General features: G+C 45.8%; 1 protein-coding gene across 1 annotated transcript; it reads left to right on the forward strand.

Moving 5' to 3' along the window:
• The first annotated feature begins 25,238 nt into the window (after positions 1–25,238).
• Positions 25,239–79,948, forward strand: CBX6 (chromobox 6). Its single transcript, XM_073549443.1, has 5 exons — positions 25,239–25,394; positions 55,422–55,465; positions 65,842–65,907; positions 66,232–66,298; positions 67,770–79,948. Exons 1-5 carry the CDS (start codon positions 25,326–25,328, stop codon positions 68,610–68,612), a joined length of 1,089 nt encoding a protein of 362 aa, XP_073405544.1. The 5' UTR covers positions 25,239–25,325; the 3' UTR covers positions 68,613–79,948.
• The last annotated feature ends 64,231 nt before the right edge of the window (positions 79,949–144,179 follow it).

Here is a 144,179-nt window from a genome sequence, read left to right on the forward strand (position 1 = left end):
TCATTGTAACATAAGGGAACCATCCCCAGACGATCAGCTACCTCAGGAAGAAAGCTCTTTTGCTTCCGAAACGTACGTTGAGATTTTACAGCATTTGGTGTCCAGTGTCCTCCTTTTTGGTATGTGCATTATACTTGAATTTTGACTATTTAACCCCTCACTGGATAGCTGATCATCTGGGGATGGTTCCCCTTATGTTACAATGACTGGCCGGCACCCTGTTCCATTTTGTACAATTTGCACATATTTAGGGATACTGTTCACCTTGGTGCTCTTTTTGTGTCACTCTTGTTATGCCATTATGCAATTTTTTACCTGTGTTTCTAATAAAGACCTGTGATGTTTCTATCTATTTGGGATTCATGCACTGGTTTCTCTTTTGCTTTTTTTGTATACATATTCAGTGTGTCCTATACTGATGAGCGTTTGGGCTTATGATTCTAAATAATTTAAAAAAAAATCTTTTTGGTTTAAATTTTTAAACCTATTATAGAAATTTACTATAGCCCTATGCACTGTCATTTTTGCTGTTTACCTATAGGATGTATAAGGTCTGTGTGCATTATTTTCAGTGAGGAGTAGGTTGCTCTATGCATCAATTTTATGAGCACTAACCATGATATCAAATATGTCTGATTGAATACCCATTTTTTTTTCCGGTGTCGAATTTCACACTACTGTCCTCTCTAAATTAGACCTCCGCATTATTGCACTCAATTTGTGTCCATTTGGATATATACGAACTGCTGTTCAACATATAGCAATCTTTGGACTTCCAATGACTGCTATTAGGCCTTAAAAATTTAATCTAACCATATCAGAAAATCTCTTTTTTTCTAGTACTTGGTTTTTGTACGTTGACTCTTACAAGCACTAACCATGCAAATATATTTTCTGAGAGAGTCTAACCCCTTTTTTTGATGTAATGAATATGGGTTAAAGTCAAATAAGGAAAGTACTTTTTTGTTCATTTTTACCACCTTTTCATCCTTTATATAAAAAGGATTTTAATTACTTCTAAAAAGTGATGTCTGGCATACCATATACTTTAGGTATAGCTACCCCTGTGATTGCAGATCTGTTTTGTAACTTGTTTTTCCCATTGAAATTTAACATTTTATGTAATTTTTTGTTAAATAAAGATTTATCTATTTTTTTAAAAAAAATTTGGCATGTGCTTCCGTATGTTTGTAGGTATATATACCGTATATATATATATTTGTTATGTAGGTGACACTGCAATTATACACAGCAGTCCATCTATATTACAGCAACTGCTGTGTATTATTGCAGTATTGCCTATATAATGTACACAGAATGCTGTATATACAATGTATAGGAAATACTGTGCAGTATCACCTATATAATGTATATAGAGCAGTATCACCTACTGTCATGGTCCTGTCAGCACCGGCGTGCAGCCACCGCTGAGCAGGGACTCACCCACACTGCAGGGGGGCCCGGTGTAAGATACGGCCGGGAAGCTCAGGCAAACAGGCCCTAGAGACGCTGAAGTTAGCAAGTAGTGAAGGACCTATGGTCATATGACTGCAAGGGGCAGGGCTTAGCGTCCTGCTGCCAGACATCGGCAGGACACAACTACAGGAATGCTCAGGTCAGACAAACGGGGGTCATACACAGAGATAGCAGTACAGTACCAGGGATGAGACAGAACGGATAGTCAGGGCCAGGCAGCGGTCAAAGCCAAACAGACATATAAGGTACCAAGCAGAATCCAACAAGCAGTATCCAGAGAACAGACCAAGTCAAATCCAAAGTATCAGGCAAACAAGAACACAGCACAAACACACTCAGGGGTCAACACTCTCTGTCAAGGGCGAAAGTATAACTGACGGGGATTGGAGCTTCCTGAGGCTATAAAAAGCTTTCCCAGAACCAAGGAGAGGCCACAATAATAAGCCCCAGGTGTGCAGGTAAGAGCCTGCACTGAGATCATAACATTTAACCCCAGAAGTGCAGGTCCACCAGCACTGGTTCCAGACATTAACCCCAAGCGTGCAGGTCCAACCTGCACTGGGATCATGACAGTACCCCCCTCTCAACGGGGGGCCTCTGGACCCCCAGGCTTGCCCGGGTACCTAGCATGGAAAGCCCGAACCAAGCGATCCGCATGCATCAACCGGGCCGGCACCCAGAACCTGTCCTCCGGCCCATACCCCTTCCAATGAACCAGGTACTGTACTGACCACCGTACCAACCTGGAATCTACGGTATGATCAATCTCATATTCCACATGTCCCTCAACCAAAACTGGAGGAGCAGTGGACTCGGACTCTCCCCGGACTGCTTCAAAAGGTTTCAGTAGAGATCTATGGAAGACGTTAGGGATCTTGAAAGAGGGTGGAAGGCACAGCCTGTACGCCACTGGATTGATTTTTTCCACAATCTTGTACGGGCCAATGAATTTGGGGCCCAACTTGGCTGAAGGAATCTTCAACTTAATGTTTCGCGTGGAGAGCCAAACTTTCTCTCCAACCTGAAACGTGGGACCAGGTGTTCGTTTCCTGTCCGCGAAAAACTTATACCTGCCTTGAGACCTAGATATATTCCACTGGACTTCCGCCCACGTATTTTTTAATCGCTGAACAGAGCCCTCAGCCCCGGGACACTCCGAATCCGGACGAGAAAACTCACCAAAATGAGGACTGAACCCATAGTTGATCAAGAAAGGAGACATACCCGTGGATTGACTCACCTGACTTTTGAAGGCAAATTCAGCCAATGGCAGGACATCACACCAGTCATTCTGTCTAGCAGAAGTCAGGCATCTGAGGATCTGTTCCAGAGACTGATTAGTGCGTTCCGTCTGACCATTGCTCTCAGGATGGTATGCAGACGAAAAGGACAGAGACATCCCTAATTTTTTGCAGAAAGCACACCAAAACTTAGCCACAAACTGCACACAATGATCAGACACCACATTCAGGGGTACCCCATGCAACCGGACCACATGCTGCACAAACAATCAGGATAAAGTCTCATCTGAAGGTAGTGTGGACAGGGATACAAAATGAGCCTGCTTTGAAAATCTGTCCACCACTACCCATATCACCGTATTACCCCTGGATGAAGGAAGATTGGTAACAAAATCCATGGACAGGTGGGTCCATGGTCTTTCGGGAACTGCCAAGGGCATCAGCTCCCCGTCGGCCGGCTATGAGAGCTTTTAGAACGAGCGCAGACCCCACAACCAGAAATGAATTTTTTTATGTCAGAACCAAGGGTAGGCCACCAAAAGATCCTAGCCACCGCCAGACGCGTGGCTGATATATCAGGGTGAGCACTCAGCTTGGATTCATGGAACTCCTGCAAGAGTTTAAGGCGAAGTTGCTCTGGGACAAACAACTTGCCCCCGGCTTGGCCGCAGGAACCAGCGACTGGGCCCCCTCAATCTCCCGTTCCAATTCAGACAAGATCCCTGCTAACACAACCCCAGGGTGAAGAATGGAGGACGGTGGCTCAGGGGAAGACACAGCATGAAAACTGCGAGAAAAGGCGTCAGCCTTGACATTCTTTGACCCTGGACGAAATGTAATAGTAAGCGGAAAACGGGAAAAAAAAGCGACCAACGGGCCTGTCTGGGCATTAATCTTTTAGCAGACTCAATGCATGACAAATTTTTGTGATCAGTGATCACAGTAACCGGGTGACTGGCCCCCTCCAAAAAGTGCCTCCATTCTTCAAACGCCAATTTGACCACAAGAAGCTCTCTATTGCCTACGTCGTAATTTCTTTCAGGAGCAGAGAACTTCCTGGAAAAGAAAGCACATGGCCTGAGATTGGTTAGAGTGGCAGGCCCTTGGGACAAGACTGCCCCCACCCCCACCTCGGAGGCGTCCACTTCCACAACAAATGGTTTGGACGGATCTGGCTGTACTAACACAGGAGCAGACATAAAGCATTTTTTCAGAGTCGCAAGGCCTCTTTTGCGAGCGAGGACCAATTTCACACATCTGCACCTTTGCATGTTAGATCTGTGAGTGGTTTGACCACCTGCGAAAACCCCCGAATAAATTTGCGGTAATAATTGGCGAACCCCAAGAAGCGCTGAAGACCCTTAAGATCTCGGGGTTGCACCCAATCCGCAATGACCTGCACCTCCTTGGGGTCCATGCGAAAACCCTCATAGGACACAATTAATCCCAATAAAGATAATTCCTGAACAAAAAACACACATTTCTCCAATTTGGCAAACAGATGATTTTCCCTCAGTCTTTGGAGAACAGTTCGTACATGTTTCAGATGAGAATGACTGTCGGAGGAGTATATCAAAATATCATCTAAGTAGATAACAACAAAACGACCAATGAGATCCGAGAATACTATGTTGATGAAATTCTGAAATATGGCGGGGGCATTGGTAAGACTGTTATGAGTTCATTTTCTCCTTCACCTCTGATGTCTGATGAACTCCCTCTGCTGGTGAAAGGAGGTAGTGAAATTGATCTGGATGGGAAGAACCTGTCATCTGAACAGGTGGAGTGTGATTGGACATCCGAAATTTCTGAGTGGATATAAGGCAGCCGACGCCCTCCTGGGTTGCTGGTGATCCTTTCTGTTCTAAGCTCTGGCATCCAGTTTAGTTCCTGTCTACTAAAAGCTAAGTTTTTGCTCTGCTATTTTTCCATGAGATTTTGTCTGTTTACTTAGTGTTTGTGTTCAGCCTGCCCTGGTTGGGACGGGCTGAAATCCATTTTTGTCTCTGATCAGTTGATCTCTTTGCTCTGTCTTCAGAATATACCAGAGTGCTGATATAGTGATTTTGAAGTCTAGTGACTTCAGGGCCTTTTCTATCAGTCGTGTTGGACATTATTTTTGGCAGGGTTTTTTGCGTGATTGCAGCCAGCATCTTTTCTGTCCTTTCCTATCTAGTTAGTTGGGCCCCATCATTTGCTCAGCCTGTCTTTCTGTCTGTGTTTGTGTTTTCATCTGTTTTTCACCAACAATACATGTTGGGGGCTGTCTATTGCTTTGGGGTCTGCTCTGGGGCAGTTTAGATTTCCCCTTTCTTTCTTTAAGCTTATTTAGCTCTCTGGCTGTGACGAGGGGTCTAGGGCAGTGGTCCCCAACCTTTTTTGCACCAGGGACCGGTTTCAAGCAAGACCATTCTTCCATGGCCCGGCAGGGCGGGGATGGAGGTGTGGCAGGGGCGGGGCTTTGGTCATAAGGGGGTGGGGCTATGGACATGGTTGTAGTGTAGCAGTGCATACTTATAATTAAATAACATTTATAATGTGACTCAACTCACCATAGGTTTTGAATGAGTGCTCCATCACCCCCTTCTCCCCATCATTGCCTTCACCCCATCACTCCCCTTCTCCCCATCATTGCCTTCACCCCATCACTGCCGTCTCTCCATCATTGCCTTCACCCCATCACTGATGTCTCTCCATCATTGCCTTCACCCCATCACTGATGTCTCTCCATCATTGCCTTCACCCCATCACTGATGTCTCCCCATCATTGCCTTCACCCCATCACTGCTGTCTCCCCATCATTGCCTTCACCCCATCACTCCCTTCTCCCCATCATTGCCTTCACACCATCACTGCTGTCTCCCCATCATTGCCTTCACCCCATCACTGCTGTCTCCCCATCATTGCCTTCACCCCATCACTGATGTCTCCCCATCATTGCCTTCACCCCATCACTGATGTCTCTCCATCATTGCCTTCACCCCATCACTCCCTTCTCCCCATCATTGCCTTCACCCCATCACTGCCGTCTCTCCATCATTGCCTTCACCCCATCACTGATGTCTCCCCATCATTGCCTTCACCCCATCACTCCCTTCTCCCCATCATTGCCTTCACACCATCACTGCTGTCTCCCCATCATTGCCTTCACCCCATCACTGCTGTCTCCCCATCATTGCCTTCACCCCATCACTGATGTCTCTCCATCATTGCCTTCACCCCATCACTCCCTTCTCCCCATCATTGCCTTCACCCCATCACTGATGTCTCCCCATCATTGCCTTCACCCCATCACTGATGTCTCTCCATCATTGCCTTCACCCCATCACTCCCCTTCTCCCCATCATTGCCTTCACCCCATCACTGCCGTCTCTCCATCATTGCCTTCACCCCATCACTGATGTCTCTCCATCATTGCCTTCACCCCATCACTGATGTCTCTCCATCATTGCCTTCACCCCATCACTGATGTCTCCCCATCATTGCCTTCACCCCATCACTGCTGTCTCCCCATCATTGCCTTCACCCCATCACTCCCTTCTCCCCATCATTGCCTTCACACCATCACTGCTGTCTCCCCATCATTGCCTTCACCCCATCACTGCTGTCTCCCCATCATTGCCTTCACCCCATCACTGATGTCTCCCCATCATTCCCTTCACCCCATCACTGATGTCTCTCCATCATTGCCTTCACCCCATCACTCCCTTCTCCCCATCATTGCCTTCACCCCATCACTGCCGTCTCTCCATCATTGCCTTCACCCCATCACTGATGTCTCCCCATCATTGCCTTCACCCCATCACTCCCTTCTCCCCATCATTGCCTTCACACCATCACTGCTGTCTCCCCATCATTGCCTTCACCCCATCACTGCTGTCTCCCCATCATTGCCTTCACCCCATCACTGCTGTCTCTCCATCATTGCCTTCACCCCATCACTCCCTTCTCCCCATCATTGCCTTCACCCCATCACTGATGTCTCCCCATCATTGCCTTCACCCCTTCACCCCATCACTGATGTATCCCCATCATTGCCTTCACCCCATCACTCCCTTCTCCCCATCATTGCCTTCACCCCATCACTGATGTCTCCCCATCATTGCCTTCACCCCATCACTGATGTCTCCCCATCATTGCCTTCACCCCATCACTGATGTCTCCCCATCATTGCCTTCACCCCATCACTGATGTCTCCCCATCACTGCCTTCACCCCATCACTGCCGTCTCTCCATCACTCCCCTCATGGCCTTCTCCTCATGTCCCCATCTCCTCCAGGGCCAGGCTACACAAACACAGACCAACACACATACATACACACACACACATACACATACACCACCTCTCTCCTCTCACCTGCCCGCCGCCCGCGCTTCCTCGCTCTGACACAGCTGCGGATCGCTCCTCTCTGTGTCAGTCAGAGACAGGAAGCGCGGGCGGCGGGCAGGAAGCTGGACGCAGTGGACGGGTCCTTGCAGCTCCGCTCCTGCTATTCCCTCTTGCAGGCAGCGGAGCTGCTTGGATCGCTCCCTGCCGCCGCTACACACGCCGCTAAGAACTGCTGCGCGCCGCCCCTGCCCCCGCTACGCAACTGACCGCCCCTGGCTCCCCTTGTGTCCGCGGACCGGCAAGGGCACTGCAGCGGCCCGGTGCTGGGCCGCGGACCGGCGGTTGGGGACCCCTGGTCTAGGGCACCGTAGGAACCCCCCACGGCTACTGTTAGTTGTGGTGAATAGGATCAGGGGTCTGCAATCTGCTAGCTACCAACCTCTCTGGTTTTCTGGACTTAGCTTGTGTTTTTGTTTTTTCCTCCTCCGGTGACAAATTCATAACAGAATCACCAGCCATACCGCAGATTCTAGAGTACTCAATAGCAGGAAAGAATTGTAAAAAAAAAAAAAAAAAGTGTCAGAATTTTTTTTTGTGTATATTTTTTCCTCTTTCTCTGAGGCCGTAGGGGGAATTTTTTCTCAATGGAGATTAAGCAATTGTCTGATCATGTGGAGCAGCTCACTGCTGAAGTGCGGGCAATTTCCGGCTATCTTGCTCATTCACATGCTGCTGAACCAAAGATCCCTACTCCTGATGTGTTTTTTGGGGATCGGTCTAAATTTTTGAATTTTAAGAATAATTGTAAATTATTTTTTTGCCTTGAAGCCTAACTCATCGGGGAGCTCCGCGCAGCAGCTTAAAATTGTCATCTCTTTGCTGCGCAGCGATCCCCAGGATTGGGCGTTTTCGTTAAAACCTGATGATCCTATTCTAACTAATGTGAACGCATTATTTCAAGCTTTGGGGTAGAGAGGATTTCATTTTTGGGATTTATTTTGTCTCCGTCAACTATTGAAATGGACCCGGCCAAGGTACAGGCCATTTATGATTGGGTCCAGCCCACTTCTTTGAAGGCCCTCCAGAAGTTTTTGGGTTTTGCTAATTTTTATCGTAAATTTATAGCTAATTTTTCTGGTATTGCCAAATCATTGACTGACTTGACTAAGAAGGGTGCTGATGTGCTGAATTGGTCTCCGGAGGCTGTTTCTTCCTTTCAGGAGCTGAAGCGAAGGTTCACTTCTGCTCCGGTCTTGCGGCAACCTGATGTCTCACTCCCGTTTCAGGTAGAGGTGGACACTTCTGAGATTGGTGCAGGAGCTGTTTTGTCCCAAAAGGATCCTGTACCATCTAAAATGAATCCCTGTGCTTTCTTTTCCCGAAAGTTCTCCCCATCCGAACGTAACTATGATGTGGGGAATCGGGAACTGTTAGCCATGAAATGGGCATTTGAGGAGTGGAGACATTGGTTCGAGGGAGCTAAACATCAAGTCGTGGTCCTTACTGACCACAAGAATTTGATTTACCTGGAGTCGGCCAAATGCTTGAATCCTAGACAGGCTAGGTGGGCCTTGTTTTTCACACGTTTTGATTTTGTGGTCTCTTTTCTTCCGGGCACTAAGAATGTCAAGGCAGATGCCCTCTCTAGGAGTTTCTTTGCTGATTCTCCTATTGTGACCAAGCCTGCTACCATCTCAGGTGAGGGGGTAGTTCTTTCTGCCATCTCGTCCGATTTGAGACGTGCTCTGGAAGAGTTTCAGGAGGACAAACCTGAGTGTTGTCCCATTGGAAAATTGTATGTTCCTGACCAGTGGAGGAAGAGAGTAATGTCTGAAGTTCATTGCTCCGCATTGGCTGGTCATCCAGGTATTTTTGGTACTAGAGATTTGGTGAGTCGGTCTTTTTGGTGGCCCGCCTTGTCTCGTGATGTCAGGAATTTTGTGCAGTCCTGTGGGACTTGCTCCCGGTCTAAACCTTTTTCTTGCTCTAGTGGGTTGTTGATGCCTTTGCCGGTGCCCAGGAGGCCATGGACCCATATTTCAATGGATTTTATCTCTGATATGCCTGTCTCTCAGAGAATGACTGTTATCTGGGTGATTTGTGATAGATTCTCTAAGATGGTCCATCTTGTACCACTCCCTAAGTTGCCATCTTCCTCAGAGTTGGTGCCCTTGTTTTTGCAACAGGTGGTTCGCTTGCACGGGATTCCTGAGAACATTGTATCTGACAGAGGAGTTCAGTTTGTTTCTAGATTTTGGAGGACTTTCTGTTCCAAGCTGGGAATTCAGTTGTCCTTCTCCTCTGCATTTCACCCTCAGACCAATGGGCAGACGGAGAGAACAAACCAGACTTTGGAGTCGTATTTGAGATGTTTTATTTCTGCTGATCAGGATGATTGGGTTTCATTTTTGCCCTTTGCCGAATTTGCTTTAAATAATAGAGCTAGTTCTCCCACTTTGATGTCACCTTTTTTTTGTAACTTTGGGTTTCATCCTCGATTCTCTTCAGGGCAGGTGGAGTCTTCTGCCTGCCCAGGTGTTGACACTGTGGTGGAGAGAATGCACCAGATCTGGGACCAAGTGGTGGATAAGTTATCTCTCTCCCAGGAAAAGGCCCAGCGGTTTTCCAACCGGCATAGGACCATTGGTCCCCGGTTTAAGGTGGGTGATATGGTTTGGTTGTCATCAAAGAATATCTCTATGAAGGTGGCTTCTCCAAAGTTTAAACCTAGATTTATTGGACCTTACAAGATTTTGGAGATTCTTATCCAGTCTCATTTCGATTGGCTCTTCCTGTTACATTCAAGATCCATAACGTGTTTCATAAGTCTCTGTTAAAGAGGTTTGTTGAGCCAGTAGTTCCTGTGGTGGCACCTCCTGACCCTGTATTGGTTGAAGGTAATGTGGAATATGAGGTTGAAAAGATACTGGACTCTTGTCTGGCTAGACGGAGACTCCAGTATTTGGTTAAATGGAAGGGTTATGGCCAGGAGGATAATTCTTGGGTCTCTGCATCCGATATTCATGCCGAAAGATTGGTTCGTGCTTTTCATCGGGCCCATCCTGATCGCCCTGGTGGTGTGGATGAGGGTTCGGTGACCCCTCCTCAAGGGGGAGGTACTGTTATGAGTTCATTTTCTCCTTCACCTCTGATGTCTGATGAACTCCCTCTGCTGGTGAAAGGAGGTAGTGAAATTGATCTGGATGGGAAGAACCTGTCATCGGAACAGGTGGAGTGTGATTGGACATCCGGAATTTCTGAGTGGATATAAGGCAGCCGACGCCCTCCTGGGTTGCTGGTGATCCTTTCTGCTCTGAGCTCTGGCATCCAGTTTAGTTCCTGTCTACTAAAAGCTAAGTTTTTGCTCTGCTATTTTTCCATGAGATTTTGACTGTTTACTTAGTGTTTGTGTTCAGCCTGCCCTGGTTGGGACGAGCTGAACTCCATTTTTGTCTCTGATCAGTTGATCTCTTTGCTCTTTCTTCAGAATATACCAGAGTGTTGATATAGTGATTTTGAAGTCTAGTGACTTCAGGGCCTTTTCTATCAGACGTGTTGGACATTATTTTTGGCAGGGTTTTTTGTGTGATTGCAGCCAGCATCTTTTTTGTCCTTTCCTATCTAGTTAGTTGGGCCCCATCATTTTCTCAGCCTGTCTTTCTGTCTGTGTTTGTGTTTTCATCTGTTTTTCACCGACAATACATGTTGGGGGCTGTCTATTGCTTTGGGGTCTGCTCTGGGGCAGTTTAGATTTCCCCTTTCTTTCTTTAGGCTTATTTAGCTCTCTGGCTGTGACGAGGGGTCTAGGGCACCGTAGGAACCCCCCACAGCTACTGTTAGTTGTGGTGAATAGGATCAGGGGTCTGCAATCCGCTAGCTACCAACCTCTCCGGTTTTCTGGACTTAGTTTGTGTTTTTGTTTTTTCCTCCTCCGGTGACTCATTCATAACATAAGACCAAACGGTGTGACTACATTTTCAAACAGTCCCTCGGACGTGAGGAACGCCGTTTTCCATTCATCCCCCTCCCAGACCCTTATCAAATTATATGCCCCCCGAAGATCCAGTTTAGAGAGCCATTTTGCCTCAATAGTTGGTTACACAAATCGGGAATCAATGGAAGGGGGTACGTATTCCGTACAGTAATCATATTAAGCTCACGAAAATCGAGACAGGGACGTAAACCGCCATCTTTTTTCTTTACAAAAAAAGACCTGCTGCCACAGGTGAGACTGAGGGACGTAAGTGTCCTTGCGAAGACTCTCAGCAATGTAATCCTTCATAGCTAAGCACTCGGTGCCAGATAAATTAAACAGATGGGCTTTAGGCAATTTAGCCCCCGGGACTAGCTCGGTAGCGCAGTCAAAGGGTCTATGTGGCGGCAACGTCTCGGCCTCGCTTTCAGAGAATACATCTTCGAAGTCTTTCAGGTATGTATGTAGTATATATGTAGTATGTATGTTTTTTTTTTTTTTTTTACATTCAACACATTAGCCGGATGATGGGACTACTACTGTCCCATCATTGGCTAATGTGTCAATCACTGTCATTGTAGCAGGCATAGCCCGATGGGACTTGTAATCCCATCGGACGATGCCTGCACACACACACAACCCCTGGCAGGCCCGCACAGACCCCTGGCAGACCCGTAGAGACCCCCGGCAGGCCCGTACAGACCACCGGCAGGCCCGCATAGACCCCCAGCAGCCTGCACAGACCGCGCATCATGATGCGCACAGACCGCGCATCATGATGACATCATTTCAGCAGCCAATCACAGCCACAACACTGGCTCATTGCATTATGGGAACTTCCGATTCTCTTATCCGATATTGTAAAAATATCGGTACTCGGTATCGGAATTCCGATACAGCGAATATCGGCCGATACCCAATATTTGCAGTATCGGAATGCTCAACACTAGTCATGACATTCTTGGGGAGCCAAACTTGGGGGTTCAGTGGCCACATACTGAGACACTAGCCGCCCCAAATCGGTCCCAAGCAACACATTGGCAGGAATATTTGGTGTTACTCCCATCTCCCGCATTCCCCTCCCGGCGCCCCAGTCCAAAAACACCTTGGCGACGGGCAGCGCTGGTTCAACATCTCCAATTCCGCAGATGGAAAGGGTTTTCCCAGGCACCAAGTCTTGAGGGGACACCACCTCAGGACGTACCAGGGTTCGTTCAGCGCCTGTGTCCCGCAGTCCCATGACCGCTGAGCGGCCGATGGTGACGGGTTGGTAATTGTTCAGGGACCTCCCACCACCCCCTCCCACACACAAAACAGTGGACGGTTTCTGGGACAGGGATGGGGCCTTCTGGCGTTGGGGACACGCAGCCTTAAAGTGTCCCGGCTGGTTGCAATGATGACAACGTCTGGGTTCTGCTCCTGGCCTGGAGAGGGCAGCAGGGGGGTACACCCCTTGCACTCTGGGAGCTGGGGACAGGGGCAGGATTGGGCTTACCCCCTCTCCAGGTGCTGCTGGCAGGCTTCTTTGGCTCGGACGCCCTGTTGTTGGTATACTCATCTGCCAGGGCAGCTGTAGTAGAAGCCCCCTTTGGTTTCCGGTCACAGAGGAACTGCTGGAGGTCCTCTGGGCAGTTCCACAAGAACTGCTCCGTGATGAACAGTTCCTGAACCTCCTGGCGGGTGGTGAGCTCTAGACCCGAGGTCCAGTGCTCCGCAGCTCTCAGCAGTGCCCGCATGTGGTCGGTCCAGGTGTCCTTTGAGCCCCGCTGCAGGCTCCGGAACTTCCTGCGGTACGACTCCGGGGTGAGGTTGTAGTGCTGGATCAGGGCCCGCTTGATGCTGTTGTAGTCCTGCTCCTCCCCGACAGGTAAGTCCCCCAAAACTTCCAGGGACTTACCCCTCAAATGGGGGGTCAGGTACCTTGCCCACTGATCCATGGCCAGATGGTGTTGGAGGCAGGTTCTCTCAAAGGCCAGCAGAAAGGAATCCAGGTCTCCATCCTTTTCAAGCAGGGGGCAGTCCTCCGCCCGGTCCTTAGAAGCTTTGGTCCCCAGTGGGGCTGGAGCATCCAGCGGGAGCCCGTGCTGAGCCATCTCCAGTCGGTTCCGGCGCTCCGCAGCTTCACGGCGTTCTGCCGCCTGCAGCACACGTTCGGCATGCTCATGCTCCGCTGCTTTCTCTGCCGCCGCTTGCTCATGCTCCGCTGCTTTCTCTGCCGCCACCAGGAGTCTGTCATGGGCGGGGTCGTTACCAGCCTGGAGCTGTGCCATAGCTGCTTGGAAAAGGGTCTCCAATCTGGACAGGCTGGGGCGGGCAGGTGGTGGACAGTCCACTGCGGGACTGAGCACGGGGGTCTGGCTCCTTGGGGAGCCCTGGCTGAGCTCCCCCTCGCCTTCAATGGTATTGTCCTCCACCACCTCCTCATAGAACATAGCATTGGCCTCCCCCTTTGCCTTACTCCTGGTGCCTTCCGCCATCTTGGGAACCTCTGGTTACTGACACAGCTGCAACCCTGACCTCGCACTCAACTTATTATATTTGCACTCTGACGGTCTAGTGCTGGGCTGACCTTAAGACCCCAGCAGTGAAAGTTACCGCTGGTAGTCTCTAGAGTCTGGGAGTAGGGGTCCCACGCACACTATTACTCTGATTCCATCGCTGCCATCAATGTGAAGGAAACAGGACCCGTTCCTCCCACATCACCAATGTGACATAGCTACACAGGCACAGCTCTCCGGTGCCCCCTTTGTCTCTCAGGTCAGTAAGGGAACCACCTAGAGCAAATGGCCGTCGGGGAGGATGTCCTGTTACCCGCTGGGTATTCTAAGATTCGTAATCAGAGTAAAAGCATCAGCCCAAGATTAATTTTATGGTTTAATTGCCTTAAGGGCGCACTAGATAATTACAGAAATATACCGTAAGCTATACAATGGCATTACAGTGGATTTGCAGTCAGAGTAAAATATAACAATAAGAGTACAAGAATTAGAGATATTAAGCTGGAGGTCAATTTACCAAATTGTAGGTTGCATGTGGGTGCCGGGAGCTCTGCAGGCCACAGGTACAAGAATCTTAGTTGCCGGACAGACCCCAAAGCATGGGCCGCTGCTCACCTTGGCAGATCTGTCCCCAGTTCCTTCTTAGATTATCATCGTCTGTTTTTTTCTGTGAGAGAGACCCTATGCCATGGGCTGCTAGTTCCTAAGCATGCTAGGTCCCTCCCCCTGTGTCAGAGGGTGGACTAATATTCTCCACCCTGTAGCTCCCTGCAGAACTTATTCCCAATATCTAAGAAAGGGGGTAACTTTCAACAGCATGATCGGATCAGGACATGAGAGGTACCAGTGAATGTGGTTGTCACGCTCGCGCCTTGGCTGAGTGGCGCGAGCCAGGGGGTTGTGGCCCCACTGTGCCACAAACCAGACTACCCTGGAAGGGGCGTAACTATGGCAGCTACCTCTGTCTTCACTGGAGCCTCTGATGGTGAGGTCAGGCTTGTGTGGCAAGTAGCTGCCGGGTGCCACTCCAGGGTGGCGTCTGTCTGTGGCTGCTGATCCCACTCGGGAACAGGACACTTGGACAGGTGCGAGTGACAAGCAGGCTGAGACACAGGGCAAGCCGGCACGGCTTGGAGACACAGGACAGGCGGGCATGGCTTGGAGACACAGGATAGGCGGGCACGGCTTGGAGACACAGGATAGGCGGGCATGGCTTGGAGACACAGGACAGGCGGGCACGGCTTGGAGACACAGGACAGGCGGGCACGGCTTGGAGACACAGGACAGGCGGGCACGGCTTGGAGACACAGGACAGGCGGGCACGGCTTGGAGACACAGGACAGGCGGGCATGGCTTGGAGACACAGGACAGGCGGGCACGGCTTGGAGACACAGGACAGACTGGCGTGGTATGAGAAGAGACAGGTAGGGACCTGTTCACACAGGAGGTGCAGGTATGGATATAGGCAGGAGTGTGGAGTAGGCAGAGCCGCAGGAGTGCGGAGTAGGCTGGGCGACAAGGGAGCCATGCAGGGAGAGCGGCTAGAGAGCCGTGCAGGCAGAGCGGCTAGAGAGCCGTGCAGGCAGAGCGGCTAGGGGAGCCGTGCAGGCAGAGCGGCTAGGGGAGCCGTGCAGGCAGAGCGGCTAGGGGAGCCGTTCAGGCAGAGCGGCTAGGGGAGCCGTGCAGGCAGAGCGGCTAGGGGAGCCGTGCAGGCAGGCGGCTAGGGGAGCCGTGCAGGCAGAGCGGCTAGGGGAGCCGTGCAGGCAGAGCGGCTAGGGGAGCTGTGCAGGCAGAGCGGCTAGAGAGCCGCGCAGGCTGAGCGGCTAGGGGAGCCGTTCAGGCAGAGCGGCTGGGGAGCCGTGCAGGCAGAGCGGCTAGGGGAGCCGTGCAGGCAGAGCGGCTAGAGAGCCGTGCAGGCAGAGCGGCTAGAGAGCCGTGCAGGCAGAGCGGCTATGGAGCCATGCAGGCAGAGCGGCTATGGAGCCGTGCACAGATAGAGCTGCAAGGGTGCAGATTCACAGACAGAGCTGCAAGGGTGCAGAAGAACAGACAGCTGCAAGGCTGCAGATGAACAGACAGAGCTGCAAGGGTGCAGATTCACAGACAGAGCTGCAAGGGTGCAGATTCACAGACAGAGCTGCAAGGGTGCAGATGAACAGATAGAGCTGCAAGGGTGCAGATTCACAGACGGAGCTGCAAGGGTGCAGATGCACAGACAGGGAGGACACAAGGGAAGACACAGCAGGGAAGGAAGCCACAGACAAGGCGAAAGGAAGACTAAGGTAGGACAGAGTACAGACAAGGTACTGGGACCAAGACTCAAGGGCCAGGATATTCAGCCTCCTGGCAGGCAGACAGAGAAGTACTAGGCAAGGTACCAAGACACAGAAATATGCAATAAGAGCCTTCAGAGAAGGCAAGACATAGGGCAATAGGGCAGGGCCTGGCAAACTCAGCAGCAAGATACTAACTGAGATTAGACATTGCTCAGGCCATGTTCCAGTGGGTGTGGCAGGGTTAAAGAGTCCAGGGCTCTAGGTGATTGGTCAGGGACCCATTCGCCAGGTGCACCATGACTGCATAAGAACCAGAGAGTTCGGACGCCGCCCCCTATACACACAGTCAGGAAACATGGAGAGCAGAGGCACAGAGCTGGCAACAGACAGAATTCACAGCATGGCTTGAAGCAGAAAGTAAGTTGGTGTGCGGGGGATGGGAGGCCATGCAGTGATGCCAGCAGGGTTGTTACAGTACCCCCCCTTTACGGCCCCTCTTCCTCAAGCCTGCCAGAATGACCAGAAGAAGAAGTACGGGACCACACACAGTCCAGGTTGACACGACATCCTTCAGGTAGGGTGGAATATGTGTGCCATCAGGAATCCCAGAGTGCCAAGCTTCTTGGTGCCTGATGGAGTCATCTTCCAACACAGAGGGTATAAGGACTTGGATTTCTTCCTCCTGGGTAGCAGAAAGCAGGGACCTGGAAGCCTCAGACTTGACCCCTACATCAGCCGGCCAGCTGGAAACAGAAGAGACCTTCACTGAGTCCAACTTCAGCCTGATATCCCAAGTAAATTGGACCTCCTCCTTAGTATCTTCATTAGCCGGCCAACTAGAAGTTGAGGGCACCCACACTGGATCCATCCTTCGCCCGTTATCAGAAGAGAACTGGACCTGTTCCTCTGGGTTGGTAAAAAGCAGACGTACAAGAGCTTCTGCTCCAACTTCTTCATCCACCTGCCACATGGAATCTGAAGGCATCCGTACAGGATCCATCTTCTGCCCATGGCCTAAAGAAAAATTTTCAAGCGACAGGGATGCTTCTGGGAACAGGTCACAGGAGGTGTGTGGAGAGGGCGCCACTGCTTCCTTTTCTTCAGTGACATCAGCACACCATGACCCAATAGCCAGCAGAACAGATGGGGAAGGTAACACTGTAGCCTGACCTTGTAACATTGGAACTAGATACCTTTGGTGACTAGGTAGCTCCAAGTGCGGCACCACGCTGGGTCTTCGGACTGGAACGGGCAGTAGAGTATCCGGCTCAGAAAGACCGATGGGCAAACTGGTCAGCAAGTGTAAAATAAACTTCCCCAAATATAATGCTCCGATTTGGAGCTGTAGTTGTCCCTTCGACACTCGACTGTTCATAAGTAGGGCACGACCATCACCAAACACCGTCACCGGATTCTGGAGCTGTGGAACAGGAACCCTACACAGACTCCGTCTGGCTTGCAGCTTTAACACATCTGCAGGGCCAAAGCTCCCACAAGGCACACGAACAGTCACCGATCTTAGTGAGGAGGAGGGACTCTTACCAAGGGCAGCCTCTCCCACTGACCCAAGGTTTTGGAGCTTGCGCTCCTTCGGACAGAAGCCGTCCGGGTGTTCCACACAACCGCAGCAATACTGTATGCCCATCTTACGACTGGTTTCAGGCTGCTGCTTTGCCAGCCCACTCTTAACAGTCTTCTTGGGTTTAACTCGAGTAGCTGCTTTAACAGGTGGAGGAACTGGAGGGTTTCGGACGGTCGCGGTCTGACGAGGTGGTTTCCTCACTGGTTTCGCCCGTCTGGCGCGCCTCTCGGATCTGGAAAGGGAAGACTTGGCAGACGTAGCTGGACTACGGAAGGCCACCAGGAAGGCCTCGAAGTCCGAGATGATAGGATCCCCTGCTTCCCAGAGGGGAGTGATCCAAATCAGAGCATCTTCAGCCAGGTAGGACATGATGTATCCCACCTTGAGCCAGTCAGATGGGAAACAGGCTGCATTCCCTTGGATGTAGAGCACGCACTGTTCCAGGAACCCTTGGCACTCTTTAGGGTTTCCATAAAATGTAGGCGGGTCTGCAGGGTTGAGCTTCTCATAAGCCAGGAGCTGGTTATAGATGGCATTGGAGACAATGATGGGTTCAGAAGTCTCAACAAACGGAACCATGCAGGGCGGAATAAATTCTTCCAGATGCTCATACTGGCAGAGAGAAAGTTCATCAAGCTCCGCAAGCGGAAGGACATGGGACTCAGCGGGGACCATGGCCTGAGCAAACTGTCACGCTTGCGCCTTGGCTGAGTGGCGCGAGCCAGGGGGTTGTGGCCCCACTGTGCCACAAACCAGACTACCCTGGAAGGGGCGTAACTATGGCAGCTACCTCGGTCTTCACTGGAGCCTCTGATGGTGAGGTCAGGCTTGTGCGGCAGGTAGCTGCCGGGTGTCACTCCAGGGTGGCGTCTGGCTGTGGCTGCTGATCCCACTCGGGAACAGGACACTTGGACAGGTGCGAGTGACAAGCAGGCTGAGACACAGGGCAAGCCGGCACGGCTTGGAGACACAGGACAGGCGGGTACAGCTTGGAGACACAGAACAGGCGGGCACGGTTTGGAGACACATGACAGGCGGGCACGGCTTGGAGACACAGGACAGGCGGGCACGGCTTGGAGACACAGGACAGGCGGGCACGGCTTGGAGACACAGGACAGGCGGACACAGTTTGGAGACACAGGACAGACTGGCATGGTATGAGAAGGGACAGGTAGGGACCTGTTCACACAGGAGGTGCAGGTATGGATATAGGCAGAAGTATGGAGTAGGCAGAGCCGCAGGAGTGCGGAGTAGGTTGGGCAGCAAGGGAGCCGTACAGGCAGAGCGGCTAGAGAGCCGTGCAGGCAGAGCGGCTAGAGAGCCGTGCAGGCAGAGCGGCTAGGGGAGCCGTGCAGGCAGAGCGGCTAGGGGAGCCGTGCAGGCAGAGCGGCTAGGGGAGCCGTGCAGGCAGAGCGGCTAGGGGAGCCGTGCAGGCAGAGCGGCTAGGGGAGCCGTGCAGGCAGAGCGGCTAGAGAGCCGTGCAGGCAGAGCGGCTAGAGAGCCGTGCAGGCAGAGCAGCTAGAGAACAGATAGAGCTGCAAGGGTGCAGATTCACAGACAGAGCTGCAAGGGTGCAGATGAACAGATAGAGCTGCAAGGGTGCAGATTCACAGACAGAGCTGCAAGGGTGCAGATTCACAGACAGAGCTGCAAGGGTACAGATGCACAGACAGGGAGGACACAAGGGAAGACACAGCAGGGAAGGAAGACACAGACAAGGAGAAAGGGAGACTAAGGTAGGACAGAGTACAGACAAGGTACTGGGACCAAGACTCAAGGGCCAGGATATTCAGCCTCCTGGCAGGCAGACAGAGAAGTACTAGGCAAGGTACCAAGACACAGAAATATGCAATAAGAGCCTTCAGAGAAGGCAAGACATAGGACAGGGCCTGGCTAACTCAGCAGCAAGATACTAACTGAGATTAGACATTGCTCAGGCCATGTTCCAGTGGGTGTGGCAGGGTTAAATAGTCCAGGGCTCTAGGTGATTGGTCAGGGACCCATTAGCCAGGTGCACCCTGACTGCATAAGAACCAGAGAGTTCAGGCGCCGCCCCCCTATACATACAGTCAGGAAACATGGAGAGCAGAGGCACAGAGCTGGCAACAGACAGAATTCACAGCATGGCTTGAAGCAGAAAGTAAGTTGGTGTGCGGGGGATGGGAGGCCATGCAGTGACGCCAGCAGGGTTGTTACAGTGGTTTGTTTTGCCTGTCGTGTGGAGAGCAAACATGGCCCCATTGGGTCACTGTGGAGGGCCAATCTCTGTATCTCAGGCCCCAGAACCCTCACCGCCTCAGTGTCACGTCGCCGTCAGACTCCGGGCCTGCTGTTCCGCCCTCAGCCACTAGGAGGCGACGGACTGTCACGCCGCCCTCGGGCTCAGGGCCTGCTGTCCAGGCCTCGGCCACCAGGAGGCGCCGGACTGACATGTCGTCGTCGAACTCGGGGCCTGCTGTTCCGCCCTCAGCCACTAGGAGGCGCCGTGGCTCGCGCCCGAGTGATGGCGGCAACAGTGAAAGGGCTTCTGCGCAGGCGTCTAGTGGACGCAGACTCCGCTCCTCTGTCAGTCGTGAAGGGGTTGGTGCATCGTCATCAGGTCTGGTCCTGGGGGCGGTCCTGATGACATCATCAGCCCGGGAGCCTGTGAGGGATGACCTGATCCCTCAAATACCTTGGGACTGGGCTTGCAAGCCGCCGGATATATTCTTGGTTCCCCTGCGTGTTACTGTGTGAATTGCTATAGTTGACTGACTCTGACCTTGGCCTGGACTTCTGACTCTGCTTCTGCCTAACGATTCTGTACCTCTGCTGCCCTCCTGGTTTATGACTCTGACCTTGGCCTGGACTTCTGACTCTGCTTCTGCCTAACGATTCTGTACCTCAGCTGCCCTCCTGGTTTATGACTCTGACCTTGGCCTGAATCTGACTCTGCTACTGTCTACTGTTTTTGTACCTTGCTGCCCGACTGGTTTAGACCCGGATACCACTACGTTTTTGTCCTGTTTTGGAACACCTTTCTGGCGACCGTCCTGCTCTGGCCACTGCTCCTATTCAGACAGCAGCGCCTCCTGGGCTCTGCTATAAATCCAGATCCCTGTATAGAAGTAAAGGGTATCAGTATTTCTCGGGGTGTTGGCTGGCTGCAGCCCAGACCGCAGACGGACGTCACACTCAGGAGTCACACTGCCAGATGCGCGATTTCCTCAGGGTCACTCGGATATTTTTCATAAGTCCATAACTCGAAAGATGTTCTCCTAATCCATGATCCTAGGATGGAGTCGGGGCGGCTGGGAGAGAAAATGGATGTGTATTTCTGTGTCTAGCTGACAGGTATATTCTAATTGAAGCCCCCAGGTGCCTACCTGCCCCATGCTGACGTGGCTCCTACTTGGCTTTGAAGTTCTGTTTTGGGCCTTATCTCATTATCATACTAAAAGGCCTTGCTATTCAACATTGGAGCCCTAAATCCTGCTTTGTTCAATATGCTTACAGGCCCTGGGGGGGGGGTAGGAGCAATGAACTCCTTCATCACACACCCTCAAACCATTCCAGCAAAATCTGAACTCCAATATGGCACCTCTTATCTTCTGAGCTTTGCACTGTGCTTCAACGTTATAAACTTCTGTGAAGCACCTGAGAGTTCAAGGTGCTCACCACACATCTAAATACATTCCTTGAGCAGTCTAATTTCCAAAATTGGGTCACTTGTGGGGGGGTTCCACTGTTTAGGCACATCAGGGGCTATCCAAATGAGACATGACATCCACTGATTTCAGGAAATGTTATATTCAAAAAGTAAAATGATGCACCTTCCCTTCCAAGCCCTGCAGTGCACCCAAACAGTAGTTTTCTCCCTCATATGGAGAAACTGCACGACAAATTGTATGATGCAATTTCTCCTGTTACCTTTATGAAAATGAAAAATTTGGGGCTAAAATAACATTTCTGTGGGGAAAATGTAATGTAATGTAATGTAATGTAATGTAATGGGGCTCAACGTTATAAACTTCTGTGAAGTATCTGGGGGTTCAAGGTGCTCACCACACATCTAAATACATTTCTTGAGGGGTCTAGTTTCCAAAATAGGGTCACTTGTGGGGGGGTTTCCACAGTTTAAGCACATCAGGGGCTCTCCAAACAGGACATGATGTCCACTAATAATTCCAGAGAAATTTTACATTAAAAAAAAGTCAAATGATGCTCCTTCCCTTCTAAGCTCTGCCATGCGCCAAAACGGTAGTTTTCTACCATATATGGGGTATCGGCGTACTCAGGAGAAATTGCACTGCAAAATGTATGGTGCAATTTCTCCTGTTACCCTAATGAAAATGCTAAATTTGGGGCTAAAATAACATTTTTGTGGGGGAAATGATTTTTTTTTATTTTCAAATCTCAACTTTATTAGCTTCTGTGAAGCACCTGAGGATTCAATGTGCTCACTACACATCTAGATCAGTCCCCTGAGTGGTGTAGTTTCCAAAATGATGTCACTTGTGGGGGATTTTCACTGTTTAGGCACATCAGGGGCTCTCCAAACGCGACATGGCGTCCGCCAATTGTTCCAGCAAATTTTGCATACAAAAAGTCATAGCTCCTTCCCTTCCGAGCCCTGCCATGCACCCAAACAGTGGTTTTCCCCCTCATATGGAGTATCGGCATGCTCAGGAGAAATTGCACAACAAATATTGGGATCCATTTTTTCCTGTTACCCTTGTCAAAATAAAAAAAATTGGATCTGAAGTAAATGTTTATAAAAAAAAAGTTATACTGTCAGCTGATTCTCACAGCTGACACCCGGCATTAAGTGCCAAGAGTGGTCACAGACTGCTCCTGCCACTTTAACCCCCGAAATGCTGCAATCGAACATGATTGCAGCATTCTGGGAGCAGGCAGAGGGCTGACAGCCCCTCTGCCTTTGGATCGGAGACCCCGCAGTGTGACACGGATCCCGATCGCTGCCATGGTAGCCTGATGTCGTCATGACAACATCCGGATTACCAGAGCTAAGAAACTTCCTGTCATGCGCAGTGTATGATCAGGAAGTCTCTCAGGTCAGTGTGCACTAAGTGCTGCGCTGACAGCTTCTATAGCATGCAGATATAGAAGCGATCAGCCTGCAAAAAATGATTGTCCCATAGTGGGACAAAGCGTAAAAGTTAAAGTAAATTTTTTTTTAAATAATTGTAAAAGTATTAATAATAATAATAATTATTATTATTATAATAAATCAATATTTATTATATCACTAAATAAATATTTGAATTAAAAAAATCTAAACAATAAAAGTACACATATTTGGTATCGCCACGTCTGTAATGACCCAACCTATAAAACTGTCCACTAGTTAACCCCTTTAGTGAACACCATTAAAAGAAAAAAGGCAAAAAACAATGCTTTATCATCATACTGCCGAACAAGAAGTGGAATAACACGCGATCAAAAAGACGGATATAAATAATCATGGTACCGCTGAAAACGTCATCTTGTCCCACAAAAAACGAGCTGCCATACAGCATCATCAGCGAAAAAATAAAAAAGTTATAGCTCTCAGAATAAAGCGATTTTTTTTATATAAAATAGTTTTTATTGTATAAGAGCGCCAAAACATAAAAAAATGATATAAATGAGGTATCGCTGTCATAGTAAGGACCTGAAGAATAAAACCGCTTTATCAATTTTACCACACACAGAACGGTATAAACGCCCCCCCCAAAAAAAAAAGAAATTCATGAATTGCTGGGTTTTATTCATTCTGTCTCCCAAAAATCGTAATAAAAAACGATCAAAAAATGTTATGTGCCTGAAAATGGTACCAATAAAAACATCAACTCGTCCTGCAGAAAACAAGCCCTCACATGACTCTGTGGGTCAAAATATGGAAAAATTATAGCTCTCAAAATGTGGTGATGCAAAAACTATTTTTTGCAATAAAAAGCGTCTTTTAGTGTGTGACAGCTGGCAAACATAAACCCACTATAACACCTCTTTCACACGTCCTGATATTTCTGGTACTGGAGATGTCAGTGTCCGTGTGTGTAATACTTGCGGCACACGTGTGGCATGCGTGTGCCGCATTAGTACCACAAGGACGGGCGCCAGGGAAGAAGTGGTACAATAAGCGCTGTTCCCCGGCGCCGGGTGCTGAACACTGCTCTCATCATTCTCCCCTGCTCTGCTGGTGATCGGCACAAGCAGGGGAGAATGATGAGAGCTGTGTTCAGCACCTGGCGCCGGGGAACAGCGCTTACTATAACGCTTCTTCCCCGATGCATGTCACATGGATGACATCCATGTGTGTTATGCGTATGCACATGTACTGGATGTTTTGTGGCCCGTGCTAATATTAAAAAAAACGGACATGTCAGCGTGTTGTGTCCAGGGACACACGGTTCTTGGAAACACACTGACATGTGCACAGACCCATTCACTTGAACAGGCAAATAGTGCTCCCTTCCTCCCAAGTCTCTCTGCATGGCTGCCCAATGTTATAAAATTCTGTGACACACCCATGGTGTCAATATGATCACTGCACCCCTAGATGAACTCATTGAGAGGTGTAGTTCCTAAAATGGGGTCACTTATGGGGGGTTCTGCTGTTTTGGCACCTCATGGGCTCTCCCAGTGAGTCATGGCACCTGCAAACCATAACAGTAAAATCTGCACTATAATATGGTGCTCCTTCCCTTCCGAGCTCTGCCATGCGCCCAAACAGTGTTTTACCCCCACATATGGGGTATCAGCATATCAGGACAAATTACACAATAACTCTTGGGGTCCAATTTATTCTGTTACCCTTGGGAAAATAAAAAATTGGGGAGCGAAAAGATCATTTTTGTGGAAAAAATGATTTTTTTAATATTACAGCTCTACGTTATAATCTTCTGTGAAGCACTTGGGGGTTCAAAGTGCCCACCACACATCTAGATAAGTTCCTTAGGGGGTCTAGTGTCCAAAATGGGGTCACTTGGGGATTTCCATTGTTTAGGCACATCAGGTGCTCTCCAAATGTGACATGGCATCTGATCTCAATTCCAGCCAATTTTGCACTGAAAAGTCAAATGGCGCTCCTTCCCTTCCGAGCTCTGCCATGCGCCCATAGAGTGGTTCCCCCCACATGTAGGGTATCGGCCTACTCAGGACAAATTGCACAACTGCTGGGGTCCAATTTCTTCTGTTACCCTTGAGAAAATAAAAAAAAAAATTGGATCTGAAGTAAATTTTTTGTGAAAAAAAGTTAGAGGTTCTTTTTTTTTTTTTAAATGTTCCAAAAATTCCTGTGAAGCTCCTAAAGGGTTAATAAACTTCTTGAATGTGGTTTTGCGCACCATGAGGGGTGCAGTTTTTAGAGTAGAGTCACTTTTGGGTATTTTCTATCACATAGACCCCGTAAAGTCACTCCAAATATGATGTGGTCATTAAAACAAATTATGGTGGAAAAATGAGAAATCGCTGCTCAACCACCTTGTGAATGAAGGATGAGCCACAGTGACTAAATCTCTACATCTGCGCATCGCTGAGGGCGGACACGTCACACCTGCAGCAGAGTGACGCCAGGTGGCGCAATGCCCGCCGCTCAGGCTGCGCTCGGTGCCGCTCAGTCAGTCACTGTCCGCGGAGGCGCGTCCCCGCACTTCCCGCCAACAAGAAAGCGAGACGCTTCTGTCCCTGCCGTTTTCACAAGAACGCGCAAGGGGCGGCGCCTCATTGTGAAGCTAGAAAAAGGGGAGGAGCGAATGGTCTAGAGGAGAAAGAGAAGGAGGGCGTGGATAGATGTGGGAGCTTTAAAGTGGGCGTGTCCCGGCGCGGTCCCCGGCTCAGTGACAGCAGAGGGGGCGGGAATAACACGTTGACAGCGGGAAGGGGCGCGGTCACGGCCGAGGTGACAGCGGCGCTGTGGGAGGAGGAGCTGTTCGCCTGCTGCTAGTCTTGCCGGGGTCGCGCTGAACATGGAGCTGTCTGCAGTCGGGGAGCGGGTGTTTGCTGCTGAGTCCATTATTAAGCGGCGTATAAGGAAGGTGAGCGGCAGGGGAGAGCCGGGGCGGGCGTGCAGTGACGGGCTCGGCACTGGCTGCTCTCCGCTCGTCCTGTCCGTGCCGGAGCTCAGGCCTGTGATGCTCTCCTGCGGGGGGAGGACGCCATGCCCGGTGCCGGTGTCTGGCATCCGAGGGCTTATTATTATGGTATTGGCCCGGTGCCAGAGAGCCGTCCTTCATAGTGGTTATCGCCCCCTGCCGGCCGTGGTGCGCCTAGCAGGCTGCAGTGTGAGCAGCTGATCACTTGCAGTACATCTGTGGCTGCAGGGTCCTCACCAGTCATATTACCTATGTATTATTCAGTGCATTATGAATATACATCTGGATCCAGATCTCATGAGGCCTCCATGCACCGCTCTGGTGGCCGGCTAGTTCCCTGTGACCTCTGCTGGAATCTTCTGCAGCTCTTGGATTGTTGCTTGCTATTCTTTAGGGAACAATTGAAGTCAGCGACCTAAATTTACAGCCCTCTCCGTGTGACTCTGTGCTCCGTGGAGCCCCCTGTGTCTGCAGGCCGCCCCTGTGATGGATGTGGGGTCTGACGTACCCGCCTTCTGTTGGGGCCAGAAGTTTTGTCCCAGCAGTCAGTGATAATGTATACACACATCTGTTTGCAGCTTGAGCTGAGCAGAATCCCCCTTTGTGCCCTCCGCTGGCTGCGCGGCCTCGTATGCCCCCGTCCCATGTATCCTGAGCTGGGTGAGGCTGGAGATCAGGATCAGCGATTGTGTATGGAGCTGATCGCTTCTGCCATCACAGCGGCGCGCTGGAGTCATACATTGTCTGTACCTGTATGGGCTCCGAATTTGTAGAGTTAAACAGGGACACGCTGCGTCACTTCTTGGCAGCGGCTCAACACAAAGTGCTCTGTGCTGTCAGGTTTTTTTTTTCAATCCACTTCTCCTAGTAAAATTGTATAATTTATACGTGTAAATCTTACCCCGTAATGGTAAATGAGGGGCAAATAGGCCAATTTTTAAGTTAGAAAAAGGTCATAATCTCACATGTGTAAAGTGTCACTACTTGTAGAGGGACTGTAAGGGCCTGTGCACATGCTGCTTATTCTGCTGCGGATCCGCAGCAGTTCCGCAGACATTGTACAGTACAATGTTAGTCAATTGGGATTTAAAATCCGCACTGCACATCCTGCAGATTTTTCCCTGCGGATTTGCTGTCAATTCTTTTTGCGGATTCCGCAGCGGTTTGCCACCTGTCCCATTGTCCAGGTGTCAAACCGTAGGTCACTTTACCTGCAGATCCGCAATGAAAAATCCGCGGGTGAAACCGCAGTGTGTGCACATACCCTAAAGGGGATTCGCCCTCCAGACGCTACTTACCTGACTCCATTCACCTTGCGGGCACCATATTCCCAGCAGCTACAGTATAACCCTTGTTGAGGTACATGCACATTTTTCTACTGTAAAAAACAGTAGTGTCAGGAAAAATGCTGTGTAAAATCCATGTAAGGCCATGTTCACACATCAGTGTTTTACCTCAGTATTTGTAAGCCACAACCAGGAGTGGGTGATAAATACAGAAGTGGTGACAGGTTTCTATTATAGTTTTCCTCTGATTGTTCCTCTCCTGGTTTTTACTTGCACGTACTGATGTAAAATACTGATAGTGTGCTTGTGGCCTTAAAGGGAACCTGTCAGCAGGTTTGGCCGATATAAGATACGGCCACTGCCTTTCAGGGCTTATCTTACAGTATTCTATAATGTTCTAGATAAGCCCCCGATCTGACCTGGAAGATAAGAAAAATAACTTTTACTATACTGACCTGCAGGGCAGTCTGGTCCGATGGGTGTCGCAGGTCCGGCGCCTCCCATCTTGTGATGCCGCCCTCCTGCTTGCTTCATGGACTCCGGCATCGGGCTCCTGCACAGGTGTACTTATCTGTCCTGTTGAGGGCAGAGCAAAGAACTGCAGTGCGCGGGCGCCGGACCTCTCTGGCCTTTCCCAGCACCTGCGCACTGCAGTACGTTATTCTGCCCTCAACAAGACAGATAAGTACACCTGTGCAGGAGCCCGATGCTGTGAACCAAGCAGGAGGGTGGCATCACAAGAAGATGGGATGCGCCGGACCCGTGACCCCCCCTCCCCTTGTGAGTATAATAAGTTATTTTCTTTTCAGGTCAGGTTGGGGGCTTATATACAGCATATGGGCAGCATACATTGCCTATCAGGGTATGGGCACACGGTGCGGATTTGGCCCTGCGGATTCGCAGCAGAACTGCAAGTGATGTATAGTACCATTAAAGGCAATATAAATCAAAATCCACAGTGCACATGCTGCGGATTTTTCTGCGCAGATTTGCTGACGAATGAAAGCTGCAGCATGTCACTTCTTTTGTGCGGAACTGCTGCAGTTTTACACCTGCTCCATTCTAGAAATCCGCAGGTGTAAAACTGCAGGGGAAACAGCACAAAAACTGCAGTAAATCCGCACTAAATCTGCAGGTCAAACGCAGGTCATTTTACCTGTGGATTTAGCAAAATCTGAGCGGAAAATTCCACAGCAGAATCCGCAACGTGTGCACATACCCTCACTCTGCATCCCTAATGACACCAGACTGTGATAATACCAGTCCTATTAAAGGGAATCTGTCACCTCATTTTTGCCCAATGAGATGCGGCCACCACCATCGGGATTATCTACAACATTCTGTAGATAAGCCCCCGATGTAACCTGAAGGATGAGAAAACAGTTAGATTATACTCACCCGGGGGTCCGGTCCTGTCCGATGGGTGTTGCGGTCCGGCGCCTCCCATCTTCTAGCGATGACGTCCTCTTCCTTACTTCTGCTGCGGCTCCTGTGCAGGCGTACTTTATCTGCCCTGTTGAAGGCAGAGCAGAGTACTGCAGTTCTCAGGCGCTGGGACAGGTCAGAGAGGTCTGGCGCCTGCGCACTGCAGTACTTTACTCTGCCCTCAACAGGGCAGATATAGTACGCCTGCGCAGAAGTAAGGAGGAGGTCATCACTAGAAGATGGGAGACGCCGGACAGCGTCACCCATCGGACCGGATCCCCCCGGGTGAGTACAGTCTAACTCGTTTTTCTTTCAGGTTACATCGGGGGCATATCTACAGCATTACAGAATGCTGTAGATAAGCCCCTGATGGCGGTGGCCACATCTCATTGGGCAAAAATGAGGTGACTGATTCCCTTTAAGATATAAAACTTGTGGGAGCTGCCACAATGCTTCTGAAAAATACAGTTGTGCTCAGTAGTTTACATACTCCGGCAGAATTTCTGCTTTCTTGTCCTTTTTTCAGAGAATGAGTGATAACCAAAACTTTTTCCCCACTCATGGTTAGTGGTTGGGTGAAGCCATTTATTGCCAAACTACTGTGTTCTCTTTTGAAATCATAATGACAACCCAAAACATCCAAATGACCCTGATCAAAAGTTCACATACATACCCCATTTCTTAATACCGTGTATTGCCCCCTCTAACATCAATAACAGCTTGAAGTCTTTTGTGGTAGTTGTGGATGAGGTTCTTTATTTTCTCAGATGGTAAAGCTGCCCACTCTTCTTGGCAAAAATCCTCAAGTTCCTGTAAATTCCTGGGCTGTCTAGCATGAACTGCGTGCTTGAGATCTCCCCAGAGTGGCTCAATGATATTGAGGTCAGGAGTCTGAGATGGCCACTCAAGAACCTTCACTTTGTTCTGCTGTAGCCAATGACAGGTCGACATGGCCTTGTGTTTTGATTTGTTGTCATGTTGGAACGTCCAAGTACGTCCCATGCGCAGTTTCCAGGCTGACTATTGCAAATTTGCCTCCAGTATTGGCTGGTAATGTGCTGCATTCATCTTTTACTCAACTTCCTTCAAGTTTCCTGTGCATTTGTAGCTCACACATCCCCAAAACATCAGCAATAGGGTTGATCGAATTACTTTGGATAAGTGCTTATCTGAATAGCTATAGCGCTACCCGAATAGCTGCATCGGGAACCGGGATACCTGCAGTTCTCCCGATAAACAGCTGTTCGACACCGCAACTGCATGTGTCGTGGCTGTGTGGCAGTCCCAACACATGCATGGAGAGCCTGTTTGTTGGACCGTGACACGTGCATCTGCGACGCCGAAGAGCTGATTATCGGGAGCACTCCAGGATACAGAGGCAGCTATTCAGATAAGGACTTATCCGAAGCTATTCGATCAAACCTAATCAGCAATCCACCTCTGTGCATTACAGTAGAAATGGTGTTCCTTTCATCATAAGCCTTGTTGATCTCTCTCCAAATGTAACATTTAGGGTTGTGGCCAAAAAGTTAAATTTTGGTCTCATCACTCCAAATGACCTTGTTCCAGAAATTTTGAGGCTTGTCTCTGTGTTTTGCGTATTGTAGGCGAGATACTTTGTGGCATTTGCGCAGTAATGGCTTTCTTCTGGCGACTCGACCATGCAGCCCAAATGCCTCCCTATTGTGCATCTTGAATCAGCCACACCGCCAGGTTTCAGAGAGACCAGTATTTCAGCTGATGTTGTTTTTGGGTTTTTCTTTGCATCCCGAACAATTTTCCTAGCAGTTGTGGGCAAAATTTTCCATTTGTTAATCACAGTTATCAATCGCTTGGATACCTTTTGTATCCCTTTTGTGTTTTATACAGTTCAACTACCTTTTCCTGTAGATCCGATGAAAATTCTTTTGCTTTTCTCATGACTCACAATCCAGAAATGTGAGTGCCTGGATGAAAGATGCAAGAGTCTGTCTGGATCCCAGAAACTCACTCAGCTTTTATGCACACACTGATTAAAAGCAAACAGGTCACAGGTGAGGATGTTACCTTTAGTAGCCATTCAAACCCATTTGTGTCATCTTCTTTGCATGTTATCAGGCCATAATCACCAAGGTATGTAAACTTTGGATCAGGGTCATTTAGATGTTTTGGGTTGTCTTTATGATCAGAGTTGAGTTGAGTGAATATCTTCGGTTCCCTGCTTATTCGGCAAGCTATGGCGCCTTTTGAATAAGCTACAGCGGGAACCCAGCATCCTTGGGTATACTAATAGATCACAGACTGAATATGAGTCAACAGAGTGATGCAGCAGCAAAAAAGGCAAATGCAATTCTAGGATGTATTAACAGAAGCATGCAGTCTAGATCACGTGAAGTCATTATTTCCCTCTACTCCTCTTTGGTCAGACCTCATCTGGAATATTGTGTCCAGTTTTGGGCAGCACATTTTAAAAAAGACATCCACAAACTGGAGCAAGTTCAGAAAAGAGTGACCAGAATGGTGACCGGTCTGCAAACCCTGTCTTATGAGGAAAGGTTGCAGGATTTGGGAAAGTTTAGTTTGCAAAAGAGAAGACTGAGAGGAGACTTAATAGCTGTCAACAAATATCTAAAGGGCTGTCTGTTGTGAGTTCATTTTCCCCTTCGTCACTGGGGTCTGGTGAACTCCCTATTCTGGTAAAGGAAGGTAATGAGCCTGGTTATCAGGCACCTGAGTCTAATGAGGATGACTGGCTGAGTGGAGTCACGGACTGGATATAAGGCTGCCGACGCCCTTCTGCCCTGCGGGTGATTTCTCTGTGGACTTCTAGGACACCAGTCTGATTCCTGCTCCTCTAAAGCTAAGTTTCTGTTTTTCCTGTTAGCTTTTTGTTTTGTTTTTTGTTTTCCTTGCTTTTCTGGATTCTGCCATTCCCTGCTGGGGTGAGCTGAATCTCCTTTTGCCTGTAGCTCTGTCTTCAGTATATTCCTGAGTACTGACATAGCTTTTTTTTTTTTGAAGCCTAGCGTCTTCAGGGCCTTTTTCTCTGTCAGTCTGTTGGCTCTTATTTTCATAGGGTTTTTCACGGATTGCAGACAGCAGCCTTCCTGTCCTTTTCTATTTAGTTAGCTTGGGCCCCTCTTTGCTCAGTCTATCTTTCTGTCTGTGTTAGTATTTTCATCTTGCTTCACCGTCATTATATGTTGGGGGCTGCCTATTGCTTTGGGGTCTGCTCTGGGGTAGTTTAGATTTCCCCTTTCTTTCTGTAGGCCTATTTAATTCTCCGGCTGTGATCGAGGGGTCTAGGGCATCGTAGGAACCCCCCACGGCTACTGCTAGTTGTGTTGTTAGGTTCAGGGGTCTGCAATCCGCTAGCTGCCAACTTCTCTGGTTTTCTGGACTTAGCTAGCATTTCTGTTTTTGCCTCCTACGGTGACTCAATCATAACAGCTGTCACATTGTAGAAGGATCAACTTTATTCATATTTGCACAAGGAAAGACTAGAAGCAATGGGATGAAACTGAATGGGAGGAGACACATTAGATATTAGAAAAAACTTTTTGACAGAGTGATCAATGAGTGGAACAAGCTGCCATGAGAAGTGGTGAGTTCTCCTTCAATGGAAGTCTTCAAACAGAGGCTGGACAGACATCTGACCGGGATGATTTAGCGAATCCTGCTTTGAGCAGGGGGTTGGACCAGATGGCCCAAGAGGTCCCTTCCAACTCTACGATTCTGATTCCTGGATCCTGCTGGCAGCCTGTGTGTTCTGCGTTTTGGGCTCTCCATGCATGTGCTTTGACAGTGACACAGCCGCGACACATGCAGCTGCGGCGGCGTTCAACCTGCAGGATCCAGGAAGCCGGGTTCCCGCTGTAGCTTTTTCGCCAAGCACTATAGCTTGCCGATTAAGCAGGGAACCGAACATATTCATTCAACTCTAATTATGATTTAAAAATGGAAAACACAATAGTTTGACAATAAATGGCTTCACCAAACCTCTAACCAAGAGTGGAGAAAAAGGATTTGTGTTATCATTCATATTTTCTGAAAAAAGGCCAAGAAAGCAAACATTTTGCCGGGGTATGAAAACTTTTGAGCACAACTGTATATAGGCATTGGCTCCCTTTTGTCTTTCTAGATTTAGCAGTTTTTGCAGCTCTTGATGTCATTTATTTTTTCTGAAACTGTAGCATGCCTATCTGTTACAGATTTGTGCCTTGTAATCTACCTATTATGAAAAATACGACCAGGTTGCATGTACATATATCGGTAGTCTGCCTGCAGCAGAATTCTCCTTGTATTGTGTATGCAGTGCATTAATGATGAATTTCTGATTCAATATGCTCTGCGTCGGTCCAGTTCTAGCTGTGTGCATAAAGCCCTATTTATATAAAGCAGGTTTTTGGTGTAAAAAAAAAATTTGTGCTGTAGTCTAAACTTGTAGCGTGAGTAGATTTGGGTTTGAGCCAAAAAAGAGGCATGTGTTTTCTAATAAAGGCCCTTTTACATTTAGCGATGCACCAGCGATCCAATCAGCGATCCGACCCGGTCAGGATCGCTGGTGCATCGCTAAATGATCGCTAGTGAGCTTTCATACAGAAAGATCTCACAGCGATGCAGCAGCGACGCAGCGCACGATACTTACCATTCACACACAGCGATCCTGACGTCCTCCCGCCCGCCTCCACGCGTCGCTCGTCGTCACAGCAGGAAGCCCAGCAGGAAGCGCCCGACGAGAAATGGAGCCGGACATTCTCGCGCGATCAGCGATGAGCAGCGGGGGAGCCGGTCACTGGTAAGTATCACACATAGCGATATCGCTAGCAATATCGCTATAACGTCACAAAACCAGTGACGTTTTAGCGATATTGCTAGCGATATTGCTTAGTGTAAAACCCCTTTAAGTGTTGGGCTCCTTTACTTAGGTTTGGTGTTAGATATGCCTGTCTCGCTGAGGCCAAGTTCACACGACAGTATTTTCGGGTCAAGTGCTGTCCGTGAAAAAACTGACCTGCAGACGGGTTGTTCAGATGTTCATTTTTCATTCCCAGGCTGAATCTGCAATCTCTCATACAATAATAGAAAGGGTCAAATGTAATCTCATGTATATATATCCCCTAAAAATGATACTTTATTAGTTAAAAACCACAAGTGTGGTAAACACACCAACGAAAAAAGTGACAAGAAATAAACAAAAATAGAAAAGTGTTCAAGCAGAGACCACTCTAAGGTGACACCTAGGAATCCCTGATGTGATCCTGAGCTTGAGTCTACCTGTCTGCGGAGGTTGGCACCCTAGGGGGGGAACGTTGTGGCGCCCCTGCTCAACGATGACTATCCCTAGGGGCCCTAGTATACCCTACAGCCACTAGTGGTCACCTCTACCCGATAATAAAGGGAACCTCTATTGCTAGACATAGACCAATCTGCTCTAAAGAGGGCCTTGTGTCCCAAAGAAAGAGGTTAAAAATAGAGAACACTCATGGCATCAGGTGGTATAATTAGATACTCATTTGCATAATGATGCCCCACATCCAATATCAACAGTGAGGTATCATATACACATTAATGGGAGTCATAAACCGGACACTTAAGATACATTCCATGTTGCCACGATCTCACAGCTATACGATCTCTTTATATAGAGAGAAAAAGTATATACAAAGCTGGCAATTCAACCAGTGTAGCACAGGATAGAGGATAGTGTCCCATTATTAAATCCATTAACATCCCAATAACAAAATAAACACAGAGCTGCCACAGCGATACTCATCTGTGTTTATCGCCACCAGCCATCAAATGGTTAACGCCTCAGACTGAATCTGCACACAAAAAAAATCGCAGCATTCACTAGTTTCTTTTGTGTGTCGATTGTGAGTCTACTATTCAAGTCTATGGGTGTGCAAAAAAATTGGCTCGCATACAGATCACCTGTATTGTATGTAATTTTTAGATATATTGCAATTGCCATATGGATAACAATCAAGATGAAAAGTGCCAGTTTTGTTTTCTGGATGAAACTCTGAAATTATATACAAACTGTATATTTGTGGGAACTGTAAGTGTGAGTGATTACCTTTCATTTCTTTTTCTTCCTATACTAAACATGTATAGTCCCTTTTCAGTGACAGTCACCCTACCTGTTCCCCTTCCCCCTCCACTCAGATCAGTGTTCTGTTCATCCTGTTTCGAAAATGTTCAAAGCAGTGACATTTGAAACATTGTGTTAAATAGTAGCCGTCATTTGTTTATTTTTTTTCTTGAAGCAGTATACGTGATAAATTACAAAGTTGCTCATCATCTTCTCAGAGCAATCTACTTCTTTCTTCTCCTGGACTGATCATTCGCTATACTCTCCGTTCACAGTAAAATGTGTATTCAGTGAATGCAGAGTTTCACATTACTGAAATAGATGACAGTGCTGCTGATATTCAGGGGCTTCTCACTAAATTAGAATATCATGAAAAACCTTACCGTATATACTTGTGTATAAGCCGTGTGTATGAGCGGTACCACGTGACCGCTGAATGCAGGAAGCAGAGGGAGACGCAGGGGCTGCAAAGTGAGCCAGGAGAGGCGAGTATGATCTCTGACACCCCCGCTCCCCCTGAGGAAGGCTACGCGAAACGCATGTTGGGGTTGCTGTACACGTGGTACATTAAGACCTATTTGGGTAAGGCCGCTTTCACACTTCAGGCTTTCGGTACCCGGCATGGTGCGGCGAAAAACCGGACTGCCGGATCCGGTGCCTGTTACGACCGGATCCGACTTTTTCCCCGTGCTGTTTCATTGCTGCCGCATTGCGCCGGATGGCAATGCGGCGCGTCCGTTTTTTGCTGGATCCGGAGAAAATAGCCGGTCCGGCGTCTGGGAAAAAACGTTGCATGCAATGTTTTTTCCCAACTCCGGACCGGTTTTTCGCACTGCGCATGCTCGGAAACCTTCTCTGCCAGGAATATATCTGGCAGAAAGAAGGATCCGGTGTCTGCGTTTGCGGCCGGATCCGGCAGTCTGTTTTTTCGCCGCATCATGCCGGATACCGAAAGCCTGAAGTGTGATAGCGGCCTAAGAGTTTCCCCTTTTTTGTTTGTGCGCGTTCATCAATTTTTGGTATGTTACCTGGGGTTTTTGCATTGGACTTTTTTATTGACCAATGGTACTTGTGCACATGTTTCACTGAATTTGCACTTATTTTTAACACAAAAAAATTTTTGGGTGGTTATTGTATTTTTGTGCACATTTTATATTTTATTTGCACTTATTTACACACACAGGATTTTTTGGTGTTCACTTATTGTATATATTGGGGTTATGATGGACCCGGTCTTCTAATTGATATTGTGTACCACTTTATGTATCACTGTTTATTTCCTTTGCAACAGTGTCCATTAAATAGTTTTAATGTGCATTTTATATATAATAATTTTCATTGAATAAAATATTATTTTTCGGATACTTTGTAAACAGCTTTGTGTACTCTTTACTTTTTTTTTTTTTTATGGTTGCTACATTTTCTATCTGTGAAATACTGAGATCTGAATAAGCCCTTAGTCTAAACCACACCATCCATGGCTTTCCTGTGCTGTAGGCTAGATCAGCTGGGGAAGTTTTGGCTTAGACTTGGCACTGTGCTCTGTGGCGGCCATCTCTGACGCAGAAGGAACAGAACATTGATCTGAAGCGGGAAGGCAAAAGTAGGTCACCAGGTATTGTAACTACACACGAGGAATGAATAGTTCTTTTTCAGTCCCAGGGTGAGACGTTGCTTTAATTTGCCATGTTCTGATAATTTTTTTGAATTTCCATTCTTTGGTCAATACTTTTTAATTGTTCCACAAGAATATCGTATATGTATAGATCTTTAACAATTCAGTTCTTAAATTAATTTCACCAAAGTCACAGTTGTGACATCTATAGCCTAAATAGGGGACAGTACATTTGGGCCTGTTAAAGAAAACATTAAACTGACGATCCCAAGACAAAAGCTGACCGAGCGCAGACAGCATGTTCTCTCTCTCTCTCTCCAGGCTACATTTGGTAACTTTCTGCATTGAGCATCAGAGGTTAGTAGTGACTGCTGTTGTGCAGGAAGTGGGTAAAGAAGCCGAGCTCTGGTATAGACCAGCCTTCCTGCACATTGCTTTGTATTTCATCTGTATCGACTAGTCTGAAAAAGTTGTGTTTGTAGCTGTATGGCAGATTTAGTCCTCTTTGTAGGTGCATACTTGTTAAGAAAAAAAATCCACAGCTGGATTTTGTTGCAGAATGCCGTTTTAGTCATTAAAAAAATTCTCTAACTTAAAAGGTCATGCAGCAATTTAGAGTGTTCACACTGAGGGTTTTTTTTTCTTTTTTTTTTTTTTTTTTAGCATTACTTTTGGAACAAATCTGCTTCAAAATCCACATAAAAATCAGTGTGAATTTATGCCAAAATCCATCACGACCCTACGTTCAGTGAGTTATTTTTATGTGCATTTTGAACTGGATCTACTTTAAAATCACGTCAGAGCATTTATAATGGATTTTGAAGCAGTTTAATATCGATGTAAAACACTCCATGTGAACAAGCCCTTTAAGATCCACATTGCAGGCCATTTCTGTGCAGGAAACCTTTCAGAATGTGGATAAACGGTGTTCATATGTCCACATGATGCTGTAATTTGCTGATGATTTTCTCTCTAAAATACACAGCATTACATGTGAAATAGATTATAATGAATTGGTAGAACAATTCAAATAAAATGCAGCAAACTGATTTTTCTAATGGTTCAATCAGAAATGTTGTAAATTGACGTCATTTAATAGGTTTGGAATTCTGCAGCTCGTGACATGTTTCATGTGGCGTATCGGCAGGAATTTTTGCCAATGAAGTAAATGCAGCAGAGCGGTGCTATTACAATGTCTGTCAGGATTTATAAAATCTCTTTTCTTCCCTTGGTTCTCCGTGCCATTGAAACTTTGTTTTCATTTTAATTTGGAGGTATTAGTTCAAAAACTTTTGTGGCCTCAGGGGTGAGATAAATTGCTTTCCTGTTACTGAGTTTTTTTTGTGTTCTGTACGTAGCTATGTATACACTTGTCCCTCAGAAAATCAATCGGGTTAAATGGGGAAAAAAATCTCCATTAAACATAAGTCTTGATTTGCCTTCTTCTGTTGAGCCATCAGATAAGTTTCCATTATACTCTGCTCAAAATTATAAAGGGAACACTTAAACAGAAAATAATCATACTTCTGTGAAATCAAACTGTCCACTTAGGAAGCAACAATGATTGACAATCGATTTCACATGCTGTTGTGCAAATGGAATAGACAACAGTTGGAAATTATCTGCAATTATCAAGACACCCTCAATAAAGGAGTGGTTCTGCAGGTGGGAACCACAGACCACACCTCGGTACCAATGCTTTCTGGCTGATGTTTTGGTCACTTTTGAATGTTGGTTGTGCTTTCACACTCGCGGTAGCATGAGACAGACTCTACAACCCACACAAGTGACTCGGGTAGTGCAGCTCATCCAGGATGGCACATCAATGCGAGCTGTGGCAAGAAGGTTTGCTGTGTCTGTCAGCGTAGTGTCCAGAGGCTGGAGGCGCTACCAGGAGACATGGCTGTACACCAGGAGATGTGAAGGGGGCCATAGGAGGGCAACAACCCAGCAGCAGGACCGCTACCTCAGCCTTTGTGCAAGGAGGAACAAGAGGAGCACTGCCATAGCCCTGCAAAATGACCTCCAGCAGGCCACAAATGTGCATGTGTCTGCACAAACGGTTAGAAACTGACTCAATGAGGATGGTCTGAGTGCCCGACGTCCACAGTTGGGAGTTGTGCTCACAGCCCAACACCGTGCAGGAGACTTGGTATTTGCCTCAGAACACAAGGATTGGCAAACTTGCCACTGGTGCCCTGTGCTCGTCACAGATAAAAGCAGGTTCACACTGAGTACGTGTGACAGACGAGATAGTCTGGAGACGCCTTGGAAAGTGATCTGCTGCTTGCAACATCCTTCAGCATGACCGGTTTGGCAGTGGGTCAGTTATGGTGTGGGGTGGCATTTTTTTGGAGTGCCGCACAGCACTCCATATGCTTGCCAGAGGTAGCCTGACTGCCATTAGGTACCGAGATGAGATCCTCAGACCCCTTGTGAAACCATATATCGGTGCGGTTGGCCCTGGGTTCTTCCTAATGCAGGACAATGCCAGACCTCATGTGGCTGGAGTGTGTCAGCAGTTCCTGCAAGATGAGGGCATTGAAGCTATGGACTTCGCCCCACCCCCGACCTGAATCCGATTGAACACATCTGGAACATCATGTCTCGCTCAATCCACCAATGTCACGTTACACCACAGACTGTCCAGGAGTTGGCGGACGCTTTAGTCCCAGTCTGGGAGGAGATCCCTCATGACAACATCCGCCAACTCATCAGGAGCATGCCCAGGTGTCATAGGGAGGTCAAACAGGCACGTGGAGGCCACACATGCTACTGAGCATCGTTTCCTTGTCTCGAGGCATTTCCACTGAAGTTGGATCAGCCTGTAATTTGATTTTCCACTTTGATTTTGAGTATCCTTCCAAATCCATACCTCCATGGGATATTAATTTTGATTTACATTGATCATTTTTATGCTTTCTTGTTCTCAATGCATGCCACTATGTAATGAATAAAGATTTGCAGCTTCAATATTTCATTCAGTAATATCTACGATGTGGTATCTTATTGTTCCCTTTATTTTTTTGAGCAGCGTACTTCCAATAGTTTTTCTGTGGTACTATATCAGCCGCAATAAGTATTCATGCAATTTTGACTTGAAAGAATGAGAAAAATTTTGCAGGAAAACTTCTTCTCTCTAGTTTTTTTTTTTTTTTTTTTTTTTTTTTTTATTGCGCTCTCACTCTACAAATCTACTGCATGCTGTTAAATTGAGTTGGATTTTAAACCACTTCCTCATTAGGATATGTATTAACTTTCTGGGTGTGAGTTTGCAAGTGTGAAGACAGCTTAGAAGCTGTTACATAGCCTGCACTTATGTCTTGCTAAGCTCCAGAGTTAACCATTTAGGTGCTGCTGTCAATCTTTGACAGTACTTGATGTAAAAATGGAACAGACGCCAGTACATGTGCCCATCGGCGCCCCATGACTCAATTGCGTTGGGGTAACATGGGAGAAGCTAAGCCACAGGTGAGCATGCTTTTTTCCTATAGGCTGGGATCACACTACTGTGTGTGATTCGAGAAACTCGCACGAGTCTCTCGCATCAACACCCAGCGCTGCCGCCAGCACTCAGGACCGGAGCTGCGGCTGCATGTATTTCTATGCAGCCGCAGTTCCAGTCCTGAGTTCCGTTGCCAGCATCAGGTGTTGATGTGAGAAACTCGTGCGATTTTTCTCGCATCACACACTGTAGTGTGATCCCGGCCTTAGGGTGAGTGCACACGCTGTGGATTCTGCTGTAAAGTGACCTGCGGTTTTGCCCTGCTGTTTCGCCCTGCTGTTTCACACCTCTGCTATGTTAAAGGTGTGACACTGCAGCAGAAACAATTGACATGCTGCGGAAAAAAAAACGCAGCTTTTCCGCAGGTAAAAAACCGCAGCGTGAGCACTGCGGTTTTGAAAACCCATAAGCTAACATGGTGAAGTACCATGTCTGCGGAACTGCTGCAGTTCTGCAGGGCCAAAACCGCAGCGTGTGCACATACCCTTAGGGTATGTGCACACGCTGCGGATTCTGCTGCGTTTCCGCAGCGTTTTTGGCTCTGCAGAAACGCTGCAGATTCTGCTGCGTTGTACAGTACCTTTATTTCCTATGGAAATAAAAAAAAGCTGTGCACATGCTGCGGATTTTTCCGCGCGGTTTTGCTGCGGTTTACAATCCGCAGCATGTCAATTGTTTGGTGCAGAAACGCTGCGGTTTTACACCTCATCCATTATGAGGTGTAAAAGCGCAGGGCAAAACCGCGGAAAAAACGCAGATAATCCGCAGATAAACCGCAGAAAAACCGCAGCACTTTGTCCTGCGGATTTCCTGCGGTTTTCTCTACAAAATCCGCAGAGACTAAAAACTACGTGTGCACATAGCCTTATACTGAAATACTGGGGTATTGAAGTGTATATAGTATAAACAATAACTTGATCGCAGTGTCAAGTCTTGTAAGAGGACTAATGTAAACAATTTTATTTTTAAATCTAAAAATTGAAATGACTTATTTTATGCTGTTAAAAATGAAGAAAAAAAATCAAGCATAAATCGTACGTTCACGGATTCTAAATATCAAAATATAAAATTCATTAAACAATATGGCAAACACTGTAAAGAAGAAAAAAATCTGAAATGCCAGAGTATGCATTTTATTTAACTTTTTTTACTCATCTTTTTATAGCTATAAAAAATTGTAATAAGTGATCAAAGCATCATATTTACCCCAAATTGGTATCTATAAAAACATTGTCTCATCATGCCAAAATAAACACGCCCTCACCCAGGTTCCTCAATAGAAAAATAAAATGGTTGCAGGTCTCAGAAATTTCAGTCGGGTGCATGCGTTAATTGCAGCATTGATATATGCAAAACTTTGAAGATCGTGTGATGCATGCGCTACTTTTCTGTGATGCTTTGTTGTGATGGGCGCATGCACTGTACACCTAGCGCCATTTTATTGTATTCCTGCAATATACACATTTCTATCTGTCTGCACTTGTTCATCAGTGCAGGCATCCGGGTGTAAGATACTTCATGGTTTTTGGAAATGTGCACCATACAGCGATGGACACCATTCTGTGATTGAGCCACCACAGCTGTTGGGTAACCTAAATGATTGTTGCTAACCTTTAAACAGGACGAACTGCATGCACACCTTGCAGCTTTATCAGGGGCAAATGCAGCATTTGTAGTGACGATACATGTTGGGGAGCATGTGGAGGGCCCAACAGGGCCTTGGGTTACTCGGTTACGGGCCGGTCAGGTTCTTTAAAGGGGATTCCACGGTGGCAGTGACCCAGTCCGTGACCCTGGGTGTCCAGTAAAGATGGTTGTTAAATGAAGGATGATACCATTATCATCCTTCATTTAACAACCATCTTTAAATGGATTTAGTCATGACTGAGTCTTTCCCTTTTGTAAGATCCGTCAGGGGGGTAGCGATGGCTGCAAAATTGGGTATGAACCGGCGATAATAGCCGGCGATCCCCAGGAAGGCTTGCACCTGCTTCTTGTTGACAGGTTGTGGCCAGTCCTGAACCGCCTGAATCTTATCAACCTGGGGTTTAACAACACCCCTCCCAATTACATACCCCAAATACCGGGCTTCTAGCCCAATGTGACATTTCTTGGGGTTCGCGGTTAGACCTGCCTCCCACAGGTGGTCAATCACAGCTTGTACTTTCTGGAGATGAGTCTCCCAGTCCAAGCTGTAAATGACAATGTCGTCCAAATAGGCCGAAGCGTACTGCCTATGTGGCCTCAGGACTCGATCCATCAGTCTCTGGAAGGTCGCCGGTGCTCTGTGCAGTCCAAACTGCATATACACATACTGAAATAGACCTTCCAGCGTAGCAAATGCCGTCTTTTCTCTGGCAGCCTCCACCAGAGGGATCTGCCAATACCCCTTTGTTAGGTCTAGGGTCGTAATATACCGGGCTTTTCCTAACCGATCTATTAACTCGTCGACCCGGGGCATAGGGTAGGCATCAAATTTTGAGACCGCATTCAGTTTCCTGAAGTCATTGCAGAACCGGATGGTGCCGTCCGGTTTAGCAATTAGCACAATCGGGCTGGACCAAGCACTGTGCGATTCCTCATTGACACCTAACTCTAACATTGCCTTCACTTCTCGGGACACGGCTTCACGGCGCGCTTCCGGGATTCGGTAGGGCTTTACGTGAACTGTGACACCAGGTTCCGTTACGATGTCATGTTTCATTAGCGTAGTCTGCCCGGGTTTTTCTGAGAAAAACTTTTGGTTGTGAAGTAGAAACTGCCTGACCTCAGTCTTTTGCCGCTCCGAGAGAGTCTCTGCAGCCCGTACCTCCGGTACGGTATGCGAGCAGATGGGACGGGCCAGCTCCGCTGACAAGGCAGACCGATCTTTCCAGGGTTTTATCAGATTTACATGATAAATCTGTTCAGGTTTCCGTTTACCTGCCTGGTATACTTTGTAGTTTACTTCACCAACTCTTTCCTTTAATCTCAAAGGGGCCCTGCCACTTTGCCAGGAACTTACTGTCCACCGTGGGGACCAGGATCAACACCCTATCTCCGGGTGCAAACGTACGGATCTTGGCGCCCCTATCATAGATTCTTTTTTGGGCTCCTTGAGCCTGTATCATGTGTTCTTTGACGATAGGCATAGCAGCCACAATACGGTCATGCATTTGTGTGACGTGATCTATCACTGTTTTAAGCGGAGTGACCTGACCCAGGTTTCTTTTGCAACGTCTAACAGTCCGCGAGGACGTCGGGCGTACAATAACTCGAAAGGCGAGAATCCCGTGGAAGACTGGGGTACTTCCCTGATGGCAAAAAGCAAATACGGAAGTAAATAGTCCCAGTTCTTACCATCCTTGTCTATCACCTTTCTCAGCATCTGCTTCAGAGTTTTATTGAACCGTTCGACCAACCCGTCTGTTTGAGGATGATACACGGATGTGCGTAATGGTTCGATTTGTAACAATCGGCAGAGCTCCTTCATTACCCTGGACATAAAGGGGGTCCCCTGGTCGGTGAGTATCTGTTTTGGTATACCGACCCGACTAAACACATGCACCAGTTCCTTGGCAATCGTCTTGGTGGCCGTGTTACGCAAAGAGATGGCCTCCGGGTAACGAGTGGCATAATCCAAGATGACCAGGATATGTTGGTGTCCACGTGCAGACCGTGGAAGGGGTCCAACTAAATCCATCCCAATCCTCTCAAACGGGACTTCAATAATAGGTAGGGGTACCAAAGGGCTACAGAACCGGGGCTTAGGTGCAGAGGCTTGGCAGTCAGGACAAGACTTACAATATTCACGAATATCGTGATGCATGCCTGGCCAAACAAAACAGTGTAATATCCTTTTGGTGGTTTTCTGGACTCCCAGGTGACCTCCCATCACATATCTGTGGGCCAGGTCCAACACCTGCCGCCAGTAGGGTTTTGGCACGACTAATAGTTGCACCGTATCTTCCCCCTTTTTCTCTATCTGATAGAGTAAATCATTCTCCAGAACCATGTAAGGATATGCCAGCCTAGAGCCAGGTTCTACGGGTACCCCATTTATCACTTTTACATTTGTCCTAGCCTGAGAAAGGGTAGGATCCTTTATTTGCTCGCTTTGGAAGTCATCTTTCTGAACTTCCAAATCTGGCAAACGGGGAGGTGGACGGCTGTCGGCCTCCTCCGCTTCCCCGGTCTCCTCCGTATCACCCGCCATGACTGAAAACGGGAACTGCAGGTCATTTCCCGCAGACTCTTCCCCCGAATATTCCGGGGAGACCTCTTCCAGGGGTTCGGGACCCACACGCGCCCTGGGAGAAGAATCATGTACACGATTACCCGAGGGCATCAACTGATTCTCCCACAATTGCCAGAAGTGGGGAAAATCCCGGCCCAGGATAACATCATGCAATAACGCCGGGACGAGTCCCACTTTATGTTGCACAGACCCATAGTAGTAATGCATATGACCGTGGTGAGGTACGAACAGGTGTCTCCATGCACACACGTTACAGAAAATTTGTCTGATGGTCCAGTCGGGGCTGACACCAGACTCTCCTTCACCAGAGTCACCACACTTCCCGAGTCTAACAATGCCACCACATTTTTGCCATCAACAGTTAAATCACACAAGTGTTTTTCCACATCCTTTTGACCGGCATTCACACTCACTACCCGTGCAACCATAGACATGCGGTTTTTAGAGTCTGTGACGTCGCACTGCATGGGTTCCGTAGTGACCGGACAGTTCGCAGCAATATGTCCCATCTCTTGGCAGCGGAAACACCTAACGGGCCCCTTGCTTAGACCATAGTTCGTTACTCTCGGCCTCGCAGTGCGGGCAGTCCCGTTTTCCTCCCCCACTGTCTTAGGGATTTTTCTATCTCCCCTACTCCCTGGAACAGTCTTACCGGTTCCACGTGGAGATGATGAAGAACGAGGTGGGGTAGCGTCGTCTCGGAGTCCTTCCGCCACCGAGTAACGTTCAACCAGATCCACCAGTTGATCTGCCGTCGTAGGATTTCCATGGCTTACCCACTTCCTCAGGGCTGGCGGTAGAGCTCTCAGGTACTTGTCCATGATGACTTTCTGGATTATCTCTGGCGCTGTCAACACCTCGGGTTGTAGCCACTTCGTCACGTGGATCAGGTCGAACATCTGTGACCGCGGTGGTTTATCCGGCTGATAAGTCCATTGATGCACTCTCTGTGCACGGACAGCGGTCGTCACTCCCAGCCGGGCCAAGATCTCGGCTTTCAATTTGTCAAAGTCCTGCGCAGCTTCAGGTTCCAAGTCATAATACGCCTTTTGGGCCTCACCGGAAAGAAACGGGGCAATCAGGCCGGCCCATCGTGCCTTCGGCCATTTTTCTCGCACCGCCGTCCGTTCAAACGTGGTCAGGTATGCTTCGACGTCATCTTCTGCCAGTACCGACTCGCGTGAATCACCGTCGACTCTGCTTCCAGGTTAACCTCAGGTAAGCTTGACAGGCGCTGCGCCACCTGCTGGAGAAGCGAACGATCGGTAGCCGTCATGTCCACCAACTCCTTCAGCATCATCACCCGATTAGCTCCTTGCTGGACGGCGGTGGACTGTACCAGCGCTTTCACCACGTCCTCCATGCTCATGCTTGCAACGTGATGCCCGCGTTCTCCACCTCAATGTGATAAAACACTCTGGGATCGGCTTTGCTGGGGTCAAAGGTCACGTGCGTTCAGCATGAAACTCAGGCGCAGAGCTGGGATTCGGGTGTAACTGACCCTGGGTCAGGTTTATTAACGATGAAAGCAATGCAAAAGGAAAAAAACATAAAACAAATCCTTGCCTGTCCGGCACTAATTAAACAAGGTACAACCTAACTACCAACTGGCGGGCTTCTCCCGTCCAGCCAAACCACAGTTGCAGTCGGCACTGCTTTCACTCACGTGTCTCTCACACAGACAGGCTCTCTGTGTCTCCAGGCTGAGACACTCACACAACCACCTGGAATCCTTTTATATCCACCTCCCATTATTCATTAGCAAGCAGGTGCGATACTGACCAGACTAGGCCACATAGGAAAGGAATCTGGGCGAGATATACCTGCCCTCATCCACTATTCCCACATGATTCTCACAATACCCTTCTCAAAACGTTATTGGTCTTGCTGGTATAGTATATTCCTTTAGACAATATATCATGTTACATGAGCATAGATTTTCTTTTGCATGGATATCAAGCATGTCATATGAAAGTATGTTTGCACACTGCACTTTGTCTGTATTCTGGATGCTATAACGTATAGGTAATAAGTGCTGTGCACACTGATCTATTTCACATATTTTCTACTTGCTGAAGAGCCCGGCGCTGCCCGGGCATAGTAACTAACTACGGTTAATTATAACAAATTATAATGAAAATATATATATATGTGTAGAGCCCCGCCCACTCCGCATAGCCACATTCACTATAATATCCCTCATTGTCCCTTCAGCCAGAGCTACCGGACTACTATCCCTAATATCCCACATCATCCCGTCAGCCAGAGCCACCGGACAACTACCACTAATATCCCACATCATCCTGTCACAGCCGCCGGACTACTACCCCTAATATTCCACATCATCCGGTCAGAGCCACTGGACTACTACCCCTAATATCCCGCATCATTCCATCAGCCAGAGCCACTGGTCTACTCCCCCTAATATCCCGCATCGTCCAGTCAGCCTGGGGTCAGAACCAGAGCGCTGAGTGGAACGGTCCTAACTTCCATACGGGGGATCCCGTTAAGAAAGCTTTGGATCAGAACCGCTGGATGGATTTGCCCTGACTTGCATACCAATGATACCTTTAATAGAACCCTGGGATTAGAATCAGAGCGCTGAGGGATTTTCCCTATAACTTCCATACAGGAGATCCCTTTAAGAGAGCCTGGGGTCAGTACCAGAGCATTTGAAGGCAATTGCCCTGACTTCCATACTGAGGATCCGTTTGAGAGGACTGGGGTTAGAACCAAAGCACTGGATGGATTTGCCCTGTCTTCCATACCGCAGATCCCTTTTTAAGAAAGGCCTGGTGGGGTCAGTACCAAAACGCTGAGTGGATTTGCCCTAACTTGCATACCAATGATCCATGGGAGGGTGGGATTCATTTCTGTCATGCGCTCTGTGCTTTTTGCTGGGGGGCAAACAAGGGCTGGTAACTTATGTTCCCGGGGATGCTAGATTTCTCCCACCATGTCAGTGTCTGTTGCGGTGTTGTCAAGTGGGAAAACTTGCTCATAGCAACCAATCACAGCTCAGCTTCTTTTAACCAGCTCTGGTGAAATGAGAGATGATTAGTGATTGGTTGCTATGAGCAACAGTTTTCCTTGCAACCAATCACAGCTCAGCTTCCTTTGAACAGCTCTGGTGAAATGAAAGATGCTTCATGATTGGTTGATGATACACACATACATACATACAGTTAGGTCCATATATATTTGGACAGACAACATTTTTCTCATTTTGGTTCTAGACATTACCACAATGAACTTTAAACAAAACAATTCAGATGCAGTTGAAGTTCAGACTTTCAGCTTTCATTTGAGGGTATACGCATTAAAATTGGATGAAGGGTTTAGGAGTTTCAGCTCCTTAACATGTGCCACCCTGTTTTTAAAGGGACCAAAAGTAATTGGACAATTAACTACAAGGCTATTTCATGGACAGGTGTGGGCAATCCCTTCGTTATGCCATTCTCAATTAAGCAGATAAAAGGCCTGGAGTTGATTTGAGGTGTGGTGCTTGCATTTGGAAGGTTTTGCTGTGAAGGAAACATGCGGTCAAAGGAGCTCTCCATGCAGGTGTAACAAGCCATCCTTAAGCTGCAAAAACAGAAAAAACCCATCTGAGAAATTGCTACAACATTAGGAGTGGCAAAATCTACAGTTTGGAACATCCTGAGAAAGAAAGAAAGCACTGATGAAATCATCAATGCAAAAATACCTGGGCGCCCACGGAAAACAACAGTGGTGGATGATCGCAGAATAATCTCCATGGTGAAGAGAAACCCCTTCACAACAGCCAACCAAGTGAACAACACTCTCCAGGAGGTAGGCGTATCAATATCCAAATTTACCATAAAGAGAAGACTGCATGAAAGTAAATACAGAGGGTTCACTGCACGGTGCAAGCCACTCATAAGCATCAAGAATAAAAAGGCTAGACTGGACTTTGCTAAAATACATCTAAAAAAGCCAGCACAGTTCTGTGCTCAGATCCAGCCAAATGCAGCCAAACTGATTGGTCGTCGTTTCTTACTACAGATGGACAATGACCCAAAACAAAGCCAAAGCCACCCAGAAGTTTATTAAAGCAAAGAAGTGGAATATTCTTGAATGGCCAAGTCAGTCACCTGATCTCAACCCAATTGAGCCTGCATGTCACTTGTTAAAGACTAAACTTCAGACAGAAAGGCCCACAAACAAACAGCAACTGAAAACCACCACAGTGAAGTCCTCGCAGAGCATCAAAAAGGAGGAAACACAGCGTCTGGTGATGTCCTTGAGTTCAAGACTTCAGGCAGTCATTGCTAACAAAGGGTCTTCAACCAAGTACTAGAAATGAACATTTTATTTACAATTCTTTAATCTGTCCAATTACTTTTGGTCCCTTTAAAAACAGGGTGGCACATGTTAAGGAGCTGGAACTCCTAAACCCTTCATCCAATTTTAATGTGGACACCCTCAAATGAAAATGCCATACAAAAAGGCCTATAAATAACTTCCTATAAATAACACTTCAAGCAAAAACAAGGAAGTGTTTACCACAATTTTGAAACAGACATTCAAGTTAGTTAAAACCAACATTTATTTGGTCATATATAAAATACATACTCATTGTATAAATCACGATAAATAAAGAGATACACAGTGCACAATACAACCACCAACAAAGGTATCACAACAGACAGATCAGGGGAAGAAATGGACACTGATATAATGCACAGGTTATGTGTCTACAAAAAAGTGATCCACACTGATAATAACATCATGCGGCTTAGTTTTGATACCTATGCACCTCTAGTTGATGTAAAGTTATTCCCAAATCTTGTTGGACAAAAAAAATGCCTAAAAAAAGGCTAACTAATGAAAAACTGCCAAAAGTGTATATGATATGAGAAGAGCTCTGACCAAATTCTGGCCAATCTTGAAGGCGGGCCACATTGTTACAAAGCATGTCTTTGACACTCCTTCTATTACGTATAGAAGGTCTCGAAATTTGAGAGACATGTTGGTAGATAGTTACCACACAGAAGAAGAAATGGACATCGGTACGGGATCTAAAGGATTAAAATGAGGGTTTTTATCCATGCATGGATTGCATAGCCTGCCCAAATATGCAATGCGCGCTAACATTTAAATCAAGTGATGGGGAAAAAAATGTTTAAAATCAACAAGCATATTACATGTAACTCGGTAGGTGTTTATTACGCGATGTTCCCCTGTGAGAAAGTGTACATTGGTCTCACATCAAGACCTCTAAAAGTAAGAATCAGAGAACATGTGAGGGACATTAATAACGCCCAAGGCACTATTGATGATGTGGCTTTATAACCCATACCAAGACATTTCAAACGAGTCCATAAAGTAATGCTAAACTCTTAAGAGTGATAGGTATAGATAAAGTGTTCATCAATCAAAGGGGAGGAAATTGGAAGAAACATTTGGCTCAGTTAGAAGCCAAATGGATATTCAGGATAGGCTCTGTTCAACCAGACGGGTTAAACGAAATTTTGAGTTTTGCCCCTTTCTTGTAATTGGTTTTATTTGTCTTGTCTTTGCTTATTTTTGCTTGTTTTAATTTTTATTGTTTTAGTTTTTAGGACTCATGTATTATCCCACCATTTTTTCTATCTTTGAGGAACTTATCACTTGTCTAGTTTGGAGAATAGAGGGATTCCTTATAAAGGCCTATTCATCTCTTATTGGAAGGAGGATTAAGAGGAGAAGGAGATATCTTTATGCACCATGTTTAGTTCGTGTTGTTTGTATGTCTGTGTGTGTGTGTATATGTATGTATATATATATATATTATAATTTACAAATGTATACACCCATATACATTAATGTAATTTTATATGTGTATATTTCATGTGTTTCTTCAGTGTTTCATATTCCCATATTTTCCTAATTTATTAGGTGACCCTTATTTGGGTAGTATGTTGAAATATTTTTTTGGGGGAAACATTTTTAATGAGAAACAAATTAATGTCTTAAGGAAAAAAATTTTTGATAATGTTTTTTGGACTAAAAGTTTTTATTAATACTTAGGCACTTCATGTGATTTTCATCACTTAGTAATTTGCATCGCTACGTCTCAATACAGCTTATATGCTGTTACATTAATCTTCGTTCAATTGCTCACTTTAAAATACAGCATTGTTCTCATTGCTTTTACTCATGTTGGGACTACTACATGTGTCCCTATATTGTTTGAAAATCATGCACTTTTTTCACATTTTTATTATTTTTCATTTTGCAATATTTTGGCTCTATTATACACATCAGACACTTGTTTGTATTCTTCTGATAAGGGAATGAACTTTTACTATTGCGTTATATTTTTTTTTGCACTGCGCACTTTTACATATCTCCAGTCTTCTTTTCTCTCCCTCAGCTCCTGGCGGTGTGCGCTTGTAATCATTGCTGGCCAGTGCGTCACCATGGCAACGGCTCCTGAGCGCGGCCCTCCCTCTTCCTTGCCCTGACGCGTCGGGTTGAGGAATCATGGGTTGGTCACGTGGGACGCTGAGCCGTCTGACGTCACTCCACGGGCGATGTGAAGCAAGCGCCATTACAGACCGCCTAGGTAATAGGAAACATGACTATAAATAGATCACCCAGCAATACTTGTCATCTATTCACCCCCCAATTGAAGAAGCTTACGCGAAACGCGTGTCGGGGAACTCTTGCCGCTAACAGGTCAGGTATCCTTATCCTGCTGCCATGTCTATTTAACATATTGGTCTCTTATTGCAATATAGGGCTTTTCACAATATAGGGACATGCTCACAATGGTTATATAGAGCGTCACTGAATTAAAGCTATTATGTATTTATATATCACCATTGTGTAATTTATACAAGAGATATATTTAATATAATTTGGCACTCTGCACATAGTATTTTAAGATTTATATCTCTGATGATCTATTCTTAGCCTGTTGTTTCTTAGCCCTTAACGAGCAGTTTAGAGATTATTTAATATGACATTCATATCATATACACTTTTGGCAGTTTTTCATTAGTTAGCCTTTTTTTAGGCATTTTTTTGTCCAACAAGATTTGGGAATAACGTTACATCAACTAGAGGTGCATAGGTATCAAATCTAAGCCGCATGATATTATCAGTGTGTATCATTTTTTGTAGACACATAAGCTGTGCATTATATCAGTGTCCATTTCTTCCCCTGATCTGTCTGTTGTGATACCTTTGTTGGTGGTTGTATTGTGCACTGTGTATCTCTTTTTATTTATCGTGATTTATACAATGAGTATGTATTTTATATATGACCAAATAAATGTTGGTTTTAACTAACTTGAATGTCTGTTTCAAAATTGTGGTAAACACTTCCTTGTTTTTGCTTGAAGTGAAACCCTCAAATGAAAGTCTGAACTTCTACTGCATCTGAATTGTTTTGTTTAAAATTCATTGTGGCAATGTCTAGAACCAAAATTATAAAAATGTTGTCTCTGTTCAAATATATATGGACCTAAGTAAGTGTGTGTGTGTGTGTATGTATATATTGCTAAATTATATTTAGCAATTAATATTGCTAAATATAATTGCTAAAATGCTTGTAGGATTATTGATATACCGTATATACTCAAATATAACCCGAGGCACCTAATTTTACCACAAAAAAACTGGGAAAACTTATTCACTTGAGTATAAGCTTGGTGTACACGACCCTCTCACCCCTATCCTGGTGTACACGGCCCACTCACCCCTGTCCTGGGGCGTACAGCCCCCTTCAGAAAATCATTAAAAAAAAAATCCTACTTACCTTCCCTGTGCTCCCTCAGTGTTTTGTTCCGATGCCAGCAGCTGACTATGGCTATGCGCACACGTTGCAGATTTAAATGCGTTTCCACAGCGTCTTTGGACGTGCGGAATTGCATCAAATCCACAGTGTAGTACACAGCCAATGTTAGTCAATGTGAAGTCAACAATTGCTGTGCACATGCGGAAAAATCTGCACAGATTTGCAGCAGTTTTTCCGCAGCATGTCAATTCTCTTTGTGGATCTGCAGCGTTTCTGCGCCCATTGATTTCCATTGAGTCAGGCACATCCACAGCAAAACTGCCAATATGTAAAAAAAAATCTGCAAATTTGCTGCAGATATGGAGGAGGAAAGTGTGTGGGCGGAGAATATGTGCGTGTCTGTGTGCGGGTGTCTGCGTGAATCTGTGTCTGTATGGGGGTCTGCGGAGCTATATGTGTATGTACGTGCATGAGCGCGTGTCTGTGTGTAGGCAGGCATCGTCCGATGGGTCTACTAGTCCCATCCTGCTGTGTCTGCTACAGTGACACCATTAGCCAATGATGGGACAGTAGTAGTCCCATCATCCGGCTAATGTGTTGAATAGTAAAAAAAACACATACTCACCATATACAGCTAATCCCCGATGCCCTCGATCACCTGAAAAAAATAATAAACTATACTCCCTGTTCTGATGTAATCCATTTATTAACGATTGTCCCACGAAGATCTCCCGTGTAGAGCTGTCACATCAGCAGATGTGACCACCCTCCAGGGGCTCCGGTGTACAGTGACAGAGATAATAGTCCGCACTGTCACTCCGCCGCCGACAGGTCACCTGAGTTCATCCTGTCACTTATGGCACCGCTGCATGAGAAAATTCTCACACAGCGGTGGTGCCGTAAAGTGAGAGCCTGAACTCCTATGATACACTGCGGGAGTATTATCTCTGGTCAGTGAATCATCGGAGGCCCTGTAGAGAGGTCACGTCTGCTGATGACTGCTCTGTAGAGGAGATTGTCGTGGGACACTCGTTATTAAAGGGATTATGTCAGACCAGGGCGTATACTGTTGGTTTATTTTTTGTTTTTTACAGGAGATCAATGGCTTTGGGGAATTAGGCGTACAATAAAAGATGGAAATCTGTGTGCTGTTTTATTTAATTAAAAGACTTTTCTGTTTTTGTTTTTTTCTTTAACCCATTAATAACTAAGATTAGTAATGGACAGGCGTCTTATTGATGCTTATCCATTACTGACCGGGCTTGATGTCACCGTTCAATGCAAAAGTGACATTAACCCATTATTACCCCATATAAGAGAGAGAGAGAAATTTTTTTTTTTTTTTTTTTTTTTCAGCCCCCAGAACCGGGGTTAGGGTTAAATTTTTGCCAAAGGTAATTCTTCCGGGCATGCGCAGTGAAAAATGCGGATCCAGCCAGGCAAAAAAAGTTTCATGGTCCGTCCAGGCATGTCAGCAGACGCCAAAATTTTGGCGGATCCGTAAAGCAACGGATGACCGTCAAGATCCGCCGATAATTCAAGTCAATGGGGAAAAAAAACTGATCCGCCAAGAAAAATGGCGGAGCCGTGGTTTTTTTTTTTTTTTTTTTGCAAAACTGCAGATTTTGACTGATGGAGACTAACGGATGTGTGAATGAGGCCTTAGACATATGCCATTTCTGGGGCGGTTGAGAGCTGGTGTTTGTAGCCTGGGGAGGGAATGTATCCATGGCCCCTTCCTAGGCAATGAATATCAGCCCGCAGCTGTCTGCATAGCCTTTCTGGCTATTAATTATAGGGGGACCCCACGGGTTTTTTTTTTTTTTGTTTTTTTTTGTTTTTTTTTTTTGTTTTTTCTTTCAATTTAAACAGATATTGCGTTAGGCCGGGGTCACATTTGCGAGAATCTCGCACTTCAGTACTCGGAACCGGAGTGTGCTACTGCGTGTATTTCTATGCAGCTGAACGCTCTGGTCCGAGTGCCGACGGCAGTGCCGAGTATTGAGGTGTGAGCCTCTGGCGAGTTTCTCGCAAGTGTGACCCCGGCCTAACGCAGATTTTTTTCTATCTATAGATATATCTATCCATCCATTTCTTGATATATCTATCGATGGATAGGTGGATGGATAGACATATCTACCGATGGATAGATATACCTATGGATGGATGGACAGATATATCCATCTATAGATATATCAATAGATTTATCTATCTATAGATATATCTATCGATAGATAGTGGAGAGATAGATATATAGATAGAGAGATATATATTATATTGTGAGGTAGCGATGTCTTACAGGTTGGGGGACACTCGCTTGGCAGTGATAAAACAGTACAGGTTTTCATCAACCATAACAGTCCTTTCGGTTTCTTAATCCTCATAAACCAGGACAGCAACTGAAAGTTCACTTAACAGCACAATCAGCATAGCGTCCATGTTAGCAATGTCCTATAGTCACATAAGCTGTGCATTATTCAATGTGCAGGCTTCCTAGCCCCAAGTTCTCACCCACGTTTGGGTAACCTCACGGTTCCTTTATCATGCAGCAGGCATTCATTCCCTCCAGGGAACTAACAGGTGCTGGCAGCCATTACACACAGCGTCCACATGTGCTGTCAGGCAGGAAGCTCCATCTCCTCACGGGACCTTCCTCACTGGACCAACCAGGTCCCAGCATTCACCCCCTGTGACCAGACCTCAGGTACCTTATATGGTCCATAACCACACCCACAGGTGACCACATGACTATGACCTCACACAAGGTCCTATTGCACACACAGCCAAACACAGGCTTCCCTGACACATTGTAACGGAACGTACTACTCAGCAGTACCTCTGCTGATCATTATGATCTTTCAGTATCCTACACCTATCAGGGTAATGGAAATGCTTATACTGCTGTCCTGGGACTCCCACACAGCGCCCCCTAGCGGACACAGCGGTCACTGCACCACTATATATATATATATATATATATATATATATATATATATATATATATATATATATATATATACTCTCTATATCTATGCTATGTGTGTATAAACATTATTCTTCAATGGAGTATGCAAAATAAGAGGTTGGACAAAGAAATGACATCACAACTTTTTTTATTTTTTGCTAAATAATATATCTTTAGTTGGCTTACAAAAACTCATACAAATCCGCATCAAATCTGTGCAGATTTTTACCTGTGTTTTCTGCCAAGAAATGCAGAATTGGCGCATAAAATTCCACAGGCAAATCCGCAACGTGTGCACATACCCTTATGCTTGTAAGCAGCGCATGGCAGTGACGTCATGCGTTTCTTACAAGCAGAGGACAGCTACCGGAATACTCGCTGCTCTCCATTCCACGCCTGGGGTGGCGGTTAGAGAGAGAGAGATCTCTCTCTCTCTCGCCCAGACACTGTGAGTGTTAACCCACAAGTGCCCGGCGAGAGAGATCTCTCACAAGTGTCCGGGTGAGATAGAGATCTCTCTTGCCGGGCACTTGTGGGGTTAACACTCAGTGTCCGGGCATGCGCTGTGTAAAAAGCCGTTTCGGCGCTGCAAAAAAAGTTGCAGGGAATGCTTTTTGCAGACGCCGGACAGGCATTTTTTGCGTATCTGGCAAAAGCCGGACATGCCGCATGGCCATCAGGCGCAATGCGGAGATAATGCTAGTCTATGGGATAAAAGCCGGATCCGGCTTTTACATTTTTCGCCGCTAAAAAACTGATGTCTGAAAGTAGCCTTAGCTACTCCACTTGGACCAAGTCCAAAGAAGTTTGTTTTGTTTTTTTTTGTTTTTTTTTGTATTCATGCATGCCACACTTTATTTTTTTTATTTTTACTATTACTTACTTCACATCATAGAGAAAATAAAAAAAAATAGAGGCAAGTTTGGTGTTGCCATATAAAAACAATCCCCTTTATGGCTATGTCTACAACAAAATTAAAATGTTATAACGTTTGGAAGAAAGCTAGACAAAAAAATGAGAAATTATCTGGTCATTTAAAGGGTTAATCAAATAAAGATGTAAGAAACAGTGTATGTTCTGGAAACGTGCAATAATTAATTTCCATTTTCTATTTCAGGGTCGTATTGAATATCTTGTGAAGTGGAAAGGTTGGGCTATCAAGTAAGTTTTCTGTGCCTGTTTTGTGTGGTGTTGTGTGTTTTTTTTTTTTTTTTTTTTTTAAAGGCAGTGCTCCATCATCCCCAGCAAAACATAGACAACTTACAGTAACTCCTCAGTGACTAATCCCAATTTGTTTTAAAATCTGACATGCAGGGGCGAGAATCAATGGGCCCCAGTGCAAGATTTGGACCTGCCCCCCAAATCCAGGATTATGCTGCGCTGTGTGTTGTGCTGATAGTACTATTTTTGCATTGAACTCCAGAATTGTTCATATTTTTATGATAACGAATAAGTTACTTTTTAAGTGATCAAGATTTCCTGTGGATTCTGCTGGATTGCACCTGTTTGATCATACAGTAGTTTTCTCCCACATATGGGGTGTCAGCGTACTCAGGACAAATGGTACAACAAGTTTTGGGGTCCAAATTCTCCTGTTACCCTTGGGGAAAATAAAAAAAAATTGGGGCCAAAAGATCATGTTTGTGGAAAAAATGATTTTTTTTATTTTCGCGCCTGGGCGGTATAAATTTCTGTGAAGCACTTGGGGGTTCAAAGTTCTCACCACAAGTCTAGATAAGTTCCTTGGGGGGGTCTAATTTCCAAAATGGTGTCATATGTGGGGGGTTTCCACTGTTTAGGCAGATCAGGGGCTCTCCAAACGTGACATGGTATCCAATCTGAATTCCAGCCAATTTTGTGTTGAAAAAGTCAAATGGCGCTCCTTCCTTTCTGAGCTCTGCCATGCGCCGAAACAGTGGTTCCCCCCACATTTCAGGTGTCGGCGTACTCAGGACAAACTGCACAATAACTTTTGAAGTCCAATTTCTCCTGTTACCCTTGGTAAAATAAAAAAAAATTGGACTTGAAGTAATTTTTTTGTGGGTAAAAAAGTTGAACGCTCTTCTTTTTTTTTTTTTTTTTTTTGTTTTCAAACATTTTTATTGGATTTTAGTAAATAACAAGGGTTGGGAAAAGGGGAGGGAAAGAAGGGAAAGAAAGGGAATTAACAAAGGGAAAAGGGTGGGAAAGAGGATTAAGGTAAAAAAAAGTAGAGAACTCAAGTCTTTTTAACAATGCCATACAAGTACATGAATATACATAAGTAATCTATCAAAACCCATACAATGCACATATATATGAAGCCAAGTTAGCGAATTCAAACCGCTCCAAGTATAATTAAGTGTTACAGAATGCTCTTTTTTTTAATCCTGAAGGATAAACTTCTTGAATGTGGTTTTGAGTACCGTCAGGGGTGCAGTTTTTAGAATGGTGTCACTTTTATGTTTTTTTTTTTTTTATCAGACACCTCAAAGTGACTTCAAATGTGATGTGGTCCCTTTAAAAAAAAAACGGTGTGAAAATGAGAAACCGCTGGTCAACTTTGAACCCTTATAAGTGCCTAACAAAAAATATTTGGTTCCAAAATTGTGCTGATGTAAAGTAAACGTGGGAAATGTTACTTATCAAGTTTTTTTGTGTGCCATATCTCTGATTTAAAGGGAATCTGTCACCCTTTTTTTGGCCTTTCAGCTGCTGGCATATACATCGGGGGCTTATCTACAGCATTCTGTGATGCTGTAGATAAGCCCCCGATGTAACCTGAAAAAGAAGAAAAACACATTATATTATACTCACGGAGGTGGGCGGTCCGGTCCGATGGGTGTCGCCGTCCCGTCCGGCGCCTCCCTTCATGCGATGATGTCCTCTTCTCCCGTCCTGTAATGGCGCCGGCGCAAGCGCTCTGCTCTGTTGAGGGCAGAGCAGAGTCCTGCAGTGCGCAGGTGTTGGGAGACGTCTGGCGCTTGCGCACTGCAGAATTCTGCTCTGCCCTCAATAGGGCAGAGCAATGCGCATGCGCCGGAGCCATTTCAGGATGGGAGAAGAGGACGTCATCGCATGAAGAAGGGAACCGTTGTACCGGACAGCAACACCTATCGGACCGGACTACCCACCTCGGTGAGTATAATATTACGTGTTTTTCTTCTCTTTCAGGTTACATCGGGGGCTTATCTGCAGCATTACAGAATGCTGTAGATAAGCCCCCGATGTCTATGCCGGCAGCTAATAGGGCAAAAAAAATGGTGACAGATTCCTTTTAAGGGCATAAAAATTCAAAGTTGGAAAATTGCGAAATTTTCCCCAAATTTCTGTTTTTTTCACAAATAAACGCAAGTTATATGAATGAAATTTTACCACTAGCATGAAGTACAATATGTCACGAGAAAACAATTTGCATGCAAACCACCCTTGGGGGTAAAGGGGTTAATCAGAAATCACGACATGTCTCCAAAAAGCAAGGTCTTTGTTCCTGTATGCATTTGCAAACATTAATCTGACATTTTTATGTTTTGGGTAATGGCTTCTTCCTGGGAGAGTGGCCCTTCAGCCCTGTTGATACACTACTCGTTTCACTGTGGGTATTAACACAATCTTACCAGCTTCCGCCATCATCTTCACAAGGTCTTTTGCTTTTGTCCTTGGGTTGATATGCACATGTCGGACCAAAGCACGTTCATCTCTGGGACACAGAACCTGTCTCCTTCCTGAGCGGTATGATGGCTGGACATTCCCATCTTGTTTGTACTTGCATATAATTGTTTATACAGATGAACAGTCATTTTATGTGTAAGTGTGTGGGAGTAGCCCATTCACTATGTCTGTCTATCCCCCACTCCCTCGAGATGGCTGGACCATCATTGTAAATCACTGTAAATACGCACTTGTACTCTGTATCTCCCCCACCTCACTGTAGATTGTAAGCTCTCACAGGCAGGGCCATCTTATTTTGCTTTAATCACTTTATTATTGTTAAAGTTGTTAATTTTGATTGGTGTGATTTGCAACTGTTAAATTGTAAAGCGCTGCGGAATTTGTTGGCGCTATATAAAGATGATTATTATGCACCCCAATATTGTATTTAAGAGAACATCACTAGCTTGCCACTCAAAAAAACAAATCCTCAAATCGCTCATTATGGGTTTCAGAAAACGGGAGCAGAAACCAAATACCGTATATACTTGTGTATAAGCCGAGATTTTCAGTACATTTCCAGCACATCCATTGACAGCTGGAGCCGCTGGCTTCAAGAAGACGTCATACTTACTCTCCTCGCGCCGTCGCTGCATCTCCGACTCTGCATCTCCGACTCTGCATCTCCGTTGTCCCGTGCAGCAGCTCTTCCCCTTTGTTGAGCGGTCATGTGGTACCACTCATTAAGGTAAAGAATATGTATGCATCTCCACTCACATAGGCGTGGAGCGCATATTCATTACCTTAATGAGCAGTTCCACGTAACCACTGAGCACAGGAAGAGCTGCTGTTGCCAGGACAACAGAGATGCAGGGATGGCGCGATGAGGGTGAGTAGGATGGGGGGAGTGAGGGAGCCACACATAGCAGTTCAGGACCGCGGGAGCCACTCATAGCAGGACTGGGATAAGGAGACAATGCACACCCGGCTTATACTCAAGATACAGTACAGACCAAAAGTTTGAACACACCTTCTCATTCAAAGAGTTTTCTTTATTTTCATGACTATGAAAATTGTAGATTCACTCTGAAGGCATCAAAACTATGAATTAACACATGTGGAATTATATAATTAACAAAAAAGTGAAATAACTGAAAATACTGTGTGTCTTGTATTCTAGATTCTTCAAAGTAGCCACCTTCTGCTTTGATTACTGCTTTGCACACTTTTGGCATTCTCTTGATGAGCTTCAAGAGATAGTCACCGGAAATGGTTTTCACTTCACAGGTGTTCCCTGTCAGGTTTAATAAGTGAGACTTCTTGCCTTCTAAATGGGGTTGGGACCATCAGTTGTGTTGTGCAGAAGTCTGGTGGATACACAGCTGATAGTCCTACTGAATAGACTGTTAGAATTTGTATTATGGCAAGAAAAAAGCAGCTAATTAAAGAAAAACGAGTGGCCATCATTACTTTAAGAAATGACGGTCAGTCAGTCCGAAAAATTGGGAAAACTTTGAAAGTGTCCCCAAGTGCAGTGGCAAAAACCATCTAGCGCTACAAAGAAACTGGCTCACATGAGTACCTCCCCAGGAAAGGAAGACCAAGAGTCACCTCTACTGCAGAGGATAAGTTCATCCGAGTCACCAGCCTTAGAAATCGCAGGTTAACAGCAGCTCAGATTAGAGGCCAGATCAATGCCACACAGAGTTCTAGCAGCAGTCACATCGCTACAACAACTGTTAAGAGGAGACTTTGTGCAGCAGGCCTTCATGGTAAAAATAGCTGCTAGGAAACCACTGCTAAGGACAGGCAACAAGCAGAAGAGACTTGTTTGGGCTAAAGAACACAAGGAATGGACATTAGACCAGTGGAAATCTGTGCTTTGGTCTGATGAGTCCAAATATGAGATCTTTGGTTCCAACCACTGTGTCTTTGTGCGACGCAGAAAAGGTGAACGGATGGACTCTACATGCCTGGTTCCCACCGTGAAGCATGGAGGAAGAGGTGTGATGGTATGGGGGTGCTTTGCTGGTGACACTGTTGGGGATTTATTCAAAATTATAGGCATACTGAACTTTTCCATCCGGTTGGCGTTTAGTTGGACCATCATTTATTTTTCAACAGGACAATGACCCCAAACACACCTCCAGGCTGTGTAAGGGCTATTTGGCCAAGAGTGAGAGTGATGAGGTGCTACACCTGATGACCTGGCCTCCACAGTCACCAGACCTGAACCCAGTCGAGATGGTTTGGGGTGAGCTGGACCGCAGAGTGAAGGCAAAAGGGCCAACCAGAGCTAAGCATCTCTGGGAACTCCTTCAAGACTGTTGGAAGACCATTTCCGGTGACTATCTCTCGAAGCTCATCAAGAGAATGCCAAGAGTGTGCAAAGCAGTAATCAGAGCAAAAGGTGGCTACTTTGAAGAACCTAGAATATAAGACCTATTTTCAGTTGTTTCACATTTTTGTTAATTATATAATTCCACATGTGTTTATTCATAGTTTTGATGCCTTCAGAGTGAATCTACAATTTTCATAGTCATGAAAATAAAGAAAACTTTTTGAATGAGAAGGTGTGTCCAAACTTTTGGTCTGTACTGTATATACCGTATATACTTGAGTATAAGCTGAGATTTTCAGCTCCTTTTTTAAGGCTGAAAGTGCCCCCTCTCTGCTTATACTCGAGTCATATATGCCAGGGGGTCGGCGGGGGAGGGGGAGCGCCAATGTCAGATCATACTCCCTCCTGGCACGGTCTCTGCAGCCACTGCTTCTCCCATGATCTCCGGTGCCTGTGTTCAGCTGTCACATGGTTCCGCTCATTAAAGTCTTGAATATGCGCATATTCATGATTTAATGAGTGGTACCACGTGACCACGGAAGGAGGAGCTGCGGCGTCGGAGACCTTGGAAGATACAGGGACTGCAGAGATGCGCCAGGAGGGAGTGAGTATAATGGGGCAGATGGGGGGGAGCAGTGCAATACTCACCTTTTCTGTGTTCCACCGCCGTGTGCCCCTCTGTCCTCTGGCTGCGACGTTGAGGTCAGAGGGCGTGATGATGTAGTTAGTGCGCTCCCTCTGCCTGAACAGTTACTGAAAGAGGACCCGGAAGACAGAGCGACGGTGGAACGGGGACAGGTGAATATCTCAGGTGCCGGGGCCTTGAGCCAGCGGTGACACGGCACCTGTCCCCCATAGCGCGCCGGGGTCCCCGCCTTGCTCAGGACACCGGCACCTGGCCACCAATGACGAGAGGTGAGTGTCATTTTTTTTTTTTATTCGTAGCAGCAGCATATGGGGCATATTCTATGGAGCATCTTATGGGGCCATGACCCATATGCTGCTCCATAAAGGTTATAACCTTTATGGAGCAGCATATGGGGCCATGACCTTTATGGAGCAGCATATGGGGCCATAACCTTTATGGAGCAGCATATGGGGCATATTCTATGGAGCATCTTATGGGGGCCATCATGAACTGTAAGGAGCATTATATGGGGCTCCTGATTCAATATGGATATTCAAAAACATTTAACCTACTGGTGTCTCAATTAATTTTACTTTTATTGGTAACTATTTTTATTTTTGAAATTTGCAAATTGCTGCTGCATTTTCCACCCTAGGCTTATACTCGAGTCAATACGTTTTCCCAGTTTTTTTTGTGGTAAAATTAGGGGGGGTCGGCTTATACTCGAGTTTATACGGTATCCATATATATAATTGTCTTATCATGTCTGTCTGTAACCGAAATCCTGTGTCGCTGATTGGTCGCGCAGTTAGGCCGTGACCAATCAGCGACAGTCGCTTAGTCGTCGTGGAAACATGGCCGCATCGCTTATTGTACAGGCACATTACAGCCGTTAAAGGCATCACTGCTGCGTCGCTCATTACACAGGCACAGTCCTGTACATATACAATACATTAGGTAAGAGCAGAACAGTGACTGCAGCTCTGGGTGTAACAGGAGTGCATTAGGTAACAGCAGAAAAGTGACTGCAGCTCTGGCTGTAACAGGAGTATAATACATTAGGTAAGAGCAGAACGGTGACTGCAGCTCTGGGTGTAACTGGAGTACAATACATTAGGTAACAGCAGAACAGTGACTGCAGCTCTTGGCTGTAACTGGAGTACAATACATTAGGTAACAGCAGAACAGTGACAGCAGCTCCGGGTGTAACAGGAGTATAATACACTAGATGGTGGCCCGATTCTATTGCATCGGGTATTTTAGAGTCTCTGTTAAAATAAAAAAAAGTTATATACTCACCTTCCGACGCCCCCCCCGGACTCTTTCCCTCTCACCACGCACCCGGCATCTTCCGGTCCCAGTAATGCTTAGCGAGAAGGGCTGAAGATGACGTCACTCTCGCGAGATCGCGACGTCATCAGAGGTGTTTAGCGCAAAGCATTACTGGAACCGGAAGATGACTGGAGCGTGGAGAGGAGAGAAAGAGTCCGGGGGTCATTGGAAGGTAAGTATATCACTATTTTTTACTTTAACAGAGATTCTAGAATACCCGATGCGATAGAATCGGGCCACCATCTAGTATATTATAATTTCACTGCACTTGGAATCCCCTTCCCTGGGTAAATCAGTGGTGTCATTCAAAGCTACAACTAGACCTAAAAAAAAAAAAAAAAAAGAATCCCTCATATATCCCATGCAGAGGCAAGGATTTTAAAAAAACAAAATAAACATTAAAAAAAAAAGTTGCTTTTTAACCTCTTCACCACCCAGCCTATCTATTTTGACCTTACTGACCTGGCCATTTTTGACAATTCGGACTAGTGTCCCTATATGAGGTAATAACTCAGGAACGCTTCAACGGATCCTGGCTATTCTGAGATTTTTTTTTTCGGGACATATTGGGCTTCATGTTGGTAAATTTAGATCGATAATTTTTGCGTTTATTTGTGAAAAAAGAGAGTTGACACAAAATAGTTAATAAATAACATTTCCCACATGTCTACTTTACATTAGCACAATTTTGGGGGGAAAAAATTTTTTGTTAGGAAGTTATAGGCCCTGTGCACACGGTGCAGATTCTGTGCAGTTCTGCAGCAGATTTGGCCCAGCAGAACTGCACGTGATGTACAGTACCATTTAAGGCTATATAAAACAAAAAACGCTGTGCACATGCTGCAGATTTTTCCGCGCAGATTTGGTGCGGAATAAAAGAAGCAGCATGTTGCTTCTTTTGTGCGGTTCTGCTGCAGTTTTCCACCTGCTCCATTATAGAAATCTGCAGGTGAAAACTGCAGGGGAAATATGCCTCAAAACTGCACTAAATCTGCATGTAAAACGCAGGTTATTTCACCTGCAGATTTAGCAAAATCTGTGTGGAAAATTCCACAGCAGAATCCGCACCGTGTGCACATAGCCTAAAGCTGTGTGCACACGCTGCAGAATCTGCTGCGGATTGATCCGTGCGGATTTTCAAAATCCGCAGATAAATCCGCAGGTCAAAAGACCTGCGGATTATCCTGCGGTTTTGCCCTGCGGTTTTACCATCTCCACAATGGAGGAGATGGTAAACCGTTGCGGAATCCGCAGAAAGGATTGAGATTTGACATGTCAATTCTTTCTGCGGTTTAGAAACCGCAGAAAATCCGCGCGGAAAATTCCACAGCATCTGCACTGCGGTTTCCATTTCCCATAGGGAATAATGGTACTGTACACCGCAGCAGAAACTGCTGCGGATCCGCAGGGCCAAATCCACTGCGGAACCGCAGCAGAAACCGCAGCGTATGCACACACCCTAAGGGTTCAAAGTTTATCAGCAATTTTGAAGTCCCTTTGAGGGGCCTACATGATAGAAAACACCCAAAAGTGACACCATTCCAAAAACTACACCCCTCAAGCTACTCAAAACTACATTCAAGAAGATTATTAACCCTTCAGGTGGTTCACAGACACTAAAGCAATGTGGAAGGAAAAAGTGGACATTTTAATTTTTCCAACAAAAATGTTCTTTTAGCCTCAATTTTTTTCATTTTCACATGGGCAACAGGATCAAATGGATCCTAAAATTTGTTGGGTAATTTCTCCTGAGTACACTGATGCCTCATATGTGGTCATAAACCATTGTTTGGGCACACAGCAGGGCTCAGAAGAGAAGGAGCGCCATTTGAGTTTTTGAATGGAAAATTGGCTCCAATCGTTAGCGGACACCATGTCGCGTATGGAGAGCCCCTGTGTGCCTAAGCATTGGAGCTCCACCACAAGTGACCCCATTTTGGAAACTAGACCCCCCCCAGGGAGCTTATCTAGATGTATAGTGAGCACTTTGAACCCCCAGGTGCTTCACAAATTGATCTGTAAAAATGAGTGCTTTTTTTTTTTTTTCCACAAATTTTCTTTTAGCCTCAATTTTTTTTCATTTTCACATAAAATGTATCCTAAAATTTGTTGGGCAATTTCTCCTGAGTATGCCGATACTTCGTATGTGGTCATAAACCACTGTTTGAGTGCACGGAAGGGAAGGATCGCCATTTGGCTTTTTGAAAATTTGGAGGGGGCTGAGGAGATGTAGGAGCCGGAAGCTGCATCGGGGGGTGATCACTGGGGTGGGATGGGGTGATCACCAGGGGCAGGAGAGGGCTGTCAGGCACGGGGGGGGGGGGGCAGGAGGGGGCTGAGGAGATGCAGGGGTCGGCAGTAGCAGCAGGGGGTGATCACCAGGGGCGGGAGGAAGCTGTCAGGCGTGGGGGGGCAGGAGGGGGCTCAGGAGATGCAGGAGCCAACAGAAACATCAGAGGGGGTGATCACTGGGAGCTGTCAGGTACGGGGGGCAAGAGTGGGATGAGAAGATGCAGGAGCCGGCAGCAGGGGGGGTGATCAAAGGGGCGGGGGTGGAATTGGACGGAGGTGGGAGCAGCAGGCAGGGACCTCGCTCTTCAGCTTCCATGGACGCGATGAGGCTGAAGAGCGAGGGCAGCCATAGCTCACTCCGCCCCTCCACATCTGATTGGAGGGTTAGTGTCACATGGATGCTAGCTACAATCAGATCTGGGGGGTGACAGAGGTCACCCGAGCGATCGTAGCCACGGTGGGGGGGTGCAAAGCCACTCCCGTGGTCAACTACAGGTCCTCATGTACCTGCAGGTCGGGTGACATTTCGATGATCCCGGTCACCCCACCCGCAGGAACGCGATTCCGCCATGATGCCTATGTGGCGTCACAGGTCGGTAGTGGTTAAAGAGGGTGAAGAGAAATGTAGACAGTCTGTCTAGGGTGAAACATGCGAGTGGACTTTCCTTCCCCTTTGTTTTTGACTTTGGTAGAGCTACCTTTTCCTCAGTAAGCGTCTGTGCACACGTTGCGGATTCGTCTGCGGATCCGCAGCGGATTTGGCCCTGTGGATCCGCAGCAGTTTTCCATGGGATGTACAGTACCATGTTATCCTATGGAAAACAAAAACCGCTGTGCACATGCTGCGGAAAATTCCTTGTGGAAATGCAGCGGTTTGTTTTCCGCAGCATGTCAATTCTTTGTGCGGATTCCGCAGCGTTTTTACACCCATTCCATTATAGGAATCTGCAGGTGTAAAAACACAGGTGAAATCTGCACAAAATCCACAGTGAATCCTCCAGGTAAAACACAGGTCATTTTTACCTGAGGATTCTGCAGATTCCGTGTGGAAAAATCTGCACACGAATCCGCAATGTGTGCACATACCCTACAACTCTTCGGTGAGGAAGTCATCTTCCACGGCTAGTCCTCTTCAGTAAAGGCATGTGTGCACAGTACATAGGGGCTTTATTCCACAATGCTTAGTAGAAATCCTAAAGAAAACAAGTGTTAAAAAAAATAAAAAGAACATGCAAAATGAATACATTTTATGCAGGAAAATATAATGTGGGAAATAGAATTATTGAACAGACTTTTTTTTATTTTTCCTTCTAGGTACAGCACATGGGAACCCGAGGAGAACATATTGGACTCAAGACTTATTGTTGCTTTTGAGCAGAAGTAAGTTCCAAGTACTCTTATCACTTTTTCATGTCTGATTTACCACATGCTTAAAGGGAAAGTTTAGATTTAACTGCTTCAGGTCCTCCCAAGGGAAACTTCAGGTGTCCAGCGTAAATTTTTTTTAATTCTAAGGAACTTATCATTTAAGGCAGATTTCTTTCCTATTTTTTATCATTGTAATAGTTGTTAGTCTTTGTGCTTCCTAATTACAGCAAACTCCCAAACCGAAACATAATGCCTAGAACAAAGCTATCTGATGTGATATTGTGTGTTTGTAACAGTTGTAATGTGCTTTTTTTTTTTTTTTTTGAATATTCACAGAGAGAGAGAACAGGAAATATATGGACCCAAGAAGAGGGGCCCAAAACCAAAAAACTTTCTTTTAAAGGTATGTGTGTGATTCTTCAATATCATGACATACTCTTGTCCCTTACACTCAGTTGAAGACCTTGAAAGTAAAATTGATCAAAAATGCGGCCCAAATATGTTTAAAGTGTAATTTAATGCAATTTTTTTGCATTGTAGTTCCTGTAGATGGTGATGTCGTATTGTTTGAGTGGGTCTAAGGACATGGACCCCAACTGATTTACTAGGCTACTAAAGAACTAGGAATTATTATTGTTTAAAGAAGTGCATTCATTTAATGCATTGTTGTCTACGGTGCTATGTTGTTTTTTTAAATAGACATTCAGCTTTGAAATAATTCAACAAATATACCAATGTGTGAAATATATACAGGGGTGCAGTAGGACCCAAGTACAGAACTAAAGGTGACCTTGTGTGTCTATATACTAATTAAAACCGCTTGAGAAAAAGACAGAAGAAAGCGAGAATCATATCGCCCATATAAAAAGAAGATAAGGACCTGTAGCTTCCAGTACCAGGCCTCTCTAGCCGATTGGGCAGTTTCCCTACTGTGTATGAGGAGAACAAGTAGGTCTGGTAAAGGGAGTGCTTTTAATGTAGTCAGTCCAAGAGGACCAGATAAACTGGCATCTTTCCAATTATCTAATTTCATAGTTGTCAATTTCTCTTTCATCATATTCCAAAATATGTCTCTCCTGAAAAATGAAGCAGTTACTTTTTGATGATGTAGCAATTGGTAGTTTCAAAGGCAGTTGAACTATATTATTGAGGGAGCATGACAGGCCATGTCTGGGACTATCTTATTGACAACAGCTTCTAAGTAATTAACCCAGCAGGCTGGAGAGGACCCCAAGACTGCTCTACCCACAGGCAGGGTTCCAGTACCCCCTCATTAGGACCTTCACAATGGTGTCAAGGTTGTTAACGACGCTCGGTGTTGGAAGACCATATTTGTGACTGTTCTGCTTCCAATAGCTCCTTGCCCAGCACAGCCTCCCATTTACTGTTATAAGGCAGCTAACTGCTAAACTGACATTGGTAGCAGTGTGTGTATTCCAGTGGCAGATGTCACACCAAGTTTGAACATTCCCCCATCTTATAGATAAAGGCTAATGTCTCAATTGATGGGACACCCACCGATCTGAAGAACTTTGCCTCTGAAGAGCCCTGAGTGAATGGAGCAATGGTTGATCATGCACACTTCTGCTCCATTCATTGTTAATGGGAGTGCTTAAAGATTAGTCGAGCGAAGCACTCAACTATCTTTGGCACTCACATTAGTAATGAATGGAACGGCAGTGCTCTTGATCAACGACTGTTCCATTCACTCAAGGCACTTCAGAGCCCTGGTTATCAGGATCGATGAGCTACCCAGTGCTCAGACCCCCAGCAGTTGTAACTGATGAATAATTTCCATGACTAAACTTTGGGAAATGTAATGTTTGTATAACTTATGTGACTATTTTCACAGTATATTTTCCTCTTTGTTATAGGCCAGAGCCCAGGCTGAAGCTCTTCGGATAAACGATGTTCACTTTGCCGTTAAACCAGGCTCAAGCGTTTCGCCTAAATTGCACTCCAGTGCTGCTGTACATCGTTTGAAGAAGGACATACGACGTTGTCATAGTATGTCGCGTCGGCCTCTTCCCCGACCAGATCCCTCAGTGCCCTATGGAACTACTTCTGGTCTCCGTGCCCCTGTGTCTCCTTTCTCAGAGACTGTGCGGATCATCAACCGGAAGGCCAAGCCCAGAGAGCCAAAGCGAAGCAGAATCATTCTTAATCTGAAGGTAATTGACAAAGGAGCCAAAGCGCCTTTAGTACGTCCTAAAATTCCATCCCGAAATAGAGTTATTGGGAAAAGCAAGAAGTACAGTGAGAGCATGCTTCGAAATCAAATACGCCACTTGAAGTACGGAACCTTTTCCCTGTACAACAAGCCAACTATTCAAGGTCCAGAAGGGGAAAAGGCAGAAGATGAAGGTGCAAACCAAGGTCTTGGTGACGAGAGCTCTAGTACATCTGGGTGTCCTTCTCCAGCTCCATCTGATGATAGACCTCCTAAATTGATGCCTGAGACCCTTAGCCCAGCTGTCCCTGACTGGCGTGAATCTGAAGCATTGGATCTCTCTATTCCACCTGAATCATCAGCAAGCAAACGTGGGCAAGGTGAGCCCGATGAATCTGACCCAGAAGAGGCTGGAGACTGGCGTCCAGACATGTCGCCTTGCTCCAATGTGGTGGTGACTGATGTTACAAGCAACCTTTTGACAGTCACCATAAAAGAGTTCTGCAATGCACAAGACTTCGAAAAAGTGGCAGCTGCTGGCAAATAGTACGGAGAAGGGACTGTAATGGTAAAACAGTTCAACAATTTAAAGGTTAATTCACTCTTAAGCTATTGCTACACCACCCTACCCATTCATTATGTATTTAGAGGTCATGATTCGCATGTGGTGCTGTTCTGTATCATGGTGTGCATCGCATTGACTAGAATTGACCTCTAGGTTAATAGATGTCTGTAAAAACAGCTCCTCTTTGTGCTTACTTGCTTGTGATGGTACAACGTACACTTAGAATGTGATGGCACGTACTAGTCTTCATGAAAAAAGTATGTGTCATTCTTCTAATATGTAGTAGAAAAGAAAGCAACGTTCATAGAACCATGAAATGCACATCTTTGTGGCTTTTAAACTTGGTGTTCAAGCTTGTAAGCAAAAGTTTCTATGGTATACACAACAGGAGGCAAACCTATTTATGGCATGAGTCTCTGGATACAGATCCACTATTAGGAAAACTTTCCTGTATGATAGAATATTTTTTCTAAAATGGGCAGTTGAATGCTCCGTATGATTTTCATACGTCTTTGCTTATTTAATTTCCATAATACTTTTCATTTTCTTTCCTATAAGAAATGGGCTTTATTGATTTGTGTTTAAAAGTCATAGCAACATTAAAATACACAGAAAAATAAGAATAAGGCTAGGGTTGCATGGTGACATGTCACATGGTACTGAAATCGCAGCGGCATATTGCCACACTGGATGAAATAATTTTCTATGTTGCAATGTGCCACACCAATGTTTCCAATTGTCTTGGATTTTTGGGAAGTCTAATGGGCGTTTTTTATTTAGCGAAAAATCCAATCTCCAAAATAGTCGCGCACGACAGCAAGTTGCACAAATGGTTTGTCATGTGACTTTTTTCAGAGAATTGCTGTTGAGTGACGCATGTCGCCGCGCAGCCCCAGCCTAGAAATATGATCGCTGCTGACACGTATCCCAGTTACTGAGTGCTCTGACTTATATGATAAAAGGTATAGTTGACATTTTTCACATGTACAAGATCCTCATCGGCTCACATCAGATATGTATGTAATACAGCAAAGCTTTCCTTATGAGCAGATGTGTTGCTATAGTGCAAGTGTTCAAACATCTATTACATACATGGAGGTATAGAATATACACCACTGTAAATAATCTGCGTCCTGGGATCTAGACACACACGGTTTCATGATCTGAATAAAGATCCTGGTCGCCCAAGCTTGATTTAAATGATAATTTACAGTCCTCTTATAATACAGAACAGTAAAACAAATGCATCAGGATATTACAGGCGTCAATCTATTGACGTTATCTGCATTGTGTCCATATGAATGAATTATAATCTAATAATACTTTTTAGATTTGTGTTTGCATTAAGGGTGGTATTACACATGCAGACTGGCCATGGGGGGTTACCAGTAATTGCTATGCTGCACCTTTACTAAAAACAATGGCAGGTACGGTTGCAACAGAGCAATTTGCGCTTATCCGTGTGCTGTTAATGTGTAATGGCACCCTAGAGCTTACTATGGGAGCCATCAATAAATCTGTGAGTGGTGGCGTCAGTGAGGGGGGGCGTATGGCGTCAGCGAGGGGGTGTACGGCCTTCTTTGCTTCCCCTTACACCCTCGCTCAGGCTCTGCACTACTCATAGCCCCATTAGTGCGTGACATTTTTCATGCTATATATTGGAGCCTGATTTAAAATTTTTCCCTCCCCGAAAAATAGGAAATGTTCCAGGAGTGGAAAATCGCAGTTCATAATTTTGTTAATTTCCTTTAAAATCCATAATGACTATTCTTATATGGATTGTGTTCTCGCTCAAATCCAAGGAACACAACACTTTTTTGTAAGCAAAAACATATATATTATTGATATTAATAAAGATTGAACTGTGGTTTTCCAATTCTGGGTGTTTTTGGGTTTTTTTTTTGGGGGGGGGGGGGGGGGGGTTTGTTGCACACACAGGAATTCCTGATCATTAGGAATGGTGAGCTTGCCTTATACTACATAATCCTGTGACTGTCTTTGAGTCTCGATACAACAATTTAGACAATTGGTAAAGTAAATGTAAGGTTTCTTGTAGACATTAAATGAGGAAGATTATCGCCACGCCAGTATTTCTCTACACTCTTTACGGTTAATTTCTTGTATAATTTGCCCTCCTATACTTACAGGTTTCTGGGTAGAAGAGTTACAGATGCTATGAATTTGCTGGAAAGGGTGGTGTAGGTAATTGTTTTTTACTGAAATGCTTAACTTATTGGCTGAAAGAAGGAATCTCTTGTTTCCAGCGGAAAACGTGAAACTGAAGCTTTTGAGTGAATGCATCTTTAAGTATTTAAGCTGAATTGTGGACAAGCTAGTACAAGACCCGGAGAAATGTGATCTCGGGAACGCCGCTGAGGGCTGTGGTGTTGTACAGCTTACTGGTGCTGAAACCTATTTATGTCCTTTTGTAGATGAAGGTTGTTTATATGGGCGCTTGCATAAAGTGGGTAGATGGCCTGTCCAGGACCTGCGTCCAGTCACAGTCTGCCACCGCTCAGCAATGCCTCCACGATAGGAAGCCACACCTGGTGCTAACATGGTAGATCTTCTATCTTTACAGACATTACAGTGAATGCATTTCTCTAGTAAGCGGTTTTCTTTCATTCACTGTCCTTTTTATTGTAAGTTGACGTGAAGATTTATATTAACAGGAATCTGTCTGCAGATGTTTGCCACCTAATCAGAGAGCAGCATAATGTAGGGACAGAGACCCTGATTCCAGCAATGTATCAGTTACTGAGGATTTGTAGACCTGCTGCCATGTATTCGTCCATATAATCTCACCGTGTGCGATCTGCATAGGCAGAAGGTTATACACGGCTCAGCATTCAGAGAACTGCTAGATCTGCAGTATCAGATGTATCAAAACTGCAGTAAGCAGAACAGTAAGTTATATCAGGGTCTCATCCCTACAGCTTGTTGATCTCAGGTGGGGTGGCAAAATCCTGGTGACAAGTTCCCTTTAAAAAAAACAGCTTTGATGTTAAAGAGCATCTGTCACTGTTTAGTGGGATTGTGTTAATCACTTTTTGATATTCATAAAAAGATTGTCCAGGATTAGTGAAGTATGTCTGCTTTCTTTCACCACACTAGTACATGTTGATTATAAATAATAATGAAATTCCGCCCCATACACTTTAATGGTGCTGATCTACATTAGCGGACGCTCTGTGGACAGCCATGGTGCTGCTTTGGAAGGAAAGCTGTCCTGCTTCTTAAATCCTGGGTAACCCTTTTAACACAATAGTTAATGAAAGCCATTACAAAATTAGTCAGACTGCAAAAATATGGCAGACTGGCACTTGTACAGAAGGTGTAAAGCTATTCTGATGAGTCAGCGGAGGGCATACTGAGTATTTCTAAGCCGCCATATTTATGAAAGAGGGGGAAATTCAGGCTGATGAGCACATGACATACGTGTTCACGGCGCTTGTCCTTCTGGATCACAAGTATATTGTGTGCGCTCGTGACATGACCACGTTCTCTTCCTTTTGTCTGAACTTTGAAATGGCATACAGCTGTAGAATATAAAACACCCACTGATTTCAGTTGGTTTCAAATGCTAGATATTCTTAACGCTTCCATGACCAGAAAATTTTTATTTTTTTATTTCATTTTTTTTCCTTAGAAGATTTGTGTCTTTTTTCTTTTCAACATGTCCGTATGTCACCATTCTCTTCACCATATGATGTACTTGAAAAATGGGGGAGTAAAAAAATAAATTCTACTTGTGGTAAAATGTTGGGGGCAGAGGGAAGAGTGAGTTGTGTCATTGCTTTTTTTTTTGGGGGGGGGGGGTTTACATTTTTCATTATGAAGTAAAAATGACCCGGCAGTATCCTTCCAGTCTGTGTGAGAAAAGTGACTCCAATTTTACAAATGGTGGTTTTTAGACATTTTAATGGTCAAACCATTTCAGAAGTTTTTGTAAGAAAAGCCTGCGTTTCTGGTGTCGCCCTCTTCTGTTCTTGCCTTTTGGACTTATATCAAATTATTTTAAATTGGACTTTTGGAGCCTGTCTAGCACTGTGTGTGTCTGTGATGGGACAGGAGTATTTGTGTTCCTATAATAACAGAAAATCAGAGCTTCATATGCAAGTGTGAACATTACTTAATAACAAAGATGCCCCAATCTTGAGCTGTTGGCCCCGCACCCAGGTCCCAGCACGCCCCCCCTTGTCCCACAGAGGAGTGCATGTGACTAGTGATTGGAGGGGCCTGGCTCGATTTAATAGCTTAGGTTAACTATTGAATTATGCAATTGTATGAAATGGACTGACATCAAGCCAAACGTTAACATGTTGGAGCCAGTGCAAATATCTAAAGATTGGGGCAACCAACTTTCTTAATTTAGATTTAGTAAATTTGTTGTGTTTTTTTTTTTTGCACTTAACAGGCACTGAAAGGTTTTTTTTTTTTTTTTTTTTTTTTTATAAAGATTCCAAAATAAAAGAAAAATCATGACACAAATTTTGAAGGCTAACAGTTTGTATCCAAAAAAAGATTGTATGGCATATCTGTTATATTTTCAACTCATTTGCTGCAAAAAATGAAATGGTGTAAGTAGGAAAGCCTAAGATAATAGACCTCACTTACTGCGAAAGGTTATTAATTGGGTTATTCTAGAATAATTGGTGCTATAAAACCTCAGAATGCTGCGTGCAGATGACAAATGCTCTTTAATGAAGCCCTTTTACCATGGGAGCCGCCTTCTGTTCTCCTGGGGCTTTCGGTGCTATATCCTGAATGGGGTTTTACTTTTAGAATTTCTTATTGTTAAATTAGTTTTGAAGGAATAAGAGGTGGGGGAATTTGTGACTTTGTATCTTACCTGATATCCAGGCCTAGCTCTTAATCTGGGTATGAACCGACTTTGTGTGCACTGTTGGTTTCCCTGTTACCTCGTGCCCATCTGCTGAGGTTCTTTTAAGGAGCAATAGAGCAGAATGGAGAAAAGCTGCCAATGTATGCAACCTACAAGGATGGGGAAAGGGCAATAAGGCTTTTCCTAACGTAACATATACAAGAAAAGTTTGTATTATTTGTGTTTATTCCAAATATGGCTTTTTCCTGGCGGGAAAAAAAGTTTCTATGTTCCTGAGGTTAACTGTTTTATGGCACATCAAAGGAATATTGTGCATTCCTAGAGGCAGATGTATTTTTAAAATGCATGGAAACAATTCAAGCTGTCTCCCTTTGATGAACCTCTTATGATGGCTTTGGCCAGAAAGAATTTCTGCTACTTAGATTCCATAGCAAACTTTGACTTGATACTTATGCTTGAAACCTGAAGCCAGTGTCCCATTGTTTCTGATGGATTATTTAGAGGGCATTTTAAGTAATGGTGGTAGTAATTAGTATTTGATTTGTAGGTTAGACCTATTATATATCACAAAGTCTAGTTAACACGTCACGTATTATAAAGGAAGAAAAAAAAGATTTGCACTTTTTATCAATTCTTCTTGCTGCTTTCCTGTTCAGGATGTCTCATGGTTGGAATAAAAATTCCACAAATGTAATTCAGAATTAGTTTTTATAAAAACACATAATGATGGATTTTGGAAGAATGCACTTCTTGTACCCGACTTTTTGGCCAAATGAAAAGTCTAAAATTTGTGACTTATCCTAAAGCTGGCCTCATAAACCTAGATCTAATCCTAATCTCCTCGGTGGCCAGTGTTGGGTGTAGTCCGTGAAAAGAGCGGCATGCAAGGGGGCACTTAGATAAATAGTATATTTTCATGTAAAAGTGTAGACTGAGGCTTTGAAATTGCACAGGTAAACCTCAAGTCCCTCAATCTAAATGCACTTGTGCATTGACACTATCCTGTTAAAGGATTTAAGAGAGTAACTAGACTTTTTATATATTTTTTTTTAATAATTCTTTCCAGCATAGAAATTTTATGAAACTTTGCAAAAAAAAAAAAAAAAAAAAAAAAAGGGGTTCAGATGAGTATATTCTGATAAGTGCTATTAAAGTAAGCCTCCTACATGCAATTTTTTGTTTACAGGAGTGAAAACCAATTCGTTTAGCTAAGTGATTTGCAAAGTTTCATATTTTTAGTGTTGTGTATTTAAAAAAAAGTTTTACTCTCTTAAGCAATGACCTCGCCTTGCAGTGAACTTATATTTTTAACTTTGCTAATATTTAGAACCTGGATTTAAAAAAACAAAATAACATTGATTTTACTGTTGGTCTTTGTTGCTTGACAATAGGTTTTGTGTAGGTATTGTCTTTTGCTGAGAATTGGTTAAAAACTTGTGTTCGTATCTGAAGAATATACGGCCATTCAGTCTAAGAATTTTATAAACTAATGGTATAGCATAGGGATTCTTTGACCTGTGGTTCTTGAGTTACTGTGGGTCGTATCGTCACAAGATGATGGACTGTGCTTGACTGTTCTTTGATTAATTTTTGGAAGTCCCAAAACAATTAGACCCTGATTCATCAAGACTGGCAATTTTCTCACTGGTGTTGATGAGGTGGCCTGCTGGAGTCACACTCCTGATTCATGAAGAGGTGCATGCCTCTTAATGTATATGGAGCATCTGACAATTGACATGAGTCACGTCAGAACTCGTGAGCTTTCTGACATGAGGAACACGACAGCTTATCATGAATTAGATGAGCTGTGGTTTCAAATCCCCCATCTTCTGCCCTGTTCTGCCAATTTGGGCAGAGCTGGGAAAAACTGGTGACTTTTGGAGGTCTCGCACATCTTTGGTGCAACTTTGAGTTGTGTTAAAATGTTGCGACTTTTCAAAGCCTTTACCGCCACTTTGGGCACAAAAAGCTCTGATGTATCCAGGCCTCTGAGCTACAGTTCTTCTTAGATGTACAACTCCTCTAATAAAAGAAGAAAACTAATTAAGGCTGGCACTAAAGTACCCAGTTTTTATGCACATTGCGGCATTTAAGTAAAGACTGTATTAATGAAAGTGGCATGTTCTTTACCTGAAGGTGGAACTTTGAAAATATATATATATATATATATATATATATATATATATATATATATATATATATATATCTCTTCATACTTATTGACAGACTAAAAAAAACTAGATTGTATATATTCTCATTACTTTCTTTAATTAGTTTGGTTGATGAAATAAATGTATGGAGTTGCATTTCTATTTTGATCCAGTAATATTTACCGCAAGTCTGATCACTCATGAAAGTGTGCTGCTGGTAATACTGTTTGCAACCGGAGTGTATGACAATATAATGAAAGAATAGTATATGAAGATGAGCAATCATGAGGCTTTTACATTGTAACCTTAATTATCGCTCCTACGGAACCATTGGTAAAGATTTTACACCATTAAAGTTTCACTTAGGAAATTGGTTCTTTTTTAATTTATATATAGCAAACAGTCATAGTAATAACGCTATTTTATTGCTATCTGCAGATTTGAAGGTCCCACAGAAATGTACAACACAAGATTAGTTTTCTCTTCTGACATATCTAACACTTTCATAGTTTGGCTTTTTAAAATCTATAAATATAAAGGAGAAAAAGATGCCCAAAAAAGGAAGGGTCTCTTTTTCATAATTGTTATGGCTACAAAAACTGCATTGAACTTGACTATTGATCCTTTTTTTTTATTTTTTATTTTTTTAACAGAAGAGAGGAGGTCAAAATGACTCCCATTGGTTGTGCTGACGTTTGTAATCTAGGACAAAAACCAGGTACTTCCCTGACCTTTGGGCAAATTTTGCCTAAGGCCGAGGTCACACTTGCAAGAAACTCGCACGAGTCTCGCATCTCAATTCCCGGTACTGCCGCCGGCACTTGGGACCGGAGTGTGCGGCTGCATGTATTACTATGCAGCTGAGCGCTCCAGTCCGAGTGCCGGGTAATGAAAAGCAAGATTCGTGCGAGTTTCTCGCTAGTGTGACCCCAGCCTAGCAACGTTTTTATGGTGAGTGTAGTGCTGCATTGGTTTCCTCCGCCTAGTACCAAAAGGAATAGGGTTAATCATGACGAGGGCCTTAGCATTTTTCGTAGTCCGAGATCAATACAAACTACATTAATTTAACGTTAAAATAAACACAAAGTGTCCATTATGGTGCTAGGGTCTAAGAAGTAAGGCGCTGTAGAGTAAAAGTCCTCTTTCTTTCTGAAGAGGCAATTTGCACATTATGGTGCTAAACACAATATCTGCGCAACCATAGAAGCTTCTGCACTGAATATGAATACTTCTGCCAAAACTAGCTCCCTTAAGAGTGCCTCGCCCACAGCTAGGGGGCGCCTCACCATGGAGGTGTGCCTCACCTTTTCAGAAGCGCTGCTGTACAGTTTGTATGCCCTTGTACAAATGTTGAAATTATGTCACTTGCTTTCCTGCTTACATTCACTGGATTTCCTTGAGATACATTTGCATTTTATTTCTATATTGTGAGATATGCTTTTGTTTTTTGAGCTTGGGGTGTTATTAGTTAAGACTTTGTTTTTATCTTAATTGGTGTCTTGCATTGATTAAACTGGGGTTGTCCAGTAGTGGACTATTTATAAATGAGGGGAGTGCAAAAAATTGAAATCTATTAACCGTTTAGGATAATTGCTTATTCAATGACCACACAGACACTGATTTTAAACAAGCACTCTTTAATAAGTAGATGGAAATAAAGGTTATATTTTAATTTTATAGAATCTTTAGTTGGGGTCCATTTGCCTTTGGCAATTTTGTAAATAATCCTTCATAACCTTATGTTGGTTCGTTTGAACAGTTGAGGTCCAGTAGTTGACGACCCCTTTTAAATTAAAAAGAATCAGCAGCCCTGTTCCTCCAATGTTTTGCCGCTGTTCCTGAAGAGTGAGGGGACTTACTGTTCCGCAGGCAGCATGCATCAATCAGCTGCAGCCTTTACTGTGTCGGCAGAGTGGACATTTTCCATGACGGAATAGTGATAACCTTCAGCCAGTAAGTGGCCGCTGACTGGATGCAGCCTGCTCGCGCCTCAAGTCACTCTTTAGGAACAGCGGCAACATTGCTGGAACAGTGCAGCTTAGGGTGGGGGAGAGAGGGGTCTGGAATTATCGGTGGTTGTCCAGTAGTGGATGATCCCTTTATTGCATACTTGACACAGTAAATATATTAGTAACACAACAGATGCAATTTGATTTACTCTGATTGCTGTCATTGTTACACATGGTGTATGTCTGGAGATGTAGATCACGTTTTGTCACGCAAGGATATGGAGAGACCATCTACCAGAATTTATACTTTATTCAGGTGTTTTTGTGTTTTTGTCCATGAACATGGTAAACCAAAGATTCCTGGTTTATTCCTTTTTGTATCTGGGAAAAAAAAAAGCTCAAGCCTCAGTGAAGATGTTATGAAAGTGTTTAGCACATAGTGCTGGACCTATGGATGATATTAAAGGTGGACATTCACAAGTTGGAGTTGGCGCAGATCTTTCCACTATCTGTTCTGTTTATTTGACACTCCTGGTTTTGACATATAAATTCTGAGGCAAAATACCGCTATGTGGAAAGTAGCCTTAGAGAGTAGCGTTGTGTGTTGCCTCTAAAATGCTAAAATGTGACCTATTTATCTGTAGGAATCGCAATGTACTGTATTATCAAGGAACATGTTTCGTTGTATTATGGAGGTGTCTTAGATTTCATTGTTACCGTTTTTGGTGAATCCATTTTGGCTTTTTGAAGTTTTTATTTAAAGGTGCATATGGGACACTGTGAAATATGGTTTCCTTTTTGGTGCTGGTTTTTAAAAAGATTTGTAAGCTACTAAATGGCAATGAAGAAGATGGATTCACAGCTGCTCTGCTTAGCAAGTAACATTCTGTAATTTTCTATTGGAAAAATATTGTGTTTAAGAAATAATTTGAAGATAATGCTACTCCCAAGCTCCATAGTTGTATGTGCAGTGTAGGCAAGCGATGATGTCTCTTTACCGGAATATTGTGTCTCCACATATGCTCTATGCTTAGTCTTTCTCTGATGCGCTTTGTGCATATATCTATATCTTTTATTGGTGATATTTGCGCTTTTCTTCTAGGACAAATGGCAGAAAAATAAAAACCTTCTATTTTGTTTTTTTTCTCGTACTCACTCATTGCACAACTTGGATTACTATGCGACTGATAAGTCATTCATCTGCATGAACTTGTGCAGTAATGGTAGCTTCTGCAAATGTCATATATACATATACAATGTTTTTTTTTGTTTTTTTTTCTCCTTTTCTCCTGTCTTCAGAACCATAAATTGAAGTGGTTGTCTCTTCAAGACTGAGGCGGAGAGTAAGGGTACCATTACATTCACGATGCACCAGCGATCCCGACAACGATATGGATCGCTGGTGCATCGCTAAGCGGTCGCTAGTGAGCTGCCATACAGGCAGATCTCAGCAGCGACATAGCAGCGGTCGCTACTTACCTGTCAGACGCGGCAATCCTGACGTCCTCCCGCCCGCGTCCACGCGTCGCTCGTCGGCGCCACAGGAAGCCCAACAGGAAGCGCCTGACGAGAAATGATCCAGGACGTTCTCGCGCGACCAGCAGCGGGGGAGCCGGTCGGAGGTAAGTATCACATGTAGCGATGTCGCTAGCAATATCGCTGCTATGGCACAAAATCAGTGATGTTACAGCGATATTGCTAGCGATATCGCTATGTGTAACGGGGGCTTAACTGCATAAAGGTCTTTGGCAAACAGTTTTGACGTTACATGAATGGCTTGTCATTCATTTGAATGATTGCAATGTAATGCTATAGCCTGGCAAGAAATGGATCCTCACTACTTTATTTTTCTGTGCAAAGAATGAAAAATTTGCTACGCTGGTGAGGAAAGCTGTTTCCAGCAATAATTTTGAAATTTAGGGAAAAGCTAATAACCCTCTTATCCTTATTTTTAAGTGTTGAGTGTAGTGGGTTCTCAGCTTAACAAATGAGAATGAAGGATTTCCTTCATTTTAAAAACAAATGAAAATGTATTTTGTAATTAATTACCATGTTAATATATTATATGCATTTTATTTTGTTTTCTTGCATGGATTTGGGTTTGTCTTTCTTTTCAATGGTATGTGTATAAGAAAAATAAAATCAATATCGTGTGTCAGAAATTGGTGCCTAGCTGGCAATAATAGTCTTGTGGGTTTGATATTAGCAGGCCAAGCCTGCATCTATGTAATTCTGCTCTGTTTTCTGGATTTTATATTTCTGTTATACTGCATATATAAATATATAAAATTATCTATGTTATCTGCTGCACTCAGTGTTTTATTGGATTTTTGGGATAAAGAATATAAATAAAAGTACATTCCAAAAAAAGAAGCAGACTACCGTATTTATTTTTGTGTTGACCTTTTCCATTGATAGTTTTGTATTTGTAATTAGGTGAACAAACATTACATTTATTAAACAAGATTTAATCTGCATAAATTAAAGAAACAAAGTATGAAATGCCATTGGCAATAAGCAAAATGGAAAGTAGCCTTACCCTAACCATAAGAAAGATGATAAATGTATGAGCACTAGAGGTCTCATTGAGGCTTAAGTCACATAGGATCAATAATCAGACTTCAGTTTTGTTTATTTTTTTTATTTATTTTACTCATTTATATAGCGCCATTCCACAGCGCTTTACAGACATTATTGGCACGGTCCCCATTGGGGCCTAGAATCTAAATTCTCAATCCGTTTGGAATGTGGGAGGAAACCGGAGTACCCAGAGGAAACCCACGCAAACAAGGGGAGAACATCGTCTTGCAGCTGTTGTCCTTGGTGGGATTTGAACCCAGGACCCCAGCACTGCAAGGTTGCTAACCACTGAGCCACCGTTGCGCACATATGAGAAATGGTTTGTTTCATCATTCTGGATATGTACCGAAATCTTTCCTACCCAAGCATACTGACTAAGACCACTTACCAGAATGTGTACTTTATTCAATTTTTTTTTTTTTGTTAAATGTTCTGTCTATAAACAATTTACACCAGATTCCTGGTTTATTCTGTTTATATCAAGAAAAAAACGCTCAAGCCTCAACACAGATATGTTATGACATTGTCTATCACAGAATATTGGACCTTAGAATGATTGATAATAAAAGGTGTACATTTACATGGGTCCACTTGGGTCTAAGACTGAAAATCTTTTCATTATCTATTTGATTTATTGTATAGTCCTACTAATTTTCTGGTGGAAAATCACTGAGAAAAAAGTTTCTTCGCCTTCTCCCATCTATCAGTTAGTGAAAAATGGACTGCACATGGATGACCAGTCCTGTCCAAATATTTTTTTTTTTTTTTTTTCTTCACAGACCCATAGACCTTCATTGCGGAGTTTGATTCTACACTGAGATCAATATCAGACCACTCTGAAAAATCAGACTATTCAGTCAGAAAAAAAATCATGGAGATGTGAACAGTTATAGGTACCAGCGATATTCATGAAAAACACTGATAGCAGTCACATGCAAAAATAAAAACCCTGATGTGTGAATGAGTGCTTAAGTGGTGGTGCATACTCAAATGAATGGCCACCTCCTGTGGATGGGTGAGGCTAAATAAATAAATTAACACAAAGAGCTGCTCCCTGAATAGTCAAACAACTTATTTGAAATGTCACATATCTACCCAAGATAGAAGTTGCCATCACAATGCTCTGGTAGCTGTCATACTACCCCTGTCTGCCAATTTGGGACATCACTAGTAAATATTGAAAATTGATGCTGAGAGGGTGCTGGGATCCAAGGAATTGGTAGGGAGATGATTCGGTCTGTTAGGGTACCGTTACACTAAGCGATGCACCAGCGATCCCGACAACGATATGGATCGCTGGTGCATCGCTAAGTGGTCGCTAGTGAGCTGCCACACAGGCAGATCTCACCAGCGACGTCGCTGGGGTCGGGGGTAGCTACTTACCTGTCAGACCGGGCGATCCTGACGTCCTCCCGCCCGCGTCCACGCGTCACTCGTCGGCGCCACAGGAAGCGCCCGACGAGAAATGATCCAGGACCTTCTCGCACGACCAGTGATAATCAGCGGGGGAGCCGGTCGGAGGTAAGTATCACATGTAGCGATATCGCTAGCAATATCGCTGCTACGTCACAAAATTGGTGACTTTACAGCGATATCGCAGTGTGTAACGGGAGCTTTAGTCTGCTGCAACAGTATTGGAAACCAGACATTCAATCTAGCTTCTGATAATGAGACTAGCATTGGGGTTTGTAATAGCAGGGCTCTCAGAAGATCAGAAAGGAGGTTTACAATCTTTTATGGTATGACACCTGATTGGGTAAAAAAAAAAAAAATAGTGCTGAGGGCTTTTAAGGGTGTGTGCACACGCTGCGGATTGATCTGCGTGGATTTTGCTAAATCCGCAGGTCAAAAGACCTGCGGATTAGCCTGTGGTTTATCAGCTCTATAATGGAGGAGATGGTAAACCGTTGTGGAATCCGCAGCAAGAATTGACATGTCAATTCTTTCTGCGGTTTAGAAACCGCAGCAAATCCGCATGGAAATATCCACACAGTCTGCACAGTGGTTTTTGATTTCTATAGGTTATAATGGTACTGTACACCGCAGCAGAAACTGCTGTGGATCCGCAGCGGCCAAAACCACTGCGGATCCGCAGCGTGTGCACACACCCCTAAATATTTGCTTATTTGCCAAAACCTTTAAACTCATTGTACTCCCCACCCCACATGACCGCACCATAGAGCGAGTGGATCTGCCCTTCAACAACAGCAAACCTACACATAAAAGGGCGGTACCTCTCCACCACATCAGTTTGTTTCCTGTCCTTGACGGGAAACTTTCAGTATAGCGTACCAGAAGATAAGAGATGGTGTCCAGGCCTGGCTAGACCGGTACAGGCAGCAGGGATTCCCCTGCCACAGCTGGTGCTGTGTCCTGAAGCCGCCACTGCTGGGACCAAAGTGGCTTTCAGGGTGCGTGGGGGGAGCGCAGCCGCCGCACGATGCTCCAATGCTGGCTTCCAGACATCCAATCTGCGCATACACGGGGACACGCCGGAGTCACCCCATGATGACGCGGCTGGCGGGTCACATGATCAGAGGAACTTCCAGTAAAGAAACCAGAAGAAGCACAGTGGACAGGCCAGGTGGCTTTAATATAGGTGTTCTCCTGTAGTAATGGAGGTGCAGGACAGTGAACCACTGCAGCAGCCAAGAAGAAAGAGGAAGGAGATTTGACTGCATGATTCTTTAGTCAGGCAGAGTGGACGTTCCAGCAGCCATTTTACCCAGCAGAGCAGGAGCTCTGGCGCAGTGGATAAGTCTCCAGCCTCCAAAGGCCCATCAGTGGACCTCATTCCTCATGCGTCTGATTGGTGAGTGATCTTCATGAAAGTTCACTTTGTAATTGGGGTCCCCCTTTCATTTATTCAGGTAGAAAAATGCTTGGCTAAGACCAAATACAGAAGCTGCCCCATGTGTAAAGAGGATTTACCTGGTCACCTGGGAAAAAAGACTGCCACTCATGCATAGAGTAGGTGCTATGTGAGGAGACCCCAAATTTCACCTCTGAATTGAGATTTGTAATCAGGACGGAGGTTGAAAATGCCTTTCAATCACTCTCCCAAGGGGTAGTGTCAGCAAAAAAAAAAAAAAAGCAGATGCTCTGAATCTGAGACCAGTAGTTCCGAGGATGAACGGAGACTCGGGTTCGTCGGACTCTTCTTCATCCTCAGGAAGAGATGGAAGGGTGCCATTGTTTCCCATTCGAGGAGATCTGGTCAAGGCAGTAAGAGCCACAATGGGAGTGACGGACTCTCACCCAGAAAATACAGTACAGGACGTAATGTTTGGGGGGACTTTGACAAAAGAAACAGGTTATTCCCTCTAAATGAGAATATGCAGTCCTTAATTAAAAAAGAATGGAATCGACCTGATCAAAATAACCCCTCTGTACTGTCCCTCAAAAGAAAATATCCTTTTGATGATTTGGCATCAACATTCTGGGATAAAGCCCTGAATTTAGATGTAGTGTTCATGAAGGCTTCCAAAAAATTTGCCCTTCCCTTTGAGGACATGGGAGTTTTGAAAGACCCACTAGACAAAAGGGCAGATTCCTTCCTTAAGGATGCATGGGAAATATCAGGGGCCAGTTTAGGACCTGTTATAGCAGCAACTTGCACATCTAGGTAATTTAATGATATGGCTAGACCAATTAGAGCAACAGCTCCAAGACAGGGTATCTAGGGATAAGATACTAGAGCCCATTCCCGTAGGCATGGGGGGCTGTGGCTTTCTGGGCTGTTTCTTCAGCCAACTTTGGCAGCCAAATCCGCAACTTTCTGTAACTCTCCCCGTAGCGCTCTCTGGCTTAAGTGCTGCCCTGGAGACATATAAATAGAATCAAAACTATGTTCTATCCCCTGTGAAGGTAATTTTCTCTTTGGGTCAACATTGATGACCTCCTTTAAAAAACTGGGGATAAGAAAAAGGGATCCCCTAACCTGTCTATTCCCACATATAAGAAGTCCTTTTGGAGTAAAATAAAATTCCCGTAGGAGGCCCCCGAGAGAGCACAATAAATGGGAAGGGGGGAAAAAAGAAAGGTAAAGGTTTTCTCTTTGGGGTTCCTGTCAAGATTGGAAGCCCTCCCAGTGATGGTCTTTCCCAGGTGGGGGGAAGATTATCCCTCTTGCTTCTGACCTGGCAAAAGATTTCCAGCGGTGCCTGGATACTAAGCCTAATAAAGTCAGGCCTAAGGATCGACGTCCTCTCATTTCCAGTCCCGAACTTCATGGTAACTCCTCTACGGTCCTCTTCAGAGGAACAATGGGCCTTGGAACACGGAGTGTTGGATCTAGTGGACAATTGTTTCTGGTGAAGAAACCAGACGGTTCCTTCCGGACAATAATAAACTTGAATAAACTGAATAAGTATCTAAGGACTCCAGACTTTCAAGATGGAGTCAATAAAATCTACTGTCAAAATATTATTTCCAGATTGCTTTATGTTGGCCCTGGACCTGATGGATGCGTATTATCACATCCCCATACACAAAGACTCTCAGAAGTTCCTCAGGGTAGCAGTCTCCAGATCAGATTTTTTTTCAATACAAAACCCTCCGCTTTGGCTAGTGGTGGTCTCTCGTGTATTTACCAAGCTGGTGGAGGAAGCAATGGTGCACCTGAGGGAACAGGGTATCTTGATTATCCCTTATCTGGACCAGGGTTCCCCAACTCCAGTCCTCAAGGCCCACAAACAGATCATGTTTTCAGGATTTCCTTAGTATTGCTCAGGTGATAATTGCTTCTCCTGTGCAATACAAAGGAAATCTTGAAAACATGATCCTTGAGGATTGGAATTGGGGAACCCTGATCTGGACGACTTCCTAGTGATAGGCAACTCAGTCCTACATTGCAGAGCCCAACTCGAGAGAGTAATGACCTTTTAGTAAACTTAGGTTGGGTCTTAAATTTAAAAAGATCAAACCTAAAAGGGTGCGGGAGTTCCTAGGGCTTATACTTGACTCCCAGAGGAAAAAAGGAAAAAAATTGTGATACAGTTGTCGAGGGCATAGCAATACCCATCCACGACTTTGAGAAAGGCTATGTCCCTGTTAGGTTCCTTAGCTTCCTGTTTCCAGCGATTCAGGGAGCTTCAGCGGGACATCTTAAAAAATCATGTCTCCCTAAAAGGTCAGTTAGAAGGACACATGACTCTGTCTTCAAAAACTATTTGTTCCCTGGGTTGGTGGAAAAAAAAATAGGCAATCTGACCAAAGGGGTTCCTTAGGTAACCACTGTGTCTGGAGTAGTCACCACAGATGGAAGGATTGGGGGCTTATCTGGACAACAGAGTTGCTCAGGGAGTGTGGAAGGGTTGGCAGAAATCTGTTTCCTTGAGCAGGAAAGAACCTTTAGCTGTCAGTCATGCTCTGATAGAATTTTTAGATTCCCTTCAGAGTCAGCAAGTACAGGTATTTTCAGACAACCAGGAAGAGGTAGCCTATCTGAACCATCTGGGTGGAACCAGGTCACGGCCCTTGATGGCCATAACTCAGATTTTAAGGATGGCGGAGAGCAGTTTCCTTTCTCTGACAGGGCTCCACGTATGGGTTGTAGAGAACTACAAGGCAGACTTTTTGAGCCTCATTCAGTTGAAAGAGGGCGAATGTGTTTTAAAAGGGTAAATGAGTCCATTTTCAACCAGATTGTAGAGATGTGGGGTCTCCCAGTTGTAGATCTCTGCCAACATTGACAACAGAAGGGTAGACTCCTTGTGCTCCATAGATCCCAGAGGGAACCCTCAGGCTCTAGATGCCTTCATGATTCCGTGGAATCAGAACCTGGCCTATGCTTTCCCCCCGGTCATCCTGATCCCGGTGGCCCTAAGGAAAATCAGGGATGACAGGGTAAGTGTAATCCTGATAGCACCTTTCTGGCCAAAAAGAACTTGTTTCTCCTGGCGGAGGATGATATCCATCACCGACCCTTTGGTACTACCGGAGGTTCTGGATCTTCTCTCCCAGGGACCGGTATGTGATCCTCAGGCAATGAATTTACACTTAACAGTGTGGAATCTGAAAGGTCACTTTTGAGGGACAAAGGGTTTCCCCAAATTTGGTTTCTACCCTACTCCAAAGTCAGAAAGTTGTCACTACCAAAGCCTATGGGAAAACTTGGAAAGAAATCACATCCACCTCAGGGGTCGGCGTTCAATTTCAAGATAGGGTTCCAATTACGGCCATCCTGGAATTTTACAGAAGGGATTAGAGCAGGGCCTTGCTACTAGCATCTTTAAATGGTTCAGGTGGCTGCATTGGGAGCCCTGTATAATTATGACGTAGCGGGCAATCCTTGGGTAGCTAGATTCATTAGAGCCTCTGCAAGATGTTGGCCCATTACCAGCCAGAAATTACCACCATGGGATTTAAACTTGGTATTATCAGCTCTAATGGTCCCTCCTTTGAACCCTTAAATTCCACTTCACTCAAGATTCTATCCCTTAAAACGGTCTGTGGTAACATTGCATTTAATCTGAATTATCCAGACATATTTTTTCAGTAGGCCCAGAAACATGAGCTAGAGTTCATGTGAGAATGACTGACTGTTAACCCTTATTGTCATTGAAATATTGTTCACTGGCTGCATTTGTTGATTGGCTGCTGATTAGCTATTGTATCTGTCCTAGTATTGCAGTTCTAGTATTTTTCTACTATCTTTGGTAAACAAACACTCAATGTTTGTCCATCATTGCAGAGCACCAATGGGTCATCAACATATTAACAATCTATGCATGGTGTTTGAACACTCCAGCAGTGAGGGATGGCTCCCTACCACCTTCCCCCAAGCCTGTGGTGTAAAGGCTGAATGAGAAGTTGTGACCTATAATAAGGAGGATCTGCTTGTGATCAGAGTGACTATTTTTTTTTCCACCAACCCAGGGAACAAATAGTTTTTGAAGACAGAGTCATGTGTCCTTCTAACTGACCTTTTAGGGAGACATGATTTTTTAAGATGTCCCGCTGAAGCTCCCTGAATCGCTGGAAACAGGAAGCTAGGGAACCTAACAGGGATATGTGTTCAGGGTGTCTACATGTTATGGCATCACTCCAACTGAAGAATTACAGAGCTGCCTCATTCACCATCACTGAACCTTCAAAGATGTTTAGAGAATGCAGGTTGGGACAATCAAGTCACCTGGCGTCGTACATCAATGGTATGTCAGCTTCCTAAGCGTGTTGTGCCTCCTAACTGTGGGGGCCCACCAAAAGTGGGGAGCCACTGGTGGGGGTATCTGGCACTGGAAGCAGCTCTAATTCTGGCGATTCAGTAGCAGTGTGAAACTGTAATTTGCACCATCTTGGGTATTTGCTTGGACAGTTCTGTATGCGATTGTGTGTTCGTGGTTCAATAAATTATTGCTACACTGTTTTACCCTCACACTGTGTTGTCTGAGAAGTGTTCGGCCCACGGGAAGAGAGAGCGTGCGGTCAGTGGTATGAACCCTGGTTCATGCAGTCTTTCTAAAGGCAGTTGGGCCAGAGGACGAGAGCACCCACTGACCCCGTGTCTCCACACAATCCTTCTAGTGGTATTGATATCAGCCCGCAAGGTAGGGCCTGAATGTCGCTCATCTGCAGGCCCTCCCTTCACTCAAGTCTTAGAGGACAGAGTCATTCAGAGACCTTACCTTGCTTACTTGCCCAAGGTGGCATTCCATTACCATAGGTCCCAAGAAGTAGTCCTTTCTTCCTTTTGCTCCAACCCCAAAAACACAAGAGAGGAGAGTTTCCATACGTTGGACGTAAAAAGGTGTTTGGTTCGGTACCTAGCGCCACCCAGGGGTGCAGGAAGGATAGGTCTCTGTGTTTTTTCAGGGGCCCAGGAAGGGGCTCAAGGCCTCAGGAAGTACTTTGGCAAGATGTATAAAAGATGCGATCTTATTCGCCTACTCGTCTAGAGGGAATGTTGCCCTGGAAGGTTAGAGAGATCATTCTATGAGAACAGTGGCAACCTCCTGGGTGGAAAAGTCGGAGGTATCCATAGAACTCCTTTCATAGAACTCCTTTCACTCCTGCTCCTTTCATCACAATGTGCTTTCCAGGTCATCCCTCCGGTTCCCTCACTTACATTTCCTTCCTTTGAAGTCCACACCGTCAGACTCTTTAAGCCCTTCTCCTTACGAGTGGCGGTCGTTTATCGCCCTCCAGGCTCCTCCCGCCAGTTTCTAGACCACTTCACCACCTGGCTTACTCACTTTCTATCCTGTGACATCCCCACCCTCATCATGGGAGACTTTAACATCCCCATCAATGATCCACTCTCCCAGTCTGCCTCTCATCTTCTTTCTCTAACTTCTTCATTCGGCCTCTCACAGTTTACTAATTCTCCTACACATGAGGACGGGAATACTCTGGACCTGGTTTTCTCCAGTCCCGGCTCGCTGCACGACTTTACTAATTCACCTCTCCCGCTCTCGGACCACAACCTTCTTTCCTTCTCTGTCAAGAATTGTCTCCTCACCCAGGACACCCCCACTTACCACACTTATCGGAATACACGTACCATTAATACCCAACAGCTTAGGGACAATCTCCACACATCTTTAGCCTCCATCTCCACCCTCTCCTGTCCAGACATAGCATTGTCACACTTCAATAATACACTGAAGAATGCCCTAGATGAAGCAGCACCTTCTATACGCAGAAAGACCCGACACAGACAACGGCAGCCCTGGCACACAACGCAAACACGCTTTCTTCAGCGCTGCTCGAGGTGTGCAGAGCGGCAGTGGAGAAAATCTCTCTTAGCAGAAGACTTCATCCACTATAAGTTCATGCTCAAAACCTATAACTCTGCCCTTCATCTGGCCAAACAATCCTACTTCACCACCCTCATCACCTCACTATCCAACAACCCAAGACGACTTTTTGAAACCTTAAACTCCCTCCTGAAACCTAAAGTACAGGCCCCCATCACCAACCTCAGCGGTGAGGATCTGGCCACTTATTTCCTAGAAAAAATCAACCACATCCATCAGGATATCTCAGCCCTATCTCCTCAGTGCCTGGATCCCCTGCCCTGCTGCACCTCAAGCTCACTAGACATCTTTGAGCCTGTTTCAGAAGAAGAAGTTTCCAAGCTCCTCGCTTCTGCTCGGCCTACAACCTGCAACAGTGACCCTATTCCTTCACAGCTCCTGCAGTCTCTCTCACCAGTGGTCACCACTCACCTGACTAAAATATTTAACCTCTCTCTTTCTTCAGGTATATTTCCCTCCTCATTTAAACATGCCATCATAACCCCTTTACTTAAAAAGCCATCCCTGGACCAGAACTGCACTGCTAACTACAGACCTGTCTCTAACCTTCCCGTAATCTCTAAACTCCTGGAACGCCTGGTCCACTCCCGTCTAATCCGCTATCTCTCGGATAACTCTCTTCTCGACCCCTTACAATCTGGTTTCCGCTCTTTACACTCTACTGAAACTGCCCTCACTAAAGTCTCTAATGATTTAATAACAGCTAAATCGAAAGGTCATTGCTCCCCGCTGATTCTCCTGGATCTCTCTGCCGCATTTGACACTGTGGATCACCAGCTCCTCCTCACTATGCTCCGCTCTATAGGCCTCAAGGACACAGCCCTCTCCTGGTTCTCCTCCTACCTCTCTGACCGCTCCTTCACTGTATCTTTTTCCGGCTCCTCTTCCTCTTCTCATCCCCTTACTATCGGGGTCCCGCAGGGCTCAGTCCTAGGCCCCCTCCTCTTCTCTTTATACACTGCCCCTATTGGACAAACAATCAGTAGATTTGGGTTCCAGTATCATCTCTATGCTGATGACACCCAATTATACACTTCTTCCCCTGACATCACCCCTACCCTAATTCAAAATACCAAGGATTGTCTGTCTGCTGTCTCTAGCATCATGTCCTCCCTCTATCTGAAACTAAATCTCTCTAAAACTGAACTTCTTGTGTTTCTCCCCTCTACTAACCTCACTCTACCTAACATCGAAATAACCCTGGAGGGTTCAACCATAACTCCCAAGCAGCATGCCCGCTGTCTTGGGGTCATATTCGACACTGAACTTTCCTTTACTCCGTACATCCGATCACTCAGTCGCTCTTGTCACCTGCATCTTAAAAACATCTCCAGAATCCGACCTTTTCTCACCTTTGAAACTGCTAAGACTCTTACTGTCACTCTTATTCATTCTCGTCTGGACTACTGCAACTCTCTTCTGATCGGTCTCCCTCTTACCAAACTTTCTCCTCTCCAATCCATCTTGAATGCGGCAGCCAGGGTCATATTTCTGTCCAGCCGCTTCACCGATGCCTCCATCTTGTGCCAGTCATTACACTGGCTACCTATTCGCTACAGGGTCCAGTATAAACTCATCTCTCTCACCCACAAAGCTCTCAACTGTTCTGCACCGCCTTATATCTCCTCTCTCATCTCTGTCTATCGCCCTACACGTGCCCTCCGTTCTACAAATGACCTAAGACTAACATCCCCCGTAATCCGAACCTCGCACCTCCGTCTCCAAGACTTCTCTCGTGCTGCTCCAGCTCTCTGGAATGCACTTCCCCAGACGATCAGACTGATACCTAGCCCTGACCTATTCAAGCGCGCTTTGAAAACCCATCTCTTCAAACAAGCCTACCACATCAACTACTCAGCAAGCTAACTTTGCCCTGTTCCCTCCTTCCAAATATTCTGAATCTGCACCCTACTATTCATCTGTCTCCACACCCTTCATGCACATGATAACTGCACTTGATACTTGTCTATTGCACTTAAACACACGGGCTGATGACCGGATCATGCAGCTTTATATGAAAATCCCTATTATAATTGCCAGACCTGAATTAACAAGCATTTCTCACCTACTGTGTCCCCCCATTTCCTTGTAGATTGTAAGCTTGCGAGCAGGGACCTCACTCCTAATGTCACTGTTTGAATTGTCTTAACTTGTATTGAATTTATTGTCTGTACATGTCCCCGCTTAATTGTAAAGTGCTGCGGAATATGTTGGCGCTATATAAATAAAAATTATTATTATTATTATTATTATAGAACAGATCTGTAAGGCTGCCACTTGGTCACCATCTTCTACCCTTTGTAATCACTATCGGCTGGACCTAGCCTCTTTTCTAATCTAACCTTTGGTAGAAGGATTCCACAGGCTGTGGTCCCTCCCTAAGATACGATTCTCTGCAATTCTCTCCGTGGTGTTGTCATGGGGAAAAGATAAAGACATACACTACCGTTCAAAATTTTAGGGTCACCCAGAAAATTTTATGTTTTCCATGAAAACTCACACTTTTATTAATCAAATGAGTTGCCAAATGAATTTAAAATCTAGTCCAGACATTGACAAGGTTCGAAAAAAAGATTTTTATTTGAAATAATCATTTTCTCCTTCAAACTTTGCTTTCGTCAAAGAATGCTCCATTTGCAGCAATTACAGCATTGCAGACCTTTGGCATTCTAGCAGTTAATTTGCTGAGGTAATCTGGAGAAATTTCACCCCATGGTTCCAGAAGCCCCTCCCACAAGTTGGTTTGGCTTGATGGTCACTTTTTGAGCACCATACGGTCAAGCTGCTCCCACAACAGCTCAATGGGGTTGAGATCTGGTGACTGCGCGGGCCACTCCATTACAGATAGAATACCAGCTGCCTGCTTCCGTAAATAGTTGTTGCATAATTTGGAGGTGTGCTTTGGGTCATTGTCCTGTTGTAGGATGAAATTGGTTCCAATCAAGCGCTGTCCACAGGATATGGAATGGCGTTGCAAAATGGGGTGATAGCCTTCCTTATACAAAATCCCTTTTAACTTGTACAAATCTCCCACTTTACCAGCACCAAAGCAACCCCAGACCATCACATTACCTCCACCATGGTGACAGATGGCATCAGGCACTCTTTCAGCATCTTTTCAGTTCTACGTCTCACAAATGTTCTTCTGTGTGATCCAAACTCCTCAAACTTGGATTTGTCTGTCCATAACACTTTTTTCCAACCTTCCTCTGTCCAATGTCTGTGTTCTTTTGCCGATATTAATCTTTTCCTTTTATTCGCCAGTCTCAGATGTTTTTTTCTTTGCCACTCTGCCCTGAAGGCCAGCATCCCGGGGTCGTCTCTTTACTGTAGACGTTGACACAGGCGTTTTGCATGTACTATTTAATGAAGCTGACAGTTGAGGACCTGTGAGGTGTCGATTTCTCAAACTACAAACTCTAATGTACTTGTCTTGTTGTTCAGTTGTGCAGTGGGGCCTCCCACTTCTCTTTCTACTCTGGTTAGAGCCTGTTTGTGCTCTCCTCTGAAGGGAGTAGTACACACAGTTGTAGGAAATCTTCAGTTTCTTGGCAACTTCTCGCATGGAATAGCCTTCATTTCTAAGAACAAGAATAGCATGTCGAGTTTCACATGAAAGTTCTTTTTTTCTGGCGATTTTGAGAGTTTAATGGAACCAACAAATCTAATGCTCAAGATTCTCAACTAGCCCAAAGGAAGGTCAGGTTTATAGCTTCTCCATTCAGCCAAACTGTTTTCAGCTGTGCTAACATACTTGCACAAGGGTTTTCAAGGGTATTCTAACCATCCATTAGCCTTCTTACACAGTTATCAAACAAAGTGCCATAAAAACACTGGAGTTATGGTTGTTGGAAATGAAGATATTGCATTACAAACCAGACGTTTGCAGCTAGAATAGTCATTTATCACATTAACAATGTATAGAGTGTATTTCTGAATCATTTAATGTTTAATGTTAGCTTCATTGGAAAAAACTGTGCTCTTCTTTCAAAAATAAGGAAATTTCTAAGTGACCCTAAACTTTTGAACGGTAGTGTATTTACTAGTGTTGAGCATTCCGATACCGCAAATATCGGGTATCGGCCAATATTCGCGGTATCGGAATTCCGATACTGAGTTCCGATACTTTTAGCATATCAAATACCGGAATCGGAAGTTCCCATAATGCTATGAGCCAGTTTGATTTGATTCAGCCAATGACAATCCTCAGAAGTGTGGGCACATCCTGTTAGGCATGTAGGCATGTTAAGTAATGGCATGGCTGTGATTGGCTGCTGAAATGATGTCATGATGCACTATAAAAGCCGCCGCCATTTCGGGTTCACTCTGCTGTGAATTCAGTTAGGGACAGGCTGCTGTTCAAGACTCTGAGGGACAGTTAGAGATAGCGATTTTCCAAATCATATTGTGCTTTACCCAGGCTACATAATCAACCACTGAAGCTTTCTTTTGCCTTGCAGCAGTGTTCACAGCTGTCTGCAAGGTCTGTGTGAGTGCAGCTCACACTGTGTAGTGTGTCCTGCAGCCACGTCTGGTTGTAGGCCGCTCAGCATGCGTCACTGCTTCATACATATTTTTCTTTTATTGCTGCTCATTTTTCATTCTCCTATCAGTGTGCATCCATATGTATCCATATACGTTGGTTGCAAACACTATAGGAGTAGACAGCGGAGCCTCTCTGCAGTCTTTCAGTGCTAGTGCCCAGTTTTCTGCACTGTTCACGGCTGTCTGAGAGGTCTCTGTGTGTGAGTGCAGCTCACGCTGTAGTGTGTCCTGCAGTTACTGTACGTCTGGTTGTAGGCCGCTCAGCGTGGGTCACTGCCTCATACATATTTTTCTTTTATTGCAGCTCATTTTTCATTCTCCTATTAGTGTGCATCCATCCGTATCCATCTACATTGGTTGGTTGCAAACATTATATAGGAGTAGATAGAGGAGCCTTTTTTCTGGCTTGTGCCCTTCAGCCGCAGCCAGATTAGTATTCCCCTATTTTTTGGAGCCTCATCTTTTGCATTGTAGGTTACCTTCCTGCATTGTAATAGCTCCAAAAAGTTTGTGATACTATCGCTTTCAAATCTTTGGTCACATCCTTTTTGTTTTTTTGAAAAAAACAAACAAAATAAAGTTCACCAAACACTCCATTTGACAGTTGTGTAGGCTACATTAGCTCATATTAAAGTGTAGTCCACACACTTTATAAAATTAGTGTTAATTATACCTGTTAGCAGCTGTTCAGGAATAAGCACACTAATCCCCCCCTTTGTACTTTTCTGCCTATCTTTATCAGTCTACCAAGATGAAGAAGGCAGGGAGTAAGGCACGTGGGCGTGGAGTTTCAGTAGGGAGAGGACGTGGGGATTCTGTGCCTGCTGCGGGTACCAGTGAGTCAGCATCCCCCAGTTTTACCAGGCAACAGTCCTTTATGCGCAGCTCTGTAGGACCTCGCCGTACCCCACTGCTGCGGGAGGAACAAATTGAAGCTGTTGTCGGATGGATGGCAGCTAACGCATCAACTTCAATGACTTCCACGTCCTCTCAGGGCCAGAGCACTGAAGAGCAACCATCTGTCTCTTCACCACCTGCCAAGTTGCCCAGGCAGTCAAAGAGCAATGTACAGGAGCCATCACAGTCTCTACTTCTGTTTTCTGAATCTGTTGGCTTGGAACGAGGGGGCCAGCCAAGCAGCATTCAAGAATGTGAAGAAGAGGGAATATGCAGTGATGCGCAACTGCTTTGTCCCTCTCATTCTGAAGTGGCGGGTGGGCCAGTGCCTATGGTCAGCACACCTCAGTATGCATCAGATGATGACAAGACTTAGGTGCCACTTTCTGGTGCGTCCGGTGCTGGCGAGACTACCCAGGAGAAGCAGGTGTTTGAAGAGGGGAGTGTAGATGATGAGGTCCTTGACCCATCATGGCGTGAGGAACAGGAAGGTGGTGGGAGCAGCTCTGAGGAAGAGATTCCCCGAACAGCCAAAACAGGAGGGAGAGGGAGGGGGCAGACTTGGTTGCCTGTAGCCTCCACTTCGGCACCCGTTAGGAGCATTCCTCTTCCAAAAGTCAAAACGGGCACTCCCAAGACTTGCAGTGCGTGGTCTTTTTTGACACAGTTGCAGATGACATTTGCTTTGTCAAATGCAAGCTGTGTCATCAGAAAATCAAAAGCGGGAAAAGTGTCAGCAACCTCAATATCACAAATATGTGGAAACGTGTGCGGACCAAGCACGTGGTGGAGTTACAAAGACACACTGAAGACGTAGGCCAACCTACAGCACCACCTACCACCTCTTCAGCTAGTGTTGTAGCTTCTTCCTCCAGCTCACACACAGCTGGTTCGGCTTCCTCACAGGATCGCCATGTAAGAACCTCTGGCACTGTTGTCCAGAGACCCAGTGACATTCCACCCACAGCACCATGTTCCCGTTCATCCTCACACTCCCAGGCCACTCTACAGCCATCGGTAGCACAGGCATGGGAGAAAAGGCAGCCATAGTCGGCAAACCTTCCCCGAGCACAGGCTCTGAATGCTGGCATTGCCAAATTACTGGCCCTTGAAATGTTCTCATTCAGGCTGGTGGAGACTGACACTTTCCGTAAATTCATGGCATTGGCATTCCCACAATATACCGTGCCCAGCCGCTTTTATTCCAGCAGGCAAGCCATCCCTGCCCTGCAAAAGCATGTGGAGGGAAAAATTAAACATGCACTACTAAACGCCGTCAGTAGCAAAGTCCACCTGACCACCAATGCGTGTACCAGTACCCATGGACAGGGATGATACCTTTCCCTCACTGCCCATTGGGTCAATGTTGTGGAGCCGGGTACAGATCTTGAGAGTGGCGCTGTACGTGTTCTGCCAACTCCAAGGATTGCAGGAATCCAGTCTTTACACATTGACTCCTCCTCATACTCCAGTTCCTCAGAATCAGCGCTGCAGGAGCCTGTTACGACCGATATGAGCACAGCCGTGGCCAAACGTCAACAGGCCGTACTGAAATTAATTTCTTTGGGGAATCGAAGCCACACAGCACAGGAGCTCTGGAATGCCATCAAGCAGGAGAGCGACGTGTGGTTTCTGCCAGCGAATCTCCAGCCAGGCTTGGTAGTGTGTGACAATGGCCGAAATCTAGTAACATAGTAACATAGTAACATAGTAATTAAGGTTGAAGGGAGACTTTAAGTCCATCTAGTTCAACCCATATCCTATCCTAACTTGCCCTAACATGTTGATCCAGAGGAAGGCAAAAAAAACCCATGTGGCAAACAGTAAGCTTCACATTGGGGAAAAAAATTCCTTCCCGACTCCACATACGGCAATCAGACTAGCTCCCTGGATCAACGCAACACTAAGGAAGCTAGTGTATATACCCTGTAATATTATACTTTTCAAGAAAGACATCCAGTCCCCTCTTAAATTTTAGTAGGGAATCACTCATTACAACATCATATGGCAGAGAGTTCCATAGTCTCACTGCTCTTACAGTAAAGAATCCGCATCTGTGAGTATGCTTAAACCTTCTTTCCTCCAGACGTAGATGATGCCCCCTTGTCCCCGTCACAGGTCTAAGAGTAAAAAGATCATTAGAAAGGTCTTGGTATTGTCCCCGCATATATTTATACATTGTAATAAGATCACCCCTAAGCCTTCGATTCTCCAAACTAAATAACCCCAAGTGTAATAACCTGTCTTGGTATTGCAGACCCCCCCAGTTCCCTAATAACCTTGGTCGCTCTTCTCTGCACCGGCTCCAGTTCAGCTATGTCTTTCTTATACACCGGAGACCAGAACTGTACACAGTATTCTAAGTGTGGTCGCACTAGTGACATATAGAGGTAAAATTATGTTCTCCTCCTGAGCATCTATGCCTCTTTTAATGCATCCCATTATTTTATTTGCCTTTGCAGCAGCTGCTTGACACTGGCCACTAAATGTGAGTTTGTCGTCCACCCATACACCCAGGTCTTTTTCAGTGACAGTTTTGCCCAGTGTTTTACAATTAAGCACATAATTATACATCTTGTTCGTTCTACCCAAGTGCATGACCTTACATTTATCCCCATTAAAGCTCATTTGCCATTTATCAGCCCAAGCTTCTAGTTTACAGTAATCCTCCTGTAACATAAAATTGTCCTCCTCTGTATTGATTACCCTGCCCTGGTGGCAGCTCTGGGCCTAGGCAACCTCACTCACTTCCCATGTCTGGCACATGTGCTCAACTTGGTCGTGCAGAGCTTTCTGAGGGACTATCCGGATCTTGATGCACTGCTGCACAAGGTCCGCATAGAGTGCGCTCACTTGCGGCGTTCCAGCACGGCAAGATCGTGCATTGTAGCTCTGCAGCGCCGATTGCGCCTTCCGGAACATCGCATCATATGTGACCTACCCACCAGGTGGAATTCAACGTTACATATGTTGGAGCGATTGTGTGAGCAGCAGGCAGCAGTAATGGAGTACCAGCTGAATCAGGCGCAAACAAGTCGCACTGTGCGCTGGTCACACTTCAGCACCACTGAGTGGGTCTCTATGAAGGACATCTGCCTTGTTTTGCGTGCCTTCGATGATTCCACGCGGATGGCGAGTGCAGATGATGCACTAGTCAGCATGACTGTCCCCCTTATCTGTCCGGTTCAAGAAACACTGCAAGCACTAAGGGAGGAGGTTTTGAAAGAGGTGGAGGATGAGGAGTCACAAATGCCATCTGCTTCTGGACAGTCTGCGCTATGTGGTTCCTCACAAAGGCCTAGGCAGGGGACACTTTGTGAGGAGGAGTCCATGGAGGAGGAAGACATCTCTCCAGAGGAGGGAGGTACACAATGCTCTAGTCAGTATGTACAGCTAGGGTGGGGTGATGCAGAGCAGGCAGAGATGACGCCTCAAGCAGGGGACAGCGTTTCTTGGGCAGTTGGGAGTTTGCAGCACATGGTTGATTTCATGCTGCAGTGCCTGAGAAATGACCTCCGCATCGCTCACAGTCTCAACACGGCTGATTACTGGGTGTACACCATCCTAGATCCTCGCTACCGGGAATGTAGTGGGAATGTGGACAGAGCAGGAGACATTGCCTGACACACCTCAGGGGATCAGCTGACGTTACTGAACCCCAGTAACACAGGAACAAGTGTTAATTGTGCAGACGCCAGTTCTGAGCAGCAACTGGCAGGATTGGAGGCCAGGGGAAATACTAGAGACAGAGTGGAGCCAGAGGCCTAGTTGGAGCACGTTTAAAATCAGTAGTAGTCTACAACAGATATTAAACTTGATGAAATTAGGCCTCAGCCTACACACTGATTTACCCTGGTCTCCAACATTGCCAGTTGTTGCTCGGAAGCGCCGTCCGCACAGAAAAAAACACTAGCTCCTGTGTTAGTGGGGTTCAGTAACGCCAGCTCCTTTCCTGCTGTGTGGACGGCAATATCTCCTGCTGCCTCCACATTCAAACTAGATCATATTTTCAACTTGCTCCAAGTAGGCCTCAGCCTGCTGCATGATTGATCCTGGGCTTCAACACAGCCAGTTGTTGCTCGGAAGTGCCGTCTGCACAGAGAAAAACACTAGCTCCTGTGTTAGTGGGGTTCAGTAATGTCAGCTTCTCCCCTGCTGTGTGGACGACAACATCTCCTGCTGCCTCCACATTCAAACTACATCCGATTTTCTACTTGCTCCAAGTAGGCCTCAGCCTGCTCCATGATTGATCCTGGGCTTCAACACAGCCAGTTGTCGCTCGGAAGTGCCGTCTGCACAGAGAAAAACACTAGCTCCTGTGTTAGTGGGGTTCAGTAACGTCAGCTGCTCCCCTGCTGTGTGGACAGCAATATCTCCTGCTGCCTCCACATTCAAACTACATCCGATTTTCTACTTGCTCCAAGTAGGCCTCAGCATGCTCCATGATTGATCCTGGGCTTCAACACAGCTTGTTATCGCTCGGAAGTGCCGTCTGCACAGAGAAAAACACTAGCTCCTGTGTTAGTGGGGTTCAGTAATGTCAGCTGCTCCCCTGCTGTGTGGACGGCAAAATCTCCTGCTGCCTCCACATTCAAACTACATCCGATTTTCTACTTGCTCCAAGTAGGCCTCAGCCTGCTCCATGATTGATCCTGGGCTTCAACACAGTCAGTTGCTGCTCAGAAGTGGCGTCTGCACAATCCACACTTGTTCCTGTGTTACTGGGGCTCAGTCACGTCAGTTGATCCCCTGATGTGTGTCCGGCAATGTCTCCTGCTCTGTCCACATTCCCATTACTAGTAGTGGGAATGTGGACAGAGCAGGAGACATTGCCGGACACACATCAGGGGAACAACTGACATGACTGCGCCCCAGTAACACAGTAACAAGTGTGGATTGTGCAGACGCCACTTCTGAGCAGCAACTGGCGGTGTCGGAGGCCAGGGGAAATACTAGAGACAGTGGAGCCAGAGGCCTAAGTCGAGCACGATTACAATCAGTAGTAGTCTGCAACCTATATAAAACTTGCTTCAATTAGGCCTCAGCCTGCTCCATGATTGATCCTGGGCTTCAACACAGCCAGTTATTGCTCGGAAGTGCCGTCTGCACAGAGAAAAACACATGCTCCAGTGTTAGTGGGGTTCAGTAATGCCTGCTGCTCCCCTGCTGTGTGGACGGCAAAGTCTCCTGCTGCCTCCACATTCAAACTACATCACATATAAAACTTGCTGCAATTAGGCCTCAGCCTACTCCATGATTGATCCTGGGCTTCAAGACAGCCAGTTATTGCTCAGAAGTGCGTCTGCACAGAGAAAAACACATGCTCCAGTGCTAGTGGGGTTCAGTAATGCCTGCTGCTCCCCTGCTGTGTGGACGGCAAAGTCTCCTGCTGCCTCCACATTCACACTACTACTGATTTCAAACTTGCTCCAATTAGGCCTCTGGCTCCACTCTGTCTCTAGAATTTACCCTGGCCTCCAACACCGCAAGATGCTGCTCAGAAGTGGCATCTGCACAATCAACACTTGTTCCTGTGTTACTGGGGTTCAGTAACGTCAGCTGATCCCCTGAGGTGTGTCCGGCAATGTCTCCTGCTCTGTCCACATTCCCACTACTAGTAGTGGCAATGTCTCCTGCTCTGTCCACATTCCCACTACTAGTAGTGGGAATGTTGCCAGAGCGGGAGACATTGCCGGACACACCTCAGGGGATCAGCAGACGTTACTGAACCCCAGTAACACAGGAACAAGTGTTGATTGTGCAGACGCCACTTCTGAGCAGCAACTTGCGGTGTTGGAGGCCAGGGTAAATACTAGAGACAGAGTGGAGCCAGAGGCCTAGTTGGAGCACATTTAAAATCAGTAGTAGTCTACAACAGATATTAAACTTGATGAAATTAGGCCTCAGCCTACACCCTGATTGACCCTGGGCTCCAACATCGCCAGTTGCTGCTCAGAAGTGTCTTTGGCATGGGTACTCCCTCCTGCCCAGCCTGGTTCCAGCACGCCTGCTGTTTCCGGGAAGTGTCAAAGTGACTTTGCCACCAATACGTTGTCCTGTCGTGTTGCGGTCGGGTTAGCCGAGTCTATGGTGCCTGCAGTTTCGGTGCTTCCTATGTGGGCTGCGGGTTCTGGTAATAAAGGCTGGTTCCCTAGTGCCAATAGGACAAGCACCCCCTGTAGGACTGTGGGTTTCGGAAACTGCGGCCGACTCGCGGCCTTGAAACTTTGTTTTTCATGGGTACCTTCTGCTAGCCAGCCGGGTTCCAGTACCGTCAGCTGGTTCTCGGCAGTGCCTTTGGCTGAGGTGCCTCCTTCTCAGTATCTGAGTTCCAGCAACATCTGCTGGTCCTTGGTAGTGCTTTGTAGCATAGGTACCTCCTGCTTAGTAACCGTGTTCCAGCACCGTCAGCTGGTCCACGGTAGTGCCATTGGCTCTTGTTCCTTCTGCTGCCCCTCCGGGTTCCAGGACAGTCAGCTGGTTCTCAGCAGTGTCTTTGGTATGGTTACTCCCTCCTTCCCTGCCTGGTTCCAGCACGCCAGCTGTTTCTGGGAAGTGTCAACGTCACTTTGCCACTAATACGTTGTCCTGCCGTGTTGCGATCGGGTTAGCCGAGTCTATGGTGCCTGCAGTTTAGGTGCTTCCTATGTGGGCTGCGGGTTCTGGTAATAAAGGCTGGTTCCGTAGTGCCAATAGGACAAGCACCCCCTGTAAGGACTGTGGGTTTCGGTAACTGCGGCCGGCTCGCGGCCTTGCAACTTTGTTTTTCATGGGTACCTTCTGCTACCTATCCAGGTTCCAGTACCGTCAGCTGGTTCTCGGCAGTGCCTTTGGCTGAGGTGCCTCCTTCTCGGTATCCGAGTTCCAGCAACGTCTGCTGGTCCTTGGTAGTGCTTTGTAGCACAGGTACCTCCTGCTTAGTAACCGGGTTCCAGCACCGTCAGCTGGTCCTCGGTAGTGCCATTGGCTCTTGTTCCTTCTGCTGCCCCTCCGGGTTCCAGCACCGTCACCTGGTCCTCGCTAGTTCCATTTGCTTTTGCAGCTTCTGCTAACCATCCGGGTTCCAGCACCGTCAGCTGGTTCTCGGCAGTGCCTTTGGCTGAGGTGCCTCCTTCTCGGTATCCGAGTTCCAGCAGCGTCTGCTGGTCCTTGGTGGTGCTTTGTAGCACAGGTACCTCCTGCTTAGTAACTGGGTTCCAGCACCGTCAGCTGGTCCACGGTTGTGTCATTGGCTCTTGTTCCTTCTGCTGCCCCTCCGGGTTACAGCACCGTCAGCTGGTCCTCGCTAGTTCCATTTGCTCTTGCAGGTTCTACCCATCTGGGTTCTAGCACCGTCAGCTGGTTCTCGGCAGTGCCTTTGGCTTAGGTGCCTCCTTCTCGGTATCAGAGTTCCAGCAATGTCTGCTTGTCCTTGGTAGTGCTTTTTAGCACAGGTACCTCCTGCTTAGTAACCGTGTTCCAGCACCGTCAGCTGGTCCACGGTTGTGCCATTGGCTTTTTTTCCTTCTGCTGCCCCTCCGGGTTCCAGCACTGTCAGCTGGTCCTCGCTAGTTCCATTTGCTCTTGCAGCTTCTGCTACCCATCCGGGTTCCAGCACCGTCAGCTGGTTCTCGGCAGTGCCTTTGGCTTAGGTGCCTCCTTCTCGGTATCCGAGTTCCAGCAACATCAGCTGGTCCACATTTGAGCCATTGGCTTTTGTTCCTTCTGCTGCCCCTCCGGGTTCCAGCACCGTCAGCTGGTCCTCACTAGTTTCATTGACTCTTGTAGCTTCTGCTACCCATCCGGGTTCCAGCACCGTTCTCGTCAGTGTCTTTGACATGGGTACTCCTTCCTGCCCAGCCTGGTTCCAGCATGCCTGCTGTTTCCGGGTAGTGTCAACGTCACTTTGCCACCAATACGTTGTCCTGTCGTGTTGCGGTCGGGTTAGCCGAGTCTATGGTGCCTGCAGTTTCGGTGCTTCCTATGTGGGCTGCGGGTTCTGGTAATAAAGGCTGGTTCTGTAGTGTCAATAGGACAAGCACCCCCTGTAGGACTGTGGGTTTCGGTAACTGCGGCCGGCTCGCGGCCTTGCAACTTTGTTTTTCATGGGTACTGTCATGATCCAGTGTTGGATCTGGCGGTATTAAAAGCACAAAGTGAACTTTTTTACTTTGGTTGAGTTCAAAGGTGTCTTGACTGTCCCCAGTGGTGGTGAGTGGTATTGCACTTTAGGGTTTTTTGCACTTAATTATGGATCAGGTGTGACACCCTATAAAGGTGTGCTCAGGGGGTTCACTCACTGCCTGTGATATTGTGAGAGTGTGTTCACTCTGTTTTTGGAGAGCCTGGATCAAGGATGGAGCTGGTGAGGAGTCCTGCGCAGCTTAGCCAAGGGGGATGTGTTTCAGCTATGGTGTCTGGACGAAGGGCTGGCATGGCGTGGTGGAGTCGCAGTGATGGTGTCAGCGGGAAGTGTCTGCATGGGCTGGTGGAGTGGCGACTATGGAGAGTGGCACTCACCATGTGGGACTTGGCCGCTGAGCTGGACTCAAGCATGCTCGACTTCGTGTCAGCAGCTGAACTCATCCTTGGGACTCTGGTACTAAGCAGCTGCAACTGGTGTTGGACTCTGCTCCAAGGCTGCACGAAGGTGAAGGATCCTGTTATGGTGATGGATCCGGGTGGAGGAGAAGATGCACTCAGGTGGAGGGCTCTGTTGCTAGGAGTGCAAGCAACAGAGCAAAGCTAAGTGGTGTTTCCCCTGTATTGTCTCTTTCCTCATGTGTGTTATTAGTGCAGTGGTGGGATTAGTTTCTGCACCGACCTATTCCCTAGTGAGGGTTTAGGGTCAGGGCGAGCTAGGGCGTTGAGGTACGCGTGCGGCGCCCGGTGCGAAACCGGCATAGGGAACGTTAGGAGTGCAGGGACACTGGCTCAGGGGAGCTCAGGAGGTCTCCAATTCCCTTTTCCCTATTGCAGGGCCCACCATTGTTAATGTTTCCCAGGTCCCCCTTATTATTTAAATTTGCCATACTGGAGGCGGGGTTTCCAGAATGTTTATTAACGTGTAATACCTAAATTCGCCAGGTGGAGGCGGCGTATCCACCTGCACGTATTATTATTTAAATGCGCCCCACTGGAGGCGGTGTATCCAGGGTCACGTGTGTTATGGGTCCGCCTTGCGGTAACATCTGTGTCCTGACACACGTGATCATGACAGGTACCTTCTGCTACCCATCCGGGTTCCAGTACCGTCAGCTGGTTCTCGGCAGTGCCTTTGGCTGAGGTGCCTCCTTCTCAGTATCCGAGTTCCAGCAACATCTGCTGGTCCTTGGTAGTGCTTTGTAGCACAGATACCTCCTGCTTAGTAACCGTGTTCCATCACCGTCAGCTGGTCCACGGTTGTGCCATTGGCTCTTGTTCCTTCAGCTGCCACTCTGGGTTTCAGCACCGTCAGCTGGTTCTCGGTAGTTCCTTTGACTCTTGTAGCTTCTGCTACTCATCCGGGTTCCAGCACCGTCAGCTGGTTCTCGGCAGTGCCTTTGGCCTAGGTGCCTCCTTCTCGGTATCCGAGTTCCAGCAACGTCTGCTGGTCCTTGGTAGTGCTTCCTAGCACAGGTACCTCCTGCTTAGCAACCGTGTTCCAGCACCGTCAACTGGTCCATGGTTGTGCCATTGGCTCTTGTTCCTTCTGCTGCCCCTCCGGCTTCCAGCACCGTCAGCTGGTCCTCGCTAGTTCCATTTGCTCTTGCAGCTTCTACTACCCATCCGGGTTCCAGCACCGTCAGCTGGTTCTCGGCAGTGCCTTTGGCCTAGGTGCCTCCTTCTCGGTATCCGAGTTCCATCAACGTCTGCTGGTCCTTGGTAGTGCTTTCTAGCACAGGTACCTCCTGCTTAGTAACCGTGTTCCAGCACCGTCAGCTGGTCCAAGGTTGTGCCATTGGCTCTTGTTCCTTCTGCTGCCCCTCCGGGTTCCAGCACCATCAGCTGGTCCTCGCTAGTTCCATTTGCTCTTGTTCCTTCTGCTACCAATCCGGGTTCCAGTACCATCAGCTGGTTCTCGGCAGTTCCTCATCCTTCTTGTACCTTCTGCTACTTTTCCAAGTTCAAGCTTGTGGAAATGGTTTTTGGTTCTCACTCTGGATCTCCATGACGATGACCCTGAAGACGACGACCCTGAAGACCACACCGAAGAAGACCAAAAAGATGACCCTGAAGAAGATGTCCAAGAGGACAAAGAACATGAAGACAACCACCAAGATGCAGAACAACAAGAAACAGAAGACCAAGAAGCAGAAGAACAAAAAGCAGAAAAACATTAAGCATAAGACTAAAAATCAGAGCAAAAGATATTATCTAAATTATAAGCAGAAGAAGACTAAGTAGTGTATGGGGGTGAGTCCGTTCCTCCTCGTGGTGCCCCTGGAAAATGCCTGCTGCTGCAGGCCAAACTCAACGCGGACAAATCCTGTTGTAAATCTTTTGTGACAGGCAGAACGGAAGGTGTAATCTTCAAACTTTTATAGATAACAACTACAGGAATGCCTGTCACAAATAAGAATATGATGAAGAAAAAGAATAGGAAGAAGATGAAGAAGTAGAATATGAAGAAGAATAATAGTTGAATAAGAACAATATGATTAATGTAAAAAAAAAGAATAGTAGGAAGAAGGTGAAGAAGAAGATGAATAAGGTGAAGAAGAAGTTGATGAAAAAGATGCTGCTGCTGAGGATCATGAAGGAGAAAGTGTGGGAGAAGTAAAAAAGGTGAAGAGCATGGAAGTAGTGAAACATACATATCTGACAAAATATAAAAAAAAGGTTACCATTGTCAATATCTTTGTAACTCCGAACGTCTTTAAAAAAAAAAAAATATTCCTGCTATTCCATTTGATTGGGCTAAACCTCTATGCCTTTAATGTCTCTTCACCTCCCCCAATACATTCTACATTATTCTTAGTTGTTTTTCTTCATGTAGAATTAACCTACAAGGAAAGAAAGGGTTTTTTTTAATTCCGATATTTCTGTCCCATTGACTTGAATGTGACTTCCGGTATCTGAATCGGCGATACCCGATACTTTTTGGATGAGAGAGAGAGAGAGAGAGAATGAATTTTTTTTTTTTGATTGTAAAAAACGGAAGTGTGAAAGAGGCCTAACCAACCTGATGAACTTTTAACTGCCCAGTAAACTTGTTTGTTGAAATAGATTTGGTGTCTCTTGAGTTGTGTGCGGCGACTCCTGAAGACAGAGGCCTGGTGACAGCAGATGTCTGCAGCCTACAAGTGATTGTGATGCACCCCACACCTGACAGCACACTGGGACACCTTTTCCTGTAAAGTGCCAGAGCGTAATGGGGTACTTTACGATTTATCCAACAGACATATTTCAAATGTGGCTGTTAGGCTGGTTTCACACTTGCGTTTTATCGCGCAGCGCATTGTGCGCTATCGATTTTCACACGCATTTGTCCCCTGTCTTTAAAATGGCATGCGCAGTGTCTAGCAACTGCTCGCAGGCCTCAGCGTTTCAGTGCGCTGCGCATTTTTCATGTCTGCGATCAGACGCTACATGTTGCTTTTTTTGTTCCGCCCAACGTCGTTAAAAATGCGCATGCGCGCGTCAGCGCACGCAATGCGCAAAAAAATACTATTACAGTCTATGGGTGCGCTGACGTGCGCTGTATAGTGCGCATGTCAGCGCTTTGCGAGCGCATGTGATTTCATAGTAAGCAATGTCTAGACACTGTAAATCCAGCCCCTCCACAAGAAACATTGTTTTGGAGCATGGGAGATAAAAGAAGGGCTTTGTAGTGCCACATCATCACTCTCCAGACATACTGCAAGAAGAAAAGACACCCACCCAGCCAGACATTATATTTGGGATCACAGCAGCTTTTATGTGAGTATAAAGATCACTTTTTCTGTGAGTCTATACTTTCAAATATATAATGGGTACTAATGTTTTATTTTTTTTGCTTTTGCTAGAATGTCTTCTGGATCTGAATACTCACCACCAGGTGAGTAGTTTTCTGCCTTTGTGACGTATACCTGCCTGTCCAAATGTTTAATTATTTCTGTTCTTTCACAGACCTCAGCATCGGACCAGCCAAGTGAGGTTGACCAGCCGGAGCAGCGCACAGAAAGCACGGCAGGAAGGAGGCGCATGGTAGGAATCTTTTTTCCTTTTTTTTTTTGTATTCAGGTTTTTCTGTCCTGCTTTTCTCCCCTTTTTTTTTCTTCTATATCACTCTCCATAAATGCAAAGATTCTAAATGTATTTCTTTTCTAGGTTCCACAACGGGATGAGGACGTGTATCTCGACAATGAGCAACTCATCAGCCTTGTCCAGGAGCATGTCCCATTGTGGGACAGCCGTGCCCAGCAGTACAAAGACATTGTGGTGACCCGGCAGCTCTGGAATGAAGTGGCTGCAGCTTTGACGGAGGGCTGGACAGCGCCTCTGCAACTGTCAAAAAGGCATTCAGTAAGTATTTCTCTGTTGTGTTATGCTGCATTGACTCTTGATACTGATGATACCTGTGTGTTTACTGCAAGAGATCTCCTTGCAGTAAACACACGTGTCCTCAGGTTCAATAGTGTACGCATTGTGTATTGTCATGCTGTCTCTTTTTTATGGTTCACTCTTGATCCTGATGCTACATATGTGTTTACTGCAAGAGATCTCCTTGCAGTAAACACACATGTGTCCTCAGGTTCAATAGTGTACGCATTGTGTATTGTCATGCTGTCTCTTTTTTATGGTTCACTTTTGATCCTGATGCTACATGTGTGTTTACTGCAAGAGATCTCCTTGCAGTAAACACACATGTGTCCTCAGGTTCAATAGTGTATGCATTGTGTATTGTCATGCTGTCTCTTTTTTATGGTTCACTCTTGATCGTGATGCTCCATCTGTGTTTACTGCAAGAGATCTCCTTGCAGTAAACACACGTGTCCCCAGGTTCAATAGTGTACGCATTGTGTATTGTCATGCTGTCTCTTTTTTAGGGTTCACTCTTGATCCTGATGCTAGATGTGTGTTTACTGCAAGAGATCTCCTTGCAGTAAACACACGTGTCCTCAGGTTCAATAGTGTATGCATTGTGTATTGTCATGCTGTCTCTTTTTTATGGTTCACTCTTGATCCTGATGCTCCATGTGTGTTTACTGCAAGAGATCTCCTTGCAGTAAACACACGTGTCCCCAGGTTCAATAGTGTACGCATTGTGTATTGTCATGCTGTCTCTTTTTTAGGGTTCACTCTTGATCCTGATGCTAGATGTGTGTTTACTAGAGTTGAGCGACTTTTGGTTTTTTAGGGTCGCGTTTCGTTTCGTGAAACCCGACTTTTCCAAAGGTCGGGTCGAGCAAGATCGTCTGATTATAGGGAAAAGTCGGGGTCGTCCCGAAACACGAAACCCAATGTAAGTCAATGGGGAATAAAAGTCGGCAGTGAGAGAAGGACAGGAAACACACCTACAGTGCCCATTTGAATGCCAAAAGCATCAATTCTTCTTACTTAAGCTTGTCAACCTTAATTAACTTCATAATACAAGTTACGCACTGAAAAATGGGGGTTATTTGGCTAAAGTTGTGGGGGGGGGAGGGCTGGCTGCAGGTTTTCATGTGCCCTGGGCGAAAGAGCGCCCCTTTAACACATACCACAACTCATCATGCTCCGATACGGCAGATAAATAGCGGTATAGTACAATGAAAAATACCTCACTTTTTACATCTCATGACGAGGTCCATCTATTTCTCCATACAGAATCATTGGTCCCATATAATGTTTGAAACAGTATATGATGAGCTCCACATAATGCTGCAGTATATGTTGGTCCCCATGGATGAAGCTCCACTGTCTTATGGGCCCAAATAATGCTCCAAACATAATGGGCCCCATTTCTAATGCTCTAGTGTATAATGGGCCCTGTAAATGCTGCTCCAGTGTCTGATGTCCACCTTTGGAATGTTCCAGTGTATGGTGGACCCCATCTATCATTCTCCAGAGTATAGTGCTCCCCAAAAATTGCTGTCCCAACATTGAAAACAATCAAATAAGTCTCCTCGCTAGGGAATCCCTGTACTTGTCTGGACAGGTGCTGTAGCTTGCTTAACAGCTCGCCAGCCGTTCTCACGCCCAGTATGGATTGCACGTGATTGCACAAAGGTTAGAAAGGGTACCGTATCCCCGGATAACATGTATGGATAGCGTACACATTCAAAATATATGTCTCAGGAGGCAGGCTCAGACGGTGTTAGGCCCAGTATGGATTGCACGTGATTGCACAAAGGTTAGAAAGGGTACCGTATCCCCGGATAACATGTATGGATAGCGTACACATTCAAAATATATGTATCAGGAGGCAGGCTCAGACGGTGTTAGGCCCAGTATGGATTGCACGTGATTGCACAAAGGTTAGAAAGGGTACCGTATCCCCGGATAACATGTATGGATAGCGTACACATTCAAAATATATGTCTCAGGAGGCAGGCTCAGACGGTGTTAGGCCCAGTATGGATTGCACGTGATTGCACAAAGGTTAGAAAGGGTACCGTATCCCTGGATAACATGTATGGATAGCGTACACATTCAAAATATATGTCTCAGGAGGCAGGCTCAGACGGTGTCAGGCCCAGTATGGATTGCACGTGATTGCACAAAGGTTAGAAAGGGTACCGTATCCCTGGATAACATGTATGGATAGCGTACACATTCAAAATATATGTCTCAGGAGGCAGGCTCAGACGGTGTCAGGCACAGTATGGATTGCACGTGATTGCACAAAGGATAGAAAGGGTACAGTATCCCCGGATAACATGTATGGATAGCGTACACATTCAAAATATATGTCTCAGGAGGCAGGCTCAGACGGTGTTAGGCCCAGTATGGATTGCACGTGATTGCACAAAGGTTAGAAAGGGTACCGTATCCCCGGATAACATGTATGGATAGCGTACACATTCAAAATATATGTCTCAGGAGGCAGGCTCAGACGGTGTTAGGCCCAGTATGGATTGCACGTGATTGCACAAAGGTTAGAAAGGGTACCGTATCCCCGGATAACATGTATGGATAGCGTACACATTCAAAATATATGTCTCAGGAGGCACGCTCAGACGGTGTTAGGCCCAGTATGGATTGCACGTGATTGCACAAAGGTTAGAAAGGGTACCGTATCCCCGGATAACATGTATGGATAGCGTACACATTCAAAATATATGTCTCAGGAGGCAGGCTCAGACGGTGTCAGGCACAGTATGGATTGCACGTGATTGCACAAAGGTGAGAAAGGGTACCGTATCCCCGGATAACATGTATGGATAGCGTACACATTCAAAATATATGTCTCAGGAGGCAGGCTCAGACGGTGTCAGGCACAGTATGGATTTGACGGCCCAGATTACACAGCGGAGGAGCAGGGAGAGGTAAAGATTGCAAATGCTGGGGCCCTGCCCAAGCAAGGGGGGCCCACTCGTGGGCGTCGGTACTGGCACTGGGCCCCTCATAGTACAGCGGTGTGTCTGACGGCGGGTGTGCACCACCACCGTCAGAGACACTTGATTGCACTATGAGGGACCCTGTGCCAGTGCCCGCGCCCAAGAGTCGGCCTACCCACCTGTCCAGGGCAACGGCACTCGCACGGTGTCGTGCGGTAGGTGGTGACCCCGGCCATGGGGGGGGGGAGGCAGCACAGTTAGGGAGTTTTAGAAAGTGGCATATGTTGATGTTGGACATTCAGCTGATGCAAAAGGCGAAATAGGTGAAGTACCAGGAAGAGGTGGACCAAAGCAAGCCATTTTTCTGTCACCCTATGTGTCATCAGGGGAAGGTGGGACAAAATCCTTGGAAACCCATGCGTGGTTCATTTTAATGAAGGTTAGATCATCCACATTTTGGGTTGACAGACGGGTCCTTTTTTCTGTCAGGATTGATCCAGCTGCACTGAAGACTCTTTCCGATAGCACACTTGCAGCTGGGCAAGCGAGCTCCTGTAAGGCATATTGGGCCAATTCAGGCCAGGTGTCCAGTTTAGCGGCCCAATAGTCAAAGGGGAATGACCTGTGTGGGAGAACATCGATATGGGAGGAAAAGTAGTTTGTAACCATAGTTGACAACTGCTGTCTCCTGTCACTTTCCATCGATGCAGTATTACCAGTTGTGTGAGCGGTATTTGAAAAATCAGTCCACAACATTGTCATGAAACCCCTGTCTCCAACGCCACTTCTGCTGTGTGCACCACGAACACCTCTGCCAAGCTGCCCCCGGCCCGTACGGCTCGTGTGAGAACCATCACCGCTGCTGTGTGCTGGGAATGCCTCAAGCAACCGATTTACCAGAGTTGCTTGTTTATTAGCCAATATTAGGTCAAGGTTCTCCTGTGGCATGATGTTTTGTAATTTGCCTTTATAGCGTGGATCCAGGATGCTGGCCAACCAGTAGTCGTCATCGTTCATCATTTTGGCAATGCGGGGGTCCCTTTTTAGGATCCGCAAGGCATAATCTGACATGTGGGCCAATGTTCCCGGTGTCAATGATGCACTGCGAGTGCTGGGTGGAGGAGCACTTTCTGGCAAATCCACATCCCTCCAGTCACGCAAAACCCTGTACCAGACCTTGCCACGCCAACATTTTCACTTGCCCCATGAGATGCATCCTCCTCCCCTAAGTAATCATCCCCATCATCCTCCTCCTCCTCCTCTTCTTCCTCCACCTCGTCCAGGAGAGGTGCCTGAGCAGACAATGGCTGAATGTCATCAAGGATTCCCTCCTCCTCTTCCTCCTCATCAACATTGGCTGCAGACGCCTGCTCCTTAAGGTGCGTCAAAGTTTGCATGAGCAGACGCATAAGTGGGATGCTCATGCTTAGGATGGCGTCGTCTGCGCTTACCAGCCGTGTGCATTCCTCAAAACACTGAAGGACTTTACAAAGGTCTTTCAGCTTCGACCACTGCACGCCTGTCAACTCCATGTCTGCTCTCAAAGTGCCTGGCCGTGTATCCTCCCACAAATGCATTATGGCCTGCCTCTGCTCGCACAGCCACTCCACCATGTGCAGAGTGGAGTTCCACCTTGTTGCAATGTCGATAATGAGGCGGTGGTTGGGAAGGTGGAGCAATCGCTGCAGCTTCTGCATACGAACGGAGTGTACAGGCGACCGGCGGATGTGCGTGCACAGTCTTCGCACCTTCTGGAGCAGGGCTGTTAACTCCGGATAATTTTTGAGGAAGCACTGCACCACCAGGTTCAAGGTGTGAGCCAAGCAAGGTATGTGGCTGAGTTTTGAAAGGGCTATGGCTGCCACAAAATTACAGCCATTATCACTAACTACCTTGCCTGCCTCAAGATGTACACTGCCCAGCCATGACTCAGTTTGTCGCTTCAAGTACTCGGCCAGCACCTCGGCGGTGTGTCTGTCGCCCAAACACATCATCTGCAACACAGCCTGCTGACGCTCTCCACTAGCTGCTCGATAGGGGGACACATCGTGTGCAACAGTGGCAGCTGCAGATGGAGTGCTCGTACGACTGCGCTCTGTGAACGAGCTTTCGCTTCTGGAGGAGGAGGAGGAGGAGGGTCGAACGCCTACAGCCAACTGTTTCCTATACCGTGGGCTAGGCAGCACTGTCCCACCACCGCTGTCCCCTGTGGACCCTGCATCCACCACATTAACCCAGTGCGCAGTGATGGACACGTAACGGCCCTGGCCATGCCGACTGGACCATGCATCAGTTGTGAGGTGCACCTTTCCGCTCACTGACTGCTTGAGTGCATGGACAATGCGGTCTTTCATATGATGGTGGAGGGCTGGGATGGCTTTGCGAGAGAAGAAGTGGCGACTGGGTAGGTCATAGCGTGGTACTGTATAGGCCATGAGTTCGCGGAAAGCTGTGCTTTCCACCAACCGAAAGGGCATCATCTCAAACGAGATTAGTTTGGCAATGTGGGCGTTCAAACCCAGTGTACGTGGATGAGAGACTGAGTACTTTCTTGACCTACTCATAGTGTCTGGGAGGGTGAGCTGGACTTGAGAGCTGCATATGGTGGAAGTAGCGGTGGACAGGGCGGACTGAGAGAGGGTTGATGATGGTGATGGAGTTGGTGTTCTTTCTGATGGCCTAGAATCAGTCTTTCGTTGATATAACAGTGGGATTCCCTGACTGCTGTGGTCTTGCAACGACACCTCAACATTTGCTGCTGTGCTAACCGGTGGGCTTACAGTGGGGGAAACAATGTAGCGTTGCTGACTACCTTCGTTGTGATCAGTTGCACATGTGGCACTTGAGGTTTGGTGTTGTGTCCACGCTTGCAAGTGCATGCTGGTTAAATGTCTAAGCATGCAACTGGTATTCAAATTTTTCAGATTTTTCCCTCGGCTAAAGGTCTTTGCGCACTTCTTACAGATAACCTTGGCCTGATCATGAGGATTTTGTTCAAAAAAGTGCCACACTGCACTCTTCCTACTTTGGCAGACATTTTGCGGCCTAGCACGCTGTGATCTTTTGACCCTCTGGACAAGCTGTCCAGCAACTCTTTTGATGTTTGGAACCTGTCTTTGGAGTGCTCCGGGCCTGCCAGATAACAGCTGTTGCGATGTCGATGTCTGCTGTGGATGCTCCTCATCTGAGCTATTGGAAGCAGCACCCTCTTCCCCCAATGGATGCCAATCTGGGTCAACAACTGGGTCATCCATCACCTCCTCTTCTATGTCATGTGCACCTTTCTCTGTGTCACCGTGTATGGTGGTATAGTGTGCGGGAAGGGGCACCTGAGTCTCATCAGGGTCAAAATCTGGCTCTGTACACTGCGAGGACAATGTAGTGCTCTGAGTGAATGTACCAGCAGAATCATCCATCAGCGGCTGTGCATCAGTGCACTCCATGTCAGATTCATCTTGGCCTGGGTAATTCACCATTTCACTTGATAATCCAGGCATAGTATGTGAAAACAGCTCCATGGAGTAATCAGTAGTATGGCCTGCGTCATCCTTCAATCTTGGTTGGGGTGAAGGACACAAGGAAAGGTGTGGTTCATGAACATGAGCCTCCAATGACGACTCAGTGCTTTTACTTTTTACAACTGAAGAAGAGGAGGCGATAGAGCTGGAGGCTGAGTCAGCAATGTAAGACAAAACTTTTTCCTGATGCTCTGCCTTTAAAAGCGGTTTGCCAACTCCTAGAAAACTAAGCGTTCGAGGCCTTATGTAGCCAGACGATGACGCAGGGTCAGCACCTCCTGCATTCGGTCCTATTTTGCTCTTGCCACTACCATCAGATCCACCACCAACACCATCATTACCAGCTGCCAACCCCCGCCCAATTCCACGGCCTCTTCCACCAGCCTTCCTCATTTTTGGTAGAAATGTAGACAAAATCCAACAAACTATATAGTAATGTAAAACAAGGTACAAGGTGTCTATAGGACAGGGGAGATTTAGAATTTCTGCACACACTTGTGGACAGTGGACACTTTTGGATTGTGTGAGGCCCACTGATATCTGAGCGCTATGTGACAGGCTCGATGGCACAGCTGCCTGTGACCAAAGTGACGAGAGGATAATGTAGATTTTGAATCTCTGCGCACACTTTTGGACACTGGACACTTGTGGATTGTGTGAGGCCCACTGATATCTGAGCGCTATGTGACACGCTCGATGGCACAGCTGCCTGTGACCAAAGTGACGAGAGGATAATATAGATTTTGAATCTCTGCGCACACTTTTGGACACTGGACACTTGTGGATTGTGTGAGGCCCACTGACATCTGAGCGCTATGTGACACGCTCGATGGCACAGCTGCCTGTGACCAAAGTGACGAGAGGATAATGGAGATTTTGAATCTCTGCGCACACTTTTGGACACTGGACACTTGTGGATTGTGTGAGGCCCACTGATATCTGAGCGCTATGTGACACGCTCGATGGCACAGCTGCCTGTGACCAAAGTGACGAGAGGATAATGGAGATTTTGAATCTCTGCGCACACTTTTGGACACTGGACACTTGTGGATTGTGTGAGGCCCACTGATATCTGAGTGCTATGTGACACGCTCGATGGCACAGCTGCCTGTGACCAAAGTGACGAGAGGATAATGTAGATTTTGAATCTCTGCGCACACTTTTGGACACTGGACACTTGTGGATTGTGTGAGGCCCACTGATATCTGAGCGCTATGTGACACGCTCGGTGGCACAGCTGCCTGTGACCAAAGTGACGAGAGGATAATGGAGATTTTGAATCTCTGCGCACACTTTTGGACACTGGACACTTGTGGATTGTGTGAGGCCCACTGATATCTGAGCGCTATGTGACACGCTCGATGGAACAGCTGCCTGTGACCAAAGTGACGAGAGGATAATGGCGATTTTGAATCTCTGCGCACACTTTTGGACACTGGACACTTGTGGATTGTGTGAGGCCCACTGATATCTGAGCGCTATGTGACACGCTCGATGGCACAGCTGCCTGTGACCAAAGTGAAGAGAGGATAATGGAGATTTTGAATCTCTGCGCACACTTTTGGACACTGGACACTTGTGGATTGTGTGAGGCCCACTGATATCTGAGCGCTATGTGACACGCTCGATGGCACAGCTGCCTGTGACCAAAGTGACGAGAGGATAATGGAGATTTTGAATCTCTGCGCACACTTTTGGACACTGGACACTTGTGGATTGTGTGAGGCCCACTGATATCTGAGCGCTATGTGACACGCTCGATGGCACAGCTGCCTGTGACCAAAGTGACGAGAGGATAATGTAGATTTTGAATCTCTGCGCACACTTTTGGACACTGGACACTTGTGGATTGTGTGAGGCCCACTGATATCTGAGCGCTATGTGACACGCTCGATGGCACAGCTGCCTGTGACCAAAGTGACGAGAGGATAATGTAGATTTTGAATCTCTGCGCACACTTTTGGACACTGGACACTTGTGGATTGTGTGAGGCCCACTGATATCTGAGCGCTATGTGACACGCTCGATGGCACAGCTGCCTGTGACCAAAGTGACGAGAGGATAATGGAGATTTTGAATCTCTGCGCACACTTTTGGACACTGGACACTTGTGGATTGTGTGAGGCCCACTGATATCTGAGCGCTATGTGACACGCTCGATGGCACAGCTGCCTGTGACCAAAGTGACGAGAGGATAATGGAGATTTTGAATCTCTGCGCACACTTTTGGACACTGGACACTTGTGGATTGTGTGAGGCCCACTGATATCTGAGCGCTATGTGACACGCTCGATGGCACAGCTGCCTGTGACCAAAGTGACGAGAGGATAATGGAGATTTTGAATCTCTGCGCACACTTTTGGACACTGGACACTTGTGGATTGTGTGAGGCCCACTGATATCTGAGCGCTATGAGACACGCTCGATGGCACAGCTGCCTGTGACCAAAGTGACGAGAGGATAATGGAGATTATGAATCTCTGCGCACACTTTTGGACACTGGACACTTGTGGATTGTGTGAGGCCCACTGATATCTGAGCGCTATGTGACACGCTCGATGGCTCAGCTGCCTGTGACCAAAGTGACGAGAGGATAATGGAGATTTTGAATCTCTGCGCACACTTTTGGACACTGGACACTTGTGGATTGTGTGAGGCCCACTGATATCTGAGCGCTATGTGACACGCTCGATGGCACAGCTGCCTGTGACCAAAGTGACGAGAGGATAATGTAGATTTTGAATCTCTGCGCACACTTTTGGACACTGGACACTTGTGGATTGTGTGAGGCCCACTGATATCTGAGCGCTATGTGACACGCTCGATGGCACAGCTGCCTGTGACCAAAGTGACGAGAGGATAATGTAGATTTTGAATCTCTGCGCACACTTTTGGACACTGGACACTTGTGGATTGTGTGAGGCCCACTGATATCTGAGCGCTATGTGACACGCTCGATGGCACAGCTGCCTGTGACCAAAGTGACGAGAGGATAATGTAGATTTTGAATCTCTGCGCACACTTTTGGACACTGGACACTTGTGGATTGTGTGAGGCCCACTGATATCTGAGCGCTATGTGACACGCTCGATGGCACAGCTGCCTGTGACCAAAGTGACGAGAGCATAATGTAGATTTTGAATCTCTGCGCACACTTTTGGACACTGGACACTTGTGGATTGTGTGAGGCCCACTGATATCTGAGCGCTATGTGACACGCTCGATGGCACAGCTGCCTGTGACCAAAGTGACGAGAGGATAATGGAGATTTTGAATCTCTGCGCACACTTTTGGACACTGGACACTTGTGGATTGTGTGAGGCCCACTGATATCTGAGCGCTATGTGACACGCTCGATGGCACAGCTGCCTGTGACCAAAGTGACGAGAGGATAATGGAGATTTTGAATCTCTGCGCACACTTTTGGACACTGGACACTTGTGGATTGTGTGAGGCCCACTGATATCTGAGCGCTATGTGACACGCTCGATGGCACAGCTGCCTGTGACCAAAGTGACGAGAGGATAATGGAGATTTTGAATCTCTGCGCACACTTTTGGACACTGGACACTTGTGGATTGTGTGAGGCCCACTGATATCTGAGCGCTATGTGACAGGCTCGATGGCACAGCTGTGACAAAAGTGACTAGAGGATAAGGGAGATTGGATTGCTTTTAAAAAAGCAGTTTGCGGAGCAGTGGGTAAACAGCAATGCCAGCGTGTCAGGAAGCCTTAAAAGGCAGCCCAACAACCAACACCACTGATACACCACAATATAGCCTCCCCTTGCACTGCACACACAGTGACTTGTGTGTTGTGCAGGCCAAATCGCTAGCAGCAGAAGCAGTTTTTTTGTCTTCTTCCCTGCCTAACGCTCTCCCTACCTAATCAGCAGCAACCTCTCCCTATACTAAGATCGGCAGAAGTAAGATGGCGGTCGGCGTGCACGCCCTTTTATACCCCCTGTGGCGCCCACCAAAGCAAGCCAATCACTTGCATGCCCTTCTGAAAGATGGTGGTGATCCGTGCCTAGGTCATCACATTGCCCACAGTGTCCGTGGATCCTGATTGGCTGAAAAAGAGCGCAAAACAAACTTTTGAAACGCGACTTTGGCGCGTAAGTCGCCGACCTCGTGGCCGACCTCATCCTAGGGTCGGGTTTCGTTTCATGAAACCCGACTTTGCCAAAAGTCGGCGACTTTTGAATTTTTTCGACCCGTTTCGCTCAACTCTAGTGTTTACTGCAAGAGATCTCCTTGCAGTAAACACACGTGTCCTCAGGTTCAATAGTATACGCATTGTGTATTGTCATGCTGTCTCTTTTTTATGGTTCACTCTTGATCCTGATGCTACATGTGTGTTTACGGCAAGAGATCTCCTTGCAGTAAACACACATGTGTCCTCAGGTTCAATAGTGAATGCATTTTTATTGCATTTTTTTGGATTCAGCATTGATGACAACTTAACTCAGGTGTGTGTGGTGATACAGATGTTCCATCATTGCGTTGTACAACCTAATTTTTTTGTTCTTTTCCATTGTTTCAACAGGGAACAAAGTCCGCACACGTTGGCGCTCGATAAAGGACCGTTTCAACACTGATGTTCGTGCTGAGGGACAGGTTCGCAGTGGCTCATCTGCAAGGACAAGAACGAAAGTACCGCTATAATCGCGCATTGGAATTCTTACGACCAGTACTTGCCATCAAAGCGTAAGTATTTCATTTCTTTTCTTTTTTTTTTTGGATTTACCCTAATTACATTTATATTCCACAGCTGATCCGTCTAGTTAATGCTTGATACTAATGTTTACCTTTTTTTCCACAGCACCTGGAGCAGCACCCTGCAACCTGTCCCAGGAGCGGTTCTTCATCGATCGACCTCGGACCCATCCCAGCCATCCGACAGCCAGGAAGCAAGTTGCAGGTCAGCAACACAGACAACTGGTGACCAGGAAGCTGGTCAATCAGGTGTTCCCCTGTCCCAGGTCTCTGCCACTGGTTATGCAGGCACTACCCGCCAGCGGCAGAGGGCCTTGGACAGGCCTGTCTTGCCCGAGTTCATGTACTTGAGCGAGGCCTTTCATGCCAGCCTCAAGTCGCTGTCCGAAAGAGTGGAAAGTGGGTTCTCGTTAATGGAATGTGGTTTTAACCACATGGAACACATACTCCACTCTTTCGACCAGCGCCTTGACCGGCTGGAGGCCGACCTCAATAGACCAGCGCACCATTTCTTTACTAAAATTGAACGGGGCATGGCGGATCATCTTAGTGCTGAGCAACAGCTGACTGTGTTACACGCCTGCAGCACTGCTTACTTGCAGGTTATGCAGCAGAATCAGTTCGTGCAGCAGTCAGTGTTGTCATTCCCACCTGTGCCACCACTGACTCGCTTCACCACAGTACCGACTTCTGCTGCATATCAATGCACGGCCACATGCATTCCTAGCCAAGCCGGGCACCACTACACCACACCAATGTCGAGTGCTGCTGGACACTCCACCCCCGCCGCCACCACCATGTCATGCGCTGCTCCTGTCTGGAGCACCAGTACTGCCACAGTTACCACATCTTGGCGCACCTCCAGCGCTAAATCTGGTTGGGACACCACCTCTTCACCTGTTCGTAGCACAGAGAGAACATCTCCGGTTTGGAGCACCGCCACTTCTCCAATGTATGAGAGCACCACCACAACTCCGCACCATACAAGGAGCACCCCAACCACCACTCTTCAGAGGACCACCACCACCACCACCACATCTCCTCATAGGAGCACCGCCACCACTACTCTGCAGAGGATCACCACCAACACTTCGCCTCCTCATCGCACCACCACAACTCCACATCAGAGGAGCACTGCCACCACTTCACCTGATCGGAGCACCGCCCACACTTCTCCCACGAGAAGCATTATTCACAACATTTCACCTTCAAGGAGCACCGCCAGCGCCACCACTGAGCACCCTAGGGGAGACCCACATTCTGTTTTTTTCTTCCACTCGTCCACGGACCACCAGCTCTAGGCAGTCAAGCCATGTAAGGTGGTTACACGGTGGTAGTTGGTCCAGGCAGGTGACTCCTGCACCAAAGAAGAAGAAACAAAAGACTTTGTTACTCAATCCCCCCTCTCCTTCCAATGTTTCACAACCTTCCTCCTTTATCATTCCTGACCTCCCTTCTCCCAATAATTTAGTAGCACCTTCACCTAGAACCCCTTCCTCAGATTCCACACCCCCAAAGTATCCAACACTTCGCCCAAACGTCCTTCAAAGGGAAAATAATTTTTTTTTTAAAAATAAATAAATATTGAATATTTTGTGTTCAAATAATGTTTGGTTAATGTGTCTTTCGCCGCATACACACACTGCGCCGTACTGTTTTCTTTTTTGTGAACACATAGCTCCTGAAATGACACATGTTTCATGTGTCAATCTTGGAGATATGTATTTGCAAAAAAGAAAAATCTATATGACATGCATTTTTTACATGCCCTCAGTGTGTTTTCTCTGGTAATACGTAATAGAGGATGGTGTTGATTGCAAGGCCTATCTATTGTTACCTTGATTAGTATCCTTATCAGTTAATCTACTATGGTGTTTTTTAACATCATTTAACAATTTGGAAAACAATCCAATGTTATTATAGATATACCTTCTAAATAACCACCTCCTCTATTTAATGTGTGTTTACAAAGTGAGGAGATGATGTAGAAAATACACGTCATATGTTCATGAACCTGCCCTTCTATAATACTTTGACATTTTTACAAAAAACAATACAGGTATAAACACAGGGTTTTTATTAACATACACAACGCATAAAAATTTGGTTACACCATTTGCTCTTGCCAGGCAACCCGTCCTACATCAGAGGTGAAGTAGGCCGCAAATTGGTCCCTCATTTGACCTACTTCAACGGATGACCGTAGAGGGTGCTGAATAAATTCAGGCAAGGGGTTAGGAGAGGAATCATCTAGTTCAAAACTAGGGTGCTCACTATCCATCACAAAATTGTGTAGAACAACACAGGCCTTCACCACCTCATCCACGGTTTCTAGTTTAAGATTAATGGCTGTTGAGAGAATGCGCCATCTGGACACTAGTATACCAAAAGCACACTCTAAAGTTCTTCTGGCCCTGGTCAGCCTGTAATTAAAAATTCTTTTTGTGTGGTCCAAGTCCCGGCTGGAGTATGGTTTGAGCAGGTGTTGGCACATTTGAAATGCCTCATCCCCAACCATTACAAAGGGCTGTGGCGGACTTTCGGTGTTGGGAAGAGGCCGTGGCATGGGGAAATTGAACTGGTTGTCATACAACCTCTGGCCCATGTCTGAGTTCTTAAAAGCTTGGGAGTCATTACCACGCCCAAATGCACCAATGTCCACTGCAACAAACTTACAGTCTGCATATGAAATGGCCATTAGTACTGTAGAGAAGTACTTTTTATAGTTGTAGTACTCTGATCCAGTTCTCTTGGGTTTTATAATCTTGATGTGTTTCCCATCCACCGCATCCAAACAATTAGGGAAATTGCTGACTGTCCAGAATCTTTCTGCAGTTTCAAGACACTTTTCACGGTGGGAAGGGACATAAATTCTGGACTGAGAACGTCCCACAAAGCTCGGCAGGTGTCCGCAACTATTCCAGACAAGGTGGATATTCCAAGACGGAACTGGAAGTGCAGAGTAGCCAGGAATCTGGGACACAAAGAAACAACAATTTATATTTGTGTATAGGGATTTTTAACACATCAAAAAAAAAACAAAAAAGGGGCACACCAATAAATAAATATGCATCCTTTTCTTTTAAAAAATGGCCTCAAAACAATGCAGCATACTTTTGTTAAGTACATGGCAGATCAAGAATTCTACCAGAATATAATAGTACATCAAAGAACAAATAGTATGCAGTCAGTGCTTTTGCTATATTACGTACCGTAATGTGACCAGGAGCCGTTCCTCGGGAGGAATCGCATGACGGAGCGGTGTGTCCTGTCTATGGATGACATCTTGTACACGACCAAGTAAATACATGAAGCATTGTTGGGTCATCCGTGTGTAATCTGTAAATTTATCCGGGTTTGCCTGTAGCTCGCTGTAGAGGGTGTGGTTCGCTACACGGCACTCCCGGAGTTCAACAATAGGATGAATCCACAAACGCCGACGCTGCCGTCTTCGCTGTCTCTCTCCCTTTGTTCATGGCAAGCAACTGCGTAAGCTTGAGCCATCTTGATGTCCAGATCCAAGTTGAAGTGAAAATTCTTCCAGCGAAGGTCCATGTCTTCATAAACTGCTAGTGGGTCGACCTCCCAGGGCTGTGGGGTACTCGGTACCGGGCCCGATGAGCTTCACTGGGAGATGTCACGGCAGCTGGGACCCGGCCCGTGGCCCTGGGCGCCCATTTTAGCAAAGGGGAATGTTCGGTGTGCTTATGATGATTAAAGTTTATGTATGAATGAGTCGTGATGCCACCTGTGGTGTTCGGCAATGAAGATGTTAAGCCGACGCTGCAGACAGATCCTCTGGGACAGATGGTGCAGTGCAGCAATGATGTTATAGCCATCCACAGGCCGGGCTGTAGTCCCAGGGCAGTGAGATGAAGTGACACGTAGATGGTGTAGTGTCGGGCGCAGGGGTTGTAGCAGTGCCGGGCAGGTTGACGCTGGAATAAGTGGAGGACATCAGGGCATGTAGTTCCAAAGCTTTACTCACAGTCTGTTGTGGCACAAGAGCCCGCATCCGTGCCATGTCCTCCGGGTCAGGAGCTCAGCCAACCTCCAGGCAAGATGAAGTACTCCTTTCCAACACTTCGCCAACTTATGTGCCTTTTCTGAATGTCTCCCTCTTAGTGCCTTTAGTGAAGTACTCACAGTACTGAGTTACACTGGAGTTCCTCCTGTCAGATGTTCCTATGAAGTCTACTTGTACGGCAGACAGCTGTAGCCTGCTTCGGAGACTTTTTACTACCTAGTCCCGGCTCACTATCGTTGCTGTTGTGCCCCCAAGTCTGGTGTGGGAATAAAGCGGTGACAACTTCTATTCCTCCGGTGTCTGCTGCAGGACCATACAACCTCGGGGACCGGACCCCGGCCTTGCGCTTAGAACTTGGGAAGGGTTGTCCTCTAACCCTGGTCCTTGTTCTCTTCTCCTCACCTTCCGTACTAATTTTTTCCTTCTTATGGAGAGTCAGGCTTTCTATCAATTTTCCTTTCTTGTGCCAGCGGACCCAGATCACTGAGGTCGGCTGCAGCACTTCCTTCATCCATCCCACTCAGGGGATCTCCTTTCACAGACTGACCTCGTCAGACTCCTGTGACTAACTGACTAAATCCTATCCTCTTCCCGCTCTTTTAGTGCAAACTAAACTCCACCCGCCTCCCAGCACGCTTCGTGTTCCAAGCAGGGAGCCACCAAAGGGTGCTTTGCTACACTACTATGTTGTGTGGGATGCAGGTGTTGGAGCATGGTCAGGTGTCTCCACCTTACCTGGATGGTGGGGTACCACACCTCAGGAGGAGGTGCAGTACCTCTGTGGTGACTGAACCCTCAGGGGCGCCACATTCACAACTGGGAAGAATGGCTGTAAACTGGGTCTAGGTAAGGAATTCCAATAACACGCCCACTGCTGTCCAATTGGTGGAGTATGAGTCACTAAATTGGTCGATGATTTTTGATCCTGATTGTGACATTATGCGCAATAATCACGCAAACGCAAGTAAAACGCTTACAAACGCATAGAATTGCTGCTTTTTTTGGCTTACCGCTCATGATTATGTTCCCAAAAAACACTGCGTTTACAAGCGTTTGTAAGCGTTTTTTTATGCGTTTGATGTGCGCTCAAAACAAGGTGCAAAAAATGCTAGTGTGAAACTAGCCTTAGACAGATATTGCACATTGCCTGTGGTCATGCAACGTGATCAGGGACAGTTACACATTTGAAGCACCTGGCCTCCTTACTGCCTTTTAATATGCTTTGGAGCCTATTCTGCTGGGTAGACCACAGAAAATATAAATGTGACAAGCGCTTTAGAAAAACGTCTACACCTATTCTCAGCAGCTGCAATAAAAGCAATCCTCCAAACTTGGATAACTTCCCATGAACCACCACATTATTTACTCCTAGTAAAACAATCATTTAGATAGCTGTTGTACAAATCATGGTTTAGCCGGTCGTTTGTCCAGCAGCTATCTCACCCTACTCTCCCATACGCAAGAGAGCTCGCTGTATAGAGTGCTCCTGTGTTCTCTATCTGAAAGCCACTGTCAGATATCTCTGGCGGCTGCTCAGCTCTTAGAGAAGAAAAAAGGACTGGCAGTCCGAAGTCAGACAGTTTGGATCCTTATCTCCCTTGACATATATCCCGGGTGAAGAGTCCGACCACCTTACATATTAGACTGTTGGCCAAACCGGTCAATATTGGCATATTCGGCTGACAATAGTTTGGTGTGTATGAGGTGAAAAAAGATAGGATGGAACAATACCACCAAATAAATACTGCAGTGCACAGGCGCCGGACCTCTCCTGGCGCCTGCACACTGCAGGACTCTGCTCTGCCCACAACAGGGCAGAGAAGTGCACCTGCGCCGGAGCCACGACAGGAAGGGAAGAAGAGAACGGCATTGTAAGAAGATGGGAGGCGCCGGACGGGATACCAGGATGAGTATAATCTAACTCTTTTTTCTTATCTTTCAGGTTACATCGGGGGCTTATCTACAGCATTACAGAATGCTGTAAATAAGCCCCTGATAGTCCAAAAAAAGGGGTGACAGATTCCCTTTAAATAGGAAGTGTCATTGTAAAAACACTCACCACTTACTGTAAAACTATCTTAGGCCCCTTTCACATATCCGTTTTTTGGCGTCAGTCACAATCCATCGTCTCGACGGATCCGTCGCAGATTGTGAAAAACTGATGCAACGGATCCGGTGCATCAGTTTTTTAATCCGTTTCTTCCGTTTTTCGACGGATCTGTTTTTTAAAAGCTGGCAATTTAGTGCGCTGTACAGTAAAATCACACTGGCATGAATCGAAAGAATAGATATATACACATAGAATACATATATATATATATATATACATACAGTACAGACCAAAAGTTTGGACACACCTTCTCATTCAAAGAGTTTTCTTTATTTTCTTGACTATGAAAATTGTAGATTCACTCTGAAGGCATCAAAACTATGAATTAACACATGTGGAATTATATAATTAGCAAAAAAGTGTGAAACAACTGAAAATATGTCTTATATTCTAGGTTCTTCAAAGTAGCCACCTTTTGCTTTGATTAGTGCTTTGCACACTTGGCATTCTCTTGATGAGCTTCAAGAGGTAGTCACGGAAATGGTTTTCCAACAGTCTTCAAGGAGTTCCCAGAGATGCTTAGCACTTGTTGGCCCTTTTGCCTTCACTCTGCGGTCCAGCTCACCCCAAACCATCTCGATTGGGTTCAGGTCTGGTGACTGTGGAGGCCAGGTCATCTGGTGTAGCACCCCATCACTCTCCTTCTTGGTCAAATAGCCCTTACACAGCCTGGAGGTGTGTTTGGGGTCATTGTCCTGTTGAAAAATAAATGATGGTCCAACTAAGCGCAAACCGAATGGAATAACATGCCTCTGCAAGATGCTGTGGTAGCCATGCTGGTTCAGTATGCCTTCAATTTTGAATAAATCCCCAACAGTGTCACCAGCAAAGCACCCCCACACCATCACACCTGCTCCTCCATGCTTCACAGTGGGAACCAGGCATGTAGAGTCCATCCGTTCACATTTTCTGCGTCGCACAAAGACACGGTGGTTGGAACCAAAGATCTCAAATTTGGACTCATCAGACCAAAGCACAGATTTCCACTGGTCTAATGTCTATTCCTTGTGTTCTTTAGCCCAAACAAGTCTCTTCTGCTTGTTGCCTGTCCTTAGCAGTGGTTTCCTAGCAGCTTTTTTACCGTGAAGGCCTGCTGCACAAAGTCTCCTCTTAACAGTTGTTGTAGAGATGTGTCTGCTGCTAGAACTCTGTGTGGCATTAACCTGGTCTCTAATCTGAGCTGCTGTTAACCTGCGATTTCTGAGGCTGGTGACTCGGATGAACTTATCCTCCACAGCAGAGGTGACTCTTGGTCTTACTTTCCTGGGGCGGTCCTCATGTGAGCCAGTTTCTTTGTAGCTCTTGATGGTTTTTTGCCACTGCACTTGGGGACACTTTCAAAGTTTTCCCAATTTTTCGGACTGACTGACCTTCATTTCTTAAAGTAATGATGGCCACTCGTTTTTCATTACTGAGCTGCTTTTCTCTTGCCATAATTCAAAATTCTAACAGTCTATTCAGTAGGACTATCAGCTGTGTATCCACCAGACTTCTGCACAACACAACTGATGGTCCCAACCCCATTTATAAGGCAAGAAATCCCACTTATTAAACCTGACAGGGCACACCTGTGAAGTGAAGACCATTTCCGGTGACTACCTCTTGAAGCTCATGAAGAGAATTCCAAGAGTGTGCAAAGCAGTAATCCAAGCAAAAGGTGGCTACTTTGAAGAACCTAGAATATAAGACATATTTTCAGTTGTTTCACACTTTTTTGTTAATTATATAATTCCACATGTGTTAATTCATAGTTTTGATGCCTTCAGAGTGAATCTACAATTTTCATAGTCATGAAAATAAAGAAAACTCTTTGAATGAGAAGGTGTGTCCAAACTTTTGGTCTGTACTGTGTGTATATATGGATAGCCCTCACACCCAGGGCTGTGGAGTACTCGGTACCGGGCCGGTGTCAGGGGGGATGTGTCACAGCAGCGGTGACCCGATCCGTGGCCCTGGGCGCCCAAGCAATGGGGAGATGTAGTTAGTGGTAGAATAGTTTGTGATGCCACCAGTGGTGTTTGGCAAATATGGTGTTAGGCCAACGCTGCATACAGATCTGCTGGGACTGATGGTATGTGCAGCTTAGATGGTAAAACTCCCCACAGGTGTAGCTGTAGTCCCAGGGCAGTGTAGATGTAGCTGGCACGGGGATGTAGCAGTGCCGAAAGCGTAGGGAACAGACAAGACACAGCGGTTATAGTTTCTGTACCTTTACTGAGTATATGCTGTCCAGAGTCCTGATTACAGATGGTGTTGGAGCAGGTTAGCCTGGAAGCAGATCAGGATTCTCTCTCAGCAGAAGGGCTGTGCAGTCTCCTTCCTAGCGCTTTGTAGTGTGAAGCACTCCAGTACTTAGTTACTCTGAAATGCCTCTCTTCAGATGTTCCTAGAACTTTACTTGTATGACAGACAGCTGTAGCCTCTCTCGGGGACCCCTCTCCTGAGTCCTGGCTCTATATTTAATTGCTATTGTGTCCCAAGTCTTTGGTGAGAGCAGGGCATTTACAGCCTCCTACTCCTCTGGTATCTGTGGCAGGACCGTTAGTGTCCGTACCACCGTGGAGACCAGGCTCCAGTCTTTGCGCTCTAGCGGTGAGGGAGCTCTCCTCCCGGAGCTCAACCTCCACCCCGCTCCACACGTCTGCACACGTGGACCTTGTCACACTATATGCCTGCTCCTTTCTCCTGACCCTCAGAGAGTACTCTGCTCCTCAATCCTGGGTCAAAGTTCCCCCTGGTGGCCTGGAGTGGAACTGTGTTGCATGCATTAGGTTAACTGCTGGAGAGACCCATCACTGCTTCCAAGCCTGGCATTGCCCTCCTCTGGAGGAAGGCAAAGCCAGTGTGGCGACCATACCCCTGGGGGCGCCACACATATATATATATATACACACACACATCATTGAGACATATATATATATTTATAGTTCATAGAGCTCTACATAGCAATAGCCACTAAATCAATTGCCGGCTTCAGTAAAATCATTCCCGAACACGACATATGACATGACACATGGTTTACATATAGTAAACCATGTCATATCAAAACGATTTATGTATGTCAGTGTTTAGTCAATTTAGTAGTTTGTGTTAGGAAAAATTTTGAACTCTAGGGGTTAAATTTAAGGCTATAATCGCGGGAAAAAAATTGCGTGGGCTTCAGCGCAGTTTTCTCTGCCAAAGAGGGAAAACCAGTGAGTGAGTGCAGATATTAATAGCCTAGAGAGGGACCATTGTTTTTGCCCCCCTTGGCTAAAACAATCTGCCCCCAGCCACCCCAGAAAAGGCACATCTATAAGATGCACCTTTTCTGGCACTTAGCCTCTCTAGTCCCATGACCTTTAGCGCGGAGTGCCCCGCTGACTTGAGGTGATCTGACAGCGTGGGAAAAAGCTCATGGAATTGGTGAGATTGTTCCATATTTCTCTAGTCTCACAATTGTATGAATGGTGATATTCTCTGCCTTAGCGACTATTTATATATGCAAACAGGATTATAGTGTTGCGCCATTTGTGGCTCGTCTCCACTTATAGTCCACCAGTTGTTCACGATTGCAACAATACACCCTGCTTTATATAGATTTCTTCTTAGACACTGCAGTATAAATCTATTTTTATCCTAAGGAGGTTGTTTGTTCTAGTCTGATATAACAATTTACTTTTCTAGACAAACATAATTGCCTCTGTTTTTGTTTCACTAAGGTGGCAATGTTTTGTGATATTTTAAAAAAGTTATGTTAAAAGTTAAATTTTAATTCTCACTTCATGGTGTTTATGGGGGCCTTAGAGTGCTGGAGCATTCAGGGACCCGTTGCCAACTCCCTCCCCTTTTTCTCTCTCTAGTTTATTTTTTTAATTCTTTCTTTTCTTACAGCTATAACAAATGCTTTGTCTTATTTTGTCAAGAGGATGCCATCAAACCCAAAAGACTTTCAGTATGTATGTTAATCTATCTCATGATCAATTCACTGGTGGGAACTTTTGACATGACGAATCTTTCACAAGCATCACATAGCACTCGGCCATGTTATACGGCAGTGTGAGCGAGGAATTAAGGCCACATTCGCATGTTGAGTATTTTTACATCAGTATTTGTAAGCCAAAATCAGGAGTGTGTCAAAAATGCAGAAGTGGTGAAATGTCGCTATTATACTCTTTCCCTGGTTGTTCCACTCCTCATTTTGGCTTGCAAATACTGATGTGCGCATGTGGCAAGAGTGATTTGCCAGATGTAAATAATAGTTATATAAAAAGGAGTGTAGGTTTTGTTTGCAATCAGGTGATAACTTCCTTGAAGCTGTTGTAAGAAGGTGTGAGTGCTGTGTGGCATTTGTGCAAGAAGACTGCCTTCTACTGTCCAAACAAGATTCTCTGGAACCAACCAAAGAATGGAAAGTTTCAGGAAGGAAGAGTTTGAATGGAGCATCAGGTCAGGTGGCCTTGATGATGCAATTCCCTGATATAAAAAGAAAACGAACCAAAATGGGAGGAGATTTGGCATCAAGGAACAGGCAAGACGTGTATCAAGGCTGAGGTGATGGGCTTCATCAGAAGGTCCGAGGCAGTGTTCTGTAGCACTCCTGTAAGCAGAATCCAAGCGTCGCCTAGTGAGTTCTGGAATCCAGATGATGCCAGTCAAGACCCGAGAATCTGACCTGCACCAGTCAAAATTCGGAGTCCAGACTACGCCATTCAAGAACCAAGGTCCAGTCCTGATCCCACCTGGTACCAGAGACATCCGCTTAAGGGAGTCAAACGGAAGGTGCACGTGAGCTGGACTGTTGCTTCCAACACCAACGTACGGTACAGAGGTTGGTCTGGGCTAGTGCAGTAGACTATGCAGGGGCCGGTTGAAGTGAAAGCGGTCCAGCAAGACTTGTTAGACTTTGTCAGGAGGATTTTCGGCCCAGTGGGAAGAACCGGAGAACCAGGCTAGGCCTTGTGTCAAAAAAAGAGATAATAAAGTGACTTTCCCTAGTAACCGGTATTTTCCTTTGTCGGAGGTTATAACAACGTTTAACAAGTGACTGTCATAGCAGTTAGCGAAAACCCGAGGATTCATTGTATATTTATTAATATATATTTGCTGCCATAATTATTGTGTTTAGCTTTGTCTGTGCGTTGTATTCGGTTACCTGCTTACGTTAATATCTAATATTACTGTCCAGCGCAATAAAAGTCCAGGGAACAAGTTCATTTTTTTAAAATCGAAAAAGAACATTCTGAAGGCAAATATTCTCAAACTTGTCCAAGTCTAGCTGCATGATGACCCATTTTTCCTGCAGCAGGTAACCACTTATGTGGAACCCCCACATGCAGAGGCTTTGTTTGACATTGCCAACCCCAATCTTCACACAGTATGCACCTTATTGTAAACTGCAAGAAAGAACAAGAAAGAAACAGCAGAGGTTGTGCACTTTTCACTCAGTCTTCCAGCATTGATGCCTCCTGGCAATACAAGTCAATTAACGGTTCTTGAGTCATTAGGCCCCTCTCAGTCATCTGTTATACCAGCAATGGAGCACTTCCATTTTACAGGTCTGCAGCATGTTAACCACCTCTAATGTGTTGCCCAGTACATAGTACTTTTGGTGCTTTCAATATTTAGAAAGCATATTTTGCACATTATTAAGGTTTTGATTGCCATAGTTGGTCACGGTGGCTTATGGTACAGCTCAACAGTTATCAGTTTAGCAACCGGTATGGCTCTAGCTTCTAAATGTTTCCTATGTAAGGAATTTATTTAATCACTTTTGCATCATGGCTGTTTTTTCAATAAATAGGTCAAAATGGGTAATTGCAAAGTGCTTGTAAGGCTAGGTTAATACCAGCATATATTCTCTCATCTGAGAATATCGGCCCAATTATCCTCTGATAAGAGTTTGATCAGGATTTGATCATAGTGTGATACGATTTTCTCACATGAAGAGAAGATGGAAAAAAAAATCTTCCTTCTCTCTATTCTGCCAGCCTGTGAAAATTGGACCACACTCCGATGTCTTTAGAGTAAGGTCTGATTTTTTTCCACAAACTTATTGACTTGCATGGCAGAATGCGATCCAAATATCTGATGTAAATGTGGCGCCCCTGAGGCTTCAGTCGCCACAGAGGCACTGCACCTTCTCCTAAGGTGTAGTGCCCCACCATCCAGGTAAGGTGGGAGCTCCTGACCACGCTCCACACCTGCATTCCACACACAGGATAGTTCAGTGGGGCCACCTAACAGCTTCAGGCTGGGGGTTAGCAGAGCACCCCTCGTGGTCCCTGGCTTCGTAACACGAGAGGTGCTGGGGAGGCGGGTGGAGTTAGATATAAAAGAGTGGGAAGAGTGGAAGTTAGTGGTTAGTTGGTTAGAGGAGAGAGAAGAGAGAAGATGGGTGTCTGAGGGACGTGCTGCAGCAGGTCCCAGTGATCTGGGCTGCTGGCACGAGAAAGACCAGTGAAAGAGACTGATAAGATTGATAACCTAACCTTCCATAAGAGAGCGAGAACAGATCGGAACGAAGGTGAACAGAAGGACGGTGGGAAGCAGGTTGAGAAAGAGAGAGAACCCTTCCAGTCCAGAGAGCGCAAAGGCCGGGGCCCGGTCCCCGAGGTTGATTGGATCTTTATGTCCGGCAACAGACACCGGAGGAGTAGTGAGCCGCTAACGCCTTGCTCCCATCATAGACTTGGGACACAACAGCAACTGAATAGAGAGCCGGGACGCAGTGAGGAGTCCCTGAAGCAGGCTACAGCTGTCTGTCATACAAGTAAAGACTAGGAACACCTAGAGAGAGGCATTCCAGGGTAACTAAGTACTGGAGTGCTTCGCACCTAAAGGCGCATTGGAGGAGTCGTTCAGTAAGGTACATGTTGGCGGAGTGTGGAAGGGAGAATCCTATCCTGCCTGGAGGTTGGCTGGAGCCCTGAACTGGAGAACACAGTACGGAGGCAGGCAGTTGTGTGAACTGCAAACAGTGAGTAAAGCTTTGGAACCGCATACTCTGGTGTCCTCCAGTTATTCCAGCACCACTACACCTGGGTACCAGCCTCAATACATTCTGCACCTCTCCTCATCCATTGCACCTACACTGCCCTGGGACTACAGCTCCACCTGTGGGGAGCTACACCATCTCTGCTGCACCACACCATCAGTCCCAGCGGATCTGTATGCAGCGTTGGCTTACCATCTTACTTGCCAAACACCACGGGTGGCGTCACGAACTATTCATATAAACTTTAACACCATTATCATCACCGCCATTGATATTGGGCGCCCAGGGCCACGGACCGGGTCACTGCTGCTGTGACACATTCCTGCCTTGACACCGGCCCGGTACCGAGTACCCCGCTGCCCTGGGTGTGCGAGGGCGACCCATAAATTATGCATACTGCAGACTCTGTCTGAGGAAGACATCAGACATGTGCACCGCCCCATAGAATAACATCGGTCCAAGTGTAATATGATGTTTTGTCACATCGCACTGGGACCGAAAACAAGGGAGTCTGCACGAGCCATAAAACAAGCAAATTAGCTCTTATTAAAAATCCTTTCTGTTCTCAATAATGGATGGATTTTTTATTTTTAAAGTGAACGATTAATTGCATATTCACTTGCTGGAAAACCTTTTGTGCATGCTGCAGAAGCAATGCTGCCTCTACTAGCAGCCTGGGAGAGAGCACAGTTCAGACCTCCAGCGTGCCCCTACCGCTGGTTCAAACGGTCAATCTTCAAGAGCGCATCATTCCGGCAAAGCAGGAAGACAACTTTGTAATATATCTTATCAGAGCATTCTGTTTCTTTCTCCTCTTTTGCAAAAAAAAAAGGGGGGGGAGACAAAAAGCGCAATAGGGTCTTATCCACGTTACAAAGGACAGTATATCTTGAAATATGCTCACCTGGTTAGGATGAGATAAAGGCATGTAAGTAGCGGCTGCTGCAGATCCACAGATCTTCAGTGACCAGAAGAAATGATAAATCCAAAGGGAGTTCGTAGCTATATTCCGCGCTGCCGCTTTAGACAAATTCCAGGAGAATGCTGTATGATTGCAGTGGTTTTATTCTATGCGTTTCAGGGGTCTCATGCCCCCTTCATCAGGAAATACCACAAAATACATACAGGTATCACAGACATAAATAGGTTTGAAAAGACGCTGGATTTCAAAAAAATGAGCGCCAACAAGTCAGATGATGCAGTGTCAAAGTTCAATGACACCACATGGTTAACAGTTCACCTAGGATATATTACAAAAGTATGCGTATTTTAGAAGATTTTTTGATTAAATTTACATTTCCAAAAGAGATAATAAAGTCAAATTTATGATTTTAACATGGAAAAAAAGAAAAACTGAAAGAAAAAAGAAAGAACTGAACATCTGCTCAGGTGGACACGAACCTGCAAAAAAAAGGGGGGGGGGGTTTATTCCTGTTCAGAGGTGGATGCCTTACAAGAGGACTACTGTATGGAAGCAGCAAGCTACTTTTTCTCAAGGAAAGCATTGCAATCTTTATAAACAGGAATATCCCCCCCCCCCTTTTTTTTGCAGGTTCGTGTCCACCTGAGCAGATGTTCGGTTCTTTCTTTTTTCTTTCAGTTTTTCTTTTTTTCCATGTTAAAATCATAAATTTGACTTTATTATCTCTTTTGGAAATGTAAATTTAATCAAAAAATCTTCTAAAATACGCATACTTTTGTAATATATCCTAGGTGAACTGTTAACCATGTGGTGTCATTGAACTTTGACACTGCATCATCTGACTTGTTGGCGCTCATTTTTTTGAAATCCAGCGTCTTTTCAAACCTATTATGTCTGTGATACCTGTATGTATTTTGTGGTATTTCCTGATGAAGGGGGCATGAGACCCCTGAAACGCGTAGAATAAAACCACTGCAATCATACAGCATTCTCCTGGAATTTGTCTAAAGCGGCAGCGCGGAATATAGCTACGAACTCCCTTTGGATTTATCTTTCTCCTCTTTGACTGATCATACACTTTCAATAATCCCAATTCAAGGGTAAGGTCTGACTTCAGTGAGCACAGACATTCAGATATAGCTCCATACAAAGGTGAAGGGGGACGAGGAGGGACATGATAGAAATAGAAGTGCTGCTGCAAGGTCTCCTGAAACCACAGGTACCCTTTAACCCCTTCACCCCCAAGGGTGGTTTGCACGTTCATGACCGGGCCAATTTTTACAATTCTGACCACTGTACCTTTATGAGGTCATAACTCTGGAACGCTTCTATAGATCCCGGTGATTCTGACATTGTTTTCTCGTGACATATTGTACTTCATGTTAGTGGTAAAATTTCATTCAAATAACTTGCGTTTATTTGTGAAAAAATGGAAATTTGGCAAAAATTTTGAAAATTTCGCAATATTCCAACTTTGAATTTTTATGCCCTTAAATCACAGAGATATGGCACACAAAAAACTTGATAACTAACATTTCCCACATGTTTACTTTACATCAGCACAATTTTGGAACCAAAATTTTTTTTTGTTAGGAAGTTATAAGGGTTAAAAGTTGACCAGCGATTTCTCATTTTTACAACACCATTTTATTTTTAGGACCACGTCACATTTGAAGCCACTTTGAGGGGTCTATATGATAGAAAATACCCAAACGTGACAACATTCTAAAAGCTGCACCCCTTAAGGTGCTCAAAACCACATTCAAGAAGTTTATTAACCCTTTAGGTGCGTCACAGGAATTTTTTTGAATATTTAAAAAAAAATGAACATCTAACTTTTTTTCACAAAAAAAAGACTTCAGGTTCAATTTTTTTTATTTTACCAAGGGTAACAGGAGAAATTGGACTGCAAAAGTTATTGTGCAATTTGTCCTGAGTACGCTGATACCTGATTTGTAGGGGGAAACGACTGTTTCGGCGCATGGCAGAGCTCAGAATGGAAGGAGCGCCGTTTGACTTTTTCAATGCAAAATTGGCTGGAATTCAGATCGGACACCATGTCACGTTTGGAGAGTCCCTGATGTACCTAAACAGTGGAAACCCCCTACAAGTGACCCCATTTTGGAAACTAGACCCCCCAAGGAACTTATCTAGATATGTGGTGAGAACTTTGAACCCACAAGGGCTTTACAGAAGTTTATAACGTATAGCGGTACAATTAAAAAATCATATTTTTTCCACAAAAATGATCTTTTCACCCCAATTTTTATTTTCCCAAGGGTAACAGGACCCTAAAAGTTATTGTGCAAATTGTCCTGAGTATGCTGATACCCCACATGTGGGGGTAAACCACTATTTGGGCGCATGGCAGAGCTCGGAAGGGAAGCAGCGCCATTTGACGTTTTTGGCTGGAATTGAGATCGGACATCATGTCGCGATTGGAAAACCCCTGATGTACCAAAACAGTGGAAACCCCCCACAAATGACACCATTTTGGAAACTAGACCCCCTAAGGAACTTATCTAGATGTGTGGTGAGAACTTTGAACCCCCCAGTGCTTCACAGAAGTTTATAACGCCCGGGCGTGAAAATAAAAAATTCGTATTTTTTCCACAAACATGATCTTTTAGTCACCAGTTTTTTTATTTTCCCAAGGGTAACAGGAGAAATTGGACCCCAAAAGTTGTTGTCCAATTTGTCCTGAGTATGCTGATACCCCATATGTGGGAGAAAACTACTGTATGGGCACACGTCGGGGATCGGAAGGGAAGTAGTGACGTTTTGGAATGCAGACATTGATGGAATGGTCTGCGGGTGTCATGTTGCCTTTGGAGAGCCCCTAATGTACCTAAACAGTGGAACCCCACCACAAATGACCCCATTTTGAAAACTAGACCCCCTAAGGAACTTATCTAGATGTGAGGTGAGCACTTTGAACCCCCAAGGGCTTCACAGAAGTTTATAATGCCAGGGCATGAAAATAAAAAAATCGTATTTTTTCCACAAACATGATCAATTATTCCCCAATTTTTTTATTTTCCCAAGGGTAACAGGAGAAATTGAACCCCAAAAGTTGTTGTCCAATTTGTCCTGAGTAAGCTGACACCCCATATGTGGGAGAAACCTACTGTATGGACACACGTCAGGGCTCGGAAGGGAAGTAGTGACGTTTTGGAATGCAGACATTGATGGAATGGTCTGCGGGTGTCATGTTGCCTTTGGAGAGCCCCTAATGTACCTAAACAGTGGAACCCCACCACAAATGACCCCATTTTGAAAACTAGACCCCCTAAAGAACTTATCTAGATGTGAGGTGAGCACTTTGAACCCCCAAGGGCTTCACAGAAGTTTATAATGCCAGGGCATGAAAATAAAAAAATCGTATTTTTTCCACAATCATGATCAATTATTCCCCAATTTTTTTATTTTCCCAAGGGTAACAGGAGAAATTGGACCGCAAAAGTTGTTGTCCAATTTGTCATGAGTACGCTGACACCCCATATGTGGGAGAAAACTACTGTATGAAAACACGTCGGGGCTCGGAAGGGAAGCAGTGCCATTTTGGAATGCAGACTTTGATGGAATGGTCTGCGGGTGTCATGTGCGTTTGTAGAGCCCCTGATGTACCTAAACTATTGAAACTCCCCACAAGTGACCCCATTTTGGACACTAGACCCCCCCACGGAACTTATCTAGATGTGTGGTGAGCACTTTGAACCCCCAAGTGCTTCACAGAAGTTTATAACGCTCGGACGTGAAAATAAAAAAATCATTTTTTTCCACAAAAATGATATTTTTGCCCCCAATTTTTTATTTTCCTAAGGGTAACAGGAGAAATTGGACCCCAAAAATTTTTTTGCAATTTGTCCTGAGTAGGCTGATACCCTACATGTGGGGGTAAAACACTGTTTGGGCGCATGGCAGAGCTTGGAAGGGAAGGAGCACCATATGACTTTTTCAACTCAGAATTGGCTGGAATTGAGATCAGACGCAATGTTGCATTTGGAGAGCCCCTGATGTGCCCAAACAGTGGAAACCCCCAATTCTAACTCCAACCCGAACCCCAACACACCCCTAACCCTAATCTCAGCCCTAACCCTAGCCCTAACCCAAGCCCTAACCTTAGCCCTAACCCTAACCCTAGCCCTAACCCTAGCCCTAACCCTAACCCTACCCCTAACCCTAGCCCTAATGGAAAAATGGAAATAAATACATTTTTTTAATTTTATTATTTTTCCCTAACTAAGGGGGTGATAGCGGGGGGGTTTGATTTACTATTTATGGCGGTTTTTATTTTTGGCAGCTGTCGCACGCTAAAAGACGCTTTTTATTGTAAAAATAGTTTTTGCATCACCACATATTGAGAGCTATAATTTTTCCGTATTTTGACCCACCGAGTCATGTGAGGTCTTATTTTTTGCGGGACGAGTTGATGTTTTTATTGGTACCATTTTCGGGCACGTGACATTTTTGATCGCTTTTTATTCCGATTTTTGGGACGCAGAATGAACAAAAACCAGCGTTTCATGAATTTCTTTTGGGGGAGTGCGTTTACACCGTTCTGCGTGCGGTAAAATTGATAAAGCGGTTTTATTCTTCGGGTCAGTACAGTTACAGCGATACCTCAATTAGGTCTTTTTTTATGTTTTGTCGGTTTTATGCAATGAAAACTATTTTATATAAAAAATAATTATTTTTGCATCGCTTTATTCTGCGAGCTATAACTTTTTTATTTTTTCGCTGATGATGCTGTGTGGTGGCTCGTTTTTTGCGGGACAAGATGACGTTTTCAGCGGTACCATGGATATTTATATGCATCTTTTTGATCGCGCGTTATTACACTTTTTGTTTGGCGGTATGATAATAAATCATTATTTTTTGCTTCGTTTTTTATTTTTATTTTTTAAGGGGTTCGCTAAAGGGGTTAACTAATGGGACAGTTTTATAGGGCGGGTCGTTACGGACGCGGGGATACCTAATATGTGTACTTTTATTGTTTTGGTTTTTTTTTATTTTCAAAAAATGAATTTATTGGGGAATATTTTTTTTTTTTTTTTTTTTTTTTACTAATTTATTTGGCGATTTTTTTAAAATTATTTTTACACTCTTTTTAATTTTTTTTTTACTTTATTACATAGTCCCAGGTGGGACATCACTGTCCTGTGACAGATCGCTGATCTGTCACATCACAGATCACTGTGACAGATCAGCAATCTGTCACAGGCATTGAAGAAGACTTCCTCTTGCCTGCGCTTTGCAGGCACTGAGGAAGCCAGCTTCCTCCAGGCCCCCGAAGGCCCCTGTCGCCATCTTGGATTCGGGGGCCTGGAGGAAAGGAGCCCCCCGCAGCAGCGCTGCACTTTGCGCTGCCGTGGGGGGCTCAGGGAAGCACGGAGGGAGCCCCCTCCCTGCCGATGCTTCGCTTTAACTCCCGGTACACCGCGATCATGTTTGATCGCGGTGTGCAAGGGGTTAACGTGTCGGGGACGGTCCGTGACCGCCCCTGACACATTGTGCCAGGTGTCAGCTGTGATAATCAGCTGACACCCGGCCGCGATCAGCGGCGCTTACCACGTGGGCGCCGCTGATCGCGGTAGACGTACTATCCCGTCCATGGGCATAGGGTCCCATGGACGGGATAGTACGTCGGATGTCAGGAAGGGGTTAAAGGCCACCAGTCACAGCTAATAACGACATTATCCTGCAGATATGGTGTTATTCTGCAGGTAGAGTTAGAAAGCTGCTCTGCTGCAGTACTGAAAGAGTGGCTCCAGGGAGAAAATGAATTTTATTCCTGCAGGGAGCTGCCGACTCTCAGTCAGACAGGTGTGCCAGCGCAACTCCAGTCACAGCACTGAGAGTGGTAGCTATAAGCACACCCGCCGACACTTTGATTGACAGACAGTTCTGCAGTGCATCAGTGCAGATCTGGTTGTCAATCAAAGAGCTGGGGCATGCAAACAGCCGCTACTCTATATGCACCAGCACACCTTTATGACCGGGGTCACATTTGCGTGGGTAATGTGAGAAACTCGCGCATCAATACCCAGCACTGCTGCCAGCACTCGGGACCAGAGTGTGCGGCTGCATGTATTTCTATGCAGCCGCACACTCCGGTCCCGAATGCCGGTGGCAGTGTTGGGCATTGATGCAGGTTTCTCGCATTACACACGCAAGCATGACCCCGGCCTATCACTGAGAGTTGGCGGCTCTCTGGATGAATAAAGTTTATTTTCTCCCTGGAGCCACACTTTCAGTATGGAGAACATGTATCTGCAGGTAAATAGAAATGAACGAATTTGCTCGGATTCGGTTCCGAATACGATCAGAATCGAATATTGTTTTTGCAATATTCGTCAAACATAGCCGAACATCATTAGAGTGAATGGGAGTAGAAATCCGCGAATATGTTCGGAATCGATCATAAGACATATATTCAGCCCGAATAGTGTTCGAATATGGCACGAATATGGCAAATTCAGATTCTGGGCCAAAATCTGAACAAATTCGCTCATCTCTACAGGTAAATAGCATTATTCAATGGGACAGTTTTCCTTTAACAACCCCTTTTGACTGACTCCTGGGTGGTGAAAAAAAAAACATATTCACTTCTCTGATACTCACCCTCTCGGTCTACTGGCATCAACATCAATTTTACTATTTGTTGTGCAAAGTAGTTGCAACTATTCTCATGAATATAAATAACAAAATTACCATCAGGATTTGCAGCTTTAATATTGGTCACTAGATGCCATTACAATCTGATTTTACATTTGAGTTTTGTTATCTTCCCTTTGATTCAGAGTGGGATTGTGCCCAGAGCAGAAGGCTTTATCTGACATCCATTACAGGTATCAGCTGTAAAACAGTTGCCGCAGTCAGTGCTACAACCCCAGTACCTGGAGGTGGGAGGCGCTCTAGTGCAGCAAAATGACTAGTCAAGTCAAGTTAGGTTATATGTAGCTCATCATTTATTATTTGTGCCTACTACTTGCACTAGAGGGAGCTGCTTACATAACGATTGATATGGCTCGTATTAAGTTCTATCTGAGTAAATCCACAGTTGTGAAGGGGAGCAGTGGATTGTGAGCTCCATATCAGAAAAAAAAACAAACAATCTTCAACTGTTCCTAAGATATATTATTAGTGTCAACAGCACATAATTTAGGACTTGTCTACTATACAATCATGTAATTCTGGCGCAGTCCGGTCGTGAATTGGCGTGGAATTCGAACGCGGCACGCCAACGCTACTGTCGGGGGATCTGCGGCGCCACATGGTGGTAGCAGCATCATGCTATGGAGGTGTTTTTCAGCTGCAGGGACAGGACGACTGGTTGCTATTGAAGGAAACATGAATGCAGCCAAGTACAGAGATATCCTGGATGAAAACCTCTTCCAGAGTGCTCTGGACCTCAGGCTTGGCTGAAGGTTCACCTTCCAACAAGACAATGACCCTAAGCACACAGCTAAAATAGCAAAGGAGTGGCTTCAGAACAACTCTGTGACCATTCTTGACTGGCCCAGCCAGAGCCCTGACCTAAACCCAATTGAGCATCTCTGGAGACACCTGAAAATGGCTGTCCACCAACGTTCACAATCCAACCTGATGGAACTGGAGAGGATCTGCAAGGAAGAATGGCAGAGGATCTCCAAATCCAGGTGTGAAAAACTTTTGCATCATTCGCAAGAAGACTCATGGCTGTACTAGCTCAAAAGAGTGATTCTACTCAATACTGAGCAAAGTGTCTGAATACTTATGACCAAGTGATATTTCAGAGTGAACAATTTAAAGGGGTCTGAATTTGTTCAGCTCCCACTGTAGCTACCGTAATTTAAATGAATTTAAATCTCTTGGTCCAGATGAATTACATCCTATGGTACTTGCTACTTCTAATAAGTGGCACTAGATTTCTAGTCCTCTTCCTCTCTGAAGAGACAATTTGCATATTTCCCAGAGGAGCATTGCTGCTTTAAGTCTCCTCATCTCGGCATGCTTAGCATGTCATTCTCTGCAAGGAGAAACAATACTTCTTGGATATTGGTCAGACGCCTCTCACACTGCCAAACCAGATCTCAACCTTTGCACTGACGAGGGGCAAAGTTTCCTGAATACCTTGAGTTCTGTCTCTTGGCCTTCCGGCTTCGCCACTTCGGTGGCTTAAGCCGGTTGCTGCTTTTAGGAGATAGCCAGGAGGTTTCGGGGAGGAGATCCTTGGAGCTGTGGACAATGGGAGTCCGACTTCAATTCTCTGGTATCGGTGATAGCCGGGTCAAAAATGGATTCAGGATTGACATAGCTAAAGATAGGAAGTTGCATTTTTCTTTTGGATATTTGGTCAACATGGTGTTTTATGACATCCTGAAGGTTCGGAAGTCTGATATAATATGTCTGCAGGAGATCAGTAGGGAAGGCAGGTATGTGCTGATGCTATCTTCTATGGCGGCTTGCCAGAATTTGTTTACTGCCCTGAAAAAATGGAGTTGCAAATCCTTTGCTGGAAGGTCTTACCTTTACTGTGCTTTACTCTAAGGGGGTAGTTTTCATGCACAACCCTTTTGCTTCCCTGGAAGACATTACTTTATTTTTGAAAAGATATTGCATTTATGTTCAGTACTCCCACATGGTCCTGAATGGAGAAGGGCTCTGGACCGGGAAGTACAAATATTTGGTGAGATTTGGGATGGATCCCCAAGGCCCAGGAGGCATCCATTACCACATCTTAATCTTTCAATTGGGAAAAATTGTGTTTTTTTGTTTTTTCCAGATGCCCCGATGTATTGCAGGAGGTGTACAAATTTCGAGCATACCCAGGATAGTTGCAAGGAGATGCCGACTTGTAGGAATTGCAATGGTTCTGGCCATATGGCAAAATACTGTACAAATCCTGTTATGTTTAATGCTTGTGGTGAGGAGGGCCATAAGTATCGGGACTGCAAAGCCCCCGTTACACACTGCGATATCGCTAGCAATATCGCTGTAAAGTCACCGATTTTGTGACGTTGCAGCGATATTGCTAGTGATATCGCTATGTCTGATGCTTACCTCCAACCGGCTCCCCCGCTGGTTATCGCTGATCGCGCGAGAAGCTCCTGGACCATTCCTCGTCGGTCATTTCCTGCTGGGCTTCCTGTGGCGCCGACGAGTGGAGCCGGGCGGGAGGACGCAGGATCGCCGCATCTGACAGGTAAGTAGCGATCCCCGTCCCCAGCGATGTCGCTGGTGAGATCTGCCTGTGTGGCAGCTCACTAGCGACCACCTAGTGATGCACCAGCGATCCTGACCGCGTCATATCGCTGGTCGGGATCACTGGTGCATCGCTAGGTGTAACGGTACCCTAAGGCCAGGATCAGTCCTAGGTCTTACGCTGAGGTCTCAGGGGGGGCAGCTGCACCCCCTGCTGCTGCTGTTGACATTCCACAGGTTACAGACCTGGATCTTATTGAGGAACCAGAAATCATGGATGCACATGAGGAGGCCCTGCCCAAATGGAGTCTCCCAGCCCGAGGTGGCGATTTTGGAACTTGCTGATGTTGAATGTGAGCTCCCTGATCAGTCTGATGTCTGTGGGGAGGGGGAGTTGGAGGGTACTCTTGGCCCAGTGTATCTTGGTTAGCTACTGAGGAGTAGTTGGCCAATTGTGGAGATCAAGGTGACTTCACTCTTGCGAGGCCCTCTGAGGATGAGGAGCCTGGAACTTCCTGTAAGAAGCCCAGAACGGATTGGGCAGACACGGGTAAAGTTTGTTTAAGTCCAGTGAGTGAACGTAGTTACCCTCAGAATGTCTTCTCTCCTGACACTAGTGCTTTTTTAGGCATTCCTGCAGATGTAAACAGATTCGGGGAGTTGCAGTTCCAGATGGAAGACTAAAACGGCTGAAGAAGAAGTGGCGTGTTTGTCGTCATGTAAATAACAGTCATATTATGGCTCCCCAAGCTGGTTGGGGCATTGCGTTCCCGAATGTCAGGCAAATTAGATCCAAATCCAGGAGGGCAATCGTTCTAGATTATATCAAACAGATGGATGCTCATATTTTTTGTCTTCAGGAATGTGGGATTGTGGACTCTCCAAGCGATAAGGACTGGCCTTACGGACAGCATGTATGGTCTGGCTCATGTGTTAATAGGAATGATGGTGTAGGGATATTAATGGGTAACAGGGAGATTAGATTAGATAGCTACACGGTGGTAGAGTTGGGTAGATGTATAATTGCACATGTTAGCTATTGGGGGTGGTGAGCTAGAATTATTAATGTGTGCTGTCCATCAGGAAATGACAGGAAAAAGGAGCGTCTGGCTCTTTTGGAAAAATTAAGTTTGTTTCTTCCGGGCAAAATGCCTACAGTTAGAGTTGGAGACTTTAATTGCATCACAGAAGGGAAATGTAACATAACTGGTAAAAAGTTATCCAATCTTATTTCTGATTTTTCCCTTCTAGATGCTGCTGCTCTGAAATTTGGCATCCCACCACAGCACCATGCTGATAGGGGTGGTATTGCATCCAGGAGAGATAAAATATTGTTTTCCAAAAATACGTTGTGTATGAATTTTGAACAAAATGCTGTACCTTTTTCAGATCATGAGTGTTAGAGAGGTATGTTTAATGCGATTGATGACCGTGTTTATGGGAGTGGGGTTTGGAAGCTGAATGTAAGATTGTTAGAAGATGAGGATGTGATGAATGAATTAAAAATTAAGTATAAAGAGTGGAGAGTATGTAAGAGGGATTTTGTGTGTGTGCTGGAATGGTGGGACTGGGTTAAGGTGTGTTGCAAAAAATTCTTCAAAAAATGGGGCTATAAAAAAGCTGCTTTTTATCGGAGTAGATTTAATGACTTAAACAGGCGTTTAGACTGGTTAAGGAAGTGTGGAGAAAGTGGGATGGATGTGTCTGATCAGCTGGCTGAGACAAAGAGTGAATTAAAGCGTGTTATGGATGAGAAAGGGAAAGAGATCATCTATCGCACCAAAATAGAACATCTTGAGAAAGATGAAAAGTGCACAAGGTTCTTTTTTAAGGAAATGAATGGGAGAAAGGTTGATATGAATAAAATCCTGGATAGGAACGGTTTGTGTGTGTCAGGTGAGAATGTGATAAAGGAGGTGAATAGGTTCTATGGCAAGTTATATGATAAAAAATGGATTGATTCTGGTCTTGTTTCAGAAGTGCTGAATGGGTTAGAGGACAAGTTGGATAGTGGAGAATGTGATATTTTGAATGAGGACTATGGAAGAAGTAGAAAACGTGATGAAGAGTGCTAAAAAGAATACGACACCAGGTAAAGACGGATTACCGGTAGAATTCTATGTGAAGGCGTTAGATTTTCTGGGTGCTGATTTGACTGAGATATGTAAGTATATGTGGGAGAGTGGTAAGTTGTGTGGCTCAATGCAAGAGGGGGTGGTTGTGCTTGTGCATAAGAAAGGTGAGAGAAAGTGTTTAGAGAATTGGATACCTATAACATTGCTGAATGCAGATTACAAAATCTATAGCAAATTGTTGGCGAATCATAAGCGTGAGGTGATTGGTAGTTTTGTGGATGAGGATCAAGTGTGTGCTGTGCCTGGGAGAAGTATGAGTGATAACTTATTATTAAGGGATTTGACTGGAGACTGCGTGGGAAGGAAACGGAAGTGTATTGTTCTGACAATTGATTTTGAGAAAGCGTTTGATAGGGTCTCGCATGTGTTTTTGTTTAAAGTTCTGGAGAGAATGGGATTTCCTAAAAAATTTGTGAACGGGATAATGTTTTTGTATGATTGTGTGTCAAGTGAGTTTCTTGTTAATGGGTGGTTGAGTGAGAAAGTGAATATTAAGTCTGATGTAAGGCAGGGGTGTCCCATGTCCCCTGTCTTGCTTGTATGTGTGATTGAACCCTTATTGTTCTTGGTGAGATGTGATAAAATGATGCAAGGTTTGTTGGTACCTGGGAGTGGTGGGAAGCATGTGAAAGTTCTTGGATATATGGATCATGTTGTGGCAGTGAGTGAAAGTGTTGCATCTATGAGTAGGGTTAAGTTGCATTTTGCGTTTTTCTGTGGTGCGTTTGGCATTAGAGTGAATTGGAATAAATGTAGTTTTAAATGTTTTGGGGATGACAGGGTTAAAATGGAGGGGGTAAAGTGTGAGG

This window comes from Dendrobates tinctorius, unplaced genomic scaffold (genome assembly GCF_039654945.1).
Source record: "Dendrobates tinctorius isolate UK_male_01 unplaced genomic scaffold, ASM3965494v1 ptg000159l, whole genome shotgun sequence".
NCBI classification, from domain to species: domain Eukaryota; kingdom Metazoa; phylum Chordata; class Amphibia; order Anura; family Dendrobatidae; genus Dendrobates; species Dendrobates tinctorius.

Bases quoted from the DNA above. Each gene is read 5' to 3' on its own strand.
- CBX6 (XM_073549443.1), top strand. From the start codon at position 25,326: ATGGAGCTGTCTGCAGTCGGGGAGCGGGTGTTTGCTGCTGAGTCCATT. The intron at 55,466-65,841 runs GTAAGTTTTCTG...TTTTCCTTCTAG, and splicing joins TGGAAAGGTTGGGCTATCAA to GTACAGCACATGGGAACCCG. The intron at 66,299-67,769 runs GTATGTGTGTGA...TCTTTGTTATAG, and splicing joins CAAAAAACTTTCTTTTAAAG to GCCAGAGCCCAGGCTGAAGC.